Raw genomic sequence first — 111,871 nt, forward strand, 5'->3', positions numbered from 1 at the left:
AAAACAACCAATCCATCTTCGCAACGATGGAAGTCGATTTGGCACGAGGAAGCCAAATCACATTTATTATACCTGACACCATTATTACTCTTGGTGATTTTTACAGGCACTTTCAGATATCCATTCAAACAAGGGGATATCAAAGCTGGAGGAATGGGGAAGCCAACCTCATCATAACAAGAGGACTAATTGGACGATTGTCCAATACCCCCAATATGGCTTTCGCATACCAAATCAGTCATGTCACCGACTACTTAGCAAGCCATGGAGTCACGGCGTTGCCTGGACAGCGCCTCACGAGTCAAGGACTACAAGGCCTTGACTGGATTATAGCGAACTCCACCGTCGCATTACCAGTCCAGCCGACAAGCATGGAGTCCAGAAACCTAGTTGATGGACGGGTTTCAATACACTTCACCAACTATGAGGTCCAACCGGAACCGGAACAAGATGACCCAGAACAAATTCTGGCAGTCTTCACCGAAGAAAGCACATCCAATAGTGACGACGCTGAAGACGACGACAATATGGAATATTATCGCTATCTGGCGGCAGAGGGCACCCCCAATTTTGATGACACCCCCAAATTTGACGATTATCCAGATTTAGATGAACCTTTCGTCAACCCATTTGTTGAAGAAAGCACCTTTGCTCTAGAAGAAGAAGAAGAAGAACTGGAATACCCTGCATTCCAGAATCTAAAAAGAACGATTGCAGCATCTTCTTCTGCCACATCAGTTTACGATCCAGCGGGAAAGGATTCACACATGAATTTCCCAGGATATCCTCCGGCTACAGGAGCAACTCCCCCAATAAGACCAAATTTTGAAGGAGAAACAAGCCGAGGAACAAAGTTTAAAGGAGGCCTCAACACTGAGATGTGGAACTTATCATCTACAAAAGCCTCAGAAGGAGCAATGTTCGTCATCCCATAGCAGCTGGGATTATTTCATGATGCATTTTCAAGATGGGAATCCATCACCAGAAACCTTGTAGCTGACAAAGGTTTCACGGATGCAAGAGATAAAGCAGACTTTATAGAAAATCTGCTTGGAGAAATTGAAAAACTCATATGGGTGCAATGGAAGATGAAATACCAGACAGAATATGAACACCTCATAACAATGGCGGACGGACGAGAAGGAACAAACAACATTCTCGCCCAGATGAGAATGGTCTTCTCATTAGAAGACCTCGCACAAGGAACTACAGGAATACAAGATCAAGCATACAGAGATCTTGAAAGGTTATCATGCAACAATTGAAACACCCACTTCTAAAAATTCACGTGTTCTTCACGTGGAGCATGTCCACGTGATTTCCACGTGATCGGTTAGTGAAATAATCTCACCAAGTATCTGAATAAGTCAAGAAATACCATAATAATCCAACAAATAATCCTGAATTATAATATCACAGGCCTCAACAAGTCTTTAGGAATACAAGTCCATCACAAATTTGCTAAAACATAAATACCCTCGCAGGGGCTAAGTCAAACTGAAATGATAGAATAAACAATGCTAAAAATAAGGAATGAATCTGCTACTCCTCGATGTCCGCATCCTCTATAATCATCTCTGAAATATTTCCACCAAAAATGGCGGTGAGCACGGGGTCCAGCAAGTAAAATCTAATAATAATCTAAGAATATTACATGATAAGTAAAAATGCAACTCATAACATGTCAGGGAAAAATGTACATTATGACTTTTAATAGCTTTCATCATTATAGCTTATTTTACATAGAAATCCACATAGGAGTCAAGTCACAATAACATATCTCACATAGCATCATAAAAATCGAGGAGGACTAGTCAACTAGCGGTATTATTGCCCATACATGCCTGGCGACGCTGCATATGACCGGTTGTCTGTGGCCATCAGACTGAGGACCCCAGTCGTAGGCCCATCAACACCGTTCTAGTAATTATCGCACATAGCGAAATCATCACATACGGCTAGTAAGAGCACACAGCTCAATAGACGCCCTGACCCTGCGTCCTCGGGTACCGCTAGAACTACAATTCCTTCCTCTCAATCATCTTTTCTAATATCATACTAGTCAAGTCTCCAACTATGGCAGTGTAATCACCTGAATGCTCCACCTGCTATCGACCTCAGGTGTAGGCCGCTAATATGATACTATATAATATACACTCTACCCCTAACCCCGGGTTGAGTAGGTAAAAGGGCACTGCCTAATTGAGACTTGACTAATAGTGATACGTGCACGTGGTGCCATGACTTCTATTATTTATTTAACATAATCATCACAATAACAGATATTATAAACAATCATAGAGTCTATCATATATGTGCATTAAGTGATAAATAATACAAGTAAGAACTGACATGTAATTAAATGCAAATATGTGATGTCATATAAGTTTCATAAGAAAACGGCATTTAACTATCACAGGTAAGATATGACATAAGCATGCATTTTTAAAGACTATTATAAAATTCTACTCGCCTGGGGTATTTCTGGAATCCGTCTTACTCTCCTAATCAGTCGGCTCTTCTTGAATTTCAAGATCCTTCCCGCACAATGCTGAATCTAATAATTTATAAATAAAATAGACATAATATTAATGGACTTATAAACTAACTATCTTGTTGTGTATATATTTAAGTTTGATTCTCTAGGTCCGAGATATTATTTGTCCTAATTAAAATAATAATGGTCATTAGAGCCGTTCACATTGTAAATGTGAAGATAATTGAATAATTGAGAAGACTAATAAATTCAAATATTATTTTGATTTTGTATAGTCCCTAATTTTATTAATAACATGGTTGAGAAAAATTATAATAATTACAATTTAGGTAGCTAACAGAATTTAAGAAAAATAACAGACTCAAAATTAATTAGACTAGGGTTAAAAATGTTAAAGATTGGGCTGAATTCAAGGCTCAGCAAATTAAGTGAGAGTGAGAGAGAGAGAGTGGGCTGCAGACCTACCTGCAGCCCACTGGACCAGAGGTAATGGACTGGGCTCAAGAGCCCAGTCTAGCAGGGTGAGATGGTGGACTGGGCTCCAGAGCCCAGTCTGACAACAAGTAAGGAGGTGGGCTGCGGGGCCTCCCGCAGCCCACCAGAAACCAAGGGGTGGACTGGGCTCCAGAGCCCAGTCCACCGAGACCTTAAAAAAAATGAAAGGGGACTGTGGACTTGGGCTGCAACGCAGCCCACGCCACAGCCCAGAGAGAGAGAGAGAGAGAGCGGTGGGGGCCCAACCTCTCATCTCCTGACAAAGAAGGACACCCTCTCATCTCCTTGACAAAGAAGGAGAAACAGAGGAGAGGAGTGTTGCTGCCGGTGATCATCGTCACCGGCAGCCCCCCCCCCGGCTCCAGCAACTTCTCCCCAAGTTGACTAGTTCGACTTGGGCACAGGAGTGGATAGAACCTCCGGCTAGTGCGACCGGAGGGTAAGAGTTGAGGAACTCCATGGCCGGCGGCCATGGAGTTTTCAACTCAGAGCTAGGTGGGCTCGAAGCCCTCTTCTCGGGTACCCACCTCTTTCAAGTGAAGAGGTGGGTCGGCCGAAGTTGACGAGTGAGGCCACCACCGCCGGTGGTGGCCGCTGGTGCCAAAGAAACCTGGCGGTGGGAGGCGACATGGCATCGCCTCCCTCGCGCCCCGTGGGTACCCAATTTGGGTACCTACAGCAAGGGGGAAAAACAGGGAAACTTCCCAAACCGGTGGGTGGTTGACCCGAGGTCGTCGATCGGCGTATTTCTCCGGTGAAAGAAGACGAAAATAAAATCCTAATTACGCATGCTTAACTAGACTATTTTCAAATTGAAATAAAGAGGGGATGAAGGCTAACCTGACGATCGAGGCGAGGGGTTTTGGTTGGCTGCCGGTGCTCCGGTGACTCGCTGCCCGTGATGAAAACTTCGGCGGCTCGGGAGAGAAAAGAGAGTAGGGAAAAGCGAAGAAGAGAAGATTCTGAAAAAAAAAAGAACTCGAGGGGGGAATTGGGTGGAGATTAAATAGAGGAGGTGAAGAGGGCAACGGAGTGGAGTTAACTCCACTCCGGCGCCCTTCTCTCCCACCTCTCGCAACTAACTGCGAGAGGTGGGGGAGAGGGAAGAAGGAGTCAGCGCACGCGCCAAGCGCGTGCGCTGAGGTTAGGGTGCACGCGCATGGCGCGTGCGCTTAATTTTTTTTTTTTTTACGGGTGTTACAACAACGTTAAATATATTTTACAATACATGAACGACTATCTTCGTCTTGCAGCCAAAACTGGAAGAGTCTGGATCTCCGAGGAGTTATTGGAGAAATTCTAGATGAAGATGCCAGGAGACTTGGGAGCCAGAATCAAGAAAGGCTTTGATGAGAGGTACCCCACAGTTCGAATAGGACTCACTGCCCGCATCCTATACGCATACTAATACTTGGAGCAGGAATGCAAAGATACTAACACTTAAGAACCTCTCGTTCTGTTCTCAAATACCCATACCCGGGTACTACAAAGATACAAGGGAACGAACAAAGTACGGGTACAGGAAGTCTACCACATATAAAGGCAAACCCCACCAGTCACACGCAAGAATTGAAAAAAGGAAGCACCTCCTCAGAACAAAGAAGTGCAAATGTTACCTTTGCGGAGAGGAAGGGCATTTCGCAAGGGAATGCCCTAATGAAAAAAGGAGCATCAGGAGAACATCAATTTTTGAAGGAATCAACATCCCAGATGATTATGAAATCATCTCAGTAGACGAGGGGGAAGAAGTCAGCGATGCTATATACTCAATCTCCGAAAATGAAGAAGATGACGAGTCACTAGAGCACCAGCTTCAATCTCTAAGCATCAATATGATACAAATTAAGAGGCTTGGGGAGGATAAGCCTGATAGTTATCGACCAAGCATACTGTTACCACCACAACAAATGAACTGCAGACACAACTAGCAGTTCAACCAAATATTAGAAGACCCAGCATGTAGCTGCTGCAAGAGACCAGCTATGAAGAGAGCACGCATTCACTGCACGGAGTGCGCAGTCGTGGCATGTGGTCTGTGCGGACCACATTATTTTGACAAAGAAGTCCCAGTAGAGCCAATACAAAGCACAGCAGCGGAACCAAACACCTTCAGACATGTGATAAGGGCTCAAATTGAGTACATCCAGTGGTGTGAAGCCGAAATCATCAGGCTCCAGAAGGAAGTGAAGTACCTGCAAGAGCAACTACTTCAACAGGATCTGCTCAAAGACTTCAAGAATCTCGGGATACATGACAAGCAAAAAGGCAAAGCCCCTTCTACGGGGGTAAAAATTCATGAATCCTCCCAAAGAATCTGGCCCTCTTCAGAAGACGAAGAAGATGGAGTCTCATGTCGACTGGTCGCAACCCAACAAGCAGAGCCAGCAAAAGGTGGTGGGAAGTTGGTCAAAAATCGCCTATATAATTTGCTCGTAATCATTGACATTGCAGGACTCAAGCCATTTACAGTTCGAGCCATATTGGACACAGACGCAACCACTTGTTGCATAGACGAAAAGTCTATCCCAGCAGAAGCACTGGAGGACAACACTTTCACGGTGCAGTTCACAGGCGTTAACTCAAAGCAAAACGCCAACAAAAAGCTCAAATATGGGAGGATGATCATTGGGGAAAACAATTTCAAAATCCCCTACACATATGCATTCCCAATGCAGCTTGGCGGAGAAATCCAGATGAGAATTGGCTGCAATTTTATAAGAGCTATGCAAGGAGGGCTAAGAATTGAGGGTGACACAATCACTTTCTATAAAAGTGTCACAGTCATCCAGACGCAGCAAACAGCAAGGATATCAGCACTTGTTCCTGATATCGACGACCTAGAGTACATACAACTACAGGAGTCGGTACTCTACACAGCAGGGCCAACACCGGAGAATTTCCAGAAGAAATTCTCTCCTCTGATCAAAAGGCTCAAAGATGAAGGCTTTATTGGGAACGATCCACTAAAGCACTGGAGCAAAAACGGAGTCACATGCAAGATAACACTCAAAAATCCAGATTTTATCATTGAAGACAGACCCCTGAAGCAAGTGACACCTCAAATGAAGGCCCAATTTGCCAAACATATTGAGGCCCTATTACAACTAAAGGTTATCCGGCCTTCCAAAAGCAAGCACAGGACTACAACTATCATAGTTCGATCCGGAACAACACAAGACCCGAAAACTGGAGAAGTCAAAAGAGGCAAAGAAAGAATGGTCTTCAAAGATGGATCCGATAAGGAGAACTTGAATCCGATTAGAAGTTAATAAATTAATTTATCCAAAATCGGATACTTCTATAAATAACAGTGGCCCGATGCAGTGGAGATTTGTTATAATTAAAATAGTGCGTATACGGGAAACCCAAAATTATATTAAGGTTCTATTTTTTCTCTGTTCTTCTCAGTAGATCATTCCTTGCTACTTAAGACGTAAAAACGCTATCTGAATGTGTTACTCTTTTAATTGAAATAAATAAATGATTGATAAATCATAAAGCCAACGCAATCAACTAAACCAAGAAGCCTGAGTCAATCAGATCGCCAAAAGGTCCCAGAAACGTCCGTTCAAGGTCAACTAGGATGGGAAAATAAATGATCAAATAACTCAATAAACCCAGTAAATATCCGTAGAAGATCCAATTTCTTTTCAGCATTTGGATAATTATACGTGGACCTTTTGAATTGTTACCCATTTTAGATAGACCTTATTTAAATTATATGACACATTGATCATCTTAACATTATATGACCCATGATGAGAGGAGAGGGTGGCGGCTTGTGGAGGTTAGAGGAGGTTGCTTATCAAGGCAGAAGGAGGATGAGGAGAAGGCGAGGCCGACGGAGAGGAGAACGAGGCTGCCAGAATAGGTTGAAGTAGCCGATCGATAGAGAAGGAAGAAGAGAAGGAGGAGGAGATTGGGTGAGTTTGTTGGGATATTTTTATTAGATTTAGGATTAGAATTAGGATTAGTATAATCAAATGGTAGCCATCGGATAAAGATCAATGATTAATTTCAAAGATCTAATGATAGCTAATGAATACAGATCTAATGGTTAATATATATATAATATATATTAATATATATAATATTAATAAATATTATACTTAAGCTAAGCCTGAGTGAGTCAGCTACAGCTGAGCTCAGGCTCGACTCAAAATTTAAATTGAGCCTTAAAATAAGGCTCGAGCTCTGTTTAGCTCAAGCCAAATCCAAATCGAGAGCTAAAGCTCGGGCAGCCTGTTTATTTTGACCCATAGGTTTTGAGAAATGAGGGTAAAACATACCTTCGAAAGTCAGAAGAAAAATGACAGGGCGTATAATTATCTATCTTTAGAAGGGGCAACTGTTCAGGGATTAGTTTAGAAGATCATAGTATGATTATCATTCTTTTTTTATATATATCCATTACAGGTTTGTATGTGATCAACATCTTCATCAATTAACATCCAAAGTCAGCAAATGGTACCTCATCAAACTAACAGGGGATGAAAGATTTTACTTTTCCTTCTATTCGACTTTAAGTACATCAATCTACCGAACGTATAAAAAATTACTGAATCCATATCCCGTCATTCTCCTATTTTCAAACATCACACACTTGAAGAACATATTTGACACATACCGTGTGAAGAATCAGAAGTTACCATATCTGATATCGTATACGGACACATGATTACATATGTATATTGTATACGTCCCCATTGACGTCATATCCTAACGTTGTTGCCAATTATTTATATCTCTGGTTAGCTTAAACAGGAAAAGATCAATAAGCCTCCGGTCATTTGTATATTAAGAATAAGTTTATTTTAGAATAAGTATCTTTATTCTAGTCTTGTAATTAAACGATATCTTACCTTATTATAGTATCGGTTTTCACCATTGTCTCTCATCTTATTATATGCAATTTTTTTAATAATAATTTATAATTATTATTTTGCCTTTAGATTAGATAATATTTAATTAACATTATTTCAGCTATAGTTGAGATTATCTATCTCTCCACTATCTCTTTTATTAAATATCGGTCATCTCAATTTCAGTTTATATTTTCTCTCATCTATCTCTTCTTTTAAATATTAGTCATCTTATCTACGGTTAAGATTTTTTTTTTTTTTTGAACTAGTAGATTCTGCAAAAAATAAAAATAAAAAAAATATTAAGTTCGCACATTTTCTCCATAACGCGAGCTTAAAGCCTCACAATACACTACAGTGCGGGTCTATAACCTCACATTACACTATAGTGTAAGCTAATAACCCTATATTAACCCATAGTATCTATTTATTCTTTTTTAGTGTATAATTATTCTATATTGAGTGCAGATTTATACGCAGTGCGTTCTTATAACTTTGCGTTCAACACAGTGCAGACTTATAACATTATATTAATCCGTAATGCTTTTTTATCTAGTGCATGGTTATTTTATATAAAGAGTGTAAAATTATTTTCCTGCAGTGCGAACTTATAACCCTACATTATCGCACAATGTATGAGATATGGTATTTTAAGTCCGCAGTTATAATAAAAAGTAATATTATTTTAGAAAAATATTATTTAGTACTACTATTTTAACATATACTCAAGGTATTTTTGTTATTTAGTATAAAATATCACTAATTCTCAATACAAATTTATTATTCTTCAATACATTAATATTAATCTTATATCATATTAAATGTAATTACTACTATACTAGTATCAAACTGAATATTATGATAATTTATACTAATATTAGCCCTCTTCTTCTGGTATTAAAAATTAAATTATTTATGCTCATTTAATCTTTATACACTTATACATCATAGGCATATTCAAGAACGATGGAAGATGAGACTTGGTACATGTATGCGAACAACATGTAAGCAAATGTAACCATATACAGTGGCAATGTACGTTAATGAGAAGTCTGGCAGCTAACTGCGATAATGCATTAATTATGCATTGAAATACTGATGAACAAATAATTTCAATCACATTGCAACTTACACGATAGTGAACTTTAATCCTGTCACCTTTGTGCGCTTGAATGCTGCAAGACTCGGGTTTGGTACTGCAAGTAGGAAATACAAATGGGAATTAGCATTTGTAAACATCTCATAAAGTATTATGTAATTTTTTTCTTTTTTGAAATCATTATGTGATGATCTATTTCAGCCAAATTAAGCTCGAAGATGAACACCACTTTCCATCATTCTCAATCTATTACAACGTGGGATCCATTAACCACAACACTAACCCAAAGATCCAAATCTTTTAATACTTGCTGCGTGGCCTAAATGTTTGGTTACCTTCACATCCGATCTGGAGCTCCGTCACATCGCCGGATTTCTTCGCCGAAACTAAACGGTAAACAAATTAGTATTTGGATATAAGAAGTCGAAGAGAACTCGCGGAGGATCGGGTAGACGACGACGACGAAGAGGGCCACAGCGAACTACAAGTGTGAACATCTATAGGATAAGATGGGTTGTCTAGAAAATTGCAGCAGTCTCTCCTTCCCCTCCGTCGGCGACCCAAATCTCTCCATCTCTTTTCAAATCCTCTCATGGTGGTATGCATGTACCTCAAAAGCCAACTTTTCCTTTGACCTCAGCGTTGGTGTTGGCTAGTTGCTTTGTCTCAATCCCTCCCTCTTTTCCTACGGTGACGACCTCCTCTTTCTCCCTCTGTTCGTGAGTTATACGCCTGCTCTTGTGTTTGTGCTCATTTTTGAGCTCGCCCCCCTTGTGGGCTACGTGGGTGGGGCTATGGATCCCAACCCAGGGCGAGCCCACCCATGGCAGACCTCGCTAGTTTGGCTTTGCTTTGGGCTATTCGTTTTGGGCCATTAGAGCAACCTGGTAGTCTGATCAAATGGAATTCCCTCTCCTTCTACCGCCTTAACTCCATTGCTTTCCTTCCTCAACTTTGCTTTTGAGTGATTGTGTCCATAGTAGTGCTGGACTTGCAACGCCTGTTTTAGTGATAAGCATTGGTGCAGATTCCCAACTGATTTATGTGGTCATTAGGTAGAAGAGATTTTAAACAAGCAGACTATCCTCTTGCTAATAATTAATAATAAAATATGGTGATATAATTACATAAGTAAGGCCTCTATGTATGGTATGGTAACATTATTTAGATGGCCGCACATGATTGACATAGCATGTTTATGGGTATAGATTGTCATGTTGATGGCTTACTTTTATATAGCATGTTTATAATATAATATTTAATTATTCTATGATAATAGTGTCTCTCGGTATGGATGTTGATTGTCATATTGATATCTTATTTACAGAATAATAGCATATCACCAATGTATGTGCACTATATATTAAGGGGTGTAATTTCTACATATTGATAGCACGTGTCATTTTCCTACCAAGGGTGAGGGGGTTAAAAAAATATATTATAATAATATATAAAAGAGTCGATGCTTGAGATCCTAGTTTAAAGATCCCAAATAATTAACATATTATTTGTCAAGCTTAGACATGATATCGTCGATTGATTGATGTGAGTTAAACCTTTTAAGGTATTTAAGTGAAAATTAGTGAATAGGTTCATATAGATCTATCAGCATCCGGTAAAATAGGATTAGAGTGTCTTTGAGTGGTAACTCATAATTTTTGCTATATGCAATATAAATATACGACTGAGACCTTTAATCTATAGTGTACTATAGATAATCGATCAATTAGTGGACCTTTTATAAGGCATCCCGCTAGTGCTCACTTTTACGCTCATCTCTCACCACCATGTGTCCGCCGACCGTAGATCTATACTCTCTCATCTCTCACTTTATATAAGCATCTAAAGTTTATGGCATTCTCTTAATTAACTAATCTTCTAATTTAACTAAAATAGCTCTCACTGCCTTCCACTGCATCAAGTAAGTCAGATTAAGACTCCTCGTGGGAAGGCCTGATCCAATAATCCTCCTAATTGAGCAAACCCGGCACTGGCACTGGCACTTCTAAGGTCTCTAACATTTGAAACCTCCTTGCATCTTGGGCTTGGTAGCAAAACAAGGTTGCTCTCATCATCCACCACCCAAATAGGGACCACAGAATGTGATTCATTTTATAAGGAACAGCATTCTAATAGTAAAAGTGCAAAACCATAAAACCCTTCTAAAACCCTTGCAATATTTCCCTCTTCCCATGTCCTCCTCCAAATCAAGCCTCATCCTCCTCCTCCTAAAAAGCTCATAAGCAAAAGCTTCTTCCTCCCAAGATGCCCTTCACTTTCCCCTGGCCCAATCCCTTCTCCCAATCCCCTCCGGAACCCAAACCCAAATCCATCTCCCCGAACCCCTTCCTCCCAATCCAATCCCACCTCGCCGCCTTCTTCTCCCACATCTCCCCCTCCAACCCCAACACCTCCTCCCTCCTAACCCATCTCGATTCCACCGTCCAGTTCATCACCACCCACGCGAAGCGAGCCCTCCAATCGGGCCCCGCCACCACCACCTCCTCCTCCTCCGCTCGAGGCCCGGCGTGGGCGCGCGCGGCGCACGTGTTCGACCTGGCCATGTCGCCCAAGTCCATCGAGGAGCGGCTCGCCGGGGTGCCCGTGTACGCGCTCAGCAACGCGGCGGAGGAGTTCGTGCTGGTGTCCGGGGTGAGGACGGGGAAGTCGTTGGGGCTCTTCTGCTTTAATAAGGAGGACGCGGAGAAGCTCTTGGAGCAGATGAGGTCGATGAACAAGGACATGCGTGAGGGGTCGAAGGTCGTCGCCGTCGCGCTCAACAAGGTGGGGCCTGTTCTTTTTTTTTTTTTTGTGTGTGGTATACTGCGTAAATACTACTGCTTGCTGTTTACAATGAGTTCTACGTTTTTGTTATAAGTGCTATGTGAAGAAAGGCGTTTGCTTGGCCTTGCATTCTCAGATTTGGGGCACTTTCATTGCAGATTTTCCAGCTCAAGGTCGATGGGGTTGCCTTCAGATTTGTTCCAGATTCGTCTCAGGTGGCAAATGCTATTAAGGTGATTGCTCTTTATCTGTTGTTGAGGATAGTAAACAAATGAGCAAGAAACCTATAAAACCTATAATTTTATAGATCCTGCGTCCAATAAAAGAGCTATTCAAACTTGTATCCATTCTCCATTTCCTTCGTTAAGAGCAATTTCTGGATGAAAAGACAGTTTTTTTCTAATGGAATAAAGGAAGATGAATCCTTGTGCAAACATATCTAAACATCAAGTATAACTGCATGCTCATGTCAAAAATGTTCTGGTGAAACTTCTCTGTAAGCATTGCAGGAAGGACATTTCATTTAAGTGGCAAAAAGGTACTTTTGGTGCAGTTTCTTCAATTAGTTCTTTAATTGACATATTATAACAGTCGGACGTAACAGAGTTTCTCTTTTCAACTTTTCTCATTTAGAAATATTTTCTGAAAGTTGAAGCTGATATACACTTTTGTGAGGAATCTAGCAAGTGACTGAAAGAATAAGCGAAAAACCAACAGAGGAAGTAAAATCCTATAGTTTGTGGTCAGTGGCAAAATTACCATCTCCATGTCCATTAAGCCAACATTTTTATCTACACTGCCACCCACTTGCGGCTAATGTTTTCAATTATGTAACATTAGGAAAGAGAAAATGTAGAAATCTATGTGAAACATAGAGAAGAGAAAAAGGCATAAGAGATATACTAGTACAGAAAAGAAAATGATGTCGTTTTATCTAGTGGAATCAAGTTAATTATTCATAAATAGCTTTTGTCTTCCCTAATGTTGATTCTGCACTTGTTAACATTATTGAGCCTTTCCCTTTATCTGCATATAGAAAATGTTGATTCCTTTCCATTTTTTTTTTGGGTTGCCTTCTACAAGCTGCGGTTCTCCTAGATGAGCATGCTTTAAGGAGTTCTTGTTTTTTCTGCTTGTATACTGCGGCAAAAATTCTATTATTTGCATGCATACCCATCCAAAATATAATTTGTATATATGCCCTTCCTAGATTGTTTTTAGGGTGGCATGTGTACAAAATCACAACTTTTGGACTCGTATATACACAAAAAAATAGGACTTTGAAGAGGCATATTTGCGATTTTCAGTTTGGTTGTCGAACTGTCCAAATAGGCTCTTTTGAAGGGTTATATATATTGAAGAAGTTTCCTTCTTGTTTTACAGGAGAAAGAGAAGGCAGGGTATCTTTCAGATGGTTTTTCTGGAGTTCCAGTTTTCCAGGTCTGAATGTTATGCTACCACTGTCTATTAATAATTTTTTACTTGCAAGGGATGCGGTTTACCTGTTGTCTTTTTCATAATTCTAGGAGCCTTCTGTTATCTGCTTTCTATGATTTCCAGCTATTAAACTCAAAGTTGCAAACAGATAGGAAGGAAATGAGCAAAACATTTCAAATGCGTCCCGTGCTTTTAGACTTTTAGTGGTTGTATCTTCCATCTGACATAGGGACATTAGTGTGACTGGCTTAATCTGTCATAATCAGCCTTCTGAATCTCATAAGCGTATTAATTTCTAAAAAATTAGTGCACTGAGTGTACCCCATTCCGTCTGGTAATAATCCAAATCGCACTTCATATTTTCAAATCATGAGATTAGTAATGGAATAATTTTATTATTTTATGTATAAAGTTGGACACGAAATATTTATGGTGTTATAAGAGAATAGCTTATATCATTCTTTTTACAACTCATTATCATGGATCATTATGATCAGCAGCAAGGGCCAAACAGAGCACGTATACCAAATTGCCCAAATGTTTCATCCAGGGCTCTACTTGCAGATTAGTTAGCTGACCAAAGCCCTTGTCAAAGCATATACTCAACTAGCTAGTTTTCTGGGCCAGTATTGTTCATTGAAATCCCAACTTGATTGGACAGTTTTAAAACAAAATTTGCTAGCACTTGTTGATGATACTATGCGATCTAAACAGAACAAATCTTTGCAAGTGGGTCAAGCTGGTCCAGATTTTGCTTGATCTAGTTCTGAGTTCTGACCTATATTTGGGGAACCACACCTAATTGGATTGGGCTCAGGTCAGCTCTAAGTTGAAGGTTCTATAATTCGAACAAATCTTAAGGTCCTTGTGGGTTCATTTGATTCAATGCATGTGTGGTCTACTTCGCTAAACAAAGATGCAGCGTACATAATGTTTATCCTGGTTTCTAGCTCATGTGACCAATGAGCAATGAGTCACCACTTCCACAATATGGTCTAAGTTGCATCTGGCATGGGCCATTTTTTGATTTATTCACCTGCTTCCTACTTGTATGCTCTCCTTAGTGTCAGGCTCCAGTTTAGGAAAAAAAAAGAAGAAAAATAAGCTCTTCAGATGTGATTTGTGCTAGTTTTCTTTTATTAGTTTTAAGATTAACTAAAGCTAGTTTTATCCTTGCTGCCTTCTCGAGGTGTTGATTTTGTTCTCACAGGGGCAAGTTAGTTTGTTGCCTGTTGAATTTCTTGCATCCCGCTGGTGTGAGTTCTAGTGTTTCTTTGATTATTCACTTTATTAGTTCACCTTCCGTATATTTTAAGTATTAGCTCTTATCTGGAATCAACTTCTGTGTATTTCCTTCCAATTATATTCTCTTTTTGCACTTGACCATCAAGCTACTTCATGCTGCATTATTTATCCAATCTATTGCATAGACTGGGTTTTCTGTATCCTTGTCACATTTTCTGAATTATGGTTTTGCTATACATGCGTTGATACTTGTGGTGTACCCTAAGGAGGTAAAAGATGAGTTTGATAGAACTCATTATTTTACTGTTAGTCAGATCATTCTCTATACATAAATGAGGGACCTTTATAGGCAACCAAATAAGATGTTGATTTTTCTATGTAAATAGGAGAATCAAGACACTCAAATTTTAGATCATTCCTTGCAGTAGTAATCACCTATTCCAAGGTTTGTGCTCTCTCAGAAAAAAGGAAAAATATTGCATTAATTAATGAGAGAGAGAGGAGAAAGATGCATATTTGTGGGTCGCTTTTATTCATTGATGTAGACTTCAACTGTAATTTCTCATATGCTTCAAGAACTCTTTGATGAGATTATATCAGTTCCTACCTGAACTATTTTCTTGACATTATTGCACAATCTTATAATACTGACTCTTGTTCATTTCAGTCAAGGAGTTTGGTCTTAAAAAGTCTAAATAAGAGATATCGGCCTGTTTTCTTCAGAAAGGTTAAGAGAAACATATATTTTGTTTCTGTATTCTGTCACTTTAAGTTGTCTTAATCTAATATTTTGCCATTCATATATCAAGGAGGATTTAGAAGACTCGCTTACGAGAGCTTCTCAACAGCAGAGGCAATTAAATCCATCCTTAAGGAAGGGTGACATTCAGGTATGTAACATCACATACCATCAGATAGATTGCCATGAAGAGTTCAAAGACTACCTTAGTTCATCTTATGTTACTGTTATCTTCTCAGGTTTGTGTCTTGGAGGAAATTATTAAAGCAATGAAGGTAAATTACAAGTTACGGCACATTATATTGCATTTCAGTAAGCACTTGTATTTATTATAATTCATAACTCTACAAGTTAACAAGCACATTTGCAGGAGAGTTCATCAAAATGGGATGATGTTGTGTTCATCCCTCCCGGTTTCAACGTTTCGGTTGATATCAGTGAAACTGTATCTGCGTAGGCCATGATCCTTCCATCAACTTCTCTGTAACATAGCATATCGATGCCCGTTAGCAAGTTATTTCCTTGCAGTTATGTTATCTATCTTGTATGAGATCAACTATCAGCTTATGTGGAACCAGATATACAAGATTGGGCCTATGCCATCGTCTCGTTTATTCATTTCATTAGCTTTTTATCGAATTTGTGCTTGTTTAAGTACTCTCTGGACATCTTCCATTCAAATTGTGAAATCCGTTGATCACTTGATCCGAATGTAGGTAAATTTATAAATAATGTACTATATATATATATGTATGTATGTGTGTGTGTGTGTGTGTGTGCATGTTTGTGCATCTATTATCACTATTTGTCTCTTATCATTTATTCTTCTTTTATTCTTTCTAAGATAAGTGGAAATCTAACAGAGTACTCCCGGAACACTCCCACTGCAAGCCTAGGCCCTGCTGAGCAAGATGCACTGCTCTTTCCTCTTCCTCTTCTGTGGACGCACCTCCGCCTCAGTATTCCCTGGGAACGGAAGAGAAAAGACTCTTCTTTCTCCGGTTGGCCACCTTGCCTTGCCTTGCCTGGTTAGCAAGTCCATCCCTTTGCTCGCTCTCTCTCTCTCTCTCTTTGTTCTCTGGAAAGCAGTGGCAACCCAATTTTCCATCTCAATTAACTGGTGGCATACTTTGATCGTGGGCTATAGCCATTCGTTAATCGACCGTGTTAGCCACCTCCTAGAAATGATAAAAAAAATTAGGAATTCACAATCTAGGGCTTAATTTACAAATAATATTAGTAATTTTAGTTTTTACTATTATTTTATATCACATTAAAAATAATTATTACATATTTATTCTGGAACACAAGTAATTATTCATAAAATAAATCTTTTCGTTCTGGTAATAAAATATTCTTTTTGTTATTCTTATTTCACCTCTATTCGTAATGTGAACGGGCTTTAAGGAATAAGAGCCACATTGTAAAGAAAGAAAAAGACACCTTCGGACAAACGGAGATCCTATTCCTTTGGGGCATTGGATAGGTGATGGCTTGATCAGGATGGTTGGGGGAGAAAGTGAGGGTTAATTATTCGAAATTTAACAGCACTATACCATTGGTTAATCTACCAGTTACTTAAAAGCACCTTTCTCTGATGTCAAGATGACTAGACGTATTAGATAGCCCCAATACGAGATTATGGAGTTAATTTCATCCATAATAACTGGACATGCTAGATAACGCAGTGGTACTAGTTCATGATAAGGATTATGGATTTAACTTCACCCATAAACGTTGGAATTAGATTTTAGTAAATTTTCCACTAAAATGTTATATGCACGTTATACTCATTCATTTTTATTTTTAAAGAGCCATCATTTTAAAAGGACTGAATTGACTCGGTTGTTTAATTTTAAGATTATTAAATTTGACTAAGCTATTTAATCTAAGAGCTCTTTTTTGTTTTTTTTAACCATAGAGGTAATTATTTATTAATCGGTTTGATGTAGATCTTTTAGGTATAATAGAAATACAACAAATTTAATAGATATTATATTTTCAATATGTAATTATTATTTTTTAAATATATTATCTTGCACATTATTTTTAATAATAATATTATCTTAGTAATTTATCAAGTAAAAGATATTTATATTTTGGGAGTAAAGTATATATATCATAATAGAGGTATACTTGATGAAAGTTTAATTAAATTTTATCTATTTAATTATTTTTTTATTATTTAATATATCTCTAATTAGTTTAATATTAATTTAAACTAAATTTAATAACATATAAAGATAGAGAATTATATTTAAATTGAGGTCTATCTCCAAAAAATCAAATTTAAATAGTTTATCTTATAAGTAAGATATAATTATATCAATCACAATCATATCTAAGAGAGAAATCTTAACGGAAGAAAAGACCATATAATTCAAAAGCTGCACACATAATTAAATTTTCTTAACTAATATGCTGATTTGTCGGTATCATGAAAACCGGTTATTATATTCGTTTAGATTAAGATTATAAAATTTAAAGAGGTATTGAAGTCTACTTCCTTCTTAAGCAAGGGCATTCACGTCACGTCGGATACGATGACACTTTCATCGACGAGCTTGCTCGTTGGACAAGTGGCGGACAACGACACGGATAGTTGGTTTAATCTATATAAAGAGTTTTAGCTATCTATACAATAACTATAACAAGACATATCAAGTGATCCACATACTATTTCAAGTTCTTTTTTTTTTTTTCCTTTTGATAAAAGAAGGTATTATATTACCTTAAAAACATGATTCTATCCTAATCATGGCCTGAGCCTCAGAGTCATAATATAAAAGAAATAAGATTTCAGTTGCCAATTCCTATCGTCACGAGAGATGCTCCCCTCTCAGATGATAGCAAATAGCAAAAGGAGAAAATCTCGCAAACTGAACGAGCCAATTAGGAGTGGCCAAAGAGAGTTTGGATATCCTAAATGATGTGGTTTAAGGAAGGCCTGGGCTTCACCACAGAGAGAATATGAACTAGATTTTGACAAGTTACTTTCAATACGATCTTTGAAATCTAATCCTGGAATCCAAGGAGCCAAAAAAAGAAGAAGACCCAGATAATAGCAAGGCGACAATATTTATGCACATTACGTTCAAATAATTTATCTTCCATTGGTTTCGATAAACAACTGAAGTGCATGCAAATGGTCGGTCAACATTGTTGAGGGATCCCAAAAGAACAACATCTGCGACAGTAATAGAATAATGGAACATTCTATCAAGAGATCTCCTCGCTTGTTTATTATCCCAAAAAACACGAGAAAACTTTATATACAAAAGAAATCAACAGATCATCTGATAGGTTTCTCCTTCGGTTCCTACCATTTAGATCCATCGATACGAAAAGAAAGGATGCTTGAAAATAAAAGCCTTCACTTTTCTTCTACCGCATAAGGGGGTGAAAAAAAAAAAAAAAAAACTACATCCCTCTCCGATCTAAAAAGGAGGAGCATAGATTTACCGAAGATTTTGACACGTTCGATTTCGATTTCCGAACGAGCTGCTTCAAGATTCGGGATCAGTGATCATCCTCGGCCTTGGACATGGCCGAGAGGCGGCTCGGCCGCGGGTGGAAGGCCGCGCGCCGCCGCTGCTGGTGGGAAGACGGTCGGATCAGCGCGGCGAGGGCCCGTCGCAACCATTCCCCCTCCACCGTCCCGATCCGGACGAGCGAGTTCGTCATCGCTGACCGCCGCGCGTTGAGCCGGCTCGAGACGCCGCCGCCTCCGGAGGCGGATCCCTTGTGGAGGCTACAGCGGAAGGAGCCGGGGTGGGTGGTCGGCGAGCACGTGCACGTCTTCCGGTTCCCGCCGCCCCGGGCCGCGCCAGCGACAGGCTTCTTCACCGCCTGGTGCCGGTGGCGATCGGACACAGCGAAGGAGCGGCCGGGGGATGTCGGACGGCTATCGATGGCGAATCGGACGGACGTTGAAGGCGGGGTCGGAGATGAGCCGTGGCAGCGGAATAAGCCGGCGGATCTTGCCGCGGAGGAGGATGGCCCGAAAGCCGAGGCCGAGGAGGAGGCGAACGCCGTCGCCGGCGACATCGATCGCCGGAAGCCGTCGGATCTCGATCTCGAATTCGCCGCCATTAGAGAAAGAGAGGAAAGAGAGAGAGATCAATCAAAATTGTGAAACCTAGTTGGGCAGTGGAGTGGAAGTCATATAAAGGAAAATGCAACGAATGGCATAAAAAATAAATAGTAGAAATGAGGAGGGTATTATTGGAAATGTAACGGTGGGATCGGCCCATCGGGGTCCAAAGTTAACTAGATGAGCGGTATTGAGGTAACCATGGGTTAGAGCTTCGGATAAGGAACTACGGGTTTAAGCTTAAAGCGGTGGGCGTCGGTTTAAACCCAGGACGTGGCTCCATGAGCTTGGAACAACTGTCAGTGAGGCCACCAAAATTTGACACGTGTAGAACGGCTTTTTGACTACAGTTGCTTTTTCTTCGGGAGTGACCACACTACCGGTCCCGGATAACTTAAATTAACAGATAATTACAAATCACACCCTGTATTTTAATTATATTATTTAATAAAACTTTTTTTAAAATTTTTTATAAATAAAACCTCCTTCGAGAAAATAGAATAAAAAGTAATAAAATATTTCATCCAATTCAAAATTCTCCCAATCTCACCCTTCTAATCTAATATGAATTTTGAGATTTAAACACACTAGTTTTGGATACTACGTGGGATTCGGTGTTTGAATATAAATTTAATATTATGGATCCTATTCCTACTTCATTGGAAATGGATGTTTTAGTTTGTTTTCAAACTATTTTAAGAGATTATTAGTTCTATTATTAAGTTAACTTAATAGTCAAATTAAGTTATATTTATCTAAGTAAGATTTAGCTTAATATTTTTAGTAAATAGAGTGCTCTATTTATGCATAACTAAAAGGAGAGGGTTTTATTTATAGTATAGCTAAATTATTGGGTGCTATTTATAACTGTCTCTTAAATTAAATTATTTTAGCAAATCTATAATTTACCTATTATGTAGGTATTCATTATTCATCTAATATTCCGATGTAAACTGAATTAGATGGAATCACATCAAGGGGGCTCAATGGATTAAATTTAGTTATTGATTATTTGATTTAATTATAGCCTAGATTATAATTTTATTTAATTAGTTAAATCCAGTTGTTGCGTAGTTTTGGAAAAATATTCATAGAATATATCTATAAATAAAACGAAGGATCAATCCGAGAAATATAAAGAAGGCGGATTTAGTCAAGTTAGTTAGTTAGCTTTATCTTATTATTTGAATTTCAAATAAATAGGATAATCCGCATATGGATCCAATTCGCTAAGAATTTTTATTTCTAAGAGTGTATAAATAATAAGAGTTTAGCCAAGTTATTATTTTCGTCCTTATATTTTATCGTAATCGTTAGATAGTCATTATTTTTCTAGGAGTAAATCATAGCCGTAGATCATCCGCTTTTAAACCCTAGCCATCACCTTTCTCTAGCAACCACCCTACCCTTGGACGTTTGCCGCCCTCTGACTACCGTAATGTCGGTCAATTACTATGCTGCCCTATTTTGACTTATCTCTACTGTTTTATTTTTAACTTTTCATCCCATCTCCGATTTAGGTGAAACTAGAGCTATTGGAACCCTAACTCACGAGACTACTATCATCTAAATTTTTATAAACTTTTCTTACGTCCAGATTAGTCTAGATCTGGTTTGTAAAATATTCCTATCTTAAAAAAATAGAATTATAATATGGTCTTTTATTGTTTAAAACACTTTACTTAAACCAAAAAGAAAAAAAAAGAAAAGAAACATAGTACTTTTTAAAATAAAAATAAAAAACCTAAAATAGTCCTCTGTGAGATATTTTTAAAGCAATAAATAAAAGCAAAAAGGTTAAAGTGTTGCTTATAAAATTCCCAAGCTCTTTTGATCAATTGTTAAAGTGAAGAAGTAGCAACAGGATTGGTTTAAAGTTTCAAATAAAAAAATTAAAAATTAAAAAAAAAAAATTCAAGCATCCTCTGATCTAATGAATATTTTTTTAATATAAAGTCATACAGGAAGTGACATTTTGTGTGACTCATCTCATTCTCCAAAGTTTTTATTTAATATATATATATATATATATATATATATATTAGTTGTCATGGTTGTTCCTACATGAGTATATGGTGGTGTTCTCGTACGACCATCAGTAACTTAGCATTCTATAAAGATCTTTAATTTTTTTTAAGTTTATTAGAACATGTCCATGAGCAGTACCCCACTTAACTACTACTCTTATAGTAGATTAGATCTCATCTTGGATTAACAATTAATTGGTTCAACTCTATTATATTTTAACCTCCAGATTTATTACTATTTTTTCTATACCTTTTTTTAACTTTTTTTTGAATATATAGATCTATGAAGTATTAAAAATTTTACAATAAATTCTTACCGTCTCTTACTAATACAACTCTGTGGCTAATAAAAATAAGGGATAATTTCTATTAGACTCATAAATTATCACCGTTTTTATAACCATCTATATTATCTGAATCAACTTTTATTTTAGTTTAGAAATATGTATAGTTACTTTTGTTCCGGACTTAATTTAAGAGGATGAATGAGGATAATAAAAATATTTAGTATATGAAGAATAGTAATAATTCAAGGAGTCTAAGTGAATTCATCCATAAAAATAATATCCAAAATGAAAGCATAATGCATGTATTATGGAAAAGTGCATGAATGTATTATACATTCTGAAACATTCTTTGAATTTAATTCATGATCTTTTTTAAAGATTAAACTCATAATATAATCAATAAGTTAGGATACAAATAATAATAAATGCAATCTCCCTGTGATGAATGCATTCTCGAACAATGCATGAATGTATTATACAAAGGATCACAGTGTAGAAACATGAACAGACAGAGAGTATTATTTATTACGTATAGCATTATTTGCCCCCCTCTTCCAATGGATGCAGAGGTTTTTGAGTCCATATAGATAACTTCCAATTCCTCATAGTGATCCTTCTTCTGTTGGGAAAGGGGATAAGATAGCTTTATCCTCCTCTATTCTTAGACCACTCCATACATTGTATCTTTATAGTTGTCTTTTTTGTGTTTGAAAGGGGATAAAAGTTGTATCATTATCTATGTTTTTAAATTATTTTATAAGTTCAAGCTGTTAGATAGTGATAGTTTTGTGTCGAAGGAATTCAAACTCAGGATCTCTGCTCTAATACCATATTAATTTATTAATTATTCTAAAAGCTTAAGTTATTAGAGAACGATGGTTTTAAATTTGATAGAATTTGACCTCACGAATTACTTTGAAAACTTAAGGTGTTAGAGAATAGTATTTTTTATATTTTATAGTCTAATAAACTTACTTCTTAAGAGGGATAGGAGCCGAACAATTTCATATCTTGAAATTATACCTCTTGTTACCCTATGCTGCGATGCAACCGTTAAATTTTTCATCAAAAATTAACAAGAAAAATGCTAAAATCATTGTGGAATGTTAGCACCCAATGACTAAACAATTGGGATCATTTTTAGAACACTATTTATACATATTCTAACCTTTGCGTATCTATAATATTACTATATAAATTGGAAGAAATAGAAGAGGAGATCTATTCTTCTCCATCAATTGATGGTGGTGCCACAGAGTAATGGTATATGATGTTGCATTGTCAGTGAAAGCTATATTCATGTTTTCTTGTCTTAAGGAAATGCAACATATATAGTTGTCAAGGGCCAATGTACTAATTCTCTCCTACCTACCCTTTTATTTAATTTAGATGTTTGTTTGTCACTCTCTAATGATAAAAAAAAGATACAAGGAAAGATGAGCTCACCTGATTAGGCTACTAATTTCCTTGCCCTTCACATCTTATCTTTAATCTTTAATTATTAATCATTTATTTCATCGTAGTCGCTAAGTGCTACGCTATGCTGCAAGAAGTTTAACACTTATATTCTTCTGAAAGTTTTGAGAGCAATAAATTTTTTTTTCACAATCTTCATGAAAGAAAGCAAAGTAATTTTTTTTAATGTTTATTTTATCATTTGACCTTATATTTTACTTTTAGTGCTTTAAAAGTATTACGGGTTATTATTATTATTATTATTTTGAAAAAAATACCACAGGTTAAATTTACTCTAATAAGAATTAATGGAATAAATAGAGAGTATTTTATTACTTTTGAAACTTAGAAAGTTAAAATACCTTAATACACCTCATTTGACTTGGAAATCTAGTTCTCTATTTATTTTTACCTTAACCTAAGAAAACTCATTCAAGGGTGTTACAATTATTTTGCATCTATATGGTAATTGATGGTTAAGAAAACTAATGTTAGGATACTTTTGAGGCATTTTAGGCAAAATATAATAGTTGAAATATCCATATGATAGTGTAAATAAAAGCAAATTAAAGGCATGGTATTTTTTAGTACCAAATATTTTCTATATATATATATATATATATATAAGAGACATATTTCTCAAATAGTTTTTTTCTTCTAATTTAATTTAAAAATAAACATATACTTTGTAAAAAGGATAAAAAAAAAGGTCTGAAAATGGAGTCCATGATTAGGAGCCATTACTCTTAAGGCTCATATTGCCATGGCACTCATAGTCAACGTGATTCCAATCAATTATTTCAGTTGACTAATGTTAACAATGCTTAATGATGACCATTCTCCTCATCTGGGCAAATGTTGAACAAATCAAAATAATTTACTCAGGCTAATAAATCTCAAACAAATCAAAGTGATTCTCATATATCTTTTGCTATGATCCATATGCAAAAGCAAAGAATCTGCAATCTCTTCTCCAACCATTCTTAAAGTAATAAATTGACAGCATCTGTAGTCAGAATCAAATGAAGGAAAAAAAAAATTTATATTTCTCGATATCGCCACATATTTCCAGAGAGTCTTCTGTAATTTTGGCAAACAATTCCGTCGCTGTAAAATCAACAGGCTTTCTTCTCTATAAGAACATTAAAAAAGAAAATCCAATATACCATCCCCACCAGCAAATAATCTGTGGATAGATGCAGATTATGTTAGACTTAAGTTATTAGGAAATTGCATCTCTTTCGCAAGGAATATGAAAAAAGAGCTTCAGTAGTCATAAATCAGAGCAACCAATCTGATAAGTAACAGCAAATAACCTATCCTCTTTACAGATGTAAAATAAACTTTGACAAAGTGCACATTAATCAGAGAAGCCCTTCTCCTACCAGGATGTTATAATATGAAGAAGTACAATAGTTATCACTCATGCTAAGCCAATCTACCATACATGTGTGTAGTCTAGACTCTAGACAAGCATTCTGGTTTTTACTTAATGGTGTCTGTAGAATGATTGTCTTGAAGGGTTGTTGATTCCTTATCAGTTGGCTTTGTTTCCACAATCCTGGACATTTACATAAAGGAGTGCTGTCAAAAGCGCAAAAATAAGCAACCTGGGTCCCAGTGCTCAAGATATTTGTGTTAGGACACAGTGAGGCAAGACATAGGCATGCCTCTGAGACCAATATTCCCAATTTCTAGTGGATGACCTGCTACGCTAATTAAAGTATGAGCTGCAAAAAGATTTCTTAATTTCCTAGTTAGAGTATAAGCTATTGAGAAAAGAAGTGTATTTGGCAGTACGTGTATCATGACATGTATCATCTCTACTTCGGGTTCTGTATGCCTGTAAAATTAGTTTCTTTTTGTTAAAACTTTGCATTACACAAAAGTAGATAGTCTCTCGTTATTGCCGCAGAGGTTACAAGATTAATTGCTTCAAAGTGAGGGATGAAAATAATCTTGGAATTGAACAAGACAATAAAACCTCCATATATAATTCTTTAAGGTTCCATTTTCACAGTTCTCTTGCAAAAAAACTTCTTTGTTGGCTCTCAACCTAATGCAACCCTCCTTCTTTATCAGGGCTTGGGACCATCTTTTGAAAGATAAATAGCAAGCATGCACTTGGGAGTTATATGGTTTCAATTTTGTACAAACTATTGCTATAATCCATAGTGCTGTATTAAAAGTTTAAACACTTAACTCTAGATAATGTACCAAATGAATAAAATAACTGGATTACATCATAATAATCCAAGTGAATGCATGTTACCTGCTTCATTAAGAAAACAAACCTTTATAGTTTATTGATGCTGAAGCTCAACTCTAGTCCCCCGATGTTGGCAATAACAAAAAGTACTAGATATGCTCCAATAAGTGATGCAACTTTGGGGCTCTCCGCCGAAACAATGGTTCAAGACGGAAAGATGAAACACCAGTGATCCACCTTTTAGCATCATACATTTCATTCCAAGCATCAATTATCTCATCAATTTTGAAGCCCAGGCCTACAAAAGAAAGAAAATGTCATAGTGTTTTAACTAATTCTGAAAATAGAAGTTATTTTTAATTTTAAAGTTTAACATTACAATTATTCTAGAATTTCACTATTTTGATTTCAGTTCAATAGTGTCAAAACAACATATCAATATTGCTGCAAGCATAGTTCACCAGAATTGGTGTAAAAGTGAACCATTATATAGAAGTACATTCTAGCAGTGCATATAGTACGTTCTATACAAACAGTAATAATTGGTTGGAGAAAAGTTTTTGGTATCAAAACCAAGTAAGAAAGAGCAGTAGTATTCTGTCGAAGTGTTCATTCATGCAAACACAAACATGAATATCACAAAAATTGTAATAGTATTGGACTGTCCATAATATTATTATAGTTGCTCATAATCAGGAATCATCATTAGGTTTCAAAGCTCAGACACACTTGATCTGGAACAATCATAGCACAGCCAAATTATCAACAAGTACCTACTATTACTATATTCATAAGCCCAAGTGGCCTACTTCCTACGTTCAGTCAGTTCATCTATTCATCTGTATGTTCTCTTTCCAGAAGAACCATAAGGCACTGTAGCTATTAAAATAAATTATATTACCTTCTTGGGTAGTTTCATTAGCACAATGGTTTTTTATCATCACACCAATGTCAGTTGGAGAAGCCCCTGCAAGCCTAAATTTTTCGACAGCTGCCATTAGACATTCCTCCCAAATAGGAAGGCCTAATTTGAATTCTACAACTGAGCGCTCATAAAGCATAGTTCCCCACAAAATGTTTATTTGAGACCGCAGAGTAGAAATCTGTTCAGCTGCTTCATCTGTGGATACATCCTTCAGATATCCTTCCAAGCCCATTTTATGCACGAGGGTGTTTCCCTTATTAGGTTTGGACAGTTCCTTTAAACGCTGCACTTCCTTCTCCTCCCACATCTCAATTCCCCTTTCCATATAGTCTTCAGCATTATTAAATAGTTCCAAGATGTCTGATGTAGGCCAGGTCTTCAAATCTACTTTACATCCAATGGCATAATACCAAGAAAGCTTTGCCTGCTCAAACTGTTGCTGGGCAAGTGCAAGAAGGCCTTCATAGAAGTCTGGTTTGATCTTCAAAGCTTCCTCATATCTATTTGCAGCCTTCACATATTCTGTCTGCGCCCATTCATATGAAGATTTGACTTGTGCAAGTATGGATTCCCTGGAAGAATCTTCTGACAAGAATAACCTCTTCCTTGCTCGAGACATATGGACATTGCCAGAATTAAACAAGGACAATGCTGCCATCTCCTGAAATTTTCGCTCAGCAAGTTCAAATATTTCCTGTGCTTCTTCACTTGTGAGTGTGTCTTCTATTGCCTCAGAGTACAACTTCATGCCAATCTCGTGAAGATCTATACATCCATCAGAACTAAAACCAACGTGGTTCTTAAATAGCTGAGCAAACTGCAAAACCCAGTCATCAATAATACTTGAAGATCTTTGCTCATCATCATGCTTGGATCCATTCTCAGAAATGCCATTATGACTTTTATCTAGCCCTTGAACTGAAGCACCATTTTGTACCTCCTCAAAAATTGGTTCATGCTCAGGATCAACTTCTATAATGTACAACCTAACTGATCCTTGTGGATCTGCTGATTCCTCAGCCCACCTTAGTTCTTCAGCTCTAGTGATTGTCACCAAGTCACCCTCTTTGTCTCTGTATTTGACAAGCACTGCCTTTAATCTTGGGAACTTTTTAAGAACTGCCTCTTTCAACTGCAACATGTTACACTTAGCTGGTATCTCTGCCCATCTTATGTCCTCCCCAAAGACTAGCTTTACAACCTTCTTAGGTTCTTCCTTAATCTCGCAATGCTTCTCCTCCTCAACAACCACCTTATCCTCAGATTTCTGGGTCTTCTTCTTCTTAGGCTTCTCTTTCGCAACAACAATTTCTGGGGGTGACACCACTTCCTTATCATCCAAGGTAATACCCTTCTTCTCCATTGCCTTTTTGACTCTCTCAGAAATCTCTACCGCGGTGAGATTGTTCGGCTCCAAATTTAGAACTTCATCGACATCCTTATATGCCAAATCCAATCTGTTCAAGGCTTCAAAACACCTCGCTCGCTTCAATAGAGCTTTACTGTACTTGGGAGAGACCTCAAGGGCCAAATTGCATTCATTTATCGCTCTATGGTACTCTTCGGGTCTCATCTGCATATAACAAGCCGCGATATTGCTATGGAGGTACGCGACATCGATGTGGCTCTTAGGTAAGAGCTTGATGGCTTTGTCATACTTGAGCAGTGCTCCCTCATACTCCCTCCTTTGGAAGAGCTTGTTACCATCCTCTTTCAATGCGTTAGCCATATCAATGAAGATAGTCATGTCATTATCGAGAACTTTCGGGCTGTGGTCACTGGCTCTGCTATTTTTTGAGTTAGTCTTGCTCAATTTACCTCCTGATGACTTTTTTTTCCTGGCTTCAGGCTTACCCATCTCTGAGATCAAGATACAAATATTCCAAATCTAGCTATAAAGAAAACCCCAAATCCGTAATAAAACTCCCTCCTTTTCCACGCTGACCAACCGGAACAAACTGAGAGATTCTTCCGCAAGTAGAATTGAATCAAATAAAGAGATGGGTTTTTCTTTAAACTCCTCGTAGGAAATAATAAAACCTTAATCTTTCAACCAAATCCAAATATTTCCCTCAGAAATCGACCAATTGATTCAGGAATCGTTCAGATAAGGGGGAAAGGAAACTTATCTCGATGTGGGTTCTCTTCAAATCGCTATCTCGAGCCTCCCCAGCATCAGAAATCCCAATAGGCAAAGCTCCAAATTGCACTCGAAATCGGAGGGAATGGAAGAAAGCTTGTTCCTTTAATCAAGCAATGGGAACAGCGCGCAATCCCATCGCTTCCATTCGGCTTAATATTTTGTTTTTGTCGGATGACAACGGAAAGGTGCAAGAATCTAAACAGAATGTTAACGGGATCGAGTGGACGGAGACATGAAGACAGCGAAGCCGCGGCCGTCCAAATTCGTGCGCTGGTTTAGTAGAATTATTAGAGTATTATTTGGTCGTGGAAATGAAAAAATTTACCAATATTACTACCCGAAATGGAATTAGAAAGTGAGTTTTGGACCAAACTAATCCTCTTTTAAAACTTGTAATATTAGGGGTGTAATCCAGCCGAGCGGAGCCGAGAAAGTTATCAATATTTACTCCTAACAACCCAAGATGGAATTAGAAAGTGAGTTTTTGACCAAACTAGCCCTCTTTAAAAACTTATACCTAAGGGGTGTAATAAGGGGTGTAATAGAACCAAACTTGAGCGAGCTTGGCCTAGCTTGGCTTAGCTCGAGCTCGATTCGAGCTGAAAAAGTAGAGCTAAGCTTGGCTCATCTCCTACTTGATGAGGCTCAAGCTCAACTTGATAGCTCGACGGGAGAATTTGGGGGCTGGACATCAATGAGGCAATGAAAGAGGGAGAGGGCATCGGTGTCGTCACCATCTTCATTTCGACCTCGTCGGAAGAAGCCCTCGCTAGTGATGGAGAGAGCTTGCCAAAGAGCAAAGTCAATGGAGGAGTCTTCGCAGGTCTCTCATCAGCAAGAGCAAAGCTTTCACACCACCAACATCAACACTATCAGAAGCTGAGGAGTTTCCATCCTCGACTACATAGGTCATGCCCGCTTGGTTCCATCGAGGCTATGCAAAGGCTCCTACTGAAACCATAACCCTAGCCACGGTACTACCCCAAGCTTAGGGATAGAGGGAGAGAGAAGATGCTGACTTCGATGAGAACACATTCTTCTAGGGGTACAAAATAAGAATTGAGAGAGAGAGAGAGAGAGAGAGCATTTGATATTATATATATATATATGCTATAGTATCGAGCCTAATTGAGTTGAGCTCAAACGAGCCAGCTCCATCTTAGCTCATCTAGAGCTCGAGCCAAAATCTAAACAAGCCGAGCTTATAAGCATGAGCTTCACAAGCCCACAAACTTTTTTGATAACCCTACTTATATATCTAAATAGACCATACCTGAAATTTAATATCAAAATGGGTCTAGCCATACTTAAAATGCTAATAAGTTTAACCTTTTACCTAGCCAAAATTAAAACGTTGATAATCATTAAAAAATGCTGAAGAGTCGAGCATTTTATTAAAAAAAACTAAACAAAATGTAGAGCTACGTTTTTTTTTTCTCTTTTTTTGTAGTTTTAAGTACAGTTGGCTGTTGGGAATAATTATGTGATTCCAACTTTTCTATATCTTCACAATAGCATATTCATTGACTAAAATAAATAACAAGTATAAAGTTATAACAATACAAACTATTTTTTCTTTATATTTTTATCTATATATTTTTTTTTTAAGGTTCAATTAAATTTTGATTAAAATATTACACTAGTTTTTCTTTCACTTTCATAACGACATATTATATGTCCAAAGTAGAATATTGGTTAAAAAGTTATGATATAAGAAAATAAATAGCTTTTTTATAATTAAAAAATGAATAGTTCAGCATCTTAATAATGTATTGAACAATTTAGTATTTTTAACAATTAAATACTTAATTATTTAATATTTTATGTGTATCCTCTATTTCTCAAAAGTGTTAAACTTTTAGCATTTTTTAAATAAAATATTAATTATATCAGTGCATTATATAAAAATTAATGTTTTACTTTTAGCTAGGTAAAATGCTTAATAATTTAGCATTTTAACTAGAGCTATAGTTAAATAGATTCTTTTTGATATTATGTGTTAGGTGTAATCTATTTTAGTATATAAGTTTTAAAAGAGGTCAGCTTGGTCAAAAACCCTTAGAAAGCTTATAAGTTTCCCTTTCTTGGAGAGTGGCAGGATTGATCACCATGAAGTCTTTTTTATGGACCAGACTGCTCTTTGGCACTACTCTCACGTAAAGAGGATGAGAAATAAATCACACTCTGACTACTTTATTGTAGTAAAACGCCCATAAGTTTAATGTTTTAATTTCAAATGAGTTAAACTTCTTGTCTTCTAACTAAAAAGCTAATTTTATTAATATTTTTATTGAAAGAAAAATGCTTAACTGTTTGAACCTTCATCAAAGGGAATGATGATTTTATGTTTTCCACGTAAAATACTAGATAATTAAGTATTTTATTGTTAAAAGATATATTAAACTACTTAGTTTGAAAGGTCATCAATTTACAATTAGTAGTTCATTGTGAACATATAATATGTTATTACGAAGATCAAAGATAAAATAATATAAAACTTTTACTTTTAGCTTATTTTAGTCTTAAATGAGAAAGATATAAATAAAAATATAAAAAAAGTTTAGAACATTAATACGAGAAAGATTTATGGTTGGAATAGCATAGTCATCATTCTCCACAATAAGGTGTGTTTAGAATCGCAAAAATATAACAATAGTTTCTCTAAATTTTAATTTAATTTAATTTTTTTTTTGCAGAGAAAATATTCAATATTCTAAAAAAATAAGATACTAAACTGTTCATCATTTTCTTTGTTGCAGCAAACTGATTTAAATATGCTTATATAGAACGCCAAATCAATGGGAATGGGAGACATTATTCTCCATCCTAATCTTATTTTGCTAAGCTTTTCAACATGGGATGCTGAATTATTCAGGGTTTTCTAAATTATTATTAATTTTTTTGACATTTTTATCTAAATGTGAAATATTGATAAGATCAGTGTTTTATTACTAACTACAGTAAAACAGACCCCTTTTTTTATATTAAGTTTAAACTGCGGTCTATTTCGATAAATAAATATTTGGGAGATGGCTAGTTTGATAAAAATAAAACTCTCTAAATATTTATTCCAAAATGGGTCAGTTTTGAAAGTGTCAGCATTTTATGAGTTGTAAACTATTAAAAAGATTCAGCGCTTTATGTTTGACTTAAAACGCTGAATTCATAGGCATTATATTTTGATTAAAAACATATAGAAAGAAAAAATAAATATATTATTCTTTGATTATATTTATTTACTTATTAAATAGGCTGAGAGTAAGTCTCTCCTGTTCAGTGTGATAACAATAATTGTTCTCAAGAGAATTTATAATGATAATAACAATAAAGCCCAAAGAGAACTTTGATCTCATTTACATCTGAACAAACTTCAAACTAAGGACAAAAATGTTTGACATTCAATACCTAATAAGACTTCTTAGATCATCTTTAGCCCATAGAGTCTGGCCAAAATAATATTTCGAGTTTCGCAATTCATATTAGCTAAAAATATACACAAAATAAAACATCTGCGTGGTCTGATAACTAATAACTTACTCAAGCCCACCTACACAAATGAATCTTAAAGGAAGATGAGAGCTGGTATTCTCACTAGTGTTGGCATGTCCGAGGCCAAACTCCAAGTCCAGAGGGAATTCTTGGTCTTGTTATGAGTGCATTCTGATGCATTTACATGCCCCTGAGATTTTGAACATCTATACTGATTGCCGCCGTTATAATAAAGTTATTTGTTTCCATTCTACAAAGCCCTGTCACTGGCCATCTGAATCATCCCCAGTTCTAGTGCAGAGAGTGATGGCTGTTCTGGATGTTCCACATCCTCATTGTACCCATTTATCAGTAAGTCAGAACAGTTCTTGCGAATACCATGATCATAAGGGTTTCTGAATCTGCCACCTGGCCCTCTGAGATAGCTGTACCGCATGCCGTTCGCCATCTCGTTTGTTGTTATGTTCTGTGAAATCTGCAGAAGATAAAGTAGATAGACAAGGAATTACTAGATCAAATCTAGCAAGTATTCAAAACTTGGCAGCTTAGTAAGCAGGTAAGTCATGAGAAAGTTAGGAATGCATGAACATGGAAAATGAAATGGTAGGAGGATTGCAGTAAATAACTAATAAATATTCAAGGTAATGCCATAAAGGAGTGTGTGGACTAATATAAACCAGCAATGTCACTCAGCACAAAAATGTCACATACACAAGAACACTACAGAAAAGTCAAGAGGTAATTAATTCAAAGGTGATCTTCCAGACTGATTTGAGCAATAGGATAGAACTTCAAAATCAAAGAGTTATAACAGGACCAGAATTTGAAGTTAGAAGTGAAAGAAACATGTTTCTTGACATTGTGTACTGAAAATAATAACTATGGCCAACTTTTCTCCTATTAAGAAGTCCATTCTCATTAACTAGAACCTAGTATGGACTATAGAGAAGAACAATAAGGGTAAATTGTATGTTACCTCCTATGGTTTAGCTCAATTTCACAAAAATTTTATATACTTTTAACTTAAGTACGTAATCTTTTATGATCTTCGCTAAAGTACAATCATTATCTTTTTTATCATATTTGACTAAATTAGAAGTCAAATTTGAAGATTTTTATTAGAGACAAAATTGCAGATGACCTAATAAGCTTTCCAATACATCTAAAATAATATTGATCGAATTTTAGATGACAAAGATACGACAAAAATATACATCTATTTAATATAATTGTCATTTAAAATCTGATTAGTATTGCTTTAGATACATTAAAAACTTATCAAATTTCCTACAACTGTCTTTAATGAAGATTTTCGAATTCAACCTATAGTTTGGTCAAATTTGATAAAAAAGATAACACTTGCATTTTAATCAAAATCACATTAAGGTTAAGTATTTAAGTTGAAAGTATATAGAGATTTTATAAAATTGAGCTAAACTATAGGGAATAAAATGCAATTTCCCTCTAAAAAAGAAAGAGGGATAAATCAATAGCAACTCTAAATGAAGCCGAGCTTAAGAATTTCATTCATATAAATCCTCACTATGCACATTAATGAGAAAAGAATTATAAAAAGGCACGGACAAGTAACAATTTTTCTCACACCAAGGTACAAGAATCCAGTTCAATGCCATGCTAGGCTACGGTCATGCAGCAATGGATGAATAATTCATTGGTCATTCCCACAAATCAATTGTTGACTAACTAAATAGTTCGTGTACCTATTTTTCATACCTGTGTTGCTTGTACAATAGTTAGAGCCACAACACCAAAGAAAAGGAAGAAGTCTGTTATCAAAAATGATAGTGCCCCGGGATGGTGAGTAGCAGAATAGTTTAACCATGCAACAAATCTTTTTGGAGCAGCTGGATCTCTCACAGTTCCTACAACATGAAATAAGTATGAAGTACTAAATACTATGAAGCAGTGGTAACTTGAAAAGAAATAAGCTCAGAGAATACATACTTATAATGGTTACTGCACCAGTAATAACCATGGCAGAAACTTCCAGAAGGAGAAACATAAAGAAATCCCGCTTATTTTTCTGCACTTACAAGCCATGTCTCTGCTAATAAAATGGAGGATAAAGAAATACACTACAGTAATACTCTAGTACACTATTGACTTTAAAGATCAAGCTAGACAGATAAAATAAGATGAAAAGAGAATAACGTGTACCTTGCCAATGCAGTTAGATACCCAAGGACAGTGATGGTCAAACTGTTCGACGCAGCGATCACATGTGGAACAATGCTTTGCTCGCAAAGGCCTAATGATCTAAGAAATATAAATGCATGTAGAATCAGAAAGTTTTAACTTTTAAGAACTTGAATGTAAATTGAAGAAATATAAAAGCCTTGTGGCAAAGTTATACCTTGCATGATGCACATAGCTGGGACCAATTCCCAGCCAGTAGAGCTGGATTGCCTAAATCCACCTTTAACAAAGGTTCCTAAAAACATAAATATTCGATGTTTTAAAAGACTATGAGCTTTCAAGTGAGTAATATTTGAGGTTTGAAATATCTGCTAACAACCCTTGAAACTCTAGATAAATTATAACTTGCTTCCTTTTCTATTTACTGCTACCGTTCAAGTTTTACAAGATACTATATTGAGAAGTAAGCTTAACAGAAAAAGGACAAAGGGAAACCTAATTCTGTTTGACAACTAAGAAGCAAAAGGTGTACATAAACAAATGAATCTAACCTTTTTAGTCTATGAACAAAGCAAGAAATCAAGATACTAATCTTAAGAAGATTAACTAGCAATGCTTTTCAACTCACGTCATCTCTTATATTTCGTGAATTCCGTGGGTTCATTTTTACATAACCAGGATCTTTCCTGCAGCAAAAGCACAATGAGCATATATAACTAAAAGTCAATTGAAATCAAAGTGTCATATAAACATCATGAAGATAGAACACTTAGTTTCATGGTTCAAAAATATAGACATAAACAAAAATAGTGACAAGAATTCAATATATTTTAGTTTGAGATTTGAATTGTCATACAAGAATAGTTGCCTTGATAATTGACTTGATAAATGATAGATGGACCAAGAGTAGAAGAATGAATGAAATATATTAATCCATGAAAATTAAGTTTGAAAATCTCTAAATTGCATGCATACCAATTTATCTTTGTGATTGTGATATGAGACACATATTGAAAACCAACAACATAAACATGAATGTCTACATAATCCTAATTTTAGAGTTTATGAATGGGTTACTTTTGGAGAATATCGTGGTCAACCTGTGTTCATTTCATTTTACTTTGTTCAGTAGTTTAAATTGGACGGTTCTCTATTTGCAAGTCCCAATAACTTAGAGAGTAAATTCTAGAATGACGGATTCAGACTAATGGTTATGTGAAAGAATCTGGTTTTCACTGAGTGTAATTTCCTTAAGAGACTCTGCATTTGGACGAATCCTCGGTTCCCTAACTTTCCTTCACCATGGCTTGTTTGCCATCTATTCCTCTGAATTCTCAAAGCAGCTCCCAATCTTATTTTGTTGAAAGACATTTGGCAATGCAAGGAAGAAAAGATTCTTTGGTCATAACAGCAGGCTACTTGAGGCATCCCTATGCACACCCAAGACACCCAAGACAACAACTTAACCCTAGGAAAGGCCACTGGTAAATAGAGACATGATCCACATAAGTCACCTTACGAGTTGACCTACATGCTCAGACTTGTCCTTGCTCGTTAGTCAGAAGCAACAGAAAGGCATGGTGTTTTCAGGACCTGCAGGTCCATGTAATAGTGCTTCATGTGACCTAGAGATAGGAATAAAAAAAGAGAAAAGTTTTATGTGTCATGAGTGTAAAGTGAGATTGGAAGAATTCCCAACAAGCACGAAGTGGTAACACAAATCCAAAGAAGATTCTCAAATAGGAGGATGAGCAGGAACTCGAGGGAGTACAAAGAGTCTAGGAGTAGTCTCATAAAAATAGAAGTATCCACACAATAACCTAGTTCTAACTTCTAAACTTTAAGTTTGCTTGTGGGGCTTCTTCAATTTGAGGGTAAAGAAATTATAGATGATTACGGACCAAAACTATGTATGGTGGAACAATATCTTGAGAGTAATATAATTCCAATCAGAATAAAGATTAAAGACCAAGAACTGATGGAATGCTACCTTTATCTACAACAATGGAAAGATGGAAAATCAATTGCATTCATGGTACAAATTGGCAGCTACAACAATGGAAATATAGGAAAATCAATTGCATTCATGGTACAAATTGGCAGCCCAGAAAGCCTGGTTGTTTTATATGAATTAATTTTTTATACACACATGCCAACTATATATGTGCATGCATTGGGGTGTATGTGTGTGTCATCAACATGAAGAGATTACTTGTAACTAATTTTGAGTGTAGGTATGTTTTGCCTATGTTTATACATATTTTGGCCATCCTTCATCTGTCTGGGAAAGCTGACAGATGTAACAAGGTTAGCATGAGCAACAAACGATGTATTTACACCTTTCAACCATACTAGTTATATGTAAAAGCCACACCAATGAACAACCAAATGGCATGCCTGCTAGAAATGTTTTACCTGCTACACCTATAAAACATGACGAGTCCAGAAGTAGCAAGAAAAACACCTAGCCATGCAAACAGTCCAGATAAAGATAACTTCCAAATATTAAATCCTGCGTAGGAAGAAAAGGGAACTCCACATAAATTATCAGAATATTTATATAATAAATTGTGATATGCTAATTAAGAGCACCTGGGATGACCGAATACATATATGTGGCAAGCAAAGCAATTATAGTGCACCAAAGGAGAGGTGCATGTCCTAACTTTGATAGCTTTCCAAACTGGCTGCTCCCTCCATAGAGTCTATCAAATATTCTTATAGCATTCCCCTGTCATTGTAAGTCATATTAAGATTATAATAGGTAATATAAGCTTTCATAGAATTTCTTTTTCATGACACTGAAAAAACAAGAGTGTTTCCTTGAAATTGTTTTAGGAGAAATGCAGTATTTTCCATGGTTCAAAGGATCAGCCAATCCCGATCTAGATCCTTTGGTATTTTAGGTATTATGAATATTTCAATCAACAATGGTCGTGTCAATGGCACGTGCAGTGTCGTGCCGCCTTTGACACGGCATGTGCCAGTCGGCACACTTCGTCACGCCCTGCGTGCCACTGGCATGCATTTATAATATTTTTAATAAATTTTTAAGATATTTAAAGATATTTTTAGGTCTTTGGCATGTCAATATTTGATTTTTTTTGTTTAAATATATATATTGAAACATATATTACAGTGTTTTATTTTTAAATTATTTTTGTAAATAACCTATTTTATTAAAGCTAAAACAACAGTTAAATATAAATATCATTCAACACATAATATGATTGAATACATTCATTAAAACTAATATTAATAATTAAACACTTCATAATATAATTGAACACATAATATTAATTGATAATAGTTCAATAATTAATAGCATGACGAGGAGGATCAAATATTTCATTTACTGGCATAAGAATAACACGAGAATATTGCACTAAATACTGTTGATAATCTTCAAAACTCATCTATTGATAGTATTATTTGTTATAATGTCTTATATAGTCTTTATACAAATAAAAATTTTATAATTTTCCTATAATATGATATGAATATTAAATATACATAGAAACTAAAGTTAATATGATGAAAAAATAAAATTTAAAAAGGGCTTCACATGCCGTGTTGGACAACTCAGCACAAGGGTGTGCTACTGGCTCACTCTGTACCAAGTGTCATGCCACTATTGGCACGACCATTCTTAATTTCAATTGTAGTGATATGTACATGTATGGAAGTATGCATATTAATATCAAGTTTTGACTTTTGAAGTGTAAACACATAAATAAAGGACTTTAGAATGGCATGCACACAAAAAGAGAATCCAAAAAAGAATCTTCACCCTAAAAACTTCTGGGAAATAGGAAGCATGCAAAATGACTGCAGAAATATCAGAACCAATTGTCTTAATATTTTACTTAAAATGATTGAAGAATATACACAATATCAGCTAGATGAAAAGAAAACTAGAAAGCACCAAAAATGTCATAAATAATCAAATACTAGCAACTCCAGATTCAGAGTACCTACAAGAAAAATGGCAACTTGCTGATGATTACTATCAGAAGCAAGCTGGGCTGGGGTTAAACCAGTATTATCTTGCACCATCAAATCCTCCTTTTTTCCAGCTTGAACTAACATAGTGCATGCTTCTAGATTCCCTTTTATAGCAGCCCAATGAAGAGGAGTGTATCCTAATGACAAAGTTATCATCTATAGAAACACAGACATAGAATAATATATGCATCTAATTGCTAAGATTCTTCAATAACAGAAGAGGAAAAATTAAGGGATAAATAAACATGGTACATACCCTCCTTATCTTGTCGCCCACTATAAGCATCCAGAAATAAAAGAAGACGTATGCAGTCAATGAATCCCTTATAAGCAGCCCTACAAGCTCCAATATGTTGCAATAATTTAAGAGGGAAAGAAAAGAATTATTGGCCAGCATTGTTGGTGAAGAAGAAATGTACACAGTGATATTTAATGCACATATGCTTGTCCAAACAGAGATGTACGGCACTATAAATAAAACAACTGGAAAGGAGTTGTCAACATATATTAGACCTTTGGTAAAATGAAACTGGCTGGCACTTGTACATAACAAATGTGAAAACAGAGCATAAAGGTTCTGTACCAATGCAAAGGACTTCTTCCATCACTATCTGGGACATCAGGATCAGCATTCCATTTGGTGACAATATGGTATAGAAATGCAGTCTGCCCATACTGGGCTGCAACATGAGTGTTCTGCATTTAAATTAGAACAGATAAGGATTCCCAGGAGGATGCAGCTCTAGTCCGTGAAATAAGCAAGATGAACTAAAAAGGCCATAAGAAACACATGAGCTGCTACAAATCTAATGTAAGTATGTAACGACATTAACTTACTTCATAAGATGTAAAAGGTGATTATTTATTGAGAAAAAAAAGATTAAGATGTAGCTCCAAAGGTCAATCAACATGCTCGGAAATGATTTAACTCAGAAGACCGAACATCAATCAAATAACATCTGAAAGGAAAGGCAAGCAATATTTTCTATCATCTCAATGGGAAGAATAGAAACAATAACATTATCTTTGGTTAAATTTACAGTAATGCAAGTGACCAACTTAAGGACATAGACAGCCCACCTAAGCTATTACTACCCAAAAAGTCAGGAAGCAACCATGCTTATTACTAGGTTGTACACAACTATACAGAGTTAAAATTGTTTCATTCATTACAACTTAGGAAATTATATCTGTCATCCTGCGCTGTGGAAATTCTTATCTTCCAATATATCCAGGAAAAATGTAGAGAAAGCATACTCTCAATAGTGCCCCAGCCCTACCAGTAATCTTCATAATAATTCAATCATGCAAAACCAGTTCAATTACCAACAGAAGCAGAAGAGTCAAAAATCAACTCCACAAGATAGTTAAAAGCGCAATCCTGAACCCAAACCTGATAACCATATATATCTGCCGCATCAACCTGAGCGCCTTCTTTCAGCAGGTGATCAGCAGTCTGGATGTGGCCATGCACTGTACTCCAATGAAGTGCCGTCTGCCCTGTGTTATCTGCTGCATTTACATCTCCTCCATTCTGCCCATTCATCATAATCATTTATCACAATAATAGTAGTACTATATTATGCCAATTAGGTTTCTTGCTTGTGTATCCTTCTAAAACTACTTAATTTGGTAATTTCGTGTATAAACCTCAAAACCTGTTGTGTCTTGCATTGATATTCCTCTAAATACCTTTATTACCTAATACAAAAAAATTCGGAATATTCCAAAATAAAAAAGAAAAATTATCTTTACTCTTTCCCGGATACATATCTATCGACTAAGAGTGTTTCGGTCATTTAACAGTTAAATGGCTCGAATTTAACTTATATTTGTCAAAGAAGTTACTCGGGGGTACCCATGCAAATATGAAATTTAGAGAAGTATAGACAAATATATTGTATTTTATAGGGTATATACTCCAAAGAACTTAGAATTAAAAATCCAGCTTAGGACTCGAAATTCAGCAAGAACAGCACTATAATTATCACAGCAGTGACCATAATTTCGTCAACAACCAAATAGATACATCAAAGATACAATATTTGAATTATGATAGAGTAATCCACCAAAACATCTAAATCCATCTAAAATGCTGAAAATTACCTCAATTATGTACTGGAGTGCAGCGGTACGGTTGTTAAGAGCAGCCCATTGGAGAGCGTAGTATCCGATCCCGTCGGGATCAGCCAGTGAGCAACCCTCGACATCCACCAATCTCTTCAGCTTCTCCACATCGCCGTACGCCGCAGCCGTGTACACGTCGTTCTTTAGGAATTCCTCGCCTCCTCCCACCTCCGTCGTCTCCTCCACTACCTCCATCTGCGAGGACATCTCCGGCGTTAAGATTTACGGTATTGGGGGCCGGAAGGTGGATGAGAGGTACCGAAGAAGAGGGAGGAAGAACCGAAGAAGGCCTCCGAGAGGTGTAGAGGCTACGCTTCGCTCGTGCTGGAGATTTATTGGGTTATGCGATACAACCAGGATCGGAGGGAATCGTTACTCGATTTATTGAAAGTATAAATACAAGATTTATTTAGGCTTGCCCCTAAATAGTAACTAACTCTGTTGTATCCCGTAATCAAGGAAGGAGGTTATGGATTCAATTTCTAATTTTAAATAATATTATAGAAAATTATTAGATAATTTAATAGTTTAATTCGATTAATGATTCGGTAGCACATATAGTTTGAATCCTAAACTAGCCCCTAAATTATTAAAATTTTCAACCTACAAACTCCAAAGTATAAATACAAGGTTTAATGGGTCTTTGCGGTAAAAAAAGAATTAGTTCAAAATTATCGATATAAAAATAATAAGTTTAAAAAGGCTTTAATTTAATCTTAAATATAATGAATTGGTATTTACAATAATAAATAGTTAAGATAAGAGGAAAATTCAACAGGGGTCCTTTTCATTTCTTCATTTTAAAATTCCCAATGATGTCAATTTTGTCACTCAGATTGTCACCGATTGCAATCAACGTTTTAAGTGATTCTATTTCCACGGTAGAGATTACTCCATAAGGCTTAAAAGCATATAAAAGAAAACATATATATTATGAGGTTTTTCATATTTAGTTATTTATTTTTTGAGAAAATCCTAAGTTACAAAACAATAAATCCAATTATCTATACTTTTAACATTGATGGATCTATCATTGAGCCGGTGGACCCAGGTGGTGTCAAGTTTTCTTCTCAAAACTTCTACAAGTACTCCCGTTATGGCAGTTAGCCGTTTGATCCTCTCGTCTTTTCTCTGTGTTCATTTATTTGTAGAATAAAGCTAATTTAAAAAGTATATATTTTAATTTTTAACTCTATTAATATAATGAATAATAATTAAATTGGACGTGACATAAAGTTAATATTAAAGTAATAAAAATAGTAAGATTATATTAATAATTAATAATATTTTAAAGTAAATACGTAAAAGTACTCTTGATTGGAACTTTAATAGTATTTAGATGCTGTCTAGTCTAGGAGTAAAATTGTAATTTGAGTTATTACTAAATTAATTTTAAATGTTTTATGGAATAAAGAGAGAGAGAGAGAGAGAGAATAAATCTCCGGAACGACTAGCCAACAAACTCAGTGTATGATCTTTGGAAAAATGGCATATCCCGACTCACTGGTGCAAGTTTTAGTTAATGATATCAATGACTCCTTTAAAATAATTGTTTGCTTAATATTTATCTTGTTGGTCAGTAAACGAAGATACAATTATATGATGTACTGGGATTTATCTTAAATGTAGGACCTAATTGTGAATTTCATTGTTAAGTATGGTTATAGTAGTTAACGGCAGAACAAATGTAAGCAACTTCTTAGTACTAAAGAAAAAGACTTATGAGATTTTTATCATAAGAAGCTAACATAGCAAGATATATAATATATATATATATATAGCAATTTCAGGGGAGGAGGAGCCGTCAATATTATTTTTCCTCCCTTCTTTTGTTACTCATCTTGCAAATCCTGTATAAAAAATTATCAATACAATGTCAAGATAAAAAGAAGAGTACAGAAGGACATGAGCTGCAGATTTTCAGTGTCTTTCATTATATCGAGATTCATCACCTCTGACTCTATCCATGAAGTTTTGCATGTAAAGAAAGATACTATGAATTGGAGGGTCAGAAACAAATGATCCACTAAGGCACTTACTAAAGATAATGGTACAAGAGAAGGAGACAAATGAATGATTTGATAATTATTGTATCCAATCTTGAGGCTTTACAAGTTTAAATTTTCTTTTAATTATTAGTGCACATAAATCTAAGTATATTGAAACATCCGCAACTAAATACATATCCCCTCGTGTGAGTAAAGTTCCCCTCGTGTGATTAAAACTTACATGGTTTTTATGTAACATGATTGTCAATATTTCTATATAATACATAAGATAGAAGCTAAATATTTCCACCAATAATATAAACAATAAGAAACTCAAACATATTGGACACGCAAACTAATGTCAGTCGTAAGCCCATCACATAATCAACAACGTATATCGATGCTATCTACCTGAGTCCTCTACTCACAATCATCACACCACATGTGCGGAACGCACATGCCATAACTCAACCTAACCCATGTGTCACAGGTAGTGCTAAATCTATGACTCCTATCTCTCGATCATAGTTTAAGATCATCTAATGTCTAGCCTCCATACTTGAAAGTACTACGCTTGCTCAAACCAGCGCACACAATACCTCTAGCATATCCAAACCTCACGACCTCGACCTTGACTTTAGCCGATAAATATATGTAATATATATACTATGCCCCCTGATCCTAGGCTGTGCGAGAAAACATGCATTATCAAGACAGGACTTAACTACATAGTAATATATGCAAATTGTGCAGTGATCAATATTATTAATTACACGACATGTACATCAAAGTTATCATACCGTATAAATGCATCCAACAATCCATGTATAAATATAAAATAGTAAAATAACATAATTATGCTGATTAATAAATAAATATTTGTATATGCATGATATGAACGCAGTGAGACCATAAAGTACAACATCCCTTCAATATTACATTCCTTCTGGACCATGAAGGAGCCACTTGCTTTAAATTGTTTCCTAGTTGACTAGCTTTAATTGCGCCATAGATCACCCTCGCATTGAATCTGCCTTGATAATGAAGTAATAACCATAATCACAAGCCTACCTAAACTAATTAATTAAATAATCCACGGATAATTGTTACAAGTTTAGATAGGTCCATTTAGGAATTCTTACATTTTGTATAGCAATAATAATAATCTGATGCATTATTAAAAGTAATTAATCCAATTAACTTTAAATTTATAATTCCACTAATTATTATCGATTTAAAATTTAATAAAATAGACAACATTCAATTAATTTGCTCCATTGAGTATTTTTAAAAATGATTATCAATTAGAACTAATCCCTCGTTAGGCGTGATTAGTAAAGAGATTCTCACACCACAGCCTCATTTAATATTGGTTTATAACAAATATTATAACTAACAAAACCACCTCTAAATATGATTAATATTTAAGAATCAAGTTGACGTGAATAATTAAATAAAACTACTAAAGTAAATTAAAATAAATTAAGGAACAACTAATCCAGTTGGGTCAACCTAAGGTCCAAAGTAATAGACTGGGCTATAAGTAACCAAAAACTATAATACAAACTCATTAAAATACCTAAAAGATAGCCACTTGAGCTGGGCCGCAACTCAAACCACTACCAACCTACTGATCAATATGAGTTAGGCCATACCTAAAGAGAAAAAAAAGGTGGTTGTTGATGAACACTAGCCCAGCTAGCCGAGGACCAGCACGCCTACCAGCACACCCCATACTAGAGGTGAGGCATAGATGTACACAAGGATAAAATAAAAAAGGCTCGACACCAAAGAAGGAGCAAACTAGTGAGATGCTAGGAGAGATGATTGAAGAACCAAACCAAATAAACGGGGAGGGAGGGGAGTGCGCACAACCTAAGGATTGGCGGCTAGGGTGGTTGGGGGCAATGAGACACCCTCTCTATGGCCCGTAGTCATGGAGGTTATCAAAATCCACATCCGAAAAAGGAGAAGAGACGGCGATATTAGTTGTTGGATTCACCCTCGAAAGTCGATGGGAAGAGGCCAGTTAGTGTGGCCTCTCCCGAAAGAGGAGAGAGATGAGAGCCTATGAATGGCAAAAACCGAAGGAGCTTCGCTTTAACTGGCATACAAGATTGTTAGCCACTCGATTTCTCGATGAGGCTGAAAAAGAAGAGAAAGGGGAACAAACACTAACGAAGTAATCAAACTAAAATAACTCTTCACAACCATATAAGTTTTAGTTCAAGTGATGTATTCATGCCATTGTACAGAAGTTTATTCAAGGTAAGAGCCTCTTTCTATCTTACTCATATTGCTAATTTGCCATGGCCAACAATTATTTCGTTTGGTTCCTGTATAAAGTTTTGTAAAAAATATGAGAACTTAAATGTAAATTAGGTACCTCTATACTTTTACTCACATTCAATTATTTAATTATAAAATATAATAATTACCTTAAATAAGTTTAAATAAAAATCTGTGTTTAATTACTAAAATGTGTGAATAAGTATATTTATTATAATAAAAATCTTACCTAAAAAGTACACATTATTTTGTACGCATCCCTTCGCCTATAATTAGGCTTTATGCATTAATTGTGACGTGACTTAGTTTATACAAAATTTCAGCATAATATAAATAAATAGGTATTTGATTCTAAAATGTATTAAATGAAGATCTAATTCATGAATAAATACTCTTATGCATGAATCATACGCCATCTAAAAACCCATCAAATGACAGACCTACCCAAGATGAGAAACATAAATAAATAAATAAAAATGAGCATAGCTACCAGCATTCTAGGTGCTAACACTCATTCCAAACGAGGCCCTACATAGTACATATCTTCAATTATCCCTGTCTTTCTAAAATTACTTTTCTATCACATTGACTAATAACTCAAGAGAAACCTATGATGGAGATTTCGAATCCAACAGCATAGACCACTAATATCTTCCTAATATTGCTCCGCTTAAGATTTGTAGGAAAAAAAATTTGAAGAGAAACAATCTTGATTTCATGATATGCTTATCAGTACAACCCAAATGCACTAACAGCCTAATCCGCATCATTCTAATTGCATCCAATTTATCTATCAGCAAAAGAAATGCTTCCAACACCCATATTGCTATCAGCCTATCACAAACAGTTTAGTTATTTAGTAAACAATAAGAACATTATGCAAGATGTTAAACACCAATCCAATGGTTATCATAACTTTCTACCAATAAACCATTATCAGAAGCATAATAATATCTCCAAAGATTCGTCAAAATAAATTTTATATCCAGTACATATAGATTCGATCAAATAAGTAGTAGTCCAGAAAAGATTTACTCAAGGCAGCAACTTTCCAGACCTGAAAGCCGCAAATTTGTTGGTCTCAGAGTAAGAGTAGGGGACTCCGATCTCCTTCAAGAAGCTCTCGAGCAATTCCCTGGTCTTCTCCGGCTCCGCCGTCTCGCACTCCACCTCATAGCTCGTTCCGAAGTCAAACTGCGTCTCATCAAGCTCCAGTATCAACCCTTCTTTCCACCCGTACACAGCCCTAACATTCCTAAACCCCCCAAGGCAAACCAAAGATTCCTCCTTTTCCCCCAATCCGAACTCCTGGATGGCTCTCCTCATGATCTGCGACGACCCCTTCGCCATGGCGACGAGCCGCCACGGCTCGGCGACGCAGGCGCGGGCCAGAGAGGGGTCGACCTCCTCCTCCTCCTCCTCGACACGGCTGATGCCGGCGGTGAGGCGGGGGCGGGCCTTGAGGGAGAGGACGCAGCGGGAGTCGCCGTCGTAGAAGCGGAGGCGGAGGGCGGCGAATGCGGCGGAGAGCTCCCCAGCGGGGCCGTCGAAGAAGAGGTTCTCCTGGAGGTGGGTACGGAGGTGGTAGGGGGCGAGGGCGTCGGAGAGGAGCTGGTGGGCGACGGCGTCGGGGAGCCGGAGCTTGATCTCGACTTCCATCGGTGTTAGGGTTAGGGTTGGAGGCCGATGCGGTGGGATTTGGAGGTCGGGTCGAGGGGGTCGAGGAGGAGCTTGTGGAGGGGATTAGAGTTAGGGTTAGGGTTAGGATTGGGATTAGAATTGGGATTGGGGTGGGGTTTGGAGGAGGAGGAGGAGGAGGAGCGCAGGCGGAGTAGTTCTTCGAGCTCTTCGCGGTCCTCCGCCTTCACCTCGATCTTGGTGGGCTTCCTCCGAAGCATGATAGTTCCCGACTGTGTTTATTTTCCCTCGAGGGATGGGAATAATAGATTAAAGGTGTCTTTATGAAGTGGTCCCAAAAAGAAGAATATCGCCGTTTAAATAATAATAATAATAATGTTTAAAATATAGTTATCATTTAAATAATAATAATAATAATAATAATAATAATAATACTGCTACATTCACAAACAATCTCTTAATACTTTAGGGTTAATTACATAGAGCCTCCTAAATTATCACCGTTTTTACATACACACTTTAAATTTTTTTATATCCATATAAATATCCTAAGTTTAAAAGAAATATCCACATAAATATTTATATTCAATAGTCTATATGATAAAATAATTCTTAGTTCAACGGATTTATATATTTAAAGAGAAGTTCATGGAGTGTATATAGCAAAATGATGTGATATTATCTTATTCGTTAATAGTTTCTTTAGTCCAACATAATAGCCGTATGTAACTTAACAAAATAAATAAACAAAACTGGCTCGAGCTCTCTTGGATATAGATATGATGAATTTTGATTTCAATTCTATTAAGTTAGACTTGGAATTGATTTTAAGTGAAGCTTGGTATATATAAAATTTGTCAACTAGATTAGAGTAGGTGTGGAAATAAGTACACAAATTAAGAAACAAGGGTTATGTCTTAAGGATATATTATTGTGATCTAGGTTTGGGCTGGGCTAAGCCATGTTCTATTGCTGTCCCAAGAGGAAACTACATCATAGACCTTAGTAAATAGGATTAGCAAATTAAGTAAAGCAGAAGAAAGAGATAAATACGACAACACCTCAAAAATAATTTCCTTCACGGCATGATACTCAAGCCAGAATAATTCAAATCAAAAGGATAGGAAGGAAATGATATGAGCCGGCACTAGATAGATGCTTGGCCGAGACAAAAGGAAATAAGGAGTTGGAGTTAACCAAAACTAGATTAAGTCTCCTAAGAACATGGCTTTGATTATTGCACCACATATAAACCCAAAATTATAAGGCTATTTTTTGAAATAAAATAATTAAAGTCACAAACTGTCAAACAAAAGATGGGAGGTATAGCATCTTTAACATCATAAGCTTAACTATCGAATTGAAATTACCTATGCAAATCCAAGGGTCCTTGAATAAGAAAAATTTATCAACTCCAACCGAAAGATCTCTCGCGTGGGAGAGACTCAAAATGGAGGAAGATACACAATAGAAGATCTCCAAGCCAAAATGTCACCATAATTTGACACACTTATGTCAGTCCAGTCGCCCAGTCTATCTACATAATAAGAGGCGTTAGTCTTTGATAGATGAGTTTCTAGCATAACTAAAGTTGTCGAATTATGTAAAAAAAAGAACTCAAACACTTTATTCCAAGTCCTTTTTAGATGCACCGCTGGTTTCAAATGATCAAATTCACTAAATAAAAAGGGAGTAGTCCATTCCATTAGTTTCCATGAATCAATTTTACACTAATAAAGATATTCTTAAATATGATCAATTTGATCAAGCAGCTCATTAGGGTTAAGCTCGGTTCAACTCAAAAGAAGCTAGAAATTATGGTCAAATTGAAATTAAACAAGTCAAGCTAGGATCAAAATTAGTTTTTTTTTCTTCACACAAACTCGTTGCTCATAAGGAACACCACAACAACGATTCGCACCTCACTGTGGCGGGAGCAAATCTTTAAACCCGAAGGTTCCATAATGGCCACCTCTCCAATATGAGGCAATTGATATATCCATCCACCTCCTCTCCTTCAAATCTACGCACAAACTGTCTCATCTCTATACCTATGGTGATGTCAGTGGTGCCATTGCCGCGGAGGAGGTCAATAAAGGAGGTAGTGTTCCGGGGCGGCAGGGAAAAAGGCTACTACTATGACCCCCAACAATGCTGCTCCCACACCGACGGCTCTCAACTACACCCACCATCATCACAAGAACGTGCTCGTCCTCGTGAGCAACACCAGTAGCAGCCACTATGCCTCCACCGTCGCCATTCATGACGCCTTCCACCTCGAGTTCGGCAACAATAACCAGGTTCGTGGAGCTCCAAAACCCATAAAGATGCCTTCTTTCGCATTTTTGGATTCTTTTCTTTCTGAAATTTGGTTGCCTTTCCTCGGTTTTCTTATGGTTTTGCTCAGTTTTTGGAACTTTTTGCACTAATTTTTGTCCAATTAATCTTAAAGTTTTGATCTTTTAGGATTTGTGAAGGATTTGAGGAAAGAGTATGGTGAATGGCTGCTTAATGATATGGAGAGATCATACAAGTTTATGGTGAAGCATGTGCAGCTATGGAAGGTGGCATTCTATGACACTTTGCCTCATCGGGTCCATTGCCTTTACCTCGCTGCCCTTGCTACCATCTATACCAAGTATGTGTATCTTCTTACTATTAAATGCCATGGCATGCAATTAGATTGATAAAATTATATACTGAGATAGCAGTCTATTGTAATGTTGTAAGGGAGAAAGATAGTATTCTATTATAAAGGACAAATTTTTTAGAATTTTCAACTATCTACTTATCTGATTGATACTTATGATTCATAGGAAAGTGGCAGTTGGATTAATGAAGTATAAGCCAGATATCATCATAGTATGCATCCCCTCATGCGGCATATACCTCTGTGGGTGCTCAAATGGCAAAGCCTTCAACAAAGAGTGCCTTTTGTTACTATCATCACTAATCTAAATACCTACCATCATACATGGTAACTTCAATTCCTCATTTACAAAATACTACTGCTACTATTACTACATCCACATGTATAAAGATTGAATCATTCTGAATTAATTCAGGTTCCACAATGGTGTTACTAGATGTTACTACCCTTCCGAGAAGGTGGCGGAAAGAGCTCTTCTTGAGGGCCAGGGACATTCTCAAATTCGTGTCTTCGGGTTGCTTATCAGGCCATCATTTTGCCATGCGGTTCTTGTCAAGGCCTTGCCTCTCTCATTTCACTATTTAGTGCTCCAATGTAGGAAAGTTGATGTGGAAGCAAGTAATGCAGTAAAACAATAACCACATGTACATCTCTTATGAATCTAAGTCTCTCTAGATACACTAGAGACACGCACACTAACTTCTTGAGAGATGGGTGAAGAAAAACATATCAACAAGAGTGAAAATTAAGAAATATGGGGACCAAAAATATATGAATACTGACCTCGAAACTTTCTCTTTCTCTTCTTTCGTTCTGGTATATAAAATCCTAAACCCTCAACGTAAAATAGTTAATATATTTGAATGATAATTTGATCTTTGATGCACTTTACAGGAAGATCTAAGAGAGGAACTAGAGATGAATCCTCATTTGCCTGCAGTTCTTCTAATGGGAAGTGGTGAAGGAGTGGGTCTAGTAAAGAAGACTAAAGCACTCTATGATAGAGAGCTCAACAAAACCATTGGACAAATTGTAATCATATTTGGTCGTAATCATATGCTACGATTGTCATTGTAGACGATCAAATGGAAGGTCCTCGACAAGGTACCATATTTTTTAGATGAGAACTTTTTTTGTCTGAATTATGCATATATTTTGTAATTCAATGATCATACTCATTCATTGCAAATGAGCATCTCCAACGTGGCTCTAAGGCTCCAAATATGGAGCCAAAAATGGAGCAAGAGCCCGGTGCACTCCAACGCACCGGGCTCCATATATATTAAAATAATATTAAAATATATATTATTATATTAGCTATTTTAAATTACTTAATAGGTCATCTTAGCATTATTATTTTTTAATAAAAAATATATGGTTAGAAAACTCTTATTAAGATCTTTAAAATAAGACTAATATTTAATAATTTCAAAAGTAACTTCAAATTACTAATTTTTTAATCAAACGCATCGAAATTACATTATATGAAACATTGAAATAAGCATTACATGTTATTAATTAAGATATCAAAATTACATTATATAAAATAACCAGAAATTAACCAAACATAATAAAAATAATAGATGTTTAATATTCTGGTAAGTCATCTCCGTAGTCACCGATTTCGGTTCCATAGCCACCGATTCCGGTTCCGGTTTTATTTTTAATGTATTTCATGTTTGATGTATTTCATATCTAATGTATTTTAATATTTAATATTTATATTAGAAATAATTTAATTATATTTTAGGACACATAATTTATTAGACTCATTTTTATACAAAAAAAATTTAAAATTTAAATTAACTCAAAAATAATTTAATATTAGACTCATTTTAAAGGTCTCGATGACAACTTTTCAATGGTATTATTTTTATTAAAAACCGATTAGTAAAACTAATTATATACTCAATTTAACTAACTAAATTATTTAATAAAAGATATAAATGGAATTAAAATTATTGAATGTAATAATTATTGGGCAATTTTGGTATTTCAAAAGATTGAAATGACAAATGGAGCCGGGCTCCATTTTCATGGTGGGGCTCCAAATTTGGAGCCCCACTATTGCTAGCTCCAACTTTGGAGCTAGTTTTAGAGCTCCATTGGAGCTCAACCGGGCTTCAAATTTAGAATTTGGAGCTCGGTTAAATTTGGAGCCCGGTTGAAGTTGCTATAAGAGGTTTTGAGAATGAGATAGAGAAATGGATAAGTGCTTGTGATTGCATCATAACAAAGGTACCTATTATACTATCCAAAATGAAACACTTCACACATTTCTATAAGCATAGAAATTATATTATCATCCCCATTTTCAGAGGTGAAATATGATACAAAATCATAGTTCATCGGTGAATATGTAATTAATCCTTTCAAATACTATTTTCTAATTGGATTCATTTTTTTTCTTTTTTTCTTTTTGCTGCTTTAGGCTAGGCCAAGTATAATTACTGAGGCTTCAATAAGGGGACTTCCTATGATTCTCAATGACTTCACCCTAGACATGATCATCAGGCAGGCCGGGCCAACCGGACTTAAGTATTTGTTCACGGCCCGACCCACCAATCACTCGAGCCGGGTCGGGTTCGGGCCGAGCTTTTCAGGCTAATTGAGCTTAAGTATTTATTCACAGGTCGACCCACCAATTACTTAGGCCGGGCTAGAATAGTCTAGCCCGTTACCACTTGTCAGCCCGTGAGAGATTGGGCTAGCCGGTCGGGCCGAGCCGGCCCGACCCACCAATCACTCAGCCCAAACCACATTTTAGCTATTTTTAGAATTTTTTTTTACTATTAGCTTATTTTTAAAAAAATATTTATGTTCCTCTATTTAAAAAATAATTAAAATTTTTTAAAGGTGTGCTTAAAATAATGCAAAACAGTATAATACCAAAATTTCCATTGATTTTTACTATAGCAAAACGGCAAATTACTATAGCAGAACGGGCAAATTACTGTAGCAGAATGGGGGGGCTAAACAAGTAGGCTTCCGAGCCGGGTCGGGTGGGCAAAGGGCTGGCTTGTGCCGCCCATGGGTAGTTCAGGCTCGGGCTCGAGCCGGGCCTAAACCGGGTCCAGGCCAGACTTAGGCCAGTCCAAACCTGGCTGGGTCAGGCTGAGTATGGGCGAGCTGGGCCGTTTGATCAAATCGACTTCAGCCCTCGACAAGTTAGTTCTAAGTTGCTACTTACATTTAATCTTGCTCCATGATAAAGGTGATCAATTAATGTAGATTATGGATATCCAAACAATAAAAAGAACTCCAGTAATGCACTCTAACTTAGTCATTTTTCTAAATATCTCAATTGCCACTATAATATTTTCTAAAATGTTACAATTACAACTAAAATTATTGAGCTCTTTCAAAAATAATATTCAGTCTGTTAAATTTAACTAGTTACTTTTTTAACTGAACTTATAATATAAAAATATATCTAAAATGATTAGATTAGCTATCAAATACTATAATGTTATATATATATATATATATATATATATATATATATTCTCAACTCTCGCTTATAATACCCAACACATCTACTAGCGTTTGAATTGTACCTTGTCCTTGATGAAGTGGGCTAGCTAGAATTCTAACCCCTTGTGAGATAGAAATAGATAGTCACAAATAGTCCATTGCTTCTCTGTATCATTCTTACTAAGAAGTGAGAACCAACAAATATATATATACTTATCTATGTTTTCATCTTATCCAGATACTTTACATTATTGAAGTGGACTCTGATATAAATTTCTTGGTTGCCTAGTGTAATAGGATATTTATTGAAGTGTTTTTAATTCTCAATCTTGATAAGAAAGAAAGTTTAATTGAAGTTCTTGGACCGGCAATATCTGACATTCTAAATTTTTATAGGTAAATCTTGGATTTGTCATTTAATCAAATAAGATGCTGATCGAGTTAGCGTTTTATATGCAATATAAAATGCTAGTTTTGTTATAGATTTTTTTTTAATTTATTAGGGTTTGAAGCATTATTTGCTGAAAGAAAAAAAAAATGACAACTGATTTGGAAATGTTCATATCTAATATATAATCAAATATTAAAAAAGAGAAAATTTATAAATAACACCATTAATTTTAATTATATTATAAATAAAGCCCTCCTTTTTTAATATTTATAAATTTTCTGCCTCTATTTGCTAAAAGATTACCAAGTCACAATTTCTAAATTAATTTAACTCAATTATCAGTTTAACTTAATTATAAAACTACATAAAGTTTCTAAAGCAGCTTGATTTCTATGATCAAATCAAGCCTCTAAAGTACAAAAATTATATCCAATGAATCCCACAAGAGATCGATGGATTGAAAATATCGTTATTTAATTATAAAGGTGATATAAAAGGAGAAAGAAAGGGGTAAATTATTAGGAAACATAAAAATATCATTGAAAATGGACAAAATATTCTACCTTTTATTCCATTCGGTTCCGTCGTATACTTGTTAGAGTAACAGTTTGGTATTTTATAGCAAATGAGACAAATTTTTATTTATAAATAATAAAAAGAGAGGGGTTTATTTATAATATAGACCAAATAGAGGGTGCTATTTATAAGTTTCTCCTAAAACAAAAACAAAATTGCCCAATATTGGATTTTATTGGATTTTATTTTATTTTTTGGGTGTCCAATTGTCAATTGACCAGACACGTTGTGTTTGGTGCAAATCGCTGAACCCAAATAAACCAAGCGGTCCCTTTCCTCCCCTTCCAAATTGGACTCCTAAGCGATAAGAAAGAGGAGAGGAAACCAAACAACTGTAATCGTCGAATCTTTGGTCGGGATACGAAGCCGCCTCGGGTTCTCCCTCCTCCTCTCTTCGCTCTCTCTCTCTCCGTCTCACCCCAAAATCCCCCAGAAGACGCAGAGGAATCGACCAGAACAGCTGCTTCGATCCGTTCCGTGATCAGCAGCCCCGCCGATTCTTCAGGTATTGCACTCGATCGAGATGCCGAGTATCGGCTTTTATTCAAGGATTGGAACTCGGTTTAGGTTTGATGAGTTGTTGATCGAATTCTCTTCTGTACCACTTGGAGAGAAACGTATTGGATTGTGCTAGTTTAGGGCGGTAGGGTGAGGAGATTCGTTAGGCCTGGAGTTGTGATGCCGTGTAGAAAGTCTTTGGCATTCTAATTTATGCTAATTAATTTGTTTGTGAAGAACTAGGTTCATTTGTGTCATGGCGTGAAAGGTATTAGATTAGGAAGTAGAGAATTCAGCTCTTGAGTTGAATCCATCAGCTCTCAGTGGAAAAAAAGGAAATAAATAAGCTTTCATGTACTCTCTAGAAATCATTGAATCAAGATGCCAAAATTAAGCATTAAATCTATGTTTGCAAGGCTGAACAAAAATGGATAAGTTAATAACATGCTACTAAAGGAAATTGATCTTGTTTTGTGCTGCAACCCATTGTTTAAAGGATGGCTTAACCAAATAGTGCAATATGGATCATGGGAGCTAATGCTGCACTATTAAATATCATGACTTCATGCATAATTTGTCAAATCTAGTCCAAATTATTCATTCTATTGATATGGTTTTAATATTCACTCTATGTTTTTGTATATTTGCTAGGTATACTTTGAATACCAACAAGCAAAAAGTAATAACTTTAGGATTCTTTATCAATGGTTCAAACTGGAATCTGACGTTGCAGTTGCTTGTTAAAGTCAAAAGTTTGTTGTCTCAGAATGGTACTTACTACTTTGATTACCTTATGGCATTTCATGTTTCATGCCCAATTGTAAGAAAGGTTAGACAGCAGTCAGCCATTATTACAATTTGAGAAACTCTTCAAGTTATTAGGGTGTCTATTAATAGGATCATTGAAAGCCCATTTAATCCATATGTATGAAAGGAAATTGTTTAATAATACATCTGATTGCTCCTACTTGTTACTCTCTTCTAGTTCTAGTCTTCATTCATCTTTTCATTTTTTTATCATCTTTTCTTCTCCACTCCTCCTCTAGTTAGTACAAGATATTTATATCAAAAGCAACTTTAGTCTCTTTGCTTTAGCATCCAAATCTATTTTGTTACATTCAAATCCAAAATTTAATGTGTTGCTAAGTGATGCTGTTGACCAAAGCAAACACATTAACAGAAGCCTATGTCCAATAGCACTCCTTGATATATATTTTTTAAATTAAATGATTTAAAGGACCTCCAATGGTATATTGCTAAGTATGACTGGTTATTTGTACTTGCTCATCTTTGCACATGTTGTATCCATAACTGTTTGCCAAAACCCATAATCATAAGTTCATAATAATTCATATTTTAACTTTCATGCATTGCAACTGTGAACTATCTGAGGTATAGTATGTTAAAGGTGACAGTATATCATTTGCACATTTGTAGTACTAAGTATATTTATATTTCCATATTACATAGTTGACATCTGATGGTTAAGACATTAATTTCCCTTTTTTATATTCTGAAACCGTAAATTGGATCATTGATGTTGAGATTTAATTAATTGATTGTAGTTCTAAACCATTACAAGAAGATTAGAAGAATGAACGCTTTTGCATGATTAGTGGGCTCTTGGGCCTTGGGCTGACACCTTTCCTAGAGTGGCTGCTATAAAAAAATATTGCTAAGACACAACATATTTCATGGGGGCATCACATGATGTGACCATAAGACTTTTCCCTACATCCAAGAATTATGACTTCAAACCATTGAAAAAGTCTCCTACAAAATAAAGGGAAAGCTTCATACATCTTCTCTCAGACCCCCATTGTAGGAGCTTCGTGCACTTAAACACCTTTGTATTTCTTCCAAAACCATAAGAAATAATCCCTTAAAGTTAGTGTTACATAGAAACCGTAGAAAATGATTGAGACAAACAAGTCTGGATAATGTGCTTCTCTTATCATCCGATGGTTTAATTGTATCATTTGAATTATTATGCAAAAGAATTTTGAAATGAACAAGGAGTTTCATCTAAAATTCCTGAAAAAATGCAGGAGATAAGAAAAGCTGAACTATCTTGGTTGACCTTAATTGTTTGATATCCAATTTAATTCATACCTGTTCCTTTTTCCTTTTCTTTTCTCTTGGGAGGTTCATCATGTTGAGTTGTTTCATATTTTCATATCAATTTTTTGAAGTTCATTCTATGCTATCTTGTAGTAATAGCTGTTGCATGACATATTGTCTTGTTATAAGGTATTCCAAATAAAGGGAACAAGAGTAAATGTTTCCAATAGGATGATGAAATAATGAAGTACTGCATTTTTAAAATTCTTGGTATAAGGTATTCATTTTTGCGTGGTGTAAGTTTAGCATTATAACCTTCTGAAGGTACCTATTGATTTTAATCTTCAAAGTTATTTATACTTGGATAGACATATGCATTATTGAATATCAAATTTCATCCTTTTGTTTCAATTTCTTTATGAAGGATGATGAATTTTAAAAAGTGGGTTTCCTGTCAACTCGTATCCAAGTCTTTGCTGTCTGCAAGGCCTTTCAGCTTTTTTGATGAGGATTCTCCAGATGGACAAACTATGAATCAAGGTATACATTCTTTCTCTTCTTTTTCTTTTTTTTTTCTAATGCATCTCTTAGAAGATATTTCATATTAATCTTCTGCTTGTTGGTATTACAATTTGTTGGAATAGGTTGCCAATGTATGTTTAGAGGAGTTTGACCTTGTTGGAAATTTTGTATGGGCTTATTACACTCTCTGTGGCAGCCCATTTTAGTTGATAACCAAATGAAGGTTGCACTTGATGGAGCCAACTGAGCTCTTGTTCAGGAAGAGGAAAGAAGGAACCAGGTTGTACTTGGTTATCGTGACATGCGGCAAACTGTGGAATGGGGAACATGCATCCATTTATTTTGAAAAAGTTGGTGCATCCATTAACTAGTGATTTGAGGCTTGGAACATGAAAGTATATTGTCTGTTTCATGAATTCTCATTTCTGCATTGTGCTGAATCTATGCTTCGTGGTCTATTCTTACCCACAAATGGACATATCTGAAATTTGTAAGCAATTTATTATTGGAGAAATCTAACATCTCGTTCACATATTCATTCAATTGGTTCTTCCTAATTCTAACAAAAACTTTAAGTTTTTCTTTCTTTTTTCTCTACTTCCTGATCTTGCCCTTCTAGGTTGACTTTAAATCTTGCACAGCCTAACAGGCTCCAATAGACTGACTTTTATTAGTTCTAATTTCCTATGATAATTGATGATGAGGAAAGCCGAGTATGACCCAATATTTTGAGCATATATGTAGCTTTTCTATCAGCTGTGCATGAACCTTCCTTGGTTTTGGTTCAGGACTGTGTCAGGCCAATCGAACCTTACATGGAATCTAGGACTTATATAGTTTTCTAGCATTGAGAATTTTTTTCTCACTGAGCTGGATCAAGCACTACAAACATCTATTGACTTACCCTTTTTCTTTAAATATTTCTTCAGTTTCTTTTGATCTTACCACTAAATCTTTCCACCATGAAGATCCAAATATGATGATCTTTACGAGCTTTAAACAAGTTATAATTTTCTATCTCTTTCTATTAAAGGATTAATTTGTTAAAACATACTGCTAAATCAAGCCTTATTTTGTATACAAATCTTAAGCTATTGATTTTTTTTTTGAACTTCATCTCTCTAATATGTTGCTTTCATCTATTCTCCTTATACATAATTACATATAATTGTCCTGTCTGAATTTTTACGAGTACATTATGTCAATTTATGTTTTCATTTATTTTAACTATTAACTATCATTATCAGAGTATCTCATTGTAATAGGGAAAAAGTAATTCAACATAATAGCTATTGTTATAGTGATGGAAAGCAAGAACTTTAACTGAATTAGTTTGATCTCAGTTGAAATTCCTTCTGTTAATTAAATTTGGCATGCAGGCTTCTGATCATGGCTTTTGTGGTTCAGGTACTGTAGATAGGACAAACATGGGAGAAAGTGGTTCAGTTGACAATAACAATTTGAGTGACAACCAAGTGTCTGAATCTCCAGCAGGCCCGATGGTTGTTACGACTTTGACTTCTGATATAGCTCAGCAGAACTCTGAGGATAAGGATCAAGATCCTCTAAAGAAAGTTGAGGCACTCCAAATCAAGTTCTTGCGTCTCATCCATAGAATTGGAGAGTCACCTGATGATATTGTCGTTGCCCAGGTTTTGTACAGATTGCAACTTGCTACTTTGATACGAACTGGTGAATCAGAGGTAAAGAGACCCAGTCTTAAGACTAATAAAGCTAGAGCTATAGCAGCAGAGCAGGAGGCAACTAGCCGACCTAATTTGGACTTCTCTTTTAAGATTCTTCTTCTGGGGAAAACTGGTGTAGGCAAGAGTGCAACCATAAACTCGATATTTGATCAACCAAAGGTAGTTACCGATGCATTCCAACCTGCCACCAAGAGTATCCAGGAAATTGTTGGAACAATTAAAGGAATGAAAGTCACAGTTATTGATACACCGGGTCTCTTACCTTCATGCAGAAATCAGCGGCAAAATAGAGTGCTTATGCATAAAGTTCGACGCTTCATTAGAAAATCACCGCCTGACATTGTTTTATACTTTGAGCGACTTGATCTTATTAACAAGGGCTACAATGATTACCCACTGCTGAAACTTATAACTGATGTCTTTGGTTCTTCAATCTGGTTTAACACTATTCTTGTCATGACTCATTCTTCAACTCGTCCTGAAGGACCTGATGGCTATCCGGTGAATTATGAATCCTTTGTTCATCATCGCACGAATATATTGCAGCACTATATACGCCAGGCAGTCTCTAATACACAGCTTGAGAACCCAGTTGTTTTAGTTGAGAATCATCCAATGTGTCGAACAAACACCAAGGGTGAAAAAGTTCTTCCAAATGGCCACATTTGGATGTCCAAGTTTTTTTTGTTATGTACAGCTACAAAGGTACTCGGGGAAGCAAACTCTCTCCTGAAATTTCAGGATAGCTTGCAATTAACATCTGCAGGCACCAGATTGCCTTCGCTGCCCCATCTCCTCTCTTCACTACTGAGAACCCATTCCTTTTCTAGTTCTGGTGGCATTGACAATGAATTAGGTGAGATATCAGACAATGATGAGGATGAATATGATCAACTACCTCCAATCCGTATTCTAACGAAGGCCCAATACCAGAAGTTATCCAAAGCTCAGAGAAATGCTTATCTTGATGAGCTGGATTATCGTGAGACTCTGTATCTGAAGAAGCAACTAAAAGAAGAAGCTAGGAGGCGAAAGCTAGCCATTCTTCAAAGTGATGATGCATCTTTTGTCAATGATGATTTTGAGAGCAGCTCTCCCCAAGAGGCCATGCAAGTGACAGATATTGCTATACCGCAAAGTTTTGACTCTGACTGTCCTGTTTATAGATATCGCTGCCAACTAGGTAATGATCAATGGCTCTGGAGGCCTGTTTTGGATCCCCAAGGATGGGATCATGATGTTGGGTTTGATGGGATTAGCTTGGAGGCTTCCCAGAACATAAAGAGGAATATCCATACTTCAATTGCTGGACAGATGAGCAAAGACAAAGACGATTTTAGTATCCGATCAGAATGTGCAGCAAGGTATACAGGTCCAAATGACCAATCTTTTCTTGGGGGAGTTGACATTCAAACTTCTGGCCGGGATTTGGTTTGCACTGCTCATGGAGATGCTAAATTTCGCAATATGTCCTGGAACACTACCGGAGGTGGGTTCTCTGTAACAAAATATGGTAACTTGTATTTTGTTGGGGCCAAGTTAGAGGACTCCATCGCTGTAGGGAGGAGGTTTAAGTTGACGATGAACACCGGAAGGATGGGGGGCTGTGGACAAGTGGCATATGGGGGAAGTTTAGAAGCAATAATAAAGGGGAAAGATTACCCTGCCAGAGATGAGAAAGTATCCTTCGCAGCTACTATGCTTTCCTTTGACAAAGATACTGTTCTTGGGGGCTCTATTCAGTCAGATTTCCGAGTTGGCCATGGCTCTACAGTTTCTATTAGTGCTAATCTGAATAGTAGAAAATTAGGTCAGGTCTGTGTCAGGACAAGCACCTCAGATCACGTTGAAATAGCACTGGTAGCAGTTATTTCATTGATCCAGGCCTTATTTAGGAGAAAATCAATGGATGTTGTGGAGTAATGCTGAGAAATTAGTTAAAATTGAATAAGCAGAATGATGACAAAAAGGCCATGACTGCATGATTGCTGGAGCCGGATATGTGGTGCCCCATCACTTCTAACTAACGTGCATTGTTCTCATTTTCTATCTAAGAGCGCAAGTGTATAGTGATCGTGTGAGAATTCTAATCAGAATGTTTCAAGATTCCATCGCGAAGAAAGGCTGTTCTGTTCATTTGGAGCCTACAACTTGGAGAAGTATGGAATCATTTTTCATCCAAGATCCCAAGCATGCAAGTTGCAAACCATGTGAGAAAACTTCTATCAGTAAGTTCTGAGCTCCCTTGGTAAAGAAAGGTTTTCCTGTTCATATTGAGCCTATAACTTGGAGAGGTATGGGGTATCTTACATGAGGTCTACCATTATTTTTATCCATCAGTTCTGTAAGATGCCAAAGAAATTACATGTTGCCAAGAATGGATAGGAGACAAAATTCTAGCCACTAGGGCAGTGATCAGTTGTCAGATCTAACCACCTGCAGTTCTTTACTATTTCTACAATATTTTTTTTGATAACAGTGGTTATTCATTTTAAATAGGCAGGCAATACTATTATTCTTGTTGTTAATCCTACTGTGAACAACATGAGGCAGAATTAGATGAGTTACTGAGGCAAAAATTTTATAGAATTACCTGGATAAAAGATTGTTGAGTGTGAACTTTTTTAATGAAGCTAAACACACATCTCATATCCATAACCTTTGCGGATTCTATTACTTTTGTTTGTACCGTGTGCATCGTGTGTTCAAGAATGTCCGGACTTTTTGCACCAAGTGTTGCAGGATATCATCTCAAATAGGGTAGTCACTTCTAAAGAATTATAGTATCTCTTATGGTCACAAATTTTCCTATAATTATAGTATCTCTTATAGTTACATAATTTTCGATATTCTTTGCTTCCCTTTGTATCATCGGAATATTATCTAACGATCTAGGAGGGACCTGAGGAACAGAAATAAAGATTATGAGCTTCTTCTGTATTTTTCCTTAGTTTTATTATAAAACAATTTATTACCATTGATTTACCTACAGTGCAAAAAAGGGATCACAATTTCTCCAAATTTGATGTTTTGCCAGCATTTCGAGCGGACTTTGTTGTGATTCAAAGTATCTAGTTGTCTTAAATACATATGAAGGTTATGTATTCAAAAATGAGGAGTTTTATGAGAGATATAAAAGCAAACATTTTAATTGACTATATATTAAGAGATCGTTTGGTCTCTTTTCTTTCCATCACAGATTAATTAAAATGGATGTGAAAATACTACATGTGGATCTCTCCTTGGAAATGATATTTTAGTAGATCTATGAACTGAAAACTGATTTCTGTGTTAGATTTTATATATACAGATCCAGTTTTTTAGTTTTTTTTAAATACATAAAACTAAACGGCCTTAAGGAGTGGTTGTTTTACAGGGGTATTAATACAAAAGGCCTAAAATTATTTCAGTGGATTACCAGAGCCATGAAGCTATCATATTTATGATCTTTCTTCCAAGTTGCAGATAAACACATCTTTTACGTGCTTCTCTAAAATAGAAACAACGATCAATTGAATGCATTTAAAGCACATTTTCTACCGTACAATCCGACCACAACTACAAAGAAATGACAGTTTAAGTTCTTGAAAAAAAAAACACCGGCCTTATAAAAAGTATTAACCACTGAAGGATAAGGTGATTGCTATATTATTACTGCTCGATTAACAAATATTATATGAAAACCTCTGAAACTACATAAGATTAGACTCATCATTCTAGCAAATTCGGGATTCTTCCCCATTTTTTGAATAAAAAAAATAAAGAACAAGCTGATTCTAGTAGGAGAACCATTATCATTTGAGATGCCACTATGTTTGGATATGTCATCCGTTTTTGCAAAACTTGATTGTGTCTCTAGACACCTCTCACCTGCCTCTAAATGCTGCCGAGTCATTCAAGCAGAATGGTCATTTTCCAGGAGGAAATAGTCCCATGTAGATTATAAAAGAAAAACAAATTAAACCTATTACTTGCACCAATTACTCTTACCGTCTAATCCAATCTATGAGTACTGCTCCTCAATCATGAACGTTTTGAATGTAAATAAAGAAATCTCTATTTATTTTATACGTCCTCATGTATATCGTGATTTACACTCAACTCTGCTAGAACACATAATTTTACAAAGTAAGCTTAACCCAGTTGCTAGTGGGAGGCTGTCATGGGTTACATTTGCTTCCTTACCTGCACCTTAAAGCATAATCAGAGGACAAACCATCCACTGAAGAGAACCAAGATCAGATCGTCTTCATTAGTCCCGGTAAATTGGCTGTGGAGTCCACTTAAGGTGCAGATTTAGCTTCCCGGATTTAGCCCCCTCTAAAGGAAAGCTATCTGTAAATTCTCCTTCCATTATAACCCTTGTTAGGGTCATTATGCATCTTCCCATATAATCCTGTTATGATGATATGTGAAAATTAGACTATAACTAAACTATGAAAAACAAAGCGAACTTTGCACCTAAATCAGATCTGCTTGAAGGAATGCCCCGAATGAAACAAATTTATTAAAAGCCAATTACTATCGTTTCCCTACATAGGAAACTAGAAGTTGAGAAATGAGAGAAGACAAAGGATATTAGAAAAAGAAGTCAATCCTCTAAAGAAACAAATCATAAAGCTAAGAATCTATTATGAAGAAAAATAAAAGAACTGGCAGAACTTTCAACAAATTAAATGAATCCTACTACTGTACAAGCAAACTTAAAGTGCACGCAAACTCACCTTGCCAAATGTATCATGGTCCCAGACTTCCAAAATAAGCATATCATGCAGGCCATCTTCCACGACGAAGTCAAAAGTTTGGTTCCAGGTTGGATTCAAATTTTCATTCACTACCTGCAGATATCAGGTTATGTGGCAAGAACAAAGACAAAAGTTCCCAAATATTTCCATACAGATCAGGAGATTACCCTTGTTTTGCTTTTTGTTCCCAATTTCTTCATATAAAGCACAACATATGGGTCTGCCTTTCCCATCACATCCATGGCAGGCAAGTCTTCTGCTGATATGACAGTCACAGAGAGCACACCCCTCACAATAACATCCCTTTTCTTCTGATTCACTGCCTTGTCGATATCAGCAGCCTCAGAGCCATTGGCCTCACTCTTGAGGGCCTTCTCCAAAGAAGTCAAAGAAAATTGAGTGGCAAAAGGATTGGAAAACCCACTTTGCACTCCAAACGGACAGTATAGAAGTTCCAGGTGCACCTGATGAACACATGGAGTATCTGATATGAAGTGATGCAAGAATCACCTAAACTACATACACAAAGCTCAAGAGATATACTTAGCCTCAACACGTCAACAAATTGAAAAACATTCACCGACATAAGGGCATATTTAACAAGCACCAGTTATTAGTGGCCAGAAAGTCATTTCTCCACTAATATAACTATAAACTAGCTTTATATAATGCAAGGAGATTTATAAACTATAAAGCAACAGCAACAAGTTGAAAGAAGAAGTTAACAATGACATGATGTAATCACATCATTTCCAATATCTACAAACAATACCAAATACACCAACATATGCCTGGATAGAGCAACTTGTCAATGGATGGATAGTGACTCTCTGCTGATTCCATTACAGTACAATTATTCAAAGCTATCTTAGGTGTAGAAAAGGGGCACAGGGGTAATGTTACTAAGTACATGCACAACTGCGCAAGATTGCTTTCTTCCATAGATGACGAACGATATTAAAGCAAATACAATCATTGGAGTGATACAAAAAGAAGACTCCTAAGGACTTGATACTGAGTAATGTAAAAATAAATATATCAGAGGAAATGAGCCATTGGACAACACCAACTAATCACATCAATAGAATTATAGAAATGCAGGTAGTTGTATTAGCACTAATTATTATTGGAGCACCTTGGAAAAAGCACGAGTGTTCATTATAATCGTCAAAAACTTAAAAGGTTTCCTTTTTATTATGCAGCATAACATTTGGAGAACTTTAGGATTTATCCCTTAGAGATGTGTAGGCTCCATTTTAACTCTCTTAACATTCTATTCATGGTTAATCAATGAGAATGCCCTACTGATAGAATACCTATTAAAAGGATCTAATATTTGCACGTGAACAAGTTTCAGTATCATAAACCATTGTTTCACAATAGACTATCCATGAAAATTAACAATTATAAAATGTCAACAAGAATAGAAAGGCAGCAATCAACAGATCATATCTAAGCAGTATCTACTTTTAATAGATTTTGTTGTTTGAAGATCTAAATTAGTAAAAGCGTCTCTTTATTTTAACTAATATACCTATAAAGTAACCTATACATTGCTGAAAGGAGGAAAGGAGGAGGATAACAAGTATTGAGAAATTGGAACATTAAAGTCTAAGCTGACCTGGCCACGATTTTTCTTGTCTCTTTGGACTTCCAAATCTTTGACTAGATTCAACCAGAGGTCTTTTACTTTTCCTGGTTGAAGGTCCGCTAAGTGTACTTGAGTGCAACCAATAAGCTCTGATGCCTGGATCCCTTCATCATCATAGATCTTCACTGTCAAACGTTGAGTAGATGGATCCTCAACTATGAATTCAAAGTGCTCATTCCAGATTGGGTTCAAATCATTGTTCTAGAAAAATACAAGCATTAGAAGAATATAGTTGAAATAAAAGAAGAGAAATCACATCATCACTTACTATTGTTTTGCTCTTCTTAGTTCTGTCATGTAATGGACGCACATACAATACAGCAAAGGGATCAGATTTTCCTACTATGTCCTTGTTTGTCAAATCTCTTGCTTGAACAAGCTTTACTTCCAATACTCCAACAGGCTTAAGTTCCAGGTCACTAAGAAACAATTAGGCTGCCCTCAACATTGTGCATGCACCATAAAATTTAAGTAACTATTATGTTTCAGCCTTTCAGGGAATACCTGTAATCACCAGGTAATATTGGAACAACTTTACGCACCGGCCATGTTATTGAGTCCTCAATAGCATCCCTTATGGTGTCCTAGAGAAACAAATAAACTTTAGAAGAGCAACAAATATATGCCATTTTCAGCATGTACATAGAAGAGATGGATTCATGAAACTGGATGGGGGTGGGGACAACGGAACCTCAATTGCATCAGAAATTCCAGGAATGGACGATAATTCACCACCGATAATTTTGAGAGTGAAGTCCAGATTTTTCTACACTCAAAAGTATGATGTTGTAACTATGTAGTGCCACATGACTTCAAGATCAAAATACTAGAAGAAAGGATTATACTTTTTCTCTCAAAGAATAAGAGACAGCTCCAAAGCATGGAAATTGCTCCACCAAAGGTTTAAAGATTAAACGGAATACCCCTGTAAAGCCAATGTTTTTCACCTAAAGATTGGAGAATTTGAAGCCAGATACTCAGCATCTTTCATACGTTGAAATCAATAAAAGTGAAAATGTAGGACTATCTTAGATACCTGTATAGGAAGTGACACACCCAACATTGTCTGAATATCAAGAACAATGTTGGGATTACCGTCCCAGTTTAACTCTAACTCCAAGGTGATTCCAGATGGATCATCTTCAATTACAGAAATGCCTACAGAAGTCATTTCATATTAAGAACTGTAGGAAAAAGAAAGGAAGGAAGAAGGATCTGTAAGACGACAGTGAGTTTAAAAGAAAGAAAGAAACTATAATGGTATCACAAAATGCGAGGTGGCATGTTGTTTAGGCAATGCGAAATTTAGAAAACAGTAAAATGGCAACAAAACAAAAATGACTGAGATAAATGAACATAAAAGAAAAGAAAAAAACAGCATGTGATCCATAAGACAACACAGCTCATCACAGCTCAAATCAGCAAAACTAAAGACAGACAATCATTAGGTCCATCAAGAAAATTCTCATTTGGTCCAGTCAATTGCTTCATGGTTCCAATGGTTTACTTACCAGTTTAAACTTCAAAACAAGAAAGACATTTGGTTCAATATCCCAGAAAATACCAATTCACTAAGAGGCAGAATAGACCCAAGTACCCAACGACAGATAAGTTTCATATGGTAGTTAGGATCAAGGATTTATAAACCACCAGCACTTGGTATTACATATCTAGTATACATATTCGACATCATTACTCAACAAAATAGCATATGCAGACAAGGTCAAGTTAGAATCTGGTGTCTATATCAGATAAGAGATATTTGTGATAGTAAAAGTGATGCTTCTAATTGATTCGTAATCAGTAAGTTAAAATGTCTATCTAAAAAACCACACCTGTAAATTGTGGAGCAACAGTACCAAGTGTTAGCTTTGAAAATTTGAGTGAAGCTAAGATAGCAGATTTGTATTGCTCAAGAACTGGCTCGACAGAAATTTTTATCAGATCAGATGCAGCCTGTAATAACAGCATCTTAATTAAACTTAATCATCCCATTCACAGAGAATGTTCCTTTGCAAAACATACATTAATAAATTTCAACAAAGCAACTTCACAAGGAGTTAGCACATCAATATTAAATGTACTAAGCTTTCAGAGTTCCAAGATTCAGCACCTCATTTATGTAAGGCCAGATTTTCGTCAGCTCAAGGTTGAGCCACTTTAGCTGAAAGAATGGAAAAATGATCCAAATCAGTATTTTAATACAGAACAAGGTAGCACACATCAAATTTATATGATATATAACTAACTTAACTTCTGGCGCTGTGAAAAAACAACCCATGATGGGTAAAATTCAGGTGGAAAAAGTTTTCTTGAATCTTGAACTGTCATCTTTGAGAATGCGGCAATTGTAGCAGCCTGCAAATAAAATTATCCGTTTCAGAAAGGCCTTTGTTCCAGATCCTTAGCTAGTAAAAGAAAATGAGACACAAGTTCTGTGTCTGACATAACTAAATGTCAGAATTTTAATGCTTGAGGAAAATGTACCAAAATGAATGAAATAAGCATAATAGGCTAACATAATAGAGAACATGTTCATGCATTGTTTGCAACTAATAATATCCAGAATCTACAAATTTCTTGTGGTTCCAAGTATATAGCATATATATATATATATATATATATATATATATATATATATATATATATATAGAATCCTCAGACATCATCATGTAGTTGTCTAGATATTCAATATTCATCAATTTTTCACATTATAAAGTTTCCATAGAGATGCATGTAGTTAATAAATTGTTACAGCTACGGCCTTATCTAAATTTGCACATCAAATTTACGTACGATATAGCCAAAAACCGCGTGCCTAGAAGGGCTAACTGAAACATAGAAGAAGAGATATCATAATTCCCCTCCTTGGCCTTCGAATTCTCTCAACTCTAACAAGATAGGTTCCTAACCTCACATCGTGTTCTTCTTGTCTTCCAACGACTAATTGATTCCAAAAATGAAGCAGAAAAAAAAAGAACAAAAAGACCGAGAAAAGATCAAAAGGAGGCAACTTCACCAGTTCGCTTCGCTGCTTGGCCCGGTAATTCTCGCAATGCGCGAAAGCCATGACGAGCCCGACCCCGAACGCCACCCCGAGGACCAATCCCACGAAGAACGACATCCCAAACCACAACGAAAAACGACAAAGGAAAAACCCAAGTAGCAAACCGAGGAAGAGATACCACCACCGCCACCACCAACAACAACAACAACAACAACTTCAAGAACAAGAAAGAGATTTGAGAACCGAGTGGATCAGCTGGGAGTGGCGAGATACCAGGGGTTTGGGATTACTTGGTGGGGTGTGAAAGAGATCTATCGAGGAAAAGAGGGAGGACGGATAGAGGAAGAGGAGGAGACTACGCTTCGGTAGCTTGGCGTTTTGGTTCGTTTCTTCGTCGGCAGGAACAGGGGGTGTGGATGCGGATGCGGGTGCGGTGGGGTTGGTGTGTGTGTGTGTGTGTGATAAGAATAAGATCGGGGCATTGCCGACGGAGAGGGCTCGCGTGAGTATCACGTGTGGATGGGAGCGATTAAGCTGGATAAAGTTTGATTTTAGTTATTCCGGTTGTGGATAAAAATTTAACCGCGGTCACACCAAGAATTTAAGCCAATTTTGAACTAATTTCAACCTCAAATCTAAACGAGCTGATCAAGGAGATTAAATTACATAACAATCTACTTAAGTTAATTTTAGAATATTAATAAATATTATATAGCACAGAAACTATGACTCGTATTATATATATATATACCTTGAAATTAGATTCATTTGCATAAAAAATACACTTAAAATTTTATTTTTATCACTTAGGCCGGTTGTGAGGTATTTTTCTTTTCAATTTGACTCTCTATGATGTGATGGGAAGCTGTTGCAATTAATGAATTTGAACGAAAATTTTAATTTTGTTTGGTAGTTTAATCACGGATTTCACACTTATTGAACATCTATCTTTTCTATTTTATAATGTTATTATGGATTTTATAGTTATTGAATACTTGTATATTCTGTTTCAAAATTTTATTATAAAATTTATAGTTATTGAGTCCTTGTATTTTTGCAAGTTTTGTAGTTATATTTCATAATTTGTAACTTTATATTTACCAAGTGACAAAATGAAAAAAAAAAAATTTGATCATTCATGAGCCCGAAAGTTAGATATATGTCGCCGAACAATTACTCCAAGCCAAATATCGCTAAAACTTGTTCTAAGACGTTGCGTTGCCAAGTTATTCGTTTAAGCTAACTACACTATCGAGTAACTACTAACTCTACTAAAGTTAGTTAGTAATAATAATAAAATTTTAGATTATAAAATGAAAAAAAAAATGATCATTTATGAGCTCGAAAGTTAGATATGTGTCGCCGAACAATTGCTCCGAACCAAACGTCGCTAAAACCTACTCTAAGACGTTGTATTGTCAAGATATTCGTCTAAGCTAACTGCACTGTCAAATACCTACCAACTCTACTAAAATTAGTTAGTAATAATAATAAAATTTTAGATTGTAATAAATGCACTTCTCTCTCTTTACCACCTAAAAAAAAGTCCAATGAAAGTAAAGTTGAAAGAAAAAAAAGATATGCATGACCAAATAAATAAATAAAATTATGTGTTTTTAGTGCATATTACTCTAAAAATTATACGTGGGATAAGTAATTATTATATAGTGATTATATATATATATATATATATATATAGTTTACACCTTTGGTGGTTTTGGCTTTTGTCAATGATTGAGGATACATCTTTGTAAGTTTATTTGTATCAAAGGTATTTTTCAGTAAGGAATCAAAATTTTGACCTTTTTGTCCTTTGTATTCTCTCTTTTTTGAAGATCTGCAATACCAATAATACAAAAGTGTGAGAGATTTGAGATAAAGAAAAGGTATAGGACTTAATAATTTTAGAAAATCCATGGCCCTACCTCGGTTGATGTATATCAAAAGGGACATTTTTCTTTTATAAGCTGCATTGATGTCAAAACTATAATAGAGTTAAAAGGGTGGTTCTAGAGAGAAAAGTTGCGGCTCTGCGGTGGCCTTAGTTTTTGCTAGGATTGGGCGTAGAGATATTCCCTTCCTCCTAGAGAGATTTCTCCTTCGTCGTCCTCGACAAGGTTTATCTCTTCTAAAGGAAGCACTTGTTTGTTCTCCTTCCCCTCTTTCTTCCTCCCCCTTAAAGTCGGATCCCTCATCTCCTTGCTACCATTCTCCTTCCTCACGATGTCGTCATATGTCGTGTGCCACAGTATATTCCTTTCCCTCTTACTTCCACGCCACTGTGCCTCCCATCCAATGCTTCTCACCGCCTCCATCGTTCTCCTTCTTTCCTCGCTAGATTTGTACTTGGACGTTGTCTTCCATCACCACTATTCCCTACTGCTGGTGCTCCCTTCCGCCTTCTGCTGCTATGCTTGGACGTCATCCTAAACCCCCTTGTAGCTTTTACTCCCTACTGCCGCACCTCACTACCGCCATCGCTTTTCTTCACCTTGCCGGATCCAAGCTTGGTAGCCACCCAATCTGCACCTAGCGCTACAACTCTACCTTTGAGGCCTCTCCCTCACTTAGTGTGTTCTTTGCCATGCCAGTTGAAAGAGGCCAAGACCTGTTCATAGAGTTATCTATGCTTGCCAGCATTTGTGTTGCTAGGGCACAGATGTAGTGTTTTTTGGTGGTCCCTAGCCATTTCTTTTATTTTGTTTTGCAGTAGAATTAGGATGGTGTTGATTTTTCTCTCTTCTTTAATATTATGTTACAAGTGGTTAATCTTCAATCCTCCTGCCTTAATGAATTTTTAGAGCTATGCCTTAGCATGCTAAACTAATGGAACCTGCAGTTATTAGGCTATGAATGCTGAACGCGAGGCTCTTTGCCCTTATAGGACTTGTGTCAAGGAATCATCGTACTATTTTCCCTACTCTTTGTGTATCAAGTCTTATCGTTATAACTTTTCGAAGTTGAATTAACTCCGCATGCGAGCTTTCCCTCAAAAAAATATATTAGGGTTAGAAGTGATATATAAATAAAAGTTTAGAAAAATACATTTTTTACCTCAAAGAGGATAAGAGTACAAATGTAAATTCGACTTTTAATTGTTACCTGTTTTCTCTGTTTAGCTTTTGTGTCTGAAATTACATTTGATAATGAATTGATCAAAAGTTGATCAAAAACTTAATCACTAGTTAACTGATTAATAATATCTATGCATGCTTTAGGAGGCAAACACAGAGACTGGATTTATTCAAATTACTAAATCATCCTTAGTTAGAGTTACAATTATTTATATCTGTCTCATGTACAACCTTGCATTTTAACTTTGTTCATTTTGTTATTTTTCATTATTTAATGAAGTTTTAATTGGGGTTTAAATCCCCAATCCTTCCTAAAAAATTAAATTAAACCAACTAGATATTTTATACAAATAACAATAAGAACAAAATTAAAGTATTCTTTTATTTCAGGTAGGGTCTTGTAATCATCATATGATGCTCTTAATGCAAACAAAATCAATTTTCAATTAGAGATGTCTCTATTCCAACTCATGCAATTGAAGTCAAACAAATGATAGATTAATAACATGAGATGATAACGCCGTATAAGACATAGTTGGCTAAAAGGCTCATATTATATGGGTGTTTCTCTATTGAAATTCTTAGTGAAATTGGTTTAATTATGATTTTATTAAGTTCTCACTTATCCTCTGTGGTTTATCTCAATTATGACTTACCCTATTATACTTCAATTTAAAGCCTATGCGGATTAGATTAAATTACAACAGTTGGTATTTTTATTCAAAATTACCTGTGTTTCATTATCATTAATATTTACCATCATAAATAAATAATAAAATAACTAAAAACTATCTCTCTAATGGTTGACTAACAGTTGCAACTTAGTTTGAACCACAAAAGAATAATTATAATTTTTTTAACTAATTGGAGAAAATGTATTTAAAATAAGGTTCAAGTGGACTCTGATTTTAGTGTCATTAGAATGGTGCAAGGTAGGTAGAGTTTCAACCCCATTAGGAAGTTATGGAAAAAATTATTATATGAATAAGTGCCCCTTCCCATAATTTACTAAAATTTTCTTAAAAAATGACATTTCTTCAATAAAAACTCTTAGAAAGTCTTGAGTTTTAGTGAGAGAGTTCGCATTGTGTACATTCTGCTTTTCTTTTTTAATTAGTAATTATAGGATGCATTTTAAATTAGTGGAGAAGTAAAGACTATTTTTATAAATAACATTTTAGATTTTAGTAATAACAAGATTTAACTCAAAAACTATACAAATCATCTCACCCATCTCCATTTCTTCGTAGCTTTTTTTTCTTAGCACCGACTCTAGCGCTCTACTAGGGTTTGGCGGTCATATTTCTCCCTCTCGCATAAGGGTTTTTTTCGTCGATGTTCCCTCCACTCCCCTCATCTAGCTGAGTACTAGAGGAGGGGAGAGGCCCTTCTCCCCTAAAGGTTTCCTCTCTCCCCCTTTCTTTTCTCTTCCTCATTGGGTTCGAGGTTGGCTGAAGTGGGTAGTACTGACACCTTCTTCTTCTCCAACATCGTCGCCCCTTCTACGCTCCCATTCTATTGGTATTTCACTCTGCTCTCTTTCCACCTCCCCCTATCATAACCCCTTTTCCTCTCAGTGGTGTAGTCTCTATCGCAACAGTCCCGCTTTGGTTACCTTTTCAGGTCGAGTTTCGACCCGTAGTCCCTGCTTTGGTTACCATTTCAAATTAAGTCTCAACCCCTACTATCCACCTATTCAGTTGTCGCTTCTTCGGCCTCTCGCCTTTTTCCCGCCTCCGCCTCATGCTATGGTGGTCGTGTTGGTCTGTCAGAGCCTAGGCAACGACCATTCTCAGTATCCCCCGTGGCCGTCATCCTCCCATACCTCACTGCCCCCTCGTCGGGCCTCCTCTTACTACAGTTGTTAACCGCTAGTGACTCTGCTAAGACTAGCAATGGTTGAGCACCCTGCCGCCCTATTGTGGACTAGACATGCTTGTGTTGGATGTTGTTTTGGTGGCTAGTCTGATCCGATTTTAGTAATTTGTTTACTTGTCTAGTTGGGTTGGCAAGTCTCTGTACGTGTTGATTCTATTTTTTTAGATAAGCCATAAGACGCTGACCCTTTGATGAGGTGCACTCTAAGTTTAAGTCTCTTGCAATATTTTCTTCTTTGCAGGCTAAGAGACCCCTATCTCCTCCAATTATTTTTTATTTACGTTAGTACTTATTTTGTTACAAACTGATAGTTTTCAGTTAAGTATGGGACTTGTTACAAGATATTATCATATCTCCCTTTTTTTAGTGTATATGAAGCTTAATGAATTATATGTCTACTGACATTTTTCAAAAATAAACTCTTAGAAACCAAGTGTATTTATTTTTTTATAATGAAGTGTATATAATTTATAATAGGAGATGCACACGAGAGCTCATATCTTATTATTTGATCCGATCCGTAACTGTTCTAGACTCAGATTGAGGACGTGACTTTCGAAGAGAGTTGTAGATAATCGATAGATGTTATTGAATTTTGGATATGTTGTCGCCCTTGAAAAGAGCTTTCCAACTAATCCAAGATCATGGTTTGGATGGCTATATTTTGAGATATCAGTCAAACAGTGGCCGAAGGTCAGATAAACCTTAGCTTGATAGCTCTTCAATGGCTAGATAGGTGCTAGGTTAATTCTTTAGTGTGAAAGGAGGGAAGTTATTATAGAAGAGGGGGATTAGGAGTTAGACAAAGCCGACCAAAGACTTAGGCGGTGGAAGGAAGGAAATTGGAGAGGCAGCTAATGACTAAAGCAAATAGAGAAGGAGATAAAAGTCACAATGCTAGTTTCAATTATTATATCCAACTCCAATTATGATTTCCTCCACATATTTATAGAGGCTTGCCTAGGGACTCAAACAACTAACTTAAAACCCTAACAAATTAGAGATTCCAAATCTGGAGAAATCGTGAATATCAAAGTTGTAGAATTGGAGGTTGGGAATCTTATCCAATTAATTTGATATTATTCGAATGTCCGTCGAATATTATACGAATATTTTTCTAAAACTACACAGAATTGAATTTAGCTAATTAAATAAAATTCTAACCTACTAAGGCTCTAACTAAAATAAATAACCAAATAAGATAATTAGACTCAATCCATTAAGCCAATGTCTCAATAATATAATTCGATTTTATCCGGATCGCATCAGATAGTACGCACCATGAGAAGGCCACAAATAATGGTTACATTATCTAGTTAAACTTTAATCCAGTTACTGAGTCAGCACCAATCATTAAGTGGGTGGGACCCAATTTAGCTCAAACAATCCTAATGATACAAGAACTAGCAAACCAAACAAGGGGCCATGCCCATGAATCAATCCATGATGCCTCTTAAGAAAAACAATATATATACACTAATTATTAATACATGTGAAGACAAGAGGATGAGGTCAGTGGGGCCCTTGGCATCAGATAATCCATGCCATTTGCATGTGGTTTGGAACTTTGGATGCAGTGCTGCCTATTGGTGCATCTTTTTGCAAAGATCGGTAAAAAGAAAATTCCCTGAATATAAATAAATTATCTTGTTCTTCTAATGAATCTTAATTACAGTTTTACTTACTCTTTTATTGTTTAGTTATTTAAAAAAAAAAGAGAAAAAATAGTCACTTTCAAAATAAATAAATAAATAAATAAATAAAGTGACTCGTTTACTTACCAAAAGAAGCACCATTTTTTTAATTAAATTTATTTTTCTTAAGGAGAGAATTATTTTAATTACCAGTTTACGTCAGAAAAATAATAAAAAAAATGAATAGTTGCACCTCAGTTCAATATATATAAGTTCGTATACTAAAGTTTACTTGTAACCACAGTGAGGCTTTCAAAAACTCTCATTAATTGGGTGTCAATTAAGAAAAAATATATCCAGCATTACAATTTTATTCGAATTAATTCACATTACTTTCTTTTTCTCTCGTCTGAGAGTGAGAAATCCTACTGTTTTTCTTTTTGGTGAGTTTGGGTAGTTAATGTTTTCCGAGATTGGTTGCAAAATTCTATGGTCGTTTAAATGTACAGTAGCAATGTCTGCGCTCATCTCCTTCCTCTCTACTTGTTCTCCAAAACTACTACTTTTTTCTTACCCCTCATCGTTCTCTAAGCTCTAATGGCTTCTGTGGTTCTCCAAGAAGAGCACAATGAAGAAGACGAGCAAAGCTCGTCTCTCATGGAACCTTTCTTGCGTCACAGCACCATCCATCTCCGCCGCAGTGCGCCAAATAACACCTCCCAAATAGCCATCATTGGCTCCAATCCTTGCCCAATTGAGAGCCTCGACTACGAGTAATCTATGCCCATCTCTTCTTTTGCTCTGTTTTTGCTCTCTTTTAGCTTCGTTATCGTTTTGGGTCTAATGAGTTTTATACGAGCTCAGATTGATCGAGAACGACCTCGTCAACCAGAACTGGAGGAGCCGAGGGAGATCCCACATACTGCGATACGTTTTCCTCAAGTGGACGTTTTGCTTCCTGATAGGAATTATTGTGGCCGCTGTTGTATTCTTCAATAACCTCGCGGTCGAGAACATTGCTGGGTTTAAATTCGTCGCGATTTCAAAGTTTATGGAGGAGAAGAAGTACGCATATTAAATAAAAAGTGGATTTTTTTTTCTTGGATGGAATTTAACTGGGTTTGTTGTTTTTCTTCATCCTTTTCATTTGAGTGTAGGTATTGGACTGCTTTTGGTGTGTTTGCTTCTTCGAATTTGGTTCTTTTGATGTTTGCGTCGGTGATAACGGCATTTGTTTCGCCGGCGGCCGGGGGATCTGGGATCCCGGAGGTGAAGGCTTACTTGAATGGTGTGGATGCTCCTAATATTTTCTCTCTGAGGACTCTTGTTGTCAAGGTGTGATTTTTAAGCTGTCCAATTTGATTTATGCATAGTAGAAAGATGAATAATATTAGGGGTAAAGTAGTTGATGGGTACTTCACAAGTACCACTTTTACCTTGTACTGTATTGATCTCAATCACTTTTTAGAAACCTTGAATCACCAATATGAACATAATTGAACTTTAGTAGCTTTGAGCTTATCTTATTGTGTATTTGAATCAAAAGGCCAGGGAGATCTAATTTCAATGAAGATACTCTAAGGCTCTTTTGGTCTTCCAATTGGATGTACAATTGCAATTAGAAATCGAAAAGTTTAATGCAACTTAAACTCAAGTGCGGTTCTGTGTGACATTACCTGCATTTGTTAACCGAATCCAGAGATGAATTCTTTCATATTTGAACTCTTCCCACTCCTTATCACTTGAATACTAAGTACAGAGTGATAGTTGTCAGATCTCTGAGTAGTAATTGCACAAAAATTTTAGTATTTTTGGTCCGAATTGCAGATTCTAGGCTGCATTGCTGCTGTATCATCATCTATCCATGTGGGTAAAGCTGGGCCCATGGTGCACACTGGTGCATGTATTGCAGCTTTGTTTGGGCAGGGTGGATCCAGTAAGTACCATATGACATGTAAATGGCTGAGATACTTCAAAAATGACAGAGACAGGCGTGATCTTGTCACCATTGGAGCTGGTGCTGGAGCTGCTGCAGCTTTCCGTGCCCCAGTTGGTGGTGTTCTATTTGCTCTTGAATCACTATCATCATGGTATTTCGTGACTTCCTTCTTGCTCATAATTCTTCTCACAATTGCTAGATTTGATCATGCCTTACTAGATCTTAGAACTCTCACCTCAAAAAGGCAATGCCATCTTTCTCTTCATCTCTTCTTTATGGGAACAATGCTTGGCTTGATGATATTGCAGGTGGAGAAGTGCATTAATCTGGAGATCATTTTTCACAACAGCAGTAGTTGCTGTCGTGCTTCGATTATTCATTAACATCTGCAATAGTGGGCAGTGTGGCTTGTTTGGGAAGGGCGGGCTTATAATGTACGACGTTACATCAGATGAAATGACTTATCACTTTGCAGATTTACCTCCAGTGATCCTTCTTGGAGTTATTGGGGGAGTATTGGGGAGTCTCTACAACTACTTCATGTCAAAAGTTCTACGAATATACAACCTGATTAATGAGTAGCTCTCTCTCCCTCCCTCCCTCCCTCTTTCTCTCTCTCTCTCTCTCTATATTAGTGTGGTTGTGTGGTGTATGTTATTGGGTTACATTGTTGATTTCCCTGTTTATGTTATTTGATGAGTACTTAGTAGTAGATAGTCTACTTATTTTAAGCTTTGTTTGTTGTTATGCAAATTTGGAAGTAAAAGAACACTTTCTGTTGCTAAGTTGCAGTCTCTCTTTGTACTTTCAGGAGAGGCCGTGCACACAAGCTGCTTCTTGCTGCAACTGTGTCCCTATTCACTTCCTTGTGCCTATTTGTGCTGCCTTGGTATGCATCTTGCAGACCTTGTCCAGATATGATGAATGGAGGTTGCCCATCCACAAACAGGTTCAAGAAGTTCAACTGTCCTCCGAATCACTACAATGATCTAGCTAGCTTATTCTTCAACACCAATGACGATGCCATAAGAAGTCTCTACAGTGCTGGAACAAATGACTTTTACCATCCAATTTCCATGCTGCTTTTCTTCTTCTCCTCTTACATTCTTGGCATCTTGAGCTATGGTGTGGTGGCTCCTTTTGGTCTTTTTGTGCCCATCATTTTGACAGGGGCGACGTATGGACGCCTAGTTGCTATGTTGATTGGTTCACACTCGAAACTAGACCATGGCCTTGTTGCAATCCTTGGTTCTGCCTCCTTTCTTGGTGGAACTATGAGGATGACAGTATCTGTATGTGTGATCATCTTAGAGCTAACCAACAACTTGTTACTGCTTCCACTAGTTATGATGGTTCTCTTGATCTCTAAATCTGTGGCAGACTCTTTCAACTCAAATATTTATGACATGATTCTACAACTGAAGGGGCTTCCTTATCTTGAAGGCCATGCAGAGCCATACATGAGGCAGCTCACCGTCAGCGATGTGGTTGCAGGCCCCTTGAGAATCTTCAATGGCGTTGAAAAAGTCGCTCACATAGTCCATATCTTAAAGACAACTGGGCATCATGCATTTCCAGTCATCGATGAACCGCCATTCTCACCTTCTCCTGTACTCTATGGGCTAGTCCTTCGAGCACACCTTCTAGTTTTGCTAAAGAAGAAGGATTTCCTAGCAACTTGCTCACTTTCGGGCGTGAACACATCGAAGAAATTTGTGGCTGCTGATTTCGATAAGCGTGGATCTGGCAAACATGACAGCATTGATGACATCGATGTCACTGCAGAAGAGATGGACATGTTCGTTGATTTGCATCCCTTTACCAACACCTCACCTTATACTGTGGTAGAGACAATGTCACTGGCAAAAGCTCTGATACTTTTCCGTGAAGTTGGCCTGAGGCACCTCTTAGTTGTACCAAAGTCATCAGATGTATGTGAACTCATTCTAACTCAAACTTCTCTTTCTAGAACTAATATCAGTTTCTATACTCGTTATATAATTTTTCGCTCTACTTGATGCTTCTCTTCGAATTTTTGTGTGCTGCTTTTGTGAGCATTTCAGAGGGCACCAATAGTCGGCATACTCACGAGACACGATTTTATGCCTGAACACATACTGGGGCTGCATCCTTACCTGATGAGAAGCAGATGGAAGCGATTGGGTTGGCGGATGTCCACGGTGTCGAAGTTCTTTAGGGCTTTCCTTATGTGGCTCGCACAATGTTCTTGAATCCAACAATTTCATGCCTAAGAGAGAGTTGAGCTGATCATGGAATGATGCATTCTTCGGAATTGTTTGTCAATTGCAAAATCTTTAGATTGTTTATCTATTGCAAATGTAGCTGCAGGCAAGTCCTTGCATTCAAAATTCCTACTCCAGACGTGCAGAGGGTCGATAGTAGACCATATCACAGTACCAGAACTCGGCGCAGATGGCTGTTCCTCAATGCCAATTTTAACTTTGCTTTTAATGTATGATCATCTGTAAAATATTTGATAATATTCTGAAACTTGGAATTGTAGCTTTGAATTCTAAAAGGAGGCTGCGGTTGCATCTCTAACACTGTTTCATTGATATTTAAGAGTACAGTCTTGTTGATAGGTCTAAGTGGTTGCATATTTCTGACAAGAAAAAGAAATTAATCATGTTGAGAGGAAAAAATTAATTGGCGAGGTCTTTTTGAGTTACCACAAAAATGGCACAAAAATATATCAGGGTCAACCCAGATTGCTTCTTTTCCGATCAGGTTCGCCAACCGCCCACCACCGCCAACATAGTCAATGAAGTTCCAACTTCAATTTGTCTTAGTATGCTTTGAGGTTCTTAACCCGGGAACCCGGACTTGGGGAAATTAATATGCACCTCTTAAATACAAATTAAGCATATCTATAACTTTACTCATATTTTTTTTATTTACCGTAAAATATGGATAAAATTATAATAATTATTTTGAATAAATATATGTAAACATTTATGTTTGATTGCTAAACTGTAAATAAATATAACTAATAAGACTATTTTAAGAGATAAGCACTCCTTATCCATAAAAACTAAAACATTAGTGCCCAAAGATATTTTCCGAGAGGTGAATAGGAGAATAGGGCATGCTAAGCTAAGGGGCACTACGATCATTACACATATATAGTTAAATTAACTAATTTTTATAGTAACTATCAATTAAGCAAGCTAATGTCAAGGTGTTAATGTCAATAAAAGCAAAAGGTACTGTGGTTTTCATAGATTTTCGAGAATAAAAACTCAGACCAATGGAAGAATAACCTAATGAATTTATATGAAGAACAACTACTAGTACATCAACAAGAGATATTCCCAATATTTACAGAACACAATACATCTGAAAAAGGATAGCTGATCTTATGAACTAACCACCGAAGTATTTATACCGCAAAATGATCGTAATATGGAAGCGTAAAGTTGAAAGAAATAAAGAAATTTGAGTTCATCATGACATCCTATCCCGGATAAAAGGGCGTAGCACTAAATTTCTTTATACTGTTCAATGCATCCACAGTGTTCAGATGGAAGAGGAACTTCATATGCTTCGGAGACTCTTCACGTACTCTTTTCTCACTTCCCATAGCTGTTCTCCAACTTCTTTCATGTCAGGGCGATCGGAACGTGTAGGAGCAGCACACTGGAATGCCAAACTAAGCAACTTTTCAACTACCTTGTCATCTATAGCTTCTTCCAACAAAGGATCTACGATAACTTTCACATTGCCCTCGTTAAATTTCTTGAAAGCCTGCACAAGGTAATTCTTCAGTAAAATGATGTCCAAGATTCCTAGAGCATAAGGCTCCCTTCACATCATTATGAGGCTAATCCATGACACCAAGATGTATAATAGTATATCTGAGAACTAAACTGTTAACTTATCAATTACTTTGAAAGCTTTAAGTAAACGGTTTTTTAACATTTAATATTCTCACATTCCTCCCCATTTTTATGTTTAAGATATTTTGAAAAGTCCAAATGAACTTTAACTTACATAAGTGAAGATGATATATTTTAAATAACATATGAATCTGGTGAGATTCGAACCAAAAACCTCTGTTCTAATACCATATTAATTCACTAACTATTTTAAAAGCAACTTTTAACATTCTAAAAATAGTTATTTTAGCTGTTAAAAACGGTAGTTTTTATATTTTGCATTCTAACACTATTCTAACACAAATTAAGTAAGACCCTGTAATTTTTTTGAGAAAGTTGACATTTCACAGTGGATATATGATTTTCCAGAAATATTTCTACTGAATGATTATTTGCATTCAAGAAGGATCCTACTGCTTACCCATCTGACAGTAATCTTCTCTTCTGGAACTTTCTTCACTTCTACTGGGCGCCTTGCAGAAAGTATTTCTATTAGTAGTATACCAAAGGAAAACACATCACTCTTAGGCGTAAGTTGGTAAGTCCTCAGGTACTCTGGATCGAGATAGCCAGCTGTTCCTTTCACTTTTGTTGAGATATGGGTCTTCTCTGTGTCAGTAGGACCACTTCTTGCAAATCCAAAGTCAGATACTTTGGCTCTATAGTTTTCTGTCAGCAGAATGTTTGATGACTTAACATCTCGATGGATTATTGTCTTTTCTGTTTACATTGTCACATTCAGAGTCGAAGTGTTAATTCTAAGTACCATAGCTGGCGCAGCAGACGAATGGAGAATATGCAAACAGGCTAAGAAGACTTAGAAAGTAAATCATATATATACTAGTTCACCACCAGAACAGGATTTGAAGTATACTAAATGAAGAATAGAAGTTGCAAGCACCAAGATACAGGACATATGCATCAATAACTGAGAGTACCAAGGGTCCTACTCTGAGTGTGTGCATGCTTTTCTGTTTTTGTGAGTGTATCCAAGTGAGAGAGCAAGTGTGCCCAAGTGTGTTGTGTGCACGTATGTGTGTGTGATTTTTAGAGAGAGAGAGAGAGAGAGAGAGCTCATGTCTTTTCTAGTCATTTGAAATGAGCCCCAAATAGAAAAAAAAATTACTCATTTAGCTAGTTTAGAGTCTTCAGACATCATGTATCATCAATAAAGGTGTCAAATCAGGAGCTCACATGTCTTTTCTCATTACTTCTTCCGACTTCAGTTTCGGTCTTCTCATTGCCTTAGAAACCCTCTAATTAAATGATAATTGGTGCAATAATGTGGGTTCTTTGTTGGAGATCTCCACACCATCTTAATTGATTGCTGTGTAACTTATCTTCTATGGATGCTCACCCTAGCTTTTGTCTGCTATTATTATTTCCTTTTTTTCCCCCACAAACACTACTCATCCATCTTAACATTCTGGTCAGGCAAATTTGTCTTCCAAAGTCAACTTCTAAAAAAGGCTCTGCAGAAATAAATGTTGTTACACTTGAATGTTAGAACCTTGACCAAAAATTACTGTCTTACCTATATCTCCTACTACTAGCTTCTCGTAAATTACTGTCTTCCTCAATGAAGTAGGTGGACTTTATGATTTTATCCAACTTCTGACCACCTAGAGACTTTAGACTTTAAGAACATCCTAACCTCTTTGGTGCATGAATACTAAATAGACTACAAGCGGAAGGTTCCATGATAGTTACAACTCTTGATTAACAAAGGACATAATTCCAACAATTCCATTGAGACTTTGAGAAGCACAAAATAAGTTGGTGCCACTCTGTTGGTAAGGAACAGGGACCTTGACATGCTAGGTTTTGATCTGAAGAATAAAGATTGCAATGAAATGCCTGTTCTTCATGAACTTGGCATTATGTCTAATGTTGCTCGTAAATGAGAAAAATGAAACATAAAAGTGCTTCAATGTTTTCATTCCACAAATACAAAATTATCATGAGCTATGTTCAAAACAAATGGTTAAAGGAATATTTCTGAATTGATGTCTTTGACAGCCATGTTCATTGACTTCATTCATACTAAATAAATGATACTGAACTCAGTCATAGAAAAAGAAGGGACTTCTAGAAAGATAAGAAAACTTGTCAGATAGTTTTATGTTCAATAAGGGCATCTGTTTTTTATATTGACAACCCTACCTGCATATAGATGGAGATAAGCCAGTGCATGAGCGACATCAATAGCTATTTCCAGTCGTTGGTTGAAATCAAGAATTTTCCCACGCTGCCCTGCAGGATAAAAACAGTTGCATGTACAAAAGCATTTCATAAATATAAAATAAGTAAAATAAGATAAAATAAGATAACAAGTGTAAATGCAACTTACCATCTAGGTGCTCTCTGAGTGTACCATTTGGAACAAATTCAGTGATGATAATGCGCTCAGTTCCTTTGTCTGTGTAACCTAGTAACCTCACTAAGCTCCTATGATCAATTTTTGCAAGCAATTCAACCTCATTATTGAATTCATCTCCCATAGCTGGAAATTGATCCTGTCAAAAGCTTATAATGAAGAGAGTGCCCCCAGAAAAATTATAAAATTTATCAACTAATTAACACATAAAGGACATGAAGAAAGCTTTGCGACTGGAAGCCAGCTCTGAATATCAAGGTATCTTAGAGTTTGGCAAGCCACAGGCAAATGTTCTCTTACCATTATAAAGTTACATCAACTAAATGAGGGTTGACATGAACAATACCACATTCACTTACATATTCCAAAAGTCAACATGATAGATTCTCTAAGTCATAGTTTATTTTCTACGAACACTAATAGAGAAAGCATGTTCGTCTACTCTGTTCAGTCAAAACCATGTAACAAAAGGATATGAAAATTTGTAAACCTGTAAGATACTCATTTTATGCACTACCTGAGCCAGTTCATGAAAGCTGCTGAGTGTGCATTAAGTGAAGAAAAAGTAAACCTCGGTGAGATCTTGTGGACCTCCAAACATTTGCTAAGTAGTGTATTCACTAGCAAGGACTTCCCTGTCAGGCTTCCACATAGTATCACTTTAGATCAACCTTCTTTATTTTTTCTCTTTTGCTTGGGAATTAAATGCTTCCAGTCTTCCACTGCCCAAATATCCCTTCAGCTTGCTTGATGAGAATTGCTTTCATATGATCTGATAACCTCTAAATGTTGTTAGATGCAAGGTGAACTCTTTTTTCCTCTGTTCTCATGACTTATTTTTAACAGACGATCTATTGCCTAAAATGCTGTCAGATAACAAGAATTTATATCTAGAATCACAACCTTTATCTTCTAGAGTTCTAGACTAGTATCATAGTGTAGAGATGTACAGCATTTCAAAAAAGTATTATAGGTTGAGATGATTTTTGCTAGAATGCAATGCACTAGTTTGGAATTCTAGTTATTGTTGTTCGCCAAGTATCTCTGCTGCGGATCACACCTAAATACTTACAAAGATCTGATTTAAAATTATCATATACATTCTTATAGATATAACTTTGATAACCCTCTTGAAAAAAAGATCTCTTCTCCCACTACAAAGCAAATCATTTATATGGAATAGCTGTAGAGATGTATCTTGTAAAATAAATAAAAACAAAACTGCAAAAGTAAATAAGTACTAGGACATGCAATCCGTATAAGTCAACATTATCATGTAAGTGGGTTCCAAGAATGAGAACCATGCTTGTACAGTAGCATCTAACTTAGGTATCAACATCTATTAAATTTTTTACTTAAACAAACATGCAACAGAAGCAGAAATGATTACCTTCTTTGCTCGCTTAATAGCAACAACTTGACCAGTAGGCAGTATGGCCTTGTATACTGTTCCAAATCCTCCTTCCCCTAACTTCAGTGATGGTGAAAAGTTCTGAGTAGCCTTCACAATCTGATGAATGCTCAACTGTACTGATCCAATTCTAGACACTTGAGGTGACATTGACATAGAAAATCTAGATGGACTAGGAGGTACTCTACGTGGAGTTGGTGGAATCTTTTCGGAGGATGTGCTTACTTCAAAAGATGATTGAGAATCCACTGCAAAAGAATCAGAAAAGAGAATTGTTTGCTTAGTCCAAAACTTGCTAATCATTAGTTGGACAATAATTCTAAAATGATTGAATTTATGAGAACAATAGTGCTTTCCGTTCGAAGACACCTAGTTGTAAGAGAACAGAGACCTTGAGAATATGGAATTACATTTGCTTTATCTATTAGGAGAACAGGTACAATTTATGGCACAAAAGTATCTCATGAATGTTGGTAATTTCATGTATTTAACATAAATATTTTATTAACTTTGAGCTAACTTTTAAGTGGGGTCCACACATTATTAATGATGGTCTAATGATGAAATTAATTTAGCTCAAAGAGTACTTTATTGTTATAGATTCATTTAGTCAAATCCATGAAGAGAAGTGAATAAAAATTAGCTCTAAATTGGGTATCATGGCAATAAAAAATTTTAGTACCATATTAAATATTTAAGAAATGTTAGTATAGTATATAAGTGACAAACTTCTTATGAGCTTTAAGCCCCAAAAGGGGTACCTATTTTGTAAGTAAATGGTACTATGTAAGGGTTCAAATCTGATCTGGTTCGGGTTAGTTGGTTGGTGGAACCTACCCGAAGTCGAAGTGGTGTGTCCCTTCAATTAGAAAGGTTAATTGGTCAGTTAGTTGGTTGAACCTGACCAGAAATAGTGCATCCCTTCACAATATAACTGTTAATTGGTTTCAGACCCGAAATGGTGCATCCATTCGTGACCAATTGCATCCTTTCGTCGAGCCTGTTTAATTTTATAAATAGGCTGTCAGTTTGCATAATTGAAGACACTGAATTTTAGTTCATTCCTTCTAAGTCTGATTTGAGTCTTAAGTCTATATTTGAGAGAGAGTATAGCACAGTTCAGGTTTGACAAGGCATTCGAATAGCTGTTTCCTTTCGAGTGCAAGACAGCCGTTATATTCTGGGAGATCGACGTCCACTGTTTCAGAAGCAATCAGTAGAGAACGAATTGGTCTTAAAGAAATAGTGTCCAACACTAGACTCGACTATATAGAATTTTATATTCTATAATCTGTAAATCTATTTAATTTATTTACTTAATCTCGATCGGATTTTTTGTGACTCTTGAAATCAAATAATTACCGCCAACAATGAATTCTCTAAGATATTGTGCATAGTTAGGTAGGTACGTCTTGTGCAACCAAAACAACTTGATAGGATGTCATACTGCATTTGCATGTCAGAATGAAGTTCGATTGCATGCTTTTAAGGAAACATTTGACTTCATAGAAATATTAATTTAAAGATGTAAACCAAGAAGTCACAATGATCCAGAAAAAGTACCAAATAAAATTATTGAACAGGTAAAATTGTCTCACAGCCATAGAAGTGGAACAGAAATAATTAATAAGAAAATAAAAAATGTTTAGGACATTTAAGAGCATAGTGAAATCAGCTTATAATTAATCCTAAAAATAGAATACCGGGTTAATTCTGCATAAGTGCAAATATCATTTAAAGGCTAAACTTAAAAGTCTAAGTATCAACCAGTTAGTAAACAATAACTGAATTCATTTACTAGTAAATAGCATAAACGCTTTGACATAATTTGTTACCATCTGAAACTAAAGAAAGTTGGAGATGTATTGTACTTTTCTAACATTTATCTTATGATATAAGCGAGAGAAGCCAACTTAGTTATACAATTATACTGAAAGTGCTGCAATGCACAAAGGGACAAAAAAGCAGGTTGCAGTACAATGATAAAAGAATCATATATCTAGTACTTTTGCTCAAACAAAGAGGATTTCAGGTGACAAGAAAAAATAACTGAAATTTTGGAATGTCTCACATGAATTTAGCTGATTGGGCAGAACATTATGCTCGCTTGCTTCTTTTCTTTTAGGATGAAAGCAAGGACAGAGCAAACCGCAACATAAAAGAATAATTCCTGGTACAGCCAATGGATGATTATCTGGCTCTGAATCTGAATAAACATTATGACCTTGTGCATTTTCTTGGAAGTGATCCTTCTCGTTGCTCGGATAATCAAGGTTTGAGGCATTCACTGATAAATGCCGCAAAAGTTTTCTCGCTGCCTTTCTATGTAGATCCACTGCATAACAGATAAAAGAAATATATGTTTTATAGCAGATTAGTTTGCACACTGGTATAAGCAGTCAAAGCAATTCAATCAGTATCCACAAGGAAAAGAAGAAAATCATAGCAAGGTTCAGCTGGAAATAAGTTGACTACTATTCTTCTCATCAGAGAGGCGAATTATAAATAAAGTAAAAAAAACATCAATCAAGATAAAGATATTATTTTTTTAATAAAAAAGCTGAAGAAACTGGAAGTTGGATTTAGTTCAAAAGATCTCAACTTGCTCTCCATTTTAACACTTAAGTAAATGCAATTTAACTTCCTCTCCATTGCTAGTAAATAAAGTACACACACATATTAAAATTACACCAAATTACAAATGATCCATTTGAGTAGAGCTTACCGGTAGTAGTAATGCACTCCTCTCTAGGTAATAAATCTCCACTACAAAACTCCTTAATAATCTCTCTCCATGCTTCCACTTGCAGGTCACAGTTGAAACACCCATTCTTAGAATAGGATTTCAACACCTCACAAGCAAGAACAGAATCTCCAATCTCATTCTGATTAATGGAAAGATAGTGTGCGTCAGAATTCTCCAAGTACACAACCTGATCGACACCACAATCTTTGGAAAGGTAGCGAGCCGACCCAGAAACCAAATTCAAAGGCGATACCAACAGCAAGAGGCCCAGAGCAATCGCAGACATCTTTAACGCAATCTGAGCACCGAAACCCCTAAAAGAAAATCTCATTTAAAGCTAGACAAGGACCTCCATATTCCCAAAAGATCTCATCTTGCGCCAAATTTAACCTCGCCCCACCCCAAGTTCGACGGATTGGATCAGACCCACCTCGAAAAGAGATCGAGAAAGGAAACGCCCCCCCAATCCAAACTTGGAAGCCGAGGGCTTTCTCGGGGCTCTCTGCAGCTGGCCTGGAAAAAGAATAGCAGAGCACAAGCAACTTGGGAACCGGCGGCTCAGGTTATAGGAATTGGCGGGGTGACGTTATCATCTGGTCAGTGAATTTGTGGTATTCAACTACGGAAGAGGCGGTGGTCTGGGGAGGGTAAGAAATTGGGGGAGAACAATACGCTGCGTTATTCTCACGCCAACTATTTTTAAGTAGGCCCCTCCAATAAACTAAGGACAACTAGAGATAGAATAGTTTGGCTTTCACTATAAGATATATGTGGTAATGTGAGCTCAATTAGGAGTGTGAAAGTTAGATCTAATAAATTTTCAAAACATTAGAAATGGGAAAATAAGATGGAAATGTCTTAACATGTAGATTTGAAGTGGTTAAACAGATTTATGACAAGATTAGCATTCCCCCAATCACACTTAATCACACTTATACATGGGTTAATTGCAAGGGAAATATATGAGAGAATATATGTTATTTATTTTATTATTTAGGGTAACTAATCATGATTATATCTAAAATCAAACTACTCATTTTCTTCTCGCATGCTTTAACAATAAAGTCAAATATGAAATAGATATTTCTTTTTATTATTTTTAAAATAAGATATTTATTATATAAATAATTATTCTTATGTTTACTTGTATTCTGAATTAAAAGTATAATAATTATTTTTAATATAATATAAAATTAAAAAAATAGGAAAAATGAGTTTTATCTTTTATGAAATCAATACAAATACTCTTTGATTTGATATACAATTCGTCGATGAAAAAATATCTCTCTTCTCTAATTAAAATCATATGTTTCGGTTGATAAGCTATGAACTCTCTATCTAACGGTAGCAATCTACGTGGGAATGTAAGAGGAAAAATAATGATTAAAAAAAAGAGAAGCAAAGAGTTAGAGGCTATTTGGAGGTCTCATATATTAAGAAAGAAAATTTATACAAGTAGTTAAGTGATACTTTAAGCATAGCATTAATATTTTAATATATTGATATTAAAATATGTTTATGTTGTTCATTAGTTGTATTTAAGGATTGCATTAGTAGGGACTAAGTATATCTAGTGTTATTTTTTTAATTCAATAGCGGTATAGCTAGACAAAATCAATATATTCTTAATAGTAGTAGAAAATTGAGCTGCTTAGAAATTCATGTATTTTTTATGATAGTAGAAAATAGGAAAAATTATATTTTACCCCCTCACTTTACCTTCCTATATTTTTATTTATGTCACCTTGATTTTTAACATATAGACTAAAATTCAACTACAACCTTTTTCTATTATTTTTAACCAAATTATAAATCGAATTTAAAAATATTTATTAGATACAAAATTATAGAAAATATAAAATAAATATGCCTAGTGCTACATCATAGACAGATTGGGAATGTGTATAATTATCATACCGATCATATTTGAAGATATTTTTAATGCATTTAAAATAATACTGTCAGATTTTAGATGACAAATATATTAAAAATCTATATATTTTGTCATATCTTTCTCATTTAAATTTAGATCAAAATTAAATTAGATATATTAAAAATTTATATAATTACTAAAATTTTGTTTTTAATAAGTATCTTTAAATTCATCGAATAATTTCATCAAATATAATAATAAAAATAATAGTTTTAATTTGAATATAGTCATAGAAAAGTAAAGGAATACAAATAAAATTATAAGAGAGGTGGAGTAAATTTAGGCCCAACAATATGGGGTAAAATATAATTTCTTAACTATGCAATACTCATATATACTTTAAGGTAGCATAACATAAAACTATGCATATATTCTACTATATTCTTTATATAGTAGAAAATATAACTATATAGAAATTCATGTTTTAATTTCTTATAGTGATTATTTTTACACACTATTATGAAATGTTCTCTTATAAAAGATAGAACTTTAAAACTTATATACCAACCAATATAATTTATTTTTGCACATGCTTATTTGTCACTCCACTACAAATATAAATTTTCTACTGAATCAATCATTAGCATATAAGTGAGCACTTTCCTGTCAAGATTTTGAGCTATCCAAAGATTTTTATGAGCGGAATGAGATCAAAAACCAGAATTATATCAAAGTTCTTCCAATTTTTTTCCATTATAGAGTTATATGAGGATTGACTTTAAACAAAAGAATTATGATTTAAATTTTATAGTTATTTATGAAGTTATAATATATAGAGTAATACTTAGATCGATAAATGTTAATAAAAAAGTCATAATCATGGTTCAAAGTTTTGATCTCAGTTTCAGCGCCGTTCGAAAACCTCAAATGTTATCAATTTTAGACTTATTTTGATAAATAGTGTTCTATATTGGATTACATACAAATTGGATTAAAGTCAAATTCAGCTCAAAATCTAAAATGTAATTTAAAAAAAAAGTTATTATTATTAGGACCATTTTCAATTAGATACTAGTTTTCAAGACAATTTCAGATCAAACAGGACCCAAAACTAAACATTATATACTTTATAATGGCAATGCCATAAGAAATTAGATGGCAATGCCAACCTCTCTTTGCTCAAGACAATGAGGTGGCCATCAATAATTATTCTTTAATCAAGCTGCCAAATCTCAATTACTTTTTCTTAGTTGGTGCCAACTACATGCATGTGAAGTCCAGACCATGCTTTTCCTTGAAACATTTGCTAAATTATCCTTTTGATTAAATTTCATGCATTTTAGCCACATGTTTCTAGTTTTTTTTTTCTATTCAGATAATATATATATATATATATAAATATATACACACATCAAAACCTATTTGTTGCCCATTTATCCCCTATGATTGCATTTTGCAAGTTGGCATGAGGAAATTTAATAATTCCTACATTTTCTTTTCTTATGTGGGATGACATCTCAATGAGACTTATAATAGGAAGCCTTGTAACCTCACCTTAATTGCAAATAATGCTAGTCTTATTGCATTGCTCATGCTATAAGATAGCCCAACTTTTAATTAGGGTAATTTTCAACTAACTTACGTCTGTAGACATAGTTCAAACTTTAACTCTTTTGTGATCTATGCTGAGTTATAACTGTCAGTCAAACGCTAACAGGATGTGAAAAGATTTAATTACCTCTATAGAAATATAATTTGGTTTGGAAATGATAAGGATAGTTTGATCATGTGACAATTTTTTTATGACAAAGTATTAGCGTTAATGAATCACAGAGGAATAAGTTATTATCCGGGTAAAATACAGGATGTAAATTATAATTTTCTCTCTTATAATTAAGGAAAACAAGTAATTATGCTATTGGATTGAAGAGGTTCTCAAATTTCCCCCATAATGCTATCTTTTCTTTGTTATTCTACTTGAGAGCTAGCACTGGATATTAGAACGGTGGAGGATACTAAATTTGTCTCCTTGATAGAGACTCAAAGTTGATGCTGTTGCTTTCTTGAGATGTTGATTGTCACTAGTTGGACAAGCAATTCTCTATGCCTTGTTGGGAATAAGAAAGAGTTCAAGAAATCTTTCTTCAATTTTGAGAGGACAAGTATAAAGTTATTTATTCTCGCTATTAAATAAAATGGGACACATTTCTAACATAAATATCTTTAAAGAATTTTGTTTTTAATCATTCATGAGCCCGAAGGCTAGATATGGACTGGACAAAGAGTTAACTCTCCCTAGATACAGATGTATTTTAGGCTTCACCGAGCTTTTTAGCTGTCTAGTCTAAGTTTCAGAGTCGTATGCGTCGCCGAACAATTGCTTCAAATCAAACGCTGCCAATATCTGCTCTAAGCCGTTACGTTGTCAAGTTGTTCTTCCAAGTTAACCGTACTGTCGAGCTATCAACCGAATCGAACCAAGCCACCAAACCACCAACCACCAAATAATTTCTCCACAATATTATTTGGGGTTGGAGTTAAACTTAAGATAAGTCATGAGCAAGGTACCTATCATCTCTACTAGAATTGGTTGACGTCTTTAAAGAATTTGATAATATTAATCAAGTGTTTAACATGATATCAAAGCTTGGTTTTCTACCGAGTTTGAGTTTAAATCTACTTTTATGCTGTACAATATTTTTCATCTATTTATGTGCAAATTATTATTTAATAGCTTAAATTTTTATAATATTTTTCATCTATTCATGTCACCAATAAATTTTTTTTTTATCATTTATGTCACATAATTATTACCCTTTTAAGACTAATTTGTATAATAATCTAAGGGACACCATTATTATATCTTCCTATTCCTCTTCTGTTGCTGTTACCTGGCAGCTTCTAGATTTTGTTTGCCTTTGACTCTGGCCCATGCATTCACATGCAATAGCATTATTTATTAATAAAGCAAATCTGATCCCAAAAAGTAGAAAAGTTTCTGACCATACTAACCCTTCCCCAGACTTTATTTAATTAAATTAATTACACTTTAAACTTAATGCTAAAAAAGATAATATTTTACTTATAAGATGAGATAAGTTCAGTATTTTTCTTTACAGAAGAGGCTAACATAATAATATATCTGATATTTAAGTCCATATTTTGATTTTCTTTTAATTTATAAGTATTTATCTAATTAGGTATATAAAATTTGGAAGAGGGCTAATTTGGTCAATAACTCAAAAAGTTGTACACCTGTTACTTTCTTTAAAAAAAGTAATATTATATATATATATATTTATTTATTTATTTTTAAAAAATGGTACTTATACCTTGGATGGTCCCATAAACAACAAAGGATTACATCTCTACAAAGAACAAAGCAAACTTTTGAACCTTACGGAACTTTGTTACTGACGTCCGGATCTTACTTTCGAGCTTTGACAATTTAATCATCAAACACCATTTTAGAGAAACTAACTTGACAGTCGACTGGATTGCCAACCATACGAGGGTGAATGCGACTAATTTTCTATGGATGAGCTCAGATTATCCTGAGTTCACTTCAATTATGTGTAAAGATGCTAGTGGCATCTTGTTTGATGCATCTATTATTTCTTTAATTTATGAGATGTCACAAGATCCCGGGTAGGTTAAATTGTAAAGAAAAAACACTTTGACCCCTCAATTTTTTAATATCTGATAAAAATATAAAATAATTATTTTACACTTAACTCCCTATTTTTTTCATCTACAATAAGAATAAAGCGATGGTCATCATCTAAAATTGATCACACAATAATTATATGACAATTTTTTATAACTAAGAGACATTTTGGAAGTTTTATATATGAGGGTGTCTTTGTAAAAATACGTAATAGGTCAAACAATCTATACTTTTTATTAGATATCAAATAATATTAAATTGATTTATTACTTTTTAATTTGTTTATAACATAAACAACTCGTTATAAAAATAATTATCTATAATCCGAATTAATAATATTTTTATAATTTATTTAATAAACGGGTTGTATTCGCATTTATAATATATTGCCTCAGAATCCTGACTATCTGTAGAAAGACTTTCAGTGCTGGTCCCCAATGGGAGGCTGCCAAGTGTCCGGTAGCAATTTCCTGCATATAGATTTGCAGACAATCATCGCCTATCACATACCGCCGTACGCAATTATAGCCAAAGCATAATCCATGGAATATTTATTATGTTCCCTTGGACAAATCCACCCTCCCCCTTCCTTGCATTACAATTATTTAATTTAACTTCGCGTTCATATATCAACAAGAGCATAGTTCTCATCTCTGAGTACCAAAAACTTTGATACCCATGACATTGTTTTATTCCATGGAATATTTATTATGTATCGAAAATAAAGTTGAGATGACTTAATAATATAAAACAATATTCCAAATAGCTTTAATTTTGAATGTAATTTTTTGCAACTTAATCCAAAAAAAAAGAGAAAAGAATGTAGGGAGTAAAGTGTATATTTACCCATTTTCCCCTTTAGATTCCAATTTCCAAGTCATTAGAGACATTTTTGGGTACATTCATGAGTCTTCTCCGGGTTCGTTTCTTAATTCGTTGCGACCCTTCTACATCGGTTGCGCTCTCTTGCTCTATCCCACTATAAATATCGTTCCCCGTAACACGGTAGTGGAGAAGAGATACTAGTAAAAAATCCTACTAAGAAGAAGCCACCACTCTTCTCGTTCCTTCGCTTCCCCTCTCTTCTCTTCTCTTATCTTCTCTTGTGGATCACTCGTTAATGGCGGGGAACGATTGGATCAATAGCTATTTGGAGGCGATTCTCGACGCCGGGCCTGCAATCGACGCCGACAAGTCCTCTTTGCTGCTGCGGGAGAGGGGGAGGTTTAGCCCCACTCGCTACTTCGTAGAGGAAGTCATCACCGGATTCGATGAGACCGATCTTCACAAGACGTGGGTGCGGGTGGGTATCGTCTTCTGTTCCGGGGTCTTGTTGGGTTCTGATTGGTTTTGGGTTTTGATTTGTTTGCCGATGTGGGGTTTGGTAGGCGGCGGCGATGCGGAGCCCGCAGGAGAGGAACACGAGGCTGGAGAACATGTGCTGGAGGATTTGGAATTTGGCTCGGAAGAAGAAGCAGGTGATGATTTCCTCTTCTTTTTTTTCTTTCGAAAAAAAAAAAATTCCTGATGGTTTATTTCTGTTGATATTTCTCGTTGTTATTATTATTAGTGTTTTATTTTTTCTAGAGAAAATAAACATCGGTTTATTTTGAAGTTGGGATTTTGATGATTTACTGAGTAACGTTAGTTACTTGTAGTATCTGTTGCAGATCACTTGATTAGCGTTGTGTTACTATATTTTGTCTCTCAGTTAAACTGATGCTGCCAATTTCATTTGTGGGATGCATGGCTTAGCAGGATAGTGATTTAGGTGGAAACTCTGTTCCAATTTGATTCTGATGCAATTGCCCTTATTATTGTTATTATTCTTCCAATTTAGGTTTCTTTTCTGGATAGATCATAAGCTTGTGGTCTAGACAAAATGTAGCCCCTTGATATATAGGGTGGAAAACTTAGCAACCCTCCCAAGAATTGGGCTTGGACTCAAACCATGCGTATACGGTGCTCTGGTGGAATGTCCATCATATATTAACCCCAAGATCCACGTGAGGATATGAACCCAAACTCCATCACGGGCTAGTTGGACCTGACCACCGGATATAGTGGTCAGTTGGCTATTTATTTGAGTTTCATGTATTGATGGTTTGGAAAAGGTGAGATGCTTCATTGCTTCAACCATTACTCTGTAATTGGAAGAAGAGGGAGCAGAGCATGGTTTCTCACAAGCATTGAGATTTTGAATGGGAATATGGACGTATGGTTATCCTCCTAAAAAGAAGATACCAAGGCTGAAGATCACAAGTAATGCTTACTGTGTTGCTACAATATTCTTGGATCAATGAAATAGCATTGAGCAGTACATAATTTAGTTAGTTTTCCGTATTTTTGTTTTATAAATCTAGATTGCAGTTTGCCATGAGTTATAATGAACACGTGTGTACATATGTACACTGTATTACCTATCTAGATTTATAACACTACGCTATGCATAGTTTTATTGGACGTGCAGTATTTTTTTTTTTTAACTATGTTCCATCTTGGATGTGCTAATGCAGATTGAAGGAGAGGAAGCACTGCGTGTTTCTAAGCGTCGCCTTGAACGTGAGAGAGGACGTCGAGATGCAACTGCTGATATGTCTGAAGACCTCTCCGAAGGAGAAAAAGGAGATAATACAGGTGATCTGTCTGCTCATGGTGACAGCACAAGAGGCCGAATGCTGAGGATTAGTTCAGTTGATGCTATTGAGGCTTGGGCTAGTCAGCATAAGGATAAAAAACTATATATAGTATTGATAAGGTACAGAACTAAATCTCTTGCAGTTACAATAAATTCTCTTTTTGGTTTGATTCTCTTTTCAGTTTCTTTTCTTTTTTGAGTTTAATGCCTCGCAGGGATGATGGTTCTAAAACCTTATGTCCTCTGTTCTTCACTTTTTTGCAAGTGATTTGCTCCTCTATTAATACCCAACCCATGTTCCCAGCAAGAATGACAGTTTCCTTTGTAACACTTACTATCTTGTATATATCTTATATTTACCTTATAGCTGGCACTCCAAACATGAAACAATAGGAATTTCTTTGCCATTTAATAGATAATATATTTGCACCTGTAAGCAAAGTATCATATAAATTCATGTAGTTTTTCTTTGAACGTATCTAGTACTCGTTTCCAATAATTTTTTGTTGAATTGATAAGGACCTGATCTTTATCCGATAGATTCTTGATTTTCTTTTATGGACCCATGTTCCTTGCTACTTGATGTAAAAGGAAATACTTAAAATTTACTGGAGGACTCACTTGAGTTTGTCATATGATATTGTCATGTAACAAAGAGATTGAAACTTATTGTGCAGGCTATAAAATGATGAATAATCAAAATAAGAGCTCAAGGATGTCAATTCTATATTTATCTAGTTTGCTTGAGTAACTATTAATAAAACCATTGAAAAATCTTTTCTGCAATAAATAATTTGGATTGTGTGCTTGTCCTGAAGTTTGTCAATAATGTTTCTAAAAGCTCTTGGGCAAAATTAAGTATATGCATGTTTATCATTGTCGTTATGCATGGTTCCTTCGGTTTGTTTTCTCATTTCTAATGGATACTATATGTTTATGCAGTATTCATGGTCTGATACGTGGTGAGAATATGGAGCTTGGGCGTGATTCAGATACCGGCGGTCAGGTAGGTCTGTCATGCTTATACTTATATTATATGTATGTTTATTATATTCCTTTTTATTTTGTTATGCTCTACTTGTGATATTTATGATCCTTGTATCTGAGTAAGAGAGCCTGTTGACATTGTTCCTTTCAAATTGTTTACGTCATCCAAGGGTGTCTTGAATCTCATGACGTGGACTTGATTTTTTTTTTTTTGTTAGGTAAAATATGTTGTAGAACTTGCAAGGGCTTTAGGTTCAACACCTGGAGTTTATCGGGTCGATTTATTGACCAGACAAATCTCAGCACCAGATGTTGATTGGAGTTATGGGGAACCAACAGAGATGTTGACTCCTAGAAATTCTGAAAATTTGATCCATGAAATGGGCGAGAGCAGTGGTGCTTATATCATCCGCATACCATTTGGACCAAGAGATAGATATATCCCTAAGGAACATCTATGGCCTCATACTCAAGAATTTGTTGATGGTGCACTTGGTCACATCATGCAGATGTCCAAAGTTCTGGGTGAACAAATAGGTTCTGGGCAGCCAGTGTGGCCTGATGCTATTCATGGGCATTATGCTGATGCTGGAGACTCTGCTGCTCTACTATCTGGGGCACTGAACGTCCCTATGTTGTTCACAGGACATTCTCTTGGCAGAGATAAGTTAGAACAACTTCTCAAACAAGGGCGACAAACAAGGGACGAAATAAATGCAACATACAAAATAATGCGTAGGATTGAGGCTGAGGAACTGTCTCTTGATACATCTGAAATAGTTATCACAAGCACTAGACAGGAGATAGAAGAGCAATGGAACTTATATGATGGTTTTGATGTGATACTTGCACGGAAACTTCGGGCAAGAATAAAGCGTGGCGTTAGCTGCTATGGACGCCATATGCCTCGTATGATTGTGAGTATGTTCATATGTTTTGTTGTTTCTTTTTCTTTTTCTTTTTTTTCCCATCAGAATGCTTTAGTTCACTTATTATGCCTATGGCTTCATATTGTTCTTATATCCTCTTATCCGGCACCTCTGATCACTGGTGTTAGGTAAGCACGTTTACTATTTGGTTCTCATGTTATTTTGATGTTAGTTAATGCTCTTTTACTAAAATCTGCAGGTGATTCCGCCTGGTATGGAGTTCAGTCATATTGTTGTTCCTGATGTTGATATGGATGGTGACGGAGAAGGGAATGAAGATACTTCAGTCTCTCCAGATCCACCCATTTGGTCTGAGGTTGACTTCTCATTTGGACTCTTCTCTGTGGGATCTAATTTTGAAGCCTAAAGATTGCAATTCATCTTCTTACTGCTTTTTACCAATGCAGATAATGCGATTCTTTACCAATCCACGCAAGCCTATGATCCTTGCTCTTGCTCGAGCAGATCCTAAAAAGAACATTACAACATTGGTGAAGGCATTTGGTGAATGCCGCCCATTAAGGGAGCTTGCAAACCTTGTATGTTAATATAATTGGGTTTTCTTAATTTACCTGTAATATCCTTCATTGGTCTTTTTATCATGTTTTTAGTAGGAGTTGCAAGAAAAGTCAATTCTTTTCTTCTTTTTAAGTTTCTCTGTGTCTAACATTTTTGGAATTTTATACAGACATTGATAATGGGAAATCGTGAGGCTATAGATGAAATGTCAACTACAAATGCAGCTGTCTTGACTGCAATACTTAAGTTAATTGACAAGTATGATTTGTATGGACAAGTGGCTTATCCAAAGCACCATAAACAGTATGAAGTTCCTGATATTTACCGTTTGGCAGCAAGGACAAAGGTACAATAATACTACAATGTTCTGAACAAGCCATATATTTAAGGTTATCATTGTCTGCTTTAAAGTAGCTTCTTATGTTTTTGCTGAATTAAATATGTCTGTGCTTGATAATTAAGGTAGAAATAGGAGAATGAGAAGGAAAATGAAAAATATGAAGGGAAAGAGATAAGAAGGTTAGTGAACTCTGCAGTCTTGAGAACAAGTGGAGCATGTAGATATCCTAGTGACTTATCTAGATGTTAGGTCTTTTACTGACAAGAGGAATGCACTTATAGTGTATATTTGTTATTGTCAAGCTTGAAAGGAAGGTTGTTTCTTTTTGTGTGTTTGTTTGTGTGCATATGCACATTTTTCTTTCTTTCTTCCTCTTTTTTCCTTTTCTTTTCCCTTTTTTTGTCGGGAGGGTCTATGGGGGAGAATGCCACTTTTGTTTCTTGGAAGAAATAATATTAATCCATATCTAGCGAGCTTCCAGTTACTTAATATTTTTTATAATATAAATACAGATAATAATATGTACAACATACATTCAAGAGTGGTGAAGAAAAGCTGCAACAGGAATTACTATTCATTTATAGAGTCATACTGTCATAGACATCAATATTCAGTCTTCTTCATAGACATCAAGAAAATATAGAAGAGAAATGAATTTATCTTAGCTGTGATGACCTGATATTTTGATTAATGAATTGATTTACATGATGGCCTCTCATCTTCTACCTTACTTTCTTGAAACTTCTTACCTAGAGACAGTCATTTAAGTACCCACATATGTACATCTTGTCCTACTGGAATTCAGCACAGTCTCGGATGGTGATAATGATGATTGTATCTTAATAACTTGGAAAATATAGGTTTTATCTAATTTTCATTCTTACTTTCTTAGTGTAGCACTGAACGTTTAATTGTGCAGAACATATCATTTAAAGTACCTTGATGGTTGAGCTCTTAAAAAAGTAATAGATAAGGAAGGCAGCATAGCAATGTAAAGTTCTATCACAATACAAATTGATCCATATGTAGGTCAATTTTCAATAGTTCAATCTTTCCATTTCTAGAAGTTATCAAGTTGTAGAAGAACCTTTTTTTTTCACGTGAGTTTCTGAAACACAGATCATTATCTGACTTGTTGGCCGAGTATAAAATATAAACTGGTAGTCATGAAACTATATCATGTGATCACTTATTTAAATTTGTGAGGACCACTTGATGATTAAGTAGGAAATAATGAAAAAATGTATTGAAACTTTAGAATTTATTTGTATGTGCCTTCATCGTAACTCTCTTCGGACAATCTTTTGAGGGTCTTTTCTTTTTAGACTGTCTGATTTAGTATATCACCCTACTTAGGCATTAAATATCTAAGTGGAAGCCCTTTCTCTTGCTGAACTGTGTCTTTCTTAGGAATTATTCAACAATTTGTAGATCCTTGACATATATTGGCACATGGTTGCAAAATCTGTTTGTTCTTCTGTACTTATATGGTAGCTTCTTCCACTTTGAATTTTTGTCACTGGACGACATATTGCTGAAAAGAGTTCGGATAGCAATAGTAATTTTACAGTTTGTTAATTGCCTTGTGCTTATCAAGTTTGTGGTTAGTAGATAGATATTTGGTTATGAAATTTGTCCTTCTGAGAGGATACGTGCTTAAGTCCACCTACCTTTGTATCTTCTTTTCTTTATTTGTATATGTTCAAGTATATTGGCATACTAATTTAGGTTTCTTGCAGGGTGTTTTCATCAATCCTGCTTTCATTGAGCCATTTGGTCTAACCTTGATAGAGGTGATTAGTGTAGTGATATTCCTTTGTCATTAGCACCTTAAAGTACAGTTGATTACTAGCATTGGTAATTCTTTCTTTTGGACAGGCTGCAGCACATGGTCTGCCTATCGTGGCTACAAAAAATGGAGGTCCTGTTGATATACATCGGGTTTGTGTATTCTGATCCTTTTACCTTTTGTAGTGAGTAATTGAGTTTGCTGACCCATTGAAACTGTTGTATTAACTTATACTAAATTTTATTCAGGTTCTTGACAACGGTATCCTTGTTGATCCTCATGACCAGAATGCAATTTCTGATGCACTTTATAAACTTGTTTCTGATAAGCAGCTGTGGGCACGATGCCGACAGAATGGATTGAAAAACATCCACCAATTCTCATGGCCTGAACATTGCAAGAGCTACTTGTCACGGATAGCTACTCTCAGAGCAAGACATCCTCAATGGCGGAGTGAAGATGTTCCTGAAAGCTCAGAATCAGATTCACCGGGTGACTCTTTGAGGGATATTCAAGACATATCATTGAACTTAAAGCTTTCATTAGATGGTGAAAAAGCTGATGGCAGTGGCTGTCTAGACACTGCCGTTGATTCTGAAGAAAATTCTGCTAACCTGGAAGGTGTTGTATCGAAATTGACGAAAGGTGTCCTTAGAGCCACAAGAAAGGATGGGTCTGAGAAGGCTGATCAGGGCAGCAACTCTAATAACTTACCAATTTTGAGGAGGAGGAAACACATCTTTGTTATTGCTGTCGATTCAGTCAGTAAGGAAGACCTGATTGAGATTATTAAAAATACTTTTGAGGCTTCACATAGAGAGAGGTTCTCAGGTTCTATTGGTTTCATATTGTCAACATCTCTGACAATTTCTGAGATACATCATATACTTATCTCTGGGGGCATTCTTGCCACTGATTTTGATGCCTTTATATGCAATAGCGGTAGTGATCTATACTATCCATCTTCAAGTTCTGAGGATCTTCTTAGCCCTTCGGAGCTTCCATTTACTGTTGATTTAGATTACCATTCACAAATTGAATATCGTTGGGGAGGAGAAGGTTTACGGAAGACGCTAGTTCGTTGGGCTGGAGAAAGGAAGGGAGATAATGAAGAACAAGTTGTCATTGAAGATGAAGAACGCTCATCTACTTATTGCTTTGCATTTAAAGTGCTGAACCCACAACTTGTAAGTTGGTTTTCCTTTTCTTTAGCTGACTTCTCGAGATTGCTACGCATTTGAATAGATTTATTATAGAAACAGATTTATTCCTCCACTTTAAATTGTCATAGGTACCTCCTGTGAAGGAGCTACGGAAGTCGATGCGAATTCAAGCACTCCGCTGTCGTGTATTATATAGCCATGATGGTAGCAAACTACATGTTATTCCTGTCCTAGCATCTCGATCTCAAGCACTCAGGTTTCTAATCAATTTCAAATTGCTTTTCCGTTTTACCAATTGAATATTTATCTGATTGACTGAAACTTGTCAAACTTGTCTTTTGGCATGTCATTGATGCGTAAGAATTGTGTTTTAAGAGTTCCCACTCTATGCAAACTATTCCTCCAACCATTTATAGTAGCGATGACCATGTTGATCCCCGATCGGCACACCCCTACATGCCGCTGGCATGCATTGGCTTGCCCTTGGCACATTTGTAATATAATTTTTAGGGTATTTAAAAATATTTTTGGGTCTTCGATACGTCAATCCTTAACTTTTTGATATGAATATATATATTAAAGCTTATATTAGAGTCTTTTATTTTTAGATTATTTTTGTAAATGACCTATTTTATTAAAAATATAGTAATAGTCAAATAGAAATATTATTCAACACATAATACGATTGAATATATTCATTAAAACTAATATTAATGATTGAACACTCCATAATATAATTAAATACTCTAAAATATGATAGAATAAAAAAATTAAAAAAAGGCTCCACATGACATCATGCTTATCACATGATAAAGAAAAAAATCATTGAATATTTTAGATTTACATATCGATTGGCACGATTCGGCACGGGGGTGTGCCTCTAGCAACCCCGTGCCAAGTGTTGTACCACTATTGGAATGGCAAGTGTCGGTCAGCAAGGGTATGTCGATTTGGCACGATTATCATTGGTTTATATTTTATAGCATTCAAGCCCCTCATGTAATGACCTGAATACCCATAACTGGGCTGACATCAAGAAAAATGGTTGGTAGCCAATCAAAAGCAGCTACTGAAGCCTTTTGATGGCCAAATCCAAATGTTTTGGAAATATCAAGTCATCTACTATGTTTTGGAACTTGGTAATATTAGATTTTGATATATATATATATGATTTAACACACTTAGTGATGCAAGTGTTTGTAATGAAAAAAATGCTTTATAAAGTTGAAGTGCACGCTGCTCTTGGATTCTTTTAAATATTAGCAGGAAAAAGGTTTTGGGATCAAGGAGAAAACACTAGGCCCCGTTCACTTGTGGAATATGAATAGGTTTATTCTAGAATAAGCCTCCTTATTCCGGTATAATAACTAAACAACATCTTACTTTATTCTAGCATACTAATTCAACATTCTTTTTTATCTTATTTACAACTTTCTAAAACTTATTTATTAATAATCTAATATTATCATTTTACTCTTTGAGATGACCACATAATTACTAGTCATATCAGCTACAGTTGCTATCTTGTCTCTCTTTTCTCTCCAAAAGGCAGCCTCACATACCCGCACAGTGTGGAATATTACCCCGCACACCCAAGTGCGGGGTTATAACCATGCATACCTGCATAATGTGGGAAATTTTTGAAATATTGTTTTTCGCTGGCTTAAGAGTATTTTTATCATTTGGTTTAAAATATCACCATTTCTCAATAATTTTATATCAGTTTTATGTTAAAAATATCAAATATAATTATTATTCTTTATATTAGTATTGAAGTAAATATTAGAATAGCTTATACTAGTATTAGCTCTTTTCTTCTAGTATTAAAAATTAGAATAGTTATCTCTATTCCACCCTTATTCTACAAGTGAACATAGCCTAGTACAATAATTAAAATAATTACTGAGAATATTGTGATGAGGTTCATCTTCAAGATATCTGGAAAGTGGCTATTAAACCACATACTTTTTGGGTTACTTTGTTTTTGGGTCTATTGTCAATGATAGAAATATCAGAATTGTGAGAGAGCAAGCAGTTTATTGGTAGTTAAAACGGTCATAGAGGCTATGTTATAGTATATTCTCCATCATCACTGTTATGTGCATCCATATTTGGACTCTTAACTGGTCCATATTTCTAATTTGTCTGCAATTTCGCCATCTTTTCAGGTATTTATATATCAGGTGGGGCGCAGAGCTGTCAAATATGGTGGTGTTAGTTGGTGAAAGTGGTGACACAGATTATGAAGGATTACTTAGAGGTGTGCACAAGACCATCATACTAAAAGGTGCATTTAACAATGCTCCAAGCCAACTTCATGCAGCCAGAAGCTACCCCTTAGAAGATGTTGTCGCGTTTGACAACTCAAATATTGTCCAAGTCGAAGGATGTGGCACTAATGACATAAAATCAGCTCTACAACAACTTAGCGTAAAGAAAAGCTGACATCAGATATCCTTTTCCTCATTTTGCGATGGAAGAGCTTCACTGTAAGTTGGATGAATTGTTTCTTCTATGGTTGCTCATTTTATAGGCTAAGTTCACTTGCTAAGCCCAAAAAGACATCTCTTGTGGTCTTTCCGTGTTTGTTCTTTTGAAGCATTCCTTTTGAGATGGTCATATTTTTTTTGTCAATTCTGCTTCTAGATTACTACCTTATTCGACATAGTTAACTCTTTGTTTTGTTCTTTTTCGCAATCAGGTCTGGTTGAGGTGGGCCGAATCTGATGGAGATGATTGCATATTTTTTGCTTTACTCTGCAATCTGAGTGGAAGAGTCCCAAGTTCTGCTACAATTAAAATGACTATATAAATGATAAAAATGTTATCTCAGTATATCCTATTACATGTGATGAATTTTATCATGCTACCATGTATATATACATATATATTAATAAGGCAGTCGTGCTATTTATCTCCTCCTTCCTCAAGACACTGCAACTCACACCTCCCCCCTGAAATTATTTCCATTTTATTGTGAAAGCAGTAGCTTTATGTCTATTTTGCAGAGTTCCTATCTCTCATTGGCAACATTTTCTTTGAAGCTACTCTTCTGAAGACGGATCTTAATCACATCAGCACCTCATCATGTATTTATTACGCAGCAACTACTCGATTTCAGGTATTGGTTACAGGAAGGATCTCATCATGACAACTTCAAAATATATTGACACCAAAACCATCGGTTTCATGCACACAAAGCTATGTCCATGTAAGCTTACTACTTCTAGAGTCATTCTATAACTGTGTGGCTTTAAGTTATCATATTAGAAGTTAGCCAGCTCTTCCAATTGCTTGAATCGAAAACAACACAATCCTTCTTATTACTCCCATAAGGGTAAACGACACGGGTTCCAAACTACTAGGAGATCGAAGCTCAAACACAATAATTAATAAACTACTACCATCTTAGCACTAAAACACACACAATCTGCAACCACAAACTAAACCAAACTACGACCAAGCTAATCTAGCAACACTTATTAATGGCATAACGACCAGAAGCACAGCCTAGTTGACCACTCTGCAGCTCCTCCGGACCTCACCGACAACGCCGGCGGGCGGCGCCAGCCTCCCCATTCTGACTATCGACACCGTGAAGTCGCCGAAGAAGAGCATTTCGTCCATGGCGTAGGCTTCGACGAGGCTACCGACATCCCCGGACCCGGTAAGGAGCACCTGGTCGGACGGCAGGAGGCCCTCGGAGGAGAGCAGGTTGATGTAGTACTGGTTGTCGAACGTCGCCGGCGTGGCGATGTCGAGGTGCGCCAGCGTGGCGTTCGAGCCGGAGCAGAGCTGCTGGAGGGATTGGAGGAACTCGCTGCCGCCTCCGTCGCCCGAGCCGCCGATCCGAGAGGTGAAGGAGGAGCACCGAGCCTTACCGATGGTGTGAGCACCTGCATGCATATAGATAGCGTTTAGAATTAGTATAGAGTTTTATCTCAGAGATTTTTTAAGTCCTAAAACTACCTGTTTAATTGAATCAAGTGAGGACGAAAACAAATAATACCTCGTTTTTAAGTGTCTAAACCGACTATTTTTAATTATTATAAGTTCTTGAAAAGAAACTCTTGGATTAATTTTAAATTTTTTTTAATAAATATTCTTTCATTTTTAAATCGTAACTTCTAAAATATTAAAATTGGCTACCACACTCTACTAATTTGGAGCTTCTTTTTTTTTTCAAAAGTAAAAAAGAAGAAGAAAAGTCCATTTAGAAAGAACAAAGGTTTGCGGGAAGAAATGTTTGGAAAAGATTTTTTAATTTTTAATTTAATTTAATTTTGTGTGTGTGAATAGGACGGGTTCTACAGGAAATGTGATTAAGTGGGGCTATTATTTGTGATAATCTTATCTCACCAAGTAGACCAATTAATTCTTAAGAGGTGATCAGGGGAAACGGATAGAGTGATCAGGGGAAACGTTTCTTTTTACCAGAGAGAGCTACCATGTCTTTAGTCGACAGTCCGAGGTTCTGGAACTTCTGGATAAGTGTCGCCACGTCGGACGTTGGTGCCGGGATGTTGTTGTTCGCTGCTTGGCGGCTCGCACTCCTGCTGTCCTTCCGACCCACCTCCACCTGCCACGTGGGACCTCCTGACTACACACACACACACACACACACACAAACAATTACGAAAATTAGCAGCCGTTATGATCTTAAGCTCTGATAACTATGTGATTAATTAGCGTTAAACCCAATCCGTAATTTGATCGCATACCAACACAACCGAGTCTCGAGCCACTATCGCGAGGATATCAGCGCAAGAAACAGTCTGAGGACAAGCTTCCTCCAGCTCAGACTTGATCGACTCGACCACGTCGAATCCCCTCAGCGAGTTCAGGTTCGGCCCCGCCGTCTTCTCGCCGACGAACGTCGCCGTGTCGTCGAGGAGCACCGAGGCATCACACCCCTGCATTCGTCGATTCGATCATCACCCAAAACAAGGAAACCTCGGCTAATTAATTAAATTGCCACTTAAGTTAAATGGTTGGTGAAATATTAATTCATGCTTACATTTACGAAGCAGTCATGGAAGTGGAGGCGGAGGAGGGAGGCCGCCATGCGAGGGTCGGCGGCGACCGCCTGCTCGACCCGCGAGAAGATGATGTCTTCCGCCTGAGGGCAAGTCATCTGGTAGATGTCTAAGGGTAGAGATCCACTGCCGTCGCCGTCGCCGACGCAAGTTTTATTCAAGGCATAGGGCTTAGGAGACAGGTTGAGCACAAGGAGGGAATAAGCTAGGAAGGTGATCAGCATGGCTAGCTAAGCTAGCTACGTACTTAATTCTAGTAAAGAGCTAAGGCTAAAGCTAAACCAGTGGTTGAGTGTAGAGTACTACTAGGTCTCTACCTAGTTGATCACTTATTATATAGATGCAATGGAGAGAGAGAGAGAGAGAGAGAGAGAGAGAGAGTCATGCAAGGGTGGTGCATGTAATGTGAATGTGTGTCTGTAGATATATGGAGGACAAGGGTGGTTGGAAGGAGTCAGTGGAGGGCATTTGGAAGTGGTCAATTAATTGTAAGGGATTGGTTGGATGTCAGTGAAATGTATATCTACAATGATAGCATTACAACTGCAAGTATATATATATAGGAGAGAGGTTTATAAGAAACTAATTACAATATAAATTAACCGTTGGTGAGGAGAGTTGAATTAATTGTTGATCTTTCTATATAAGGGCTGATTGTAGAATAATAGAAAGAATCCAAGTATTTTTTTTTTTTGACTGCAAAGAGCTGAGGTCAGCTATATATTATTTTCCTGTCGCCACGTTTCCGCGTCGACAGCTAAAAGTTTACATATTTCCGGTGGAGCGTTGTTTAGGCGCTCCACATGGCAGTAACCCGAGGCCACGCTGGCCCTCGCTGCTGCCCAATCAGCGACCGCATTGGCCTCTCTCCCTACATGGGATAACCTGACTTCACCAAAACCATTGGCTAGCTCCGCACATTCGCGCGCTAGGTTTCGGACGCGCCATGGGCTGTGCTCAGGCTGCTGCATGCAGCTGATGGCCTTGGTGCAGTCCGACTCAATCTCTAGCCTGTAGCCTCCTCTCGCCATCTTCAGCGCCAGTCTAATAGCCCAGAGTTCGGATTGAAGCGCCGAGGTGCCCGTGCACGGCTCCCAGCCCGCCTGAAGAAACGCTCCCTACGCATTACGGAAAATGGCCGCTGCTCCGCCTTGGTACGCGCCACCTCTCAGCGCTCCGTCGGTGTTTGCTTTGATCCAGCCCGGCTCCGGCGGCTCCCAGGGTTTCCTTATCATTCGTAACTTCAGGATCTTCCTCTTAATTACGCACCTATACTCCTCCGCCATTTGAACCACAGACCGGACCACTGCAAGCTCCGGCGTACGCTTCTCTCTAAACGCAACTCCATTCCTGCTCTTCCACAGTGACCACAACGTGCAGTCTATCAAACCTTTGGCCCGACCGTCTTCCTCGGCGCTTGCGCTCCACACTTTCATGATCCAATCTTGGTCAATCTCCGCAGCCTCCAGCCGTTCTCTGGTGCCCAGGATCGCCCATACCTCCTAGCTGTATCTACACGAGAAGAGGAGGTGCTCGCTCGTCTCACTAAACAGACCGCACATGGCACATCGATCCTCGGGGCCGATATGAAGGTAGTGGAGGTAGGCTCGCGTCGGGAGCCTACCCCACAGAAGCTTCCAGCAGAAAACTCTGATCCTTGGTGAGACCTGTAGACGCCAAAGATTACTCCACCTTGCCCAGAGCTGATCACTCTGAGGGAGCAGGGACTGGTATATCGCCTTTACCGAAGGCGTTCCTCGTGGGTGCGGCCACCAGATCCATCTGTCCTCACTGGCGGCGGCTCCCATGGTGAAGTTTGTAATCTCGAAAGCCAGCTCAGATCCTGCCTCCCTGGCCAAACGCACCGGGGTCCATTGCTCGTCTCTAGTGAGGTTAGCCACGCTCAGGTTTGCGTCCATGAGCCTGGGCGCCAGAACCCGAGGCTGTCTGGACCACGGGATCTCGTGCAGCCAAGGGTCGAACACGGCACTTGTGCCTTTGCCGTTTCCTATCATAACTCTGCAACCCATTCTAATCTGATTTGTTGTTTTAGTTAGAGCCCTCCACATCCATGAAGGTTGCCGGATCTTCGATGTCTCCCACGGGTGCAGCCTCCCGTATTTGGCCTGCATGAGTTGGATCCATGGCGCCTGCTCCCTGTTTAGGAATTTGAAAACCAGCTTACCCAGGTGAGCCGTTCTTGCCTCCCTCAGCCTACGGACTCCGAGACCTCCCTGCCGCTTGGCTAGGGTCACCTGGGCCCAGTTCATCAGGTGGAGACCGTGGCCATCCTTATTTTTCCACAGGAAGTTACGGGCTTTTTTTTCTATCTCCTCCAGAACACCGTCCGGCACCCACGTGCTGCCTAGCCAGTATGACGGAATCGCTAGCAGCGCCGCCTTGATCAGGATTAGCTTGCCGGCCTGGGATAGGAGTGTCCCTTTCCAGCCTGCTAGCCTCTTACTAATCCGCTCCACCAGCTCCTGCTGCTCCTTCACCTTCACCCTCCTCCCCGAGATAAGCACCCCGAGGTATTTGAAAGGCATGTCTGCCACCTTCAGCCCGAGTAGTGCGCTGAGGTGGCTGCCTTCTTCTGCCCCGACCTTGTGTGACAGATACAACTCCGACTTGCTGTAGTTCACCCACTAGTTTGTGATTAGCTCATACTGGCTCAGGCTCTCCAGGATGCTGTTGGCGTTTGCCGGCGAGGCTTCCAGCATTAGCAGTAGGTCATCTGCATATAGCAGGTGAGACAGCTGCACTTCTCTGACTCTAAATCCTCGCAGCAGGCCTTGGGCTGCCTTCTCGTTGATGAGTCCCGATAGCACTTGCGTGATAATGATGAAGAGGTAGGGGGATATCGGGTCACCTTGTCTCAGGCCCCGACTGGGCATGATCCAGGTGGTCGGGCTCCCGTTGATCAGCAAGGCAAACCTAGGGGAGGCTATGCACGCCTGCACCTAGTTGCACCACCTAATAGGGAAACCCATCCGCCGGAGCGCACCAGCGACTGCCGGCCAACTGACCCGATCATACGCCTTTTCCATGTCCATTTTGATCATCATAATAGGCTGTCCGCTCTTGTCGGTGGCCATGGAGTGAGCCACCTCCTAGGCTGCCAACGTGTTATCTTCGATGCTTCGGCCGGCCACAAACGCCGCCTGCTCCGGGCCGATGATTTTGGCCAGCACTGCCTTAAGCCTGTTTACCATGACCTTCGCGATAACCTTGTAGCTGACATTACACAGAGCGATCGGACGATAGTCCGCCACCTTTACAGGTGCTCCTTCTTTGGGATCAAGGTTATGAAGGTGTCACCCCAAGCTTTTGGCATCGACTCGCTGCTGAAGAAGTGGCCGACGGCCCTGCAGAGGTCACCACCCATGGTGTCCCAGTATTTGGTGTAGACTTCCGCTTGCATCCCGTCCGGGCCAGGGGCCTTTCCTTTCGGCAGGCTCCACACCGCTTCCTTGATCTCCTCAGCCGACACCGGCCTCTCTAGGAGTGACGCTTCCTCGGACGAGATGGATGGAAGTGATGGCCACTCCTGCCTCCCGGGGTCTACCTCATCAGCTTCGCCCCAGAGCCGTTGGTAGAAGGCTGTGAAACAGTGGCTTACCTCCGGCGTCTCCTGAATCCAGCACCCATCTTCACCCAGGATGCCGGCAATCGTGTTGCGTCTGCGTCTCATGGTAGCCGAGAGATGGAAGAATTTAGAGTTTCTATCTCCTTCCTCCTTCCACCTTAGGCGGGATCGTTGCAGCCATTTAATGTTGAGTTGCCTGTTAAGGGCGATCTTGCAGTTGTAGAAGCTTCTCAAGGTCTGCATGCCCTCCTCCGACAGCAGACCATTGGCGTCTAGCTCCTCTAGGTCAGCCAGCTTCAGGTTGGTGTCCTTTAGCTGTCTCTCCACATTCCCCACCGCCGCGCGGCTCCAGTTGCTTAGGCTCCTTCTCAACTCACTCAGGCGGTGCGAGAAAGCTTGCATTGGGTTACCGCCTGCTTGCCGCTTCCAGGTGTCCTGAACGATGTTCTGACACTCCTCATACTCCATCTAGAGGAGCTCGAACCGGAATGGTCTCTTGCTCCTCGTCGTTCCTGCCGGCACCGTGAGGAGCAGCGGCGCATGATCCGAAGCACCCCGGTCTAAATGCTGGACTTTGCACTCAGGATGCTCACTGACCCATGCAGTGTTGGCCGGAGCTCTGTCAAGCCGGATCCAGATGCGTCGCGTGCCTTGTTGGTTGTTACACCAGGTATATGGGATGCCTTCATATCCTAGGTCGCACAGCCCCGACTCATTCACGAACCGCGCAAAAGCCTTCCCTTTAGGCCCGAGGGCGGCGACTCCGCTGCATCTCTTCTCCTGCACTGACAGGAACGCATTGAAGTCTCCCATGATCGCCCACGGCACGTTGATGGAAGCTATGTTCTTCAGCTCCTCCCAGAGCTCTTGCTGCCCTTCTAGGTTGGTGCTAGCATACACGGTGGTCCAGATCCAGGTTTGTCCAATCGTAAGGGTGATGGTAAGGTGGGCAGCATATCTTGATACCACTGCCACATCAACCCACCCTAGCTCCTTGTTCCAGAGGACCAGGATACCTCCCGCGCGTCCTTGCGCCGGGACGGCAAACCACAACCATCCTCTTCCAAGCTTTTTAGCCACCAATTCAGCTTCGAGCCAGTTGGTGTGCGTTTCTAGCAACACCAGCATGTCCAGTTTATGATCCCAAATCAGAACTCTGCATCGGTCGAGCGCCTCTTTCTTGTGGGCACCTCTACAATTCCACACTAAGGTTTTTAACATTGGTAAACCTTGAAGTATGGTTTGCCGGCCAACTATCAATGAGTCCGGCCCCTCTTAGAGGTCGGCAAGACCGCGCCACCTCCGGTAGAGTTCTTGTTTGCCAGTGCCAGCTCCATATCCATCTCTCCGGTGGCTTCTTTTTCCTTGTTTGTCGCCAAAACCACCTGTAAATGCCTCTCATCTCCTTCCAAATCCTTACCCTCTCGGACCGCCAGTAAGAGGCATCGTTTGACTCTGGCCACTGTGTCCTCGTGCTTTTCGGGTGGGCTTGTTTGTTGCACAGAGGAAGGGGTGAAAGCGGCTGATCCCAGTCCGTCTTGGACGAGCTGGGGCGGGTATTCACTGGAGCTCCTTCTTGCTCCTCCAGGGTTCTTGGAAGTTTTGACGTAGGCCGACCTTTGGGTCCTTCGGTGTCCCGAGCCAAGCTGGACCGTTATCCCTTGGACTACAGCCGTTCTGCCGTTCGCTTCTCCGGCACGTGACTGGCTACCCTCTCTGCCGTCCACTTCCATCACTTCCGACATTAAATGATCGCCCTCGGAGTCGTCTGTCGGATCCACCTCCCTTACTTCCTTTAGCTTCTCTCCAGTAGCGTGCCTCCTTCGGCCGGGCCCCACATCTCTTTCTTTAAATGCGATGCCCCCTGACGTGATTGGCGTTTGGTACGGCGGGTTCTGATTCACTCTTTCCCCGCCTTGGTTAGGCGCCACCTTCTTCTTCTTCTTCTCTACGTACTCAGCGTATGCCTGCAGCTCCTGATATCGGCTGTTCCGACGCTCTGAGCCTGCACCATACTCGGCCTTCCTACTGGTACTGGCCTGTTGGTGGTCTGTGCCTTGCTTGCCAGCACTTCTTTCCTTTCCGTGGCCCATGTAGCTCTGTGAAAACTGATTCTTTGCTCTAGGCTTGCCCGCCCCGTCCTTTTTACCCATGGAGTCCTGCTCTCTCCTATCCGTCTCCGGGGTGCCGTTGGCGTAACTAGCTCTCTTTCCTGTCTGATTAGCCTGCCTTTTGGACTTCCTGTGCACGGTGCACCATGGCCCATAATAAATGTGGTCTTCTTCCTTAGCGTCCTTTTCCCTGTTAGGGTTTGTACCTTGCTGTACGCCACCTCCATCTCCGGCGTTCATCACCGGCGCCTCCACACCTTGTTCTTTGTCTGTGAAACCACAGTCTTCCTCCTTATGCCCTATCCTTCTGCACTTAAAACATATTTTCGGGATGCTTTCGTACTGCACTCTTTGATCCACTCGTTCTTCCTTTAGCCCGAGCCAGACCGCCGTTTTCAGAGGTCTGCTGAGGTCTACCTCAATACACACCCGGGCAAATCTGCTTCTGGAGTGATCTAAGGTAGTTTCATCTACCCGTAGAGGTCTGCCAAAAAAGGCTGCCATTGGGATGAGCGCCTCCAGTTCCCAGTATTCCTGCGGCAGGTTATGGAGCTGGATCCATACCGGCGTCGTAGTGAAAGCATCCGGGGACGGTCGGAAGTTGTTGCGCCATGGGATAAGGTTGAGGACTTGGCCTTGGACTGTCCATGGTCCATTGATCAGGACGTGGTCGAGATCCTCCTCCTTTTCAAATCTGAATACATAGTAACCCTCAGCCATGTCGGAGATTGAGAAACCTTCTATCCCCTCCCATAGCATGGCTAACCTGGTTTTCAGCCAAGCCATCGGTATACCCTTGCCCAGGAATCTGCCAAATAATGTTAGCTTCCACCTATTACGGCATTTCTCCAGCACCTCTGGGTCGATCACCACGCTGTCTTCCAGCTGGTTGCGTAGCTTAGCCAGTATCTCCGCCGGGATAGTTCCTGGTTTAACTGTTGCCTTCCTGCTCCCCGCCGCTACGGAGGCCCAGGATCTCGTGCCCTCCGTAGGAGTTCTTTTCCCAG

General features: G+C 37.1%; 11 protein-coding genes and 1 pseudogene across 18 annotated transcripts; 5 read left to right on the top strand and 7 right to left on the bottom strand.

The window, feature by feature from the left end:
* Window positions 1-11,089: 11,089 nt before the first annotated feature.
* Window positions 11,090-15,776, top strand: LOC140772004 (protein TIC 22-like, chloroplastic). The gene is made up of 7 exons (XM_073113882.1): window positions 11,090-11,737; window positions 11,896-11,970; window positions 13,121-13,177; window positions 15,087-15,146; window positions 15,229-15,309; window positions 15,398-15,433; window positions 15,529-15,776. Exons 1-7 carry the CDS (start codon window positions 11,219-11,221, stop codon window positions 15,613-15,615), a joined length of 915 nt encoding a protein of 304 aa, XP_072969983.1. The 5' UTR covers window positions 11,090-11,218; the 3' UTR covers window positions 15,616-15,776.
* Window positions 15,777-18,319: 2,543 nt separating this feature from the next.
* On the bottom strand, window positions 18,320-19,437 carry LOC140772235 (uncharacterized). The gene has a single exon (XM_073114209.1). The coding sequence runs from the start codon at window positions 19,248-19,250 to the stop codon at window positions 18,678-18,680; it is 573 nt and encodes a 190-aa protein (XP_072970310.1). The 5' UTR covers window positions 19,251-19,437; the 3' UTR covers window positions 18,320-18,677.
* A 4,417-nt stretch (window positions 19,438-23,854) lies between these two features.
* Window positions 23,855-28,563, bottom strand: LOC140772735 (protein PHOX1-like). Of its 2 annotated transcripts, none has more exons than XM_073114946.1 (3): window positions 26,131-28,563; window positions 25,293-25,527; window positions 23,855-24,206 (listed from the first exon to the last, which is right to left on the bottom strand). In XM_073114946.1, the coding sequence occupies exons 1-2, from the start codon at window positions 28,010-28,012 to the stop codon at window positions 25,379-25,381; spliced, it is 2,031 nt and encodes a 676-aa protein (XP_072971047.1). In that variant the 5' UTR covers window positions 28,013-28,563; the 3' UTR covers window positions 23,855-24,206; window positions 25,293-25,378. The 2 variants fall into 2 exon arrangements, with proteins under 2 accessions (XP_072971047.1, XP_072971046.1); XM_073114945.1 differs by having other exon boundaries at window positions 23,856-24,206; window positions 25,315-25,527.
* Window positions 28,564-31,603: 3,040 nt separating this feature from the next.
* On the bottom strand, window positions 31,604-40,454 carry LOC140772403 (protein S-acyltransferase 24-like). 5 transcript variants are annotated; one of them, XM_073114460.1, is made up of 14 exons: window positions 40,356-40,454; window positions 40,055-40,270; window positions 39,342-39,482; window positions 38,532-38,644; window positions 38,205-38,284; window positions 37,922-38,085; window positions 36,536-36,674; window positions 36,359-36,455; window positions 34,572-34,629; window positions 34,161-34,238; window positions 33,965-34,063; window positions 33,752-33,830; window positions 33,521-33,669; window positions 31,604-32,261 (listed from the first exon to the last, which is right to left on the bottom strand). In XM_073114460.1, exons 2-14 carry the CDS (start codon window positions 40,268-40,270, stop codon window positions 32,037-32,039), a joined length of 1,638 nt encoding a protein of 545 aa, XP_072970561.1. In that variant the 5' UTR covers window positions 40,356-40,454; the 3' UTR covers window positions 31,604-32,036. The 5 variants fall into 5 exon arrangements, with proteins under 5 accessions (XP_072970561.1, XP_072970562.1, XP_072970563.1 ...); XM_073114461.1 differs by having other exon boundaries at window positions 40,335-40,454; XM_073114462.1 differs by having other exon boundaries at window positions 37,922-38,052; window positions 40,055-40,448.
* A 4,802-nt stretch (window positions 40,455-45,256) lies between these two features.
* LOC140771992 (triphosphate tunnel metalloenzyme 3) lies at window positions 45,257-46,156 on the bottom strand. Its single transcript, XM_073113854.1, has one exon. The coding sequence runs from the start codon at window positions 46,009-46,011 to the stop codon at window positions 45,388-45,390; it is 624 nt and encodes a 207-aa protein (XP_072969955.1). The 5' UTR covers window positions 46,012-46,156; the 3' UTR covers window positions 45,257-45,387.
* A 1,972-nt stretch (window positions 46,157-48,128) lies between these two features.
* LOC140772049 (probable monogalactosyldiacylglycerol synthase 2, chloroplastic) lies at window positions 48,129-54,441 on the top strand (annotated as a pseudogene).
* LOC140771919 (translocase of chloroplast 90, chloroplastic) lies at window positions 53,387-60,606 on the top strand. Of its 2 annotated transcripts, XM_073113750.1 has the most exons (4): window positions 53,387-53,586; window positions 56,065-56,180; window positions 56,285-56,512; window positions 57,570-60,606. In XM_073113750.1, the coding sequence occupies exon 4, from the start codon at window positions 57,590-57,592 to the stop codon at window positions 59,789-59,791; it is 2,202 nt and encodes a 733-aa protein (XP_072969851.1). In that variant the 5' UTR covers window positions 53,387-53,586; window positions 56,065-56,180; window positions 56,285-56,512; window positions 57,570-57,589; the 3' UTR covers window positions 59,792-60,606. The 2 variants fall into 2 exon arrangements, with proteins under 2 accessions (XP_072969851.1, XP_072969853.1); XM_073113752.1 differs by lacking the exon at window positions 56,285-56,512 and having other exon boundaries at window positions 53,428-53,586.
* A 1,302-nt stretch (window positions 60,607-61,908) lies between these two features.
* On the bottom strand, window positions 61,909-67,724 carry LOC140772241 (synaptotagmin-5-like). The gene is made up of 13 exons (XM_073114214.1): window positions 67,284-67,724; window positions 66,518-66,622; window positions 66,378-66,428; window positions 66,100-66,220; window positions 65,301-65,422; window positions 65,110-65,211; window positions 64,956-65,030; window positions 64,769-64,848; window positions 64,533-64,683; window positions 64,235-64,465; window positions 62,781-63,077; window positions 62,593-62,706; window positions 61,909-62,264 (listed from the first exon to the last, which is right to left on the bottom strand). The coding sequence occupies exons 1-13, from the start codon at window positions 67,386-67,388 to the stop codon at window positions 62,121-62,123; spliced, it is 1,698 nt and encodes a 565-aa protein (XP_072970315.1). The 5' UTR covers window positions 67,389-67,724; the 3' UTR covers window positions 61,909-62,120.
* Window positions 67,725-74,335: 6,611 nt separating this feature from the next.
* On the top strand, window positions 74,336-78,398 carry LOC140772386 (putative chloride channel-like protein CLC-g). The gene is made up of 7 exons (XM_073114439.1): window positions 74,336-74,630; window positions 74,722-74,922; window positions 75,015-75,192; window positions 75,685-75,947; window positions 76,105-76,374; window positions 76,608-77,727; window positions 77,860-78,398. Exons 1-7 carry the CDS (start codon window positions 74,455-74,457, stop codon window positions 78,025-78,027), a joined length of 2,376 nt encoding a protein of 791 aa, XP_072970540.1. The 5' UTR covers window positions 74,336-74,454; the 3' UTR covers window positions 78,028-78,398.
* A 667-nt stretch (window positions 78,399-79,065) lies between these two features.
* LOC140772353 (calmodulin-binding receptor-like cytoplasmic kinase 3) lies at window positions 79,066-86,787 on the bottom strand. Its single transcript, XM_073114387.1, has 7 exons — window positions 86,206-86,787; window positions 85,552-85,815; window positions 83,460-83,728; window positions 82,043-82,208; window positions 81,856-81,945; window positions 80,114-80,412; window positions 79,066-79,561 (listed from the first exon to the last, which is right to left on the bottom strand). Exons 1-7 carry the CDS (start codon window positions 86,555-86,557, stop codon window positions 79,352-79,354), a joined length of 1,650 nt encoding a protein of 549 aa, XP_072970488.1. The 5' UTR covers window positions 86,558-86,787; the 3' UTR covers window positions 79,066-79,351.
* Window positions 86,788-92,767: 5,980 nt separating this feature from the next.
* LOC140771763 (probable sucrose-phosphate synthase 4) lies at window positions 92,768-103,061 on the top strand. The gene is made up of 14 exons (XM_073113431.1): window positions 92,768-93,069; window positions 93,155-93,244; window positions 94,283-94,524; window positions 95,347-95,410; window positions 95,610-96,308; window positions 96,520-96,636; window positions 96,728-96,859; window positions 97,009-97,185; window positions 98,919-98,972; window positions 99,058-99,120; window positions 99,217-100,155; window positions 100,260-100,387; window positions 102,300-102,620; window positions 102,833-103,061. Exons 1-13 carry the CDS (start codon window positions 92,887-92,889, stop codon window positions 102,574-102,576), a joined length of 3,165 nt encoding a protein of 1,054 aa, XP_072969532.1. The 5' UTR covers window positions 92,768-92,886; the 3' UTR covers window positions 102,577-102,620; window positions 102,833-103,061.
* A 128-nt stretch (window positions 103,062-103,189) lies between these two features.
* Window positions 103,190-105,354, bottom strand: LOC140771764 (peroxidase 40). 2 transcript variants are annotated; one of them, XM_073113433.1, is made up of 4 exons: window positions 105,149-105,354; window positions 104,853-105,044; window positions 104,579-104,731; window positions 103,190-104,027 (listed from the first exon to the last, which is right to left on the bottom strand). In XM_073113433.1, exons 1-4 carry the CDS (start codon window positions 105,263-105,265, stop codon window positions 103,716-103,718), a joined length of 774 nt encoding a protein of 257 aa, XP_072969534.1. In that variant the 5' UTR covers window positions 105,266-105,354; the 3' UTR covers window positions 103,190-103,715. The 2 variants fall into 2 exon arrangements, with proteins under 2 accessions (XP_072969534.1, XP_072969533.1); XM_073113432.1 differs by having other exon boundaries at window positions 104,566-104,731; window positions 105,149-105,349.
* Window positions 105,355-111,871: the final 6,517 nt, after the last annotated feature.

Source organism: Typha angustifolia, chromosome 12, assembly GCF_048772165.1.
Source record: "Typha angustifolia cultivar Huaian chromosome 12, ASM4877216v1, whole genome shotgun sequence".
Taxonomy (NCBI): domain Eukaryota; kingdom Viridiplantae; phylum Streptophyta; class Magnoliopsida; order Poales; family Typhaceae; genus Typha; species Typha angustifolia.

What these genes read in the sequence shown, in the direction of transcription:
- LOC140772004 (XM_073113882.1), top strand. Translation starts at nt 11,219, where the DNA reads ATGCCCTTCACTTTCCCCTGGCCCAATCCCTTCTCCCAATCCCCTCCG. An exon ending in CTGGAGTTCCAGTTTTCCAG is followed by an intron (nt 13,178 to 15,086) that starts GTCTGAATGTTA and finishes TGTTCATTTCAG; the next exon opens with TCAAGGAGTTTGGTCTTAAA. An exon ending in TAAGGAAGGGTGACATTCAG is followed by an intron (nt 15,310 to 15,397) that starts GTATGTAACATC and finishes TTATCTTCTCAG; the next exon opens with GTTTGTGTCTTGGAGGAAAT.
- LOC140772235 (XM_073114209.1), bottom strand. Translation starts at nt 19,250, where the DNA reads ATGGCGGCGAATTCGAGATCGAGATCCGACGGCTTCCGGCGATCGATG.
- LOC140772735 (XM_073114946.1), bottom strand. Translation starts at nt 28,012, where the DNA reads ATGGGTAAGCCTGAAGCCAGGAAAAAAAAGTCATCAGGAGGTAAATTG. An exon ending in TAATGAAACTACCCAAGAAG is followed by an intron (nt 25,528 to 26,130) that starts GTAATATAATTT and finishes TTTCTTTTGTAG; the next exon opens with GCCTGGGCTTCAAAATTGAT.
- LOC140772403 (XM_073114459.1), bottom strand. Translation starts at nt 40,282, where the DNA reads ATGTCCTCGCAGATGGAGGTAGTGGAGGAGACGACGGAGGTGGGAGGA. An exon ending in GGAAGAAGTCCTTTGCATTG is followed by an intron (nt 38,285 to 38,531) that starts GTACAGAACCTT and finishes TGGAGCTTGTAG; the next exon opens with GGCTGCTTATAAGGGATTCA. An exon ending in ATGTTTTATAGGTGTAGCAG is followed by an intron (nt 34,630 to 36,358) that starts GTAAAACATTTC and finishes CTTTTGCTGCAG; the next exon opens with GAAAGATCCTGGTTATGTAA.
- LOC140771992 (XM_073113854.1), bottom strand. Translation starts at nt 46,011, where the DNA reads ATGGAAGTCGAGATCAAGCTCCGGCTCCCCGACGCCGTCGCCCACCAG.
- LOC140771919 (XM_073113752.1), top strand. Translation starts at nt 56,066, where the DNA reads ATGATGAATTTTAAAAAGTGGGTTTCCTGTCAACTCGTATCCAAGTCT. An exon ending in TGGACAAACTATGAATCAAG is followed by an intron (nt 56,181 to 57,569) that starts GTATACATTCTT and finishes TTTGTGGTTCAG; the next exon opens with GTACTGTAGATAGGACAAAC.
- LOC140772241 (XM_073114214.1), bottom strand. Translation starts at nt 67,388, where the DNA reads ATGTCGTTCTTCGTGGGATTGGTCCTCGGGGTGGCGTTCGGGGTCGGG. An exon ending in TTTTTTCACAGCGCCAGAAG is followed by an intron (nt 66,429 to 66,517) that starts TTAAGTTAGTTA and finishes CCATTCTTTCAG; the next exon opens with CTAAAGTGGCTCAACCTTGA. An exon ending in CTAAGAAGAGCAAAACAATA is followed by an intron (nt 64,466 to 64,532) that starts GTAAGTGATGAT and finishes GTATTTTTCTAG; the next exon opens with AACAATGATTTGAACCCAAT.
- LOC140772386 (XM_073114439.1), top strand. Translation starts at nt 74,455, where the DNA reads ATGGCTTCTGTGGTTCTCCAAGAAGAGCACAATGAAGAAGACGAGCAA. An exon ending in ATTGAGAGCCTCGACTACGA is followed by an intron (nt 74,631 to 74,721) that starts GTAATCTATGCC and finishes ATACGAGCTCAG; the next exon opens with ATTGATCGAGAACGACCTCG. An exon ending in AAGTTTATGGAGGAGAAGAA is followed by an intron (nt 74,923 to 75,014) that starts GTACGCATATTA and finishes ATTTGAGTGTAG; the next exon opens with GTATTGGACTGCTTTTGGTG.
- LOC140772353 (XM_073114387.1), bottom strand. Translation starts at nt 86,557, where the DNA reads ATGAGATTTTCTTTTAGGGGTTTCGGTGCTCAGATTGCGTTAAAGATG. An exon ending in GCCCAATCAGCTAAATTCAT is followed by an intron (nt 83,729 to 85,551) that starts GTGAGACATTCC and finishes ATTCTTTTGCAG; the next exon opens with TGGATTCTCAATCATCTTTT. An exon ending in ACTCAGAGAGCACCTAGATG is followed by an intron (nt 81,946 to 82,042) that starts GTAAGTTGCATT and finishes TTTATCCTGCAG; the next exon opens with GGCAGCGTGGGAAAATTCTT.
- LOC140771763 (XM_073113431.1), top strand. Translation starts at nt 92,887, where the DNA reads ATGGCGGGGAACGATTGGATCAATAGCTATTTGGAGGCGATTCTCGAC. An exon ending in TGGCTCGGAAGAAGAAGCAG is followed by an intron (nt 93,245 to 94,282) that starts GTGATGATTTCC and finishes GTGCTAATGCAG; the next exon opens with ATTGAAGGAGAGGAAGCACT. An exon ending in TTGGTCTAACCTTGATAGAG is followed by an intron (nt 98,973 to 99,057) that starts GTGATTAGTGTA and finishes TCTTTTGGACAG; the next exon opens with GCTGCAGCACATGGTCTGCC.
- LOC140771764 (XM_073113432.1), bottom strand. Translation starts at nt 105,265, where the DNA reads ATGACTTGCCCTCAGGCGGAAGACATCATCTTCTCGCGGGTCGAGCAG. An exon ending in TCCATGACTGCTTCGTAAAT is followed by an intron (nt 105,045 to 105,148) that starts GTAAGCATGAAT and finishes CGACGAATGCAG; the next exon opens with GGGTGTGATGCCTCGGTGCT. An exon ending in CTCGAGACTCGGTTGTGTTG is followed by an intron (nt 104,732 to 104,852) that starts GTATGCGATCAA and finishes GTGTGTGTGTAG; the next exon opens with TCAGGAGGTCCCACGTGGCA.